At 45.6% G+C, this 122,509-nt stretch overlaps 2 protein-coding genes and 1 pseudogene across 2 annotated transcripts; all 3 read left to right on the plus strand.

Moving 5' to 3' along the window:
* The first annotated feature begins 607 nt into the window (after positions 1 to 607).
* LOC118079168 (zinc finger protein 585A-like) lies at positions 608 to 52,353 on the plus strand. Its single transcript, XM_060270831.1, has 8 exons — positions 608 to 904; positions 2,861 to 3,138; positions 5,130 to 5,306; positions 9,242 to 9,271; positions 19,525 to 19,687; positions 21,363 to 21,539; positions 28,352 to 29,230; positions 47,183 to 52,353. The coding sequence occupies exons 2-8, from the start codon at positions 3,061 to 3,063 to the stop codon at positions 49,495 to 49,497; spliced, it is 3,819 nt and encodes a 1,272-aa protein (XP_060126814.1). The 5' UTR covers positions 608 to 904; positions 2,861 to 3,060; the 3' UTR covers positions 49,498 to 52,353.
* Positions 52,354 to 71,577: 19,224 nt separating this feature from the next.
* On the plus strand, positions 71,578 to 82,288 carry LOC118081435 (oocyte zinc finger protein XlCOF6-like; annotated as a pseudogene).
* A 22,478-nt stretch (positions 82,289 to 104,766) lies between these two features.
* Positions 104,767 to 115,038, plus strand: LOC132591564 (oocyte zinc finger protein XlCOF6-like). Its single transcript, XM_060270708.1, has 3 exons — positions 104,767 to 105,664; positions 107,554 to 107,730; positions 112,109 to 115,038. Exons 1-3 carry the CDS (start codon positions 105,565 to 105,567, stop codon positions 113,617 to 113,619), a joined length of 1,788 nt encoding a protein of 595 aa, XP_060126691.1. The 5' UTR covers positions 104,767 to 105,564; the 3' UTR covers positions 113,620 to 115,038.
* The last annotated feature ends 7,471 nt before the right edge of the window (positions 115,039 to 122,509 follow it).

A 122,509-nucleotide genomic window follows, 5' to 3' on the forward strand; every position in this document is an offset into this window, starting at 1 on the left:
ATCAGGATGCCAGGGATTATCACTTTAATTCCCGAGACAATGAGAAGGTTCCTCCCACCCCCCTTCTTCCTTGCAGAGGAACACCTGGTCAGAGTTAAATTGGTGTCAGTCAGGCCTGTCTTCCTGTGCTGCTTCAGACATGTGCCTGTACATTCATGTGCATGTTTATGAACAATTATTTTATATATATAATTTTAAGGTTATATATATATAAAACCTTAAAATTTACAACATCTTCTAAAAGTCTGGTCGTTGTTTTCCTCTTTGACATCTGCTGGGAGGGCGTTCCACAGGGCAGGCGCCGCTACCAAGAAGACCTTCTGCCTGGTTACCTGTAACCTCACTTCTCGCAGTGGGGGAACTGCCAGAAGGTCCTCGGAGCTGGACCTCAGCGTCCAGGCACAACGATGAGGGTGGAGACGCTCCTTCACGTATACTGGACCGAGGCCATTTAGGGTTTTAAGGTCAGCACCAACACTTTGAATTGTGCTCGGAAAATGTACTGTAAAGAGTTTATTGAGCATAATACGTTCTTGCAAGAGCGGAGTCCAAAGCAGGCACAGTTCAGCGGGCAAAGTATGAGTTTATATTCCCTATGCACACGTTTCTTCCCTCGTCTCCCCATTGGCTGGGTGCTACAAGGTTTTCCTTCCCCCAATTATCAAATAACAGGCGCGGCGTGGGGGGAAACTTCTCCTTCCTCCCCAGAGTTGCCTCCACTTCCGGCTTCACCAGCAGAGATAAAATCGGGGCTTGCAAAGGAGGGAGGGAAGGAGGCGGGGCTGCATCGTGCGGAGGCAGAGGAGGGGGCTGCTTCCCAATTAAGCCTCCTAATTAAGCGCCATCACTCCTTACCCCACACGCGGGGTCTCCCATTCCCGTTCCCCCCTGCCCAGGATTTCAGGTGAGTGCAAAGCCAATGGCGGGGAAGGAGGGAAGGGGCTTTGCAAGGAGGTCCAGGATGAGAAGCCCCGGGACAAGGGGGGGAAGAGGACAAGGGGGGGAAGAGAGAGGAGGAAAGGGAGCTGTTTTTTAAATGGGGGCTTTGAAGGCGGAGTGGGGGGGGGGGGAGAGAAGCTTCCTCCTGCATGGATCTGGTGCAAAGGGAGTTGCAGGGAAGGAGGCGGGAGAGGAGTGGACATTGCTGGCCAGGATCGCCTTAATAATAGTTTTAATTTTAATATCTGTACCCTGGCAGAAGACCCCCTCGGAGGAGGACCTTATCTTTAGGCAACAGGCCAAAGCATTCCTCTTCTCCCAGGCGTTTGGCTCCTTAAACAATCTATGGCCTTCACAACTGCGGTTGGGGGGGGGGGTTGTCGATTTTGTTTCTTACTCTGTTATGCATCTCTGTGTTTTTCTATTGCAAGCTGCCCTGTGATCTTCGGAGGAAGGACAGTAAAAAATGTAAAGAATAGCAGTAAAAACAGGAGACCATGTTGCATTAAAGGGGATGGTTGGAACAGAGTATGATCAGCATGCATAGCAAGACAGGCTTAGCAAGGAGTAATAATAATAATAATAATAATAATAATAATAATAATAAATTCATTACTTGCACCCTGCCCATCTGGGCGGCTTCTAACAAAATAAAACACATTAAAACATCAAAAACTTTCCTGTACAGGGCTGCCATCAGAAGTATTCCAGTTTGTAGAAATGGTCTTCAATTTTAAAGAAATGCCCACTTTAATGAATCACGTGGTATAAACATGTATGTTATCCTCTAGGTCCATACACACACATAATATTGGCAAGCAGTGCTCCAAAGTGCTTATCCTGGGAACTTGCAATCTAAGTTGATTACTTAGGGGGAGCAGAGGAGCAAATGGATGGGTTTGAAGGCTCTTTCCATCAGCCGCCTCTCTCCCCTGAGCAACAAGAGAAAAGGGTGTTTGCAGGGCAGGAGAACAGAGGAGGAGGCAAGGAGGGCAGAGGGAGCAGTGGGTAGATCCACCTCCTCTCCCAGGGGAGTTCAGATGCAAGCAAGGGGGTTCCTCCATCTCCATGCAAGGGCCACTCATGTATTCAGAGCAGTCCATTGCAGGTTAACTCTTAAGTTCCATGGGATCTACTCTCAGGCCACTAATGTGCATACCATGCCAGCCTTGGAAGGGAGGTGGGAAAGGTGGGTGAAAGGAATGGCCAATGTTGTTTGAAAATGGGTGGAGGCTATTGGGAAGGGGTCTTTTTGTATGCAACAATGGCAGCGAGGATGCTGATTGCCAAGGGATAGAAAGGAGATAAAATTCCATCAAAAGAGGAGTGGCAAGTAAAAATGCTTCAATATATAGAAGTAGCATAGATGATGGAAAAGATCAGAGATCGATCAACCCAAAAATTGAAAAGAGAATGGGAGATCTGTAGACAATATTTAAAAGAACAGTGTCCCCATATAAAAACTTTAGAACGCTTCAAATAACTCTCGGAATTGAGTAAGGTTTAAAGAATTCAGACAAGATTTAATCAAGATAAAGTTTATTGAAAAATAGAGGCAAGTAATTAAGAAAACAAATAATCCATATAAAGGAAGTCGGAAGTTGATGGTTGGAACAATTTTGTGCATCTGTGATGCGTTCTATTTTTGTAAGATGTATTGTGCTTTTTTGTTTTGTTTTTTTCCTTTTTATACACTTTCATTGTGTGTGTGTGTGTGTGTTGATTTTAAACCAATAAAGATTGAATATCGAAAATAAAAAAGGGAGGTGATGAAAGGAATTACTAAAGGTGTTTGAATATGGGTGGGGGCTCTTGGGATGGGGGTGCCCAATTGGAGCTTCTCCAGAGGCAGCAGAATGTCTTGGGCAGGAGAATCCCTGCAGGGGCTCTGTGACTCCCTTGACTTCTTCCTCCCTCCCAGGAAGCTGCAACTTGCTGTGATTTCTGCCCTCCTCGGGAAGCTGAACCTGAAAACCTGGCCAGGATGGAAGGAGGATGATGGACTGTTGACCTGGTCAGGCTGTCTCCCGCATCCCTCCCCACAACCTCTGAGCATTCCCTCCCAGGACCCTGGGAGAAATCTGGTGAGTTCCAGGGGAGAGGAGATGGGGACAGGGATGGATGGATGGTGGAGGGAGAAAGAGGAAAAGATGGAGAGGAGACAAAAGGCAGAGAGTTCCTGGCAGGAAGAATGAAGGGGTGAGGCCTTCTCCAAAGTAGCTCTTTGTTTTTTTAATCCTTTTCATAAAGTAGTGGGGACAGATTTTCTTCCTCCAGGCTTTTAGGTGCTATTCCCACTGCAGAATTAATTGACTATAATGATGTTGCACATCAATCCAAAAAATGGGTGAAGGGGGCTATGGAAATGCTTCCCATAATTATTTATACTTCATATATTTAAATTGTATCTGTTACTTGCATTTTTATAGACACGTCAGAAAGAGGCTTTTAATGTTTAATAGAGTACTGCAGGGGTGTCAAAGTCAAATTCATCAGGGCCGCATCATCAGTTTGGTCACCCTCAAAGGGCCGGTTGTATCTGTAGGACTATGTGTCCACTCTTTATTATCATAAATTATTGTCACTGCATTCAATTCTTACTGTTTTTTGTAATAATGTAAGTAATAACTAGCTCTGAAAGCAGAAACATAGTCAGAATAATGGCAAGTAGATATTCAAATGTACAATTATTGTACAATTTATTGAAAAATGATTTTTGGTAACTGCACTGGGTGGTGGAGGCTCGCTAGGGTTTCATGCAGGACCTTTGCAGAGCTACTAGTACCTGGAGATGCTGGGGTCCTTCTGCATGCAGGACAGATGTTCTGCCAGTGAGCCACCACCCTTCACCAAAGGGACTGGCTGAGGTTGACTCACTGGAGCTGCTCTCCTGGTTCCAGGGTTTAAGGGCCAGAAGTATAAAGCAGCATCCTATGTTTCTAAGGAGAGGGAGAGGGAGGGGAGGGAGGAAGGAAGGAAGGAAGAAAAGAGGGAGTGGGAGGGAGAGAGGAAGGAAGGAAAGAGGGGAGAGAAAGAAGAGTAGGAAATAAGGAAGGGAATGAAGAAGGAAAGAAAAAGAAAGAGGGAGAGAAGACGGAAAGGGAGAAAGAAGGAAGGAAGTAGAGGGAAAGAAAGAATAAGAATGAGGGAGAGGAAGAAAGATGGGAAGGAAGGGAGGAAGGAAGGAAGGAAGGAAGGAAGGAAGAAAAGAGGGAGCAGGAGGGAGAGAGGAAGGAAAGAGGTGAGAGAAATAAGAGTAGGAAAGGAGGAATAAAGAAGGAAAGAAAAAGAAAGAGGGAGAGAAGACAGAGATAAAGAAGGAAGGAAGGAGAGGGAAAGAAAGAATAAGAACGAGAGAATGTTCTCCTAGAGTGGACATTCAAGGGAATGTTTGGTCCAGCCAGTTGAAACTTCCTGTTCCTCCTGGCCTGGAGCATCCTTCCTTGCATGTGACTAGTGGGTGGGCGTGACCTTTCCAGACCTGGTAAAAGGCCAAGGCATGCTGCCACTCTATCCTTTCCATCTTCCTTTCATCATGTGAACTTCCTGGACTGCTAACTGCAGTCACTAGGTCAACCCACATATGGGGTAAACCTGTTTGTATATGCTTGTAACTTTAAGCCTTAAGCCTGCCTTCAGGGATCACATTGTGCTCTGTCTGATAATGAGTAAACTTTCTTTTTATTGCTTATGAATAATACTATGGTGTCTTTATCCTTTTAATGAGGGATTTGAAAAGGGGATCTTATCCAGGAACATATAATTCAATCTGAGGTAGATTGAAATGCATAATAGTAAGTGGATCTAACAAGCCTGCAACCAGATTTCTGCTGTGTGTGAGAAGAGGAATGTAAATTGTGCTAAGTAAATGAACATACTAGCGCAAGTTAGGAAGGATATTAATAAACAATATGTCCCCTCCTGCCACCCTGAGCATTCCCACAAAGCCAACAAAGAGACTCACAAGTTTATAGTGGCCCCAGCTTTCCTGGTCAAGAGTCCACTTTGTCAGACTGCAGCCCACAAAAGTTTAGGCCATAATACATTTATCAGCCTGAATCTCGTGACTTCCCCCCATTCCCTTCATGGCATTTTGATGCATTCTCCACAGTTTTCATTTATCTGAATTGTCCATAAACTTCTTTAGAAGTGATTCTTAAAGCCCATCTAACGTTTTGATTTGCTTGCAGCTTGCTCTGGCTTCTGGGCTCCTTGGGAAGCTGAACCTGCAAACCTATCTGAGACGGAACCTGCAAACCTGGCCAGGATGGAAGGAGGAAGATGGACGGTTGATCTTGTCAGGCTGTCTCCTGCATCCCTCCCAGCAACCTCTGAGCATTCCCTCCCAGGACCCTTGGAGAAATTGGGTGAGTTCCAGGGGAGAGGAGATGGGGACAGGGATGGATGGATGGTGGAGGGAGAAAGAGAAAAGATGGAGAGGAGACAAAAGGCAGAGAGATCCTGGCAGGAAGAATGAAGGGGTGAGGCCTCTTAAACAGCTCTTTGTTTTTTTAATCCTTTTCATTAAGTAGTGGGGGCAGATTTTCTTCCTCCAGGCTTCTAAATCTTAGGAGTTACAGTGGTACCTTGGTTCTCAAACTTAATCGGTTCCGGAAGACTTCCAAAACCAAATCGTTTCAAAACCAGGGCGCACTTTCCCATAGAAAGTAATGCAAAATGAGAAAATAAAATATTTTTAATTGGAAAGAATTGGCCACAGGAGGAAATTTAAACAGGACGTTGATTTCCCCCGATTGAGAGAACTGTAACACAGTTAATTTGCCTGTAGCCGGAAAGATTGAAAGGAATCTTCCAATTTACCAAGAATTGGACTTGAACCAGGGGACCCCAAACTAAGGCCCGGGGGCCGGATGCGGCCCAATCGCCTTCTAAATTCGGCCCGCAGACATTTCAGGAATCAGCATGTTTTTACATGAGAATGTATTCTTTTATTTAAAATGCATCTCTAGTTATTTGTGGGACCTGCCTGGTGTTTTTACATGAGTAGAATGTGTCCTTTTGTTTAAAATGCATCTCTGGGTTATTTGTGGGGAGTCCGGCCCCGCACAAGGTCTGAGGGACAGTGGACCGGCCCCCTGCTGAAAAAGTTTGCTGACCCCTGACTTAAACCCTTCTCCCGAGGAAGGGTAAAGGGGAGAAGGCTTAAATTTACTAAAATCCCAGTTTGGACGGGGGAAGGGCCCCCTGGAGTCGGGTCCCTGGAGAGGGATCAACGAGCCACCATTATGACGTTACAATAGAAAGGAATGTGTTTACCTATTTGAGACTGAGAACTGTCAATTGCGAAGAGAGCGTAAAATATGTAAAAAATGCGTATATGAAGTTTAATCAATGCACTTTTCATAAATAGTCACAAGATTTTTAAACCATGAAGAAGATTTTAAAAGGAGACTATAATTAGATCAGATAAAAACTTGATTTTTTGATGCTTTTGGAAATATGAATCACGCCACCTCCTGCTCTGCTCAGTTCCTATGAAATTAGAGATGAACAGGATGTCTGTAGTCTGATGACCTTTTGGGATTGCTTTTGGATGTGAAAGATGAAATATTACAAAATAATATGCAGCTGCGTGAATATCGTGAAAGGAATCAGAATTGTTTGGACAGTCAAAAAGGATTAACACTAACAGAGAATGAAGTTGAGCAAGAGGAACAACCATCAGTCATGAACAGTGTCACTGACATTAAAAAAGATGAGGAAGAAATATGGAATATTGTTCCCCCAGTGAGACCCAAGGAGTCTCCAAACAAGAACCAGCATGGAGTAATGTCCTCCCAGTGAAAGAGGGAGGGCAGGATCCATAATGGAGCCAGAACCCAAAGGGAATAAAATTTGACATCGATTTTTTTTAGGGGGGGGGTCTTAAATTAGCTGTGCAACAGTAAAAATGGACGCTCAGGAGCGGAACACTACTTCTGGGTTTGCAGTGTTTCGGTTCCGAGTTGTTCAGGAACTCAGCTGTTCGAAAACCAAGATACAGCACCACTGTATTTCCACTGCTGGAACAACAAACCAAAAAATGGGTGAAGGGGGCTATGGAAATGCTTCCCATCATAATTTATATATTGAAATAGTTTCTATTTTTTTTATGGACTGGGTCAGAATGATACATTCCACCAGCATCAAAACACAATAAATGCATGCACCTCCCCAGTTTGGTGGGCTTAAAGGACAAAGGGCCCAGTATCAAGATACACAATTCCTGTGGCTGGAGGCTCTACACATAGGATTGAGCACAAAAAGACCAAGGGTGGCCAGAATTAAAGGCCAATTGTGCAAATTTACCAATCTTAAAGACTAGGGTTGGGTGAGTGAATGAGTGGAATAATTTATAGCGCCCCTGTAATTTTGTCCATTCCTTAGCTTCCATGGAGATAATGCGGTTCAACCTTGGTTCAAATTTCAAAATAAGTACATAAAGCCAACAAAGAGACTCACAAGTTTATAGTGGCACCAGCTTTCCTGGTCAAGAGTCCATTTTGTCAGACTGCAGCCCACAAAAGCTTAGGCCAGGGCTCCAAAACTAAGGCCCAATCACCTTCTAAATCCGGCCCACGGACGGTAAAGGAATCAGCATGTGTCCTTTTATTTATAACTAGTTGACCCGACCACGTGTTGCTGTGGTTCTTTCCTGTGATCCCCACCCCACCCTGTCCCGATCCATGACGTATCCTGCCCCTCCTCCCTCCACCCCGGCTCATCCCTGTGTTTCGGTAGGATACCCTTCCCTCTGTTATCCCTGGGGAGTGTTGACCCCTCCCCCATGTATCTCCATACCTTGGCCCCCACCCTTGGAGAAGGAAATGTCAGCTGCTAGGTTCTATTTCTCAGCATGCACTTTTGTCTGAGCCTTCTGTTGTCCCTGGGGAGTGTTGGCCCCTCCCCCTGTATCTCCATACATTGGCCCCTGCGCACGGGCCTGTGCCACCCCCCCTCCGAGGCAGGCCCCTACCTCCACTTGGCAATGTTGGTTATTTGGTGGGGGTTTTTTTTGGGGGGGGTGTAGTGGTGCTAAATGGTAAAGTGAAAACCCCTTACCGTGCAGGGGCCTACATAAATCAAAGGCCGTGCTGCGGTCTGTGCCAAACCCCCCCCCCAGGCAGGCCCCTACATCCACTTAGCAATGTCAAATCACACACCTGGGCAGGTACAGACCTGGTTTTCCACCAAGTCAAACAGCGCCCTCAAGTGGCATTATACCCTCCTCCACCCCCTCCCTTCCTGTGAAATATAAGCCACACCCACAAACCAAGTGACATAGTCAACTCAGCAACTGAAACCACCAAGGCGGCCATTATCAGACCCCTAGGCCCCTGCCAGGCTCCTAGGGAGAGGACAAGCGCATGGATCACAGGCCGCAGCACGGCCTTTGATTTATGTAGGCCCCTGCACAGCAAGGGGTTTTTACTTTACCATTTAGCACCACTACACCCCCCCCCAAAAAAAATCCCCCGCCAAATAACCACCATTGCCAAGTGGAGGTAGGGGCCTGCCTCGGGGTGTGTGTGTGTGGCAGGGGCCAATGTATGGAGATACAGGGGGGAAGTGACAACAGAGGGCTCAGTCAAAAGTAAATACTGGGAAATGAAACCCAGAACCTAACAGTTCCTTCTCCAAGGGTGGGGGCCAAGGTACAGTGGTGCCTTGCTTAAGGATTGCCCTACTTAACGAAATTTCCGCTTAACGAAAGGATTTTTCGAGCAGAGGTTGCCTCGCTAGACGAATTCGTTTTACGAAAAATTCGTCTAGCGAATCGCTGTTTCCCATAGGAATGCTTTGAAATTCAATTAATGGGTTCCTATGGGCAAAAAAAATCCAAAAAAAAAATCCAATGCATTCCTATGGGATTCGCTAGACGAATTTTTCATGTGGAACGAATTAAATTCGTCTAGCGAGGCACCACTGTATGGAGATACATGGGGGAGGGGCCAACACTCCCCAGGGACAACAGCGGTAAGGGTATCCTACTGAAACACAGGGATGAGCCGGGGTGAAGGGAGGAGGGGCAGGATACGTCATGGATCGGGACAGGGTGGGTGGGGGCATCACAGGAAAGAATCACAGCAACGCGTGGTCGAGTCAGCTAGTAGATTATAAAATAATGCAGTTTATTAAGTGTGAGTGGAGTTATTGTGTTGTTCTTGCCATTTTCTCATCAGCATTCCTGAAAATTTGGAACATACAGTGGAGAAAGGAAACAGTGTTAAAATAAGAGAAGGTGCACGTTGGGATTGGTGTGTGTTCAGTTTCTTTCTTGTATTTCTTGTATTTCAAACAGGATTCTCTTTCCATCCAGACTCCCAAACAGGTGAGGAAGATGATAGCCAGAATTCTATGGAGTCATCTGTGAATTCATTGGGAAGAACAAAGGGAAAGTTTAAATGCATGGAATGTGGGATGTGTTTTAGTCACAGTGGAACACTTAGAAGACATCAACAAACTCACACAGGGGAGAAACCATTTGAATGTATTGAATATGGAAAGAGCTTCACTCAATATGGACACCTTAGAATACATCAACGAACTCACACAGGGGAGAAATCATTTAAATGCATTGAATGTGGAAAGAGCTTCAGCAACAGTGGAGCACTTAGAATACACCAACGAATTCACACGGGGGAGAAACCATTTAAATGTATTGAATGTGGAAAGAGCTTCAGTGTAAGTGGAGCACTTAGAAGACATCAACGAACTCACACAGGGGAGAAACCATTTAAATGTATTGAATGTGGAAAGAGCTTCAGTGTAAATGGACACCTTAGAAGACATCAACGAACTCACACAGGGGAGAAACCATTTGAATGTATTGAATGTGGGAAGAGCTTCAGTCAAAATGGACACCTTAGAATACATCAACGAACTCACACAGGGGAGAAACCATTTAAATGTATTGAATGTGGAAAGAGCTTCAGTGAAAATGGACACCTTAGAATACATCAACGAACTCACACCGGAGAGAAACCATATGAATGTATTGAATGTGGAAAGAGCTTCAGTTTAAGTGGAGCACTTAGAATACATCAACGAACTCACACGGGGGAGAAACCATTTAAATGTATTGAATGTGGAAAGAGCTTCAGTGAAAATGGACACCTTAGAATACATCAACGAACTCACACAGGGGAGAAACCATTTGAATGTATTGAATGTGGAAAGAGCTTCAGTGTAAATGGACACCTTAGAATACATCAACGAACTCACACGGGAGAGAAACCATATGAATGTATTGAATGTGGAAAGAGCTTCAGTCGAAATGAACACCTTAGAATACATCAACGAACTCACACGGGAGAGAAACCATATGAATGTATTGAATGTGGAAAGAGCTTCAGTGAAAGTGGAGCACTTAGAATACATCAACGAACTCACACGGGGGAGAAACCATTTAAATGTATTGAATGTGGAAAGAGCTTCAGGGAAAATGGAACTCTTAGAAAACATCAACGAACTCACACGGGGGAGAAACCATTTGAATGTATTGAATGTGGAGCAAGCTTCAGTGAAAGTAAAAGGCTTAGAATACATCAACGAACTCACACGGGGGAGAAACCATTTAAATGTATTGAATGTGGAAAGAGCTTCAGGGAAAATGGAACTCTTAGAAAACATCAACGAACTCACACGGGGGAGAAACCATTTGAATGTATTGAATGTGGAGCAAGCTTCAGTGAAAGTAAAAGGCTTAGAATACATCAACGAACTCACACGGGGTAGAAACCATTTAAATGTATTGAATGTGAAAAGAGCTTCAACAGGAAGGATAAACTTACATTACATTGGCGAACTAACACGGGGGAGAAACCATTTAAATGTATTGAATGTGGAAAGAGCTTTAACAGGAAGGATAAACTTACATTACATTGGCAGACTCACACAGGGAAGATGCTTTAGTCAATATGGAACCTTAGGAAACATCAGCTAACTCCCTCGGGGAAACCACCGATTTATGAAATGTGGAAAGGGCTTCAGAGGGAGTGGAGACCTTTAATAATAATAATAATAATAATAATAATAATAATAATAATAGGTTTCCCCAGCCACTCTGGCTGGCTTCAAACAAAGATTAAAAATACATTAAAATGTCACACATTAAAAACACATACCGTGTTTCTCCTAAAATAAGACACGTCTTATATTTATTTTTCCTCCAAAAAAACCCACCACGGCTTATTTTCAGGGGATGTCTTATTTTTTATTATTGTAAGGTGGGCAAGGCAAGAAAAGAAAGTACCGTACCGGTAGTGTTTTGCAACTGGGCTTCGGGGCTCGGCACGGTGTGCTGCATACTGTGGCTCTTGCCGTCGGGGCTCGGCGCTGTGCACACTGCAGCTGTTGCCGGCTCCCGCTCGGTTGGGGCTCGGCTCTGTGATTGCTGCGCCTCTTGCCGGCTCCCCTCGGTCGGGGCTCGGCTCCGCGAGCGCTGCACCGCTTGCCGGCTCCTGCTCAGTCGGGACGGGCTGTTGCTGGCTCTCCCTCTGGATCGGACTCGGGGAGGCGCGCTGTTGAAGGCTCCCGCTGGGTCGGAGCTCGGCGAGCGCTGCGCCTTTTGCCGGCTCCCGCTCAGTAGGGGCTCGGCACGGCGCGCTGTTGCCTGCTCCCGCTCAGTCAGGGCTCGGTGCGGCGTGTGCAGTGCCTCTCACCGGGTCCTGCTGGGTCGGGGGTCAGCATAGCGCGCTCTTGCGGGCTCCTGCTGAGTCGGGGCTCGGCGAGCGCTGCACCTCTTGCCAGCTCCGGCTCAGTCGGGGCTTTGTGCGGCGCGCGCTACGCCTCTCGCCGGGTCGGGGATCGGCACGACGCGCTGTTGCCGGCTCTCCCGGGTCCTGCTGGTCGGCCCTCGTGGGGTCCTGCTTGGTCGGGGCTCGGCGCGCTGCACTGTCGGGACCTGCGGCTCTCGCGGGGTCCTGCTGGTCGGCTCTCGGGGGGGCCCTGCTGCAGCTCTTGCTGGCTCCTGGTTAGTCGGGGCTCCACGTGGGACACATTGCTGGGCGTTTTGGCGGGGCAGCAACATCTGTTTCCAGGCGCCGACAGGAAACTTCCTTTTCCTCTTCCTTTTCCTCTTCCGGACCTGCTCCCCCCCCCCCGGCTTATTTTCGGGGTATGTCTTATATTTATTCTACTCATGAAAAGCCTGCCATGGCTTATTTTTAAGGCCCGTCTTATTTTAGGAGAAACACGGTATTAAAAACATATCTGAACAGGGCTGCCTTCAGATGACTTCTAAATGTCAGGTAGTTATTTATCTGTTTGACATCTGATGGGAGGGCATTCCACAGGGCAGGTGCCACTAACAAGAAGGAGTTCTGCCTGGTTCCCTGTAGCTTTGCTTCTCGCAGTGAGGGAACAGGCAGAAGGCCCTTGGCACTGGACCACAGTGTCCAGGCAGAATGATGGGGGTGGAGAATTTCATAAGCAAATTAACACAGGGGAAAAACCACATAAATGTATGGAGTTTTCCACTCAGGATTCCAATATTTCCTGGGAAGTAAAGATGACTGTCAAGTCTCTGGGCCATAGCTGCCAAGTTCCGCATTAAAAAATAAGGGAACGGCTGACTCACCCAGCGGCGCGGCACCGGAAGTCGTTTCTGCACATGTCCAGACAGCACCAGAAATCCTGTAAATTCACCGGATTTCCCAGCAGGGAGGGAGAGGAGCTGCTTCCTCGGAAATCCGGTAAATTTACAGGTTTTTACCAATCCGGAGGTGCAGCGGGAAACGGATTTAAATCCGGGGGTTTCCCGCCAAAAACGGGAGACTTGGCAGCTATGCTCTGGATGTGTCCAAAAGAATTTGGTAGTGTTTGTTTTCTGTCTTGGAGGCTACGCTATTTGGCGATCCTCTCTTTTTCAGGAGGTATCTGAAGACTGTTGATCTGGATAACTTGGAATCTGGCATTCTGGAATTTCCCTGCAATGCTGCGTATTGCTCAGAACAGAGAGCTGGATTTGTATTTCCTGTGTCAGTCCTTCATTCCCACCTACAGTTCCTCCGTTTGTGAATATGGCTGGTTTGGGTTCCTTTCGACCAGTTGCTAATAATATACTGTATTCTGCTCTGGTCAGACCTCACCTGGAGTACTGTATCCAGTTCTGGGCACCACAGTTCAAGAAGGATACTGACAAGCTGGAACGTGTCCAGAAGAGGGCAACCAATATGGTCAAAGGACTGGAAACGATGCCTTATGAGGAACGGCTTAGGGAGCTGGGTATGTTTAGCCTGGAGAAGAGAAGGTTAAGAGGTGATATGATAACCATGTTCAAATATATATAAGGATGTCATATAGAGGAGGGTGGAAGGTTGTTTTCTGCTGCTCCAGAGAAGCGGACACGGAGCAATGGATTCAAACTACAAGAAAGAAGCTTCCACCTAAACATTAGGAAGAACTTCTGACAGTAAGAGCTGTTCAACAGTGGAATTTGCTGCCAAGGAGTGTGGTGGAGTCTCCTTCTTTGGAGGTCTTTAAGCGGAGGCTTGACAGCCATATGTCAAGAATGCTTTGATGGTGTTTCCTGCTTGGCAGGGGGTTGGACTGGATGGCCCTTGTGGTCTCTTCCAACTCTATTGTCACAGGTGCCTGGTGTAGGCTACTTCAGAGTAACGACTCTACACAGCTCTGCATTTTATTCTTTTATTGGTGCTGTGTATTTACAGTGCTAATCAATAGGGCTATTTACAGGTAGTTACTACATGTTGTTAGTCTCCCACAGAACCTCTGAATGGCGGTTCGCACGTTTTCCTCCAGCATAATAATCTCGGCATACTGAATCTCCTCCCCCGGCACTTCCTGCGCAATTCCGGCGTCGGTGGGATTGGCCTCTTTTCCACCGTCTCCCTGCTCCCTTGTTCCCTTCCCCGGCGGTGCCTTGGCTCCGCTAGGGTACTCATGCTCTTGTCTCCACTTCCTGACTCACCACTCGAAGTCTCCCCCTCCCCGCTGGGGGAGGAGCTAGTATTCAAGATGGGAGGGGGTTGTCGGTAACTCTTCTCCCTCACATCTATGATTCTATGATTCAACCTTTGTTGTTCTAAATGGGGTTTTGCTGGTAATGGGTTCATAAAACTTTAATAAAGCACAGATCCGTTTCAAAAAGTTCATTCTGACGTATTCTATTATATAGTTTGGTGGACTCCCTCACCCGGTTGTTTTGTTTCTTGCAGTCTTTTGGGGAAGTGTGTTTGTTGTGCAAGAACTCCAATGCAGCTTTAATTATGCAACCTGAATTTGCCTGTGCGTGACTGAATCCCACCCCAAAACAGAGATTGTTTGGAAATGTGCTTTGTCAGATGCATGAAGTATGAAATTAAGGTTGCAGTTACAGTGGACCATCCAGATACAAATGGGTATAAATAATACCCTCCAGATGGGCGGCGTATAAATAAATAAATAAATAAATAAATGATAAAATAATTCGTTCCAGGGGTCCGTGCATAACCCGAAAAGTCCGCAACCAGAGGTGGAGATAACAAGGGGTATGACTGTATGTGTATCTCTAACACACACACACACACACACACGTATGTTCATGGGTGGAAAGAAGAAAAGTGAGAGAGGTCAGTCAGACAGACAATGAAATGCAAGGAATCCAGAAGGGCAGGTTTCTCAAGTTGTTCCAGCTCATTTCCATTTCTATTGTTGTTTTGCAGCAGATTTAGTTAATGTAAAAGCACAAAACAACCACAAAGAATCTTGAGGCAGGTTACACATTTATTCCAGATCATTCTTTCGTTCTTGGCATTTATAGCCCCCAAACCTATTCAGCTAACAGACTGCCTCTCTCCCCTGCCCCTACAGGACCAACAGTAAGATTTTCTGTAGAGACACTGGGGATTGTTCCATGACAGTTGTCACTTGCTGACAATGCAGAAGGAAGCCACCTTGGCACAACCTGAAAATACCAGGTGTTTGGTTGTAGTTGCATCTATACAGAGTGCATTGCCTTTGCCCCTCCATAAAGAAATGGGGAGGAATGATGAGCAGGGATGGGGAAACATACAGGTGAAACTAAAATTCTTACAACACGGGAAATTAGAATATCATCGAAAAGTGCATTTATTTCAGTAACGCAACTTAAAAGTTGCTCATACCAAATTAAAAACTTAGTTGGTCTTTAAGGTGCTACTGAAGGAATTTTTTTTATTTTGCTTCGACTCAGACCAACACGGCTGCCTACCTGTAACTGCAACTTAAAAGGTGAAACCAATATATGAGATAGATGCATGACATGCAAAGCAAGATATATCAAACCTTTATTTGTTGTAATTGTAATTATTTGTCGTTAGGTGGGTAATTATAAATGGAATGTAATTACAATTAAATGTAATAGCGATGTTTATATTTGTATTATTGGAGCTATTTCTTTCATTACTGTGGAATTTGCAAAAGAAAGCATTTGTAAAAATTAAAAGAAAAATTAAAAATAATAAGTTGCGTTACTGAAATAAATGCACTTTTTGACGATATTCTAATTTTCCGAGTTTCACCCATATATGGCCCTCCAGGTCTCTCAATCTGGCCCCTTGAACTCTCCTCAGGCCACCCTTTGTGTTCTCCTTGAGTGCCCTGGCCTGGTTGGGATGTGGCCTTGAACTCCGATAATGTAGTATTATATCCTGGACAATGTATTCCTATGATTCAGTCTGATCAGTTGTGCCGATGATCGGTGAAGCTTGACCAAGGGGTACTTGGTGGGAGTTGTAGCTTAGAGAATTGGCTGGGTCAGACTGAATGATCTTGGGATACCTTTGTCTACAGAGGAGATGTTTCTCCATTCTGTGAAAGTGAAGGGTCATGTAAAGTGATGCAGAAACAATTTGGTTTCCTCTGCCTTTGATGTAGAATTCCAGCCTTAATGCAGGAGTGTTAAGAGTTTATCTCTCATCTTTTGTTCTCTGCAGATCCCAGGAATTACAGATCTGCATACCCTGCCATTCCCCTCTCTTCCTGTTTTCCTGTTTAGAGGAATGCTTTGAGGTGTAGATAAGGGATGACCAGAACTTCTTCAATGCTTGACTGTACACGTGGAAGATGGGTGGAAACTTTGTGGGTTGTCCTGGGATGTGTTGGAGAGATTTCATTGGTTTGTTTGAATTCTACGACGCAAGTTCTTTTCTGTAATAAAGAACCCTGGGAGGATTGAGAGAAGGAACTTCACTCCACTTCTATTCTCTCTTTTTCTCCATCGGGGGCTTTCCTGGCAAGGCTCCTGTGTGTTTCTTTCTTTGCACTCTGTACATGTGGAGACACTACACGATAAGGCCTCTTTCTTGCCTGGATACAGAGGGGTGTGTGAGTGTGTGTACAAACTACCCTTTTTTGATATTCACCTTCTCAAGAGGTCGCTCTAGCTGCGGAGCGGTATCGGATCTCTCAAGCCAGGTGGGCCCTAGCATCCCATCCTCGTTGCCAAAGTTATATAGACAACTTGAAGGGAGACCGAGTCAGCATTGTTCTTTTAAGATCGTTTATTCAACACTGGTCAGTTAACAACAGCAACTCCAACTGTCAAAAACTGCCACCGGAGAAAAACTGCTGAATATAACTACCAGTTCGCACGCTTAGTTCTGATTGGAGCGTTCGCCTGCCCATACACTACAGCGATTGGTTAGGTCACGCCAGGCGGCGGACCCTGATTGGAAGCCGAACTGTCCCTAGTAATTTCAGTCTCAATACATAACAGATTCTGCTTAACCTTTCCCCGTCTGCTCCTTTTCTGGATCAAAATCCCCAGTTGGGCTGCCTGGCGGCAGCTGCTCCAATTACTCCATATCACTGTTCCTGTGTCTCTGTGGTGTGTTTCTGTGAGGAGAATACAGGACACTGTCTGTCCAGGAGATTTCTGTATAAAGGACTCTTTGGTGAGGTGGAAGTGGGGTCTAAGTGAGGTTGGAGTGGAACCATGACATGTTTGCATGAACATGAGAAGGTAAAATATGCTCTTCATTGAAATATTTATTAAAATAATTTATTCAGTTACCCAGAAGAGCTATTAGGCTTTTTTGCCGTAAGTTACTTCATACATTGTAAGTGGGTCCTGACACTTGATCCCGTTCCTTAAAACACCATCTGAACAAAATTGGGGAAGCAGTAAAAAGTTTATTGAGGACAACACGTTCTTGCAAAAGCGGGGATCCAAAGCAAGCACAGTCCGGCGGGCAATGTATGAGCTTATATTCCCTATGCACCCGTTCCTTCCCTCGTCTCCTCATTGACTGCTGCGCTACAAGGTTTTCCTTCCCCCAATTATGAAATAACAGACAAAAGGCTGGGCGTGGAGAGAAACTTCTCCTTCCTCCCCAGAGTTTCCTCCACTTCCGCCTTCACAAGCAGAGATAAAATCGGGGCTTGCAAAGGAGGAAGGGAAGGAGGCAGGAAGCGGGGCTGCATTGTGCGGAGGCAGAGGAGGGGGCTGCTTCCCAATTAAGCCTCCTAATTAAGCGCCGTCGCTCCCTACCTCACACGCGGGGTCTCCCATCCCCCCCCCGCTGCCCAGGATTTCGGGTGAGTGCAAAGCCAATGGCGGGGAAGGAGGGAAGGGGCTTTGCGAGGGGGTCCAGGATGAGAAGCCCCGGGGCGGGGAGAAGAGAAGGGAGGAAAGGGAGCTCTTTTCTTAAAGGGGGCCTTGAAGGCGGAGTGGGGGGGGGGAGAGAAAAGATTCCTCCTTCAGGGATCTGGTGCAAAGGGGGAGAGGACTGGGCATTGCTGGCCAGGATCGCCTTAATAACATTTAATTTTAATTTTAATATCTACCCTGGCAGAAGACCCCTCTTCTCCCAGGCGTTTGGCTCATTAAACCATCTATGGCCTTCACAACTGCGTTTGGGGGGGGGGTTGTTTTTGTTTCTTACTCTGTTATGCATCTCTATGTAAAGAATAGAAGTAAAAATAGGAGGCCCTGTTGCATTAAAGGGGATGGTTGGAAAAGAGTCTGATTAGCATGCATACTAAGAAAGGCTTAGGAAGGAATAATAATAATAATAATAATAATAATAATAAATTCATTACTTGCACCCTGCCCATCTGGGCGGCTTCCAACAAAATAAAACACATTAAAACATCAACATCAAAAACTTAACTGTACAGGGGTTCAATCAGAATTATTCCAGTTTGTAGAAATGGTCTTCAAATGCCCTCTTTAATGAATCACGTGGTATAAACATGTATGTTAACTGCGGGAGGCAGTGCAAGACAGGAGTGCCTGGCGTGCTATGGTCCATAGGGTCACGAAGAGTCGGACACGACTAAACGACTAAACAAACAAAACAAACATGTATGTTATCCTCTCCATACACACATATAATATATAGACCTTTACTCCTGACCAAAGTTCCTGTTTCCCAAAAGGACAGGAGGTGCAGCAGAGCATCAAAGGGATGGGTTTGAAGGCTCTTTCCATCAGCCGCCTCTCTCCCCTGAGCAACAAGAGAAAAGGGTGTTTGCAAGGCAGGAGGACAGAGTAGGAGGCAGGGAGGCCAGAGGGAGCAGTGGGTAGATCCACCTCCTCTCCCAGGGGGTCCAGATGCAAGCAAGGGGCTTCCTTTTTCTCCATGCAAGTGCCACCCATGTATTCAGAGCAGTCCATTGCAGATAAACTCTTAAGGTCCCAGAGATCTACTCTCAGGCCACTAATGTGCATACCATGCTAGCCTTCGAAGGGAGGTGGGACAGGCAGATAAATGGAAAAGATCAGAGATCGATCAACCCAAAAATTTAAAAGAGACTGGGAGATCTATAGATAATATTTAAAAGAACAGTGTCCCCATATAAAAACTTTAAAGGTAAAGGTAAAAGGTAAAGGGACCCCTGACCATTAGGTCTAGTCGTGACCGACTCTGGGGTTGCGCGCTCATCTCGCATTATTGGCCGAGGGAGCCGGCGTATAGCTTCCAGGTCATGTGGCCAGCATGACAAAGCCGCTTCTGGCAAACCAGAGCAGCACATGGAAACGCCGTTTACCTTCCCGCTGTAGCGGTTCCTATTTATCTACTTGTATTTTGATGTGCTTTCGAACTGCTAGGTTGGCAGGAGCTGGGACCAAGCAACGGGAGCTCTCACTTTAGAACGCTTCTCACTTTAGAACGCTTCAAATAACTCTAGGAATTGAGTAAGGTATAAAGAATTCAGACAAGATTTAATCAAGATAAAGTTTATTGAAAAATAGAGGCAAGTAATTAAGAAAACAAATAACCCATATAAAGGAAGACGGAAGTTGATGGTTGGAACAATTTTGTGCATCTGTGATGCGTTGTTCTATTTTTGTAAGAGATGTATTGCACTTTTTTGTTTGTTTTTTCCTTTTTATACACTTTCATTGTGTGTGTGTGTGTGTGTGTGTGTGTGTGTGTGTGTGTGTTGATTTTAAACCAATAAAGATTGAACATCGAAAATAAAAAATAAAAAAGGAAGGGAGGTGATGAATGGAATTACTAAAGGTGTTTGAATATGGGTGGGGGCTCTTGGGATGGGGGTGCCCAGTTGGGGCTTCTCCAGGGGCAGCAGAATGTCTTGGGCAGGAGAATCCCTGCAGGGGCTCTGAGACTCCCTTGGCTTCTTCCTCCCTCCTAGGAAGCTGCAACTTGCTGTGATTTCTGCCCTCCTTGGGAAGCTGAACCTGAAAACCTGGCCAGGATGGAAGGAGGAAGATGGACAGTTGACCTGGTCAGGCTGTCTCCCGCATCCCTCCCCACAACCTCTGAGCATTCCCTCCCAGGACCCTGGGAGAAATCTAGTGAGTTCCAGGGAAGAAGAGATGGGGACAGGGGTGGGTGGTTGGAGAAAGGAAAAGATTGAGAGGAGACAAAAGGCAGGGAGTTCTTGGCAGGAAGAATGAAGGGGTGAGGCCTTCTTCAAAGCAACTCTTTGTTTTTTTTTAACCTTTTTAATAAAGTAGTGGAGGCAGATTTTCTTCCTCCAGGCTTTTAAATCTTAGGTGCTATTTCCACTGCAGAATAATGATGATAATGATGTTGCATATCAATCCAAAAATGGATGAAGGGGGCTATGGAAATGCTTCCCATAATTATTTATACTTCATATATTTTAATTGTATCTATTACTTTTATTTTTTATAGACACGTCAGAATGATACATTCCACCAGCATCAAAACACAATGAATGCATGCACCTCCCCAGTTTGGTGGGCTTAAGGGACAAAGGAGCCATTATCATGATAGAGGACTCCTGTGTCTGGAGGCTCTACACATAGGATTGGGCATATGAAGACCAAGAGTGGCCAGTATTAGAAGCAAATTGTGTAAACTTGCCAATCTTACAGACACAGGTGGTGCTGTGGGTTAAACCACAGAGCCTAGGGCTTGCTGATCAGAAAGTCGGAGGTTCGAATCCCTGCGATGGGGTGAGCTCCCGTTGCTCAGTCCCAGCTCCTGCCAACCTTGCAGTTCGAAAGCATGAGCGCCACAACCCCAGAGTCGGTCACGACTGGACCTAATGGTCAGGGGTCCCTTTACCTTTAAGCTTACATGGAGATACTGTGGTACAAGCTCGGTACAAATTTCAAAGTAAGTACACAAAGCCTGTGGGATGTAATCCACTGGGAGCAGTCAAATACAACATTTCCTGTTTTCCTAGAGTGGACATTCAAGGGAATGTTTGGTCCAGCCAGTTGAAACTTCCTGTTCCTCCTGGCCTGGAGCATCCTTCCTTGCATATGACTAGTGGGTGGGCGTGACCTTTCCAGACGTGGTAAAAGGCCAAGGCATGCTGCCACTCTCTCCTATTCCATCTTCTTTTCATCATGTGAACTTCCCGGACTGCTAACTGCAGTCACTAGGTCAACCCACATATGGGGTAAACCTGTTTGTATATGCTTGTAACTTTAAGCCTTAAGCCTGCCTTCAGGGATCACATTGTGCTCTGCCTGATAATGAGTAAACTTTCTTTTTATTGCTTATGAATAATACTATGGTGTCTTTATCCTTTTAATGAGGGATTTGAAAAGGGGATCTTATCCAGGAACATATAATTCAATATGAGGGAGATTGAATTGCATAATAGTAAGTGGGTCTAACAAGCCTGCAACCAGATTTCTGCTGTATGTGAGAAGAGGAATGTAAATTGTGCTAAGTAAATGAACATACTAGTGCAAGTTAGGAAGGATATTAATAAACAATATGTCCCCTCCTGCCACCCTGAGCATTCCCACAAAGCCAACAAAGAGACTCACAAGTTTATAGTGGCCCCAGCTTTCAAGAGTCCACTTTGTCAGACTGCAGCCCACAAAAGCTTAGGCCTTAATACATTTATCAGCCTGAATCCCGTGATTTCCCCCCATTCCTTTCATGGCATTTTGATGCATTCTCCACAGTTTTCATTTATCTGAATTGTCCATAAACTTCTTTAGAAGTGATTCTTAAAGCCCAGCTAACGTTTTGATTTGCTTGCAGCTTCCTCTGGCTTCTGGGCTCCTGAGGAAGCTGAACCTGAAAACCTAGCTGAGACGGAACCTGAAAACCTGGCCAGGATGGAAGGAGGAAGATGGACGGTTGACCTGGTCAGGCTGTCTCCTGCATCCCTCCCCACAACCTCTGAGCATTCCCTCCCAGGACCCTCAGAGAGATCTGGTGAGTTCCAGGGGAGAGGAGATGGAGACATGGATGGGTGGATGGTGGAGGGAGAAAGAGGAAAAGATGGGGAGGAGACAAATGGCAGGGAGTTCTTGGCAGGAAGAATGAAGGCGTGAGGCCTTCTCCAAAGCAACTTTTTGTTTCTTGAATCCCTTTCATAAAGTAGTGGGGGAAGATTTCAAAACCAGGGCGCACTTTCCCCTAGAAACTAATGCAACATGGATTAATCCATTCCAGACTTTTAAAAACAACCCCTAAAACAGCAATTTAGCATGAATTTTACTATCTAACAAGACCATTGATCCATAAAATGAAAAGCAATAATCAATGTTCTGTACCATAAAATAAATAAGACAGTATTGTAGATAAAAATTAAAATAAATTTTTTTTTGTACCTGCACTGATGATAGTCATTGTTTGGGTGGGGAGCTTTTATCCCTTTCCACAGTCACTCTCACTCACTCACTCACTCACTCAAACAATCAATCATAAAACATAAAAACAAGTCATAGTCAAAAATGGAGAAGCCACACAAACAGAAACGCAAAATAATGGAAGCCCAGGAGCACGTTCGGTTTCCGAGGGAAAGTTCAAATACAGGAACACCTACTTCTGGGTTTGCAGCGTTCGGGTTCTGAGTTGTTCAGGAACTAAGCTGTTTGAAAACTGAGGTACCACTGTATTTCCACTACAGGAACAACAATCCTGCAGTAACAAAACACAATAAATGCATGCACCTCCCCAGTTTGGTGGGCTTAAAGGACAAAGGACCTATTATCATGATACACAATTCCTGTGGCTGGAGGCTCTACACATAGGATTGGGCACATGAAGACCAAGGGTGGCCAGTATTATGAGTCAATTGTGCTAATTTACCAATCTTAAAGACTAGGGTTGGGTGAGAGGGTGAGTGAATGAGTGGAATAATTCATAGCGCCCCTGTAATTTTCTCCATTCCTTAGCTTACATGGAGATACTGTGCTTGCTTCCAATAAGTACACAAAGCCAACAAAGAGACTCACAAGTTTATAGTGGCACCAGCTTTCCTGGTCAAGAGTCCATTTTGTCAGACTGCAGCCCACAAAAGCTTAGGCCATAATACATTTACAAGCCTTTAAGGGCTGCAAATGATGAATCCACAGAAGCATAGTCAATCTATGAACTTCTTTTTTGGGGAAATATTTTTATTGGTTTTACAAATACAAGTTTATATCAAAGACATTTATATAATCATTTCATGAGATTCTCTGAATCACATGACTTCGCTCCATCCCTTTCATGGATCCTTATATTAATTTTTCCAGAACTACATACAGTGGTACCTCCGGTTCTGAACAGGATCCGTTCCGGAGCTCCGGACGGATCCCGAAGTTTTTGCAAACCGGAGGGCCGCTTCTGCACACGCACATGGCGCAATAGAGTGTTTCTACGCATGCGAGCAGCGAAACCCGGAAAAATACCAGAGGGTTACGTAACACGAGGTACCACTGTATTGACACATTCTCCACAGTTTTCATTTATCTTAATTGTCCATAAACCTAAGTCCTTGTTTTCTTCATTCCCGAGTCTCGCCGCTAATTTTGCCATTTTTTTCATCTCCTCTTTCCCAATCTTATAGCCCTCTATCCTTCCGAAGTTCCTCATCCTTTCCACTAGTTGTTCTATAACCATTATAAATAGGAACGGCGAAAGAGGACACCCCTGTCGAACTCCTCTGTATATTGGGAAAGATTGGGAGTATTTACCATTAACTCTCACTGCTGCTGTTCTGTCCTTATATAGTTCTTGTATCACAAACCTCTCCTATTCCATATTTTGTCATTATTTCCCATAAAAATTCTTGTGAGAATGTATCAAATGCTTTAAAGACGTCTAATTTCAGTAGCCCAAACTTTTTCCCTTGTACGTGATATATTAGATTAATAATATTTCTAACCGGGTGCGTGATATTCCTACCCTTAACAAATCCATATTGGTCTTCTTTTATTATTTGAGGGAAGACATTTTTTAGCCTAGTTGCAGGTAGGTAGCCGTGTTGGTCTGAGTCGAAACAAAATAAAAAAATTCCTTCAGTAGCACCTTAAAGACCAACTAAGTTTTTATTTTGGTATGAGCTTTCGTGTGCATGCACACTTCATCAGATACACTGAGACAGAATCCACCAGACCCTTATGTATATTCAGAGGGTGGGGGGTGGGGGTGATGGGAATGGGTGATGGGCTGATAGGAGTGGTAAACCTGTTGATGACTGTTAACAACTGTTAATGACTGCAATTGGTCTTGCGGGGGGGGGAAGCAAGGGCTGAGGTGCTAAGGAAAGCTTGATCATGTATAATGAGATAAGAATCCTATGTCTTTGTTCATTCCAGGTGGCTCCATGGTTTTCAGCTTGCTAATGAGTTGCAATTCAGCAACTTCTCTTTCCAGTCTGTTTCTGAAAATTTTCTGTAATAAAACAGCTGCTTTGAGATCTTGTATAGAATGTCCTGGGAGATTGAAGTGTTCTCCTACTGGTTTCTATGTCTTGTGGTTCCTGATGTCAGATTTGTGTCCATTTATCCTTTGGCGTAGGGTTTGGCCTGTTTGTCCAATATAGAGAGCTGAAGGGCACTGTTGGCATTTGATGGCATACACAATGTTAGAAGATGAGCAGTTAAATAGTCCTGAGATGGTATGTTGGATGTTGTTGGGGCCAGTAATGGTCTTGTCCGGGTGTATGTGGCAGCAAAGTTGGCATCTGGGTTTATTGCAGGCTCTGGTACCAGTGTCCATGTTAAGTCTGGTGGTTGTATTATTGTGGGTGAGGAGTTGTTTAAGATTGGGTGGCTGTCTGTAGGCAATGAAAGGTCTTCCTCCCAGAGCTTGAGAAAGAGAGCTGTCATTGTCCAGGAGAGGTTGTAGATCTCTGATGATGCGTTGTACTGTTTTAACTTGGGAGCTGTATGTGATAACTAGTGGTGTTCTGTTATTTTCTTATTTGGGTCTGTCTTGCAGCAGGTTGTCTCTAGGTATCAGTCTGGCTCTGTTGATCTGTTGTTTAACTTCATCAGGTGGATATTTTAGTTCTAAAAAGGTTTGCTGTAGATCTCTTAGGTGAGATTCTCTGTAGAGTTGGAACAGATTTTCATACCAAAATAAAAACTTAGTTGGTCTTTAAGGTGCTACTGAAGGATTTTTTTTTATTTTTTAGCCTGTTTGCCATAATTTTGGCAAAGATTTTATAATCTTGGTTTAATAGACTTATAGGTCTATATGAGCCTACTTCTTTAGGGTCTTTGTTTGGTTTTAAGATTACCATTATTTCTGCCTTTCTCTCTTAGATCCGTTAATTTATTTTCTATCCTTGGTTTCTTCCCTTTCCAGATAAACCTAGATACCGTATTTTTCGCTCCATAAGACACACCTGACCATTTGACGCGCCCAGTTTTTAGAGGAGGAAAACAAGAAAAAAAATTCTTTCTTGAATTGTCCTAGGCATAGCGGCCAACTCCTAGAGGCCTAGCTCCCTTTGCCCCCCATTAAATATTTGAGGAAGTCGTCGTCGTCCCCATGTTGATGGGCATTGTCATTCATATAGTGTGCATGCACTTTGTCTTGAGATCAATTGCAGATCAATCTCAACCTGTTGGTCCCCAGATGTTGTTGGACTACAACTCCCATCATCCCTCAATTCCCATCATCCCTGAGCTCTGGCCTTGCTAGCTAGGGGCGATGGGACCCAAAGGTTGAGAAAGGCTGATACGGTATGTGAGGTGGGGCTTACCTGTCCGTCCCCCAATATTTTATTCATGCTGGAAGAGGGATGGAGGGAAGGAAGGAGTGAGTGAGAGCGAGAAAGAGACAAGGAAGGAAGGGGTGAGAGAGAGGGGGGGGAAGCAGCCCTCTCCGCTGTCATGGAAGCAGCCCGAGATCCGGTCTCCCGCTGTGTGCAGCTCTAGCTCTGGCTCTGGCTCTTGCATTCGCTCCATAGGACGCACAGACTTTCCGCCTTCCTTTTTGGGAGGGAAAAAGTGTGTCTTATGGAGTGAAAAATATGGTATATCTTCTTGCCATTTTTCAAAGCAACCTGCGTTGCCTATTGCTGGGACTGATTGGAATAAAAAGAACATTTTTGGCAATACATTCACTTTTATTACAGATATTCTTTCACTAAATGATAAATTCATTCTTCCCATATCTAAATCTTTTTTTTTATTTCCGCACATTCTCGTAATTGTCTTTAAAAATATTAATATTCTTAGCTGTCAAACAAATCTCTCAGAATTTGACTTTTTATGTATAACTAACTAAGCCTGTTTTCTGTTGCAATTCCTTTTTGTCTTGCTCCATCATGTTTTTTACCAAAAGCTTAGTCTTATTCTTGTTTAGTTTAAAGCCTGCGACCTGCCCGAAGTCCTGTATCTTTTCTACCAATTTCGGTAGAGTATTTTTGGGATCCGTCACTGTAATTACAAGGTTAACTGCAAAAGCTTTTAATATACAGTGGTGCCTCGCTAGACGAATGCCCTGTAAAAGAAATTTTTTGCTTAACGAATAGGTTTTGTGATGGGAGGTTGCCTCGCAAGACGACGAGGTTTTCTATGGCCGCCGCTTCGTCTTGCGAAACGTGGCCATAAAAACCTCCAATCACAAAACCTTTTGCAAAAGGCATTCCTCTAGCGAAAGGGGAACCAGCTGTAGGAAGGGAAGAAGGCAAAGGAAGATCAGCCGAGAGGCGCTGACAGTTGTTGCTACAGCTGGTTCCCCTTTGTTTTCCGCTGGTCTGTGCCGGTTGCCCCGAGCAGTGAGGGGCAACCGGCAGAGACCAGCAGAACACTAGCGCAGGAAGAAGGCAAAGGTCTTCCCCCGCCTCATCTCCGATCCAGGCGGGAGGCAGCAGCAAGGAGAAGAGCTTTCCCGCCGTCTCTCGCCTCGCACAGCCGGCATGGAGCGCAGTTTTGGAGACCTCCACAGCTGCGCTCCATGTCGGGGGAGGTGGCAGCGGGAGAAGCTCTTCCCCCGCTGCCGCCTCTTGCAGCGCAAAGCTGTATGGAGCGCAACTTCGGAGGTCTCCGAAGCTGCGCTCCATGTCGTGGGAGGCAGGCAAGGCGGTGGCTGGGAGAAGAGAACTTCTCCCCCTGGGCCCCACCACCTCGCACACAGCCGGCATCGGACGGGGCTTCGGAGACCTTCTCCGAAGCCCCGTCGCATGCCCCCGCCAGTCCCCCAGAGCCTATAGGAACACATTGATTAAGTTTCAATGCATTCCTATGGGAAACTGGGACTCGCTAGACGAAAAATTCATTACACGAATTGACCCGTGGAACAAATTAATTTCGTCTAGCGAGGCACCACTGTATATGCTTTATTTCCTACTGTTATTCCTCTAATTAATTTCTCCGCTCTTTCTCTCTCGCCAGGGCCTCTAATACCAAAATAAATAATAATGGTGATAGGGGATATCCTTGTCCTCTTCATTATTTTACAGTTTTCTGTTATAACCTTATTAACAATCAGCATGGCCTGTTGGTAAGAATAAATTGCATCAATTCCTCTCCCACATTCATTTATTTCTATTATCGTTTTCATAAAAGCCCATGAAACGTTATCAAAAGCCTTTTCAGCATCTAAAAGTATTGCCTCTTTTCCCCTCATTTCTTACTTCCAAATATTCAATAATATCTATTATATTCCGTATATTCTCCTTCATCTGATGTCCTGGTAGAAAGCAGGCCTGAGTGTGATGAATTTTTTCCTGCTAAAACACCTTTCATTCTGTTGCCCAAAATATGCCCAAAATATGAGCAATACTCTAAATCAGTGGTCCTCAACCCCCGGGCCGCCCAAGGAATATTTAAAAACAATTAAATTAAAATTATTAACTCAAAACAATCTAAATAAAATATAAACAATCAACGTCGTCCCCCTCCTCAGCGGGCCGCGGTAAAATTATCAAACGTTGACTGGTCCACGGCGATAAAAAGGTTGGGGAGCACTGCTCTAAATGGAATAATTTTCTCACCTTTTAGTACAAGAAATATTGAGTTCTGGTCCGAAAGCGTTCTTCGTTGTATTTCTACTTTTCCAATCTATGGACTTCCATCCTACAGGAGACATTGATGGCCAACAACTGGATAGCTTGAAAAAGAGGATTAGACCAATGTCTGCTCTGCTCTGCCCTCACGGTCCTAGGCAATAATGCTTCTTAATACTAGTTCCTGGAAGGCAGAGGGCTCTTTTGCTCAAATCCTGCTTGTTGGTTTCCCACAGGCATCTGGTTGGCCACTGTGAGAACAGGATGCTGGACTAGGATGCCTAATCGAGCGGGCTCTTCTTATGTTCTAATACAGGCACCCCCAAACTTGGCCCTCCACATGTTTTGGGACTACAACTCCCATCATCCCTAGCTAACAGGACCAGTGGTCAGGGATGATGGGAACTGTAGTCCCAAAACATCTGGAGGGCAGAGTTTGGGGGTGCCTGTTCTAATATATTGCAATATTTTTAGACTTACATTTGGCATACCGGCAGTAACACTAAAGTTTTACTTCTTAGTCATAGGAGAGACTGCTACTCAAGCCTGTGATCACTTCCTAATTCCAATATATATGATAAAATAATGCAGTTTATTAAGTGTGAATGGATTTAGCGTGTTGTTCTTGCCATTATCTCATCTGCATTCCTAAAAATTTGGAACATAGCAAGGACAGTGGAGAATGGAGACGGTGTTAAAATAAGAGAAGGTGCATATTGGGATTGACATGTGTTCAGTTTCTTTCTTGTCTTTCTTGAAAGTCTAATAGGATTTTCTTCTGCTCAATCCGAAACAGGTGAGGAAGATGAGGGCCAGAATTATCTGGAGCCACCTGTGACTTCATTGGGAAGAACAAAGAAACAGTTTAAATGCATGGAATGTGGGATGTGCTTTAGTCACAGTGGAACACTTAGAAGACATCAACGAACTCACACGGGGGAGAAACCATTTGAATGTATTGAATGTGGAAAGAGCTTCAGTGTAAGTGGAGCACTTAAAATACATCAACGAACTCACACAGGGGAGAAACCATTTAAATGTATTGAATGTGGAAAGAGCTTCATGGAAAATGGAGTACTTAGAAGACATCAACGAACTCACACGGGGGAGAAGCCATTTAAATGCATTGAATGTGGAAAGAGCTTCAGTCAATATGGACACCTTAGAATACATCAACAAACTCACACGGGGGAGAAACCATTTAAATGTATTGAATGTGGAAAGTGCTTCAGTCGAAATGAACAACTTAGAATACATCAAAAAAATCACACGGGTGAGAAACCATTTATGTGTACTGAATGTGGAAAGTGCTTCAGTCAAAATGGACACCTTAGAATACATCAAAGAACTCACACGGGGGAGAAACCATTTAAATGTATTGAATGTGGAAAGAGCTTCAGTCAAAATGGAACACTTAGAATACATCAACGAACTCACACGGGGGAGAAACCATTTAAATGTATTGAATGTGGAAAGAGCTTCAGTGTAAGTGGAGCACTTAGAAGACATCAACGAACTCACACAGGGGAGAAACCATTTAAATGTATTGAATGTGGAAAGAGCTTCAGTGTAAATGGACACCTTAGAATACATCAACGAACTCACACGGGAGAGAAACCATTTGAATGTATTGAATGTGGAAAGAGCTTCAGTGAAAGTGGAGCACTTAGAAGACATCAACAAACTCACACGGGGGAGAAACCATTTAAATGTATTGAATGTGGAAAGAGCTTCAGGGAAAATGGAACTCTTAGAAAACATCAACGAACTCACACGGGGGAGAAACCATTTGAATGTATTAAATGTGGAGCAAGCTTCAGTGAAAGTAAAAGGCTTAGAATACATCAACGAACTCACACGGGGTAGAAACCATTTAAATGTATTGAATGTGGAAAGAGCTTTAACAGGAAGGATAAACTTACATTACATTGGCAGACTCACACAGGAGAAGCTTTAGTCAATATGGAACCTTAGGAAACATCAGCTAACTCCCTCGGGGAAACCACCGATTTATGAAATGTGGAAAGGGCTTCAGAGGGAGTGGAGACCTTTAATAATAATAATAATAATAATAATAATAATAATAGGTTTCCCCAGCCACTCTGGCTGGCTTCAAACAAAGATTAAAAATACATTAAAATGTCACACATTAAAAACACATATTAAAAACATATCTGAACAGGGCTGCCTTCAGATGACTTCTAAATGTCAGGTAGTTATTTATCTGTTTGACATCTGATGGGAGGGCATTCCACAGGGCAGGTGCCACTACCAAGAAGGCCCTCTGCCTGGTTCCCTGTAGCTTTGCTTCTCACAGTGAGGGAACAGGCAGAAGGCCCTTGGTGCTGGACCTCAGTGTCTGGGCAGAACAATGGGGGTGGAGAATTTCATAAGCAAATTCACACGGGAAAAACCACATAAATGTATGGAGTTTTCCACTCATGTTTCCCATATTTCCTGGGAAGTGAAGATTACTGTCAAGTCTCTGGATCATAAGTTCCGCATTAAAAAATAAGGATCGGCTGACTCACCCAGTGGCGCGGCACCGAAAGTCGCTTCTGCGCATGTCTGTACATGCGCAGAATTGATTTTCGGTGCCGGCTCTGCCCATGACGGCACCAAAGGAAAATCGCTTCTGGATTTTAATAGACTTGGCTTCATGCCTGGGACAAAGCTGAGCTCCGTGAGTCAACTGATGTTTGTCTTTCGTACACTTGGAAAGATACAAACCATGTCAAAAATGTATGATTTGTTGTTAGAATGGTATACAGAAGATGAATTGACAAAAGATGTGATGATAAAATGGGCAAAAGATTTTGGGTATAATATCGAATACGATGCGTGGTTGAAATTATGGAATCAAACACTGAAGTTTACTGCATGTACTGCCCTGAAAGAGAATGTTTTGAAGATGATGTATAGATGGTATTTAACTCCAGTAAAATTGGCTAAGATGTATAGGATGAGTAGTAAAACATGCTGGAAATGTAAAGAGAAGGGTGGTGAATTTTACCATATGTGGTGGACATGCAAAAAAATTAAAATGAACTGAAAAAGATTTTTAAACACACCTTTCCCAAAAAACCGGAGGCTTTTTTGTTAGGACTTATAGAAGAGATTGCAAAAGGAGATCAAGTATTATTTATGTATGCGACAACCGCGGCTAGGACTTTGTTAGCCCAAAAATGGAAAACTCAGCAGTTACCGACAATTGAAGAGTGGCAGACGAAAATGATGGACTATGTGGAACTAGCAAGACTGACTAGCAGGATCTGAAACCACAGAGAGGCAAAGTTCCAAAAAGACTGGAGTAAATTTGTGGACTATATGGAGATGAACTGTAGGAGTTTAAAGACACTTGCAGGACTCAAATAAATCCTACGAAATGATTTTAAGCAGATGGAGTAAAGGAACTGCGAGAAAGGAGTGGATGAGAAAACCGAATGAACGGAGGGAGGGAAGTCAAAGCTTGGCAGAGGATAGTGAATTTGAGATAATTGAATAGATGTTAAAAGGATAAAATTTTGTGGTTATTGTGTGTTTTTGTGTTGTTGAATGTTTTGTTATTGTTTAATTTAATAAGTTGCTTTTAAAAAAAAAGATACAAACCATTTGACTAGTGGAAACTCGCTGCAACGAAACTTTGAAAATCCTTGCTCATAGCTGAAGTCCAGCCTAATTTGCAGTCCTCTGGTCTCCTAAAACAGTATTTTCCTCTTTGGGCATGGGAAAACAATAAGGAACAGGGCAGAGCAAGTCTCATAGGCCCTAAGGGAGCCTTCATCAACCAGGTGCCCTGCAGATGTGTTGGGCTACATCTGTCCCACCCTACACATCCTGAGGGCAGAGGATGCTCAAATAGTTGTTGTTAGTTTACACTTTGACCAAACTGTGGGAGGCAGTGGAAGACAGGAGTGCCTGGCGTGCTCTGGTCCATGGAGTCATGAAGAGTCGGACACAACTAAATGACTAAACAACAAACAAAAGTTTACACTTGTCTAGGACTAACAGATCAATACTAACCACGTCACTTTAAGTTCTTTTTTTAATAATAAAAAAAAGCAACTGACCAATGCAATTAACAGCACTGCTACTCATAGGTAAGTCATATTGAATTCAATGGAGCTTACACCCAGGTAAGCAGGGTTAGGGCAGCTACCTAAACCAGTTTAAATTTCAAGTGCAGTGTAAATGGGTCACAGCTTATGACTGGGGAGGGGGAGCTGAAAGGGGGTCAGCTGGGAAATTTTGCCTTAAATCTGATGCAAGAGATGGATGGCCAAATTGCTCCTATACCCCAAACTCCATCCACACAAGAGGAACTAATAAAGGAGGAGGTTATACTATAAAAACCAGACAAAACAACAGCTGGTGTTCCTTGCTCTTCATATAATAGCACAAGCTGCACATTTGGTGAGGAAGGAAGCACCAGGTATATGAAAAGGAGAGGGATTTCAAAGCAGGACACAGCCAGTTTGGAGAGCTGGAGGGAAGAAATGTGGGAAGCGTATCAACAAAAGGTCACCACACAGAGAAAAGCTGGCAGGAAAAACCTCTTAGAAGTACAACCTCCCTGGCTGCTGAGGAAACTCGGATTTTCAAAAAAGACAAACGGCAAAGCTGGTCTCAAGGAGCAGCAGCCACGCCAAGAAAGATTCGTACAGAAGTTGAAATGCAGATATAAGAACCAGATGGTTCATCCTTGCCGTCGTCCCTCCACAAAATGTAAACACACACGAGGCATGCTTCAGTTGAGATTCCTGCATCGCAAGGGGGTTGGACTAGACGACCCTCGGGGTCCCCTTCCTATTCTATGGTTCTGTGAGGCAATCTGCCGCCCAAGTTGCAGAGCCACGATCGCCTCCCCTCACAAAACTCCCTGGCTTCCCTTGTCCCAGAAGAGAATTTGAGGGGCAGGTGGGGGGTCTCCACAGAACCCAGAGTTGAGCCAAAGAGCAAAGGTGGGGCGGTGGGCGTCTCAGCTGTACCCACCTCTCTCCTCCTGCTGCTTCTCTCCCTTCTACCACCCGCGCCGCACCCACAGCACCTCTCCTGCAGAAAACGAACTTCCGCCGCTCGCGGCTCCTTTGTGACCCCTCCCCTTTGCCAATACCAGTGTGCTCTGCTTCCCTTTTTCCGGAGGCTACCGCCAATGCTCCTCCCTTGAGGATGTCCACGCTGAAGCGAGCAGCCTCCACCTCGCAGGCGATTTTTCCCTTGCAGCCTCCCCAGCCCGCTCTGCCCACCCCGGATTCCTTTCAGGAGCAGCCGTGGCACACAATGGCTCTCCTGCGCGTTCCTCTTCCCAGGCAGGGGACCGACATGTCTGGGCAGCCGCGCAGCACCAGAAATCCCGTAAATTTACCGGATTTCCCAGCAGGGTGGGAGAGGAGCTGCTTCCTCTGAAATCCGGTAAATTTACGGGTTTTTTACCAATCCAGGGGCGCAGCAGGAAACGGTTTTAAATCCGGGTGTTTCCCGCCAAAAATGGGAGGCTTGACAGCTATGCTCTGGATGTGTCGAAAATATTTTGGTAGTGTTTGTTTTCTATCTTGGGGGCCACGCTATTTGCATAGCTGCCAGGTTATCCCTTTTTTCAGGGATTTTCCATTATGCTGAATAGGCTTCCTCGCGAGAAAAGGGAAAACTTGGCAGCTATGTATTTTCAAGAGGTCTCTGAAGACTGTTGATCTGGATAGCTTGGAATCTGGCATTCTGGACTTTGTCTGCAATGCTGCGTATTGCTCAGAACAGAGAGCTGGATTTGTATTTCCTGTATCAGTCCTTCATTCCCACCTAAAATTCCTCGGTTTGTGAATATGGCTGGTTTGGGTTTCTTTCAACCAGTTGCTAATAATCTACTTTTGTTGTTGTTCTAAATGGGTTTTTGCTGGTAATGGGTTCATAAAACTTTAATAAAGCACAGATCCCTTTCAAAAATCTTTTGGGGAAGTGTGTTTGTTGTGCAAGAACTCCAATGCAGCTTTAATTATACAACCTGAATTTGCCTGTGTGTGACTGAATCCCACCCCAAAACAGAGATTGTTTGGAAATGTGCTTTGTCAAATGCATGGAAATTAAGTTTGCAGTTACAGTGGTGCCTTGCTTTCCGAATGCCTCGCACGACGAAAAACTCGCTAGACGAAAGAGTTTTGTGTTGCGCGAGGCATTTGCAAGACGACACGGTTTTTAATGATCGCCGCTTCATCTTACGAAGCGCGGCCATAGAAAGCGGCAAAGGAAAATCAGCTGACAGCGCGGGAAGCTGACAGCTAATCTTCCTTTGCCATGGGGGATGGAGCCGAAATGTGGCGGTGCGACTGCTGCCCCTGCCTGTCTTCCCCTTGGCTCGGGGAAGACAGGCAGGGGCAAGCAGCACCCGCCGCGATTTGTCTCCGTTCCCCCGGAGCTACCACACCGCCGCGCACATCCGGGGAAGGGAGGCGGCAGGGGGGGAGAAGCGCTTCTCCGCCTCGCCGTGCACCGCTGGCAGCCCGCCTGCTTGCCTTCGCCGAGGAAGCCGAAGTGCAGGCGGGCTGGGGGGGAAGCGCAGACTCTTTCCTCCGCTTCCCCCCCCCCGCTGCCTGTCACACAGCGGGGAGAGAACGAGGCTTCTCAAGCCCCGTCCCATCCCCGCTGTGTTCCTCGCGCTTCGGCTCGGGGACTGGCAGCGGCAGCGCTTGCTCTCTTGGCTCGGGGAAGGCAGGCAGCACTCGGTAAAATAATGAAAGTCTACTACCCTCTCCCCCCCCCTCTCTCCCCACCTCTCTACTCCCCAACCTTATACTGTATACAACATTAAAGTCTGTGTGTGAATTTTGATGATATCCAAAGTAACAAAGTTGCTTACAGCTAGGAAGCTATCTTTTAGGTGTTAAGTTTCTTTTTACCGACTCTACATGTCCATACATGTAACTGAGAATAATATATTTATAATCTCCTGCTTATTCAAACACGGGTACATTCTCACTTGAATTCTCTTACCGTTTCTTATGAAAGGTTTTTCCTTTCACCTCAGCAGTATTCTCTCTGTTCCTGCACAGGTTTCTCCCTATTTACATTTAGAGATCTTCCTCAGTTTCACTTCAGACAGATCACTCTGACACCAGGGATGTAGGAAGGGGGAGCTGTGGGGGTGGGCTGCCCCAGGTGTCATCCCTGACAGGGGGAGACAAAATCCCCCCCAGGCGGATCACTACGCCGCCCCCTTGGACTCCAATCTCTGTGCCAATTGTTCCCCTGGATGCCAATCACCCCACCAAATTGCCCCTAATGGGCGCCATCGCCCCCCTGGGTGGCTCACCCCACTCCCCTGGGCGGCCCACTCCATCACCACCCCGGTGCATGGCATGTGCGCCGGGTGCCTGAGCGAATAGCTCTGCTGCTGCCGGGGGTGAAGCCAAATGGCTGCATCAACAGCACCAAAGTGACCTTTCCCGGGGCACAAGCCTGGGCTGTGCATCTGGAGGTCCTGGGCTGCCCAGACGACAACACCCCCCTCTTGCTGGAAAGAGGCGTACAAGGCACCACCCAACCTTAGGGATTCCAATCTGGATTTCTGTAGGGTTTACTCCTGTGCCTCTTCTCCCGAAAATATCCCCAAAGGAAGGCATCCCCAAACTCGACCCTCCAGCTGTTTTGGGACTACAACTCCCAGCATCCCTAGCTAACAGGACCAGTGATCAGGGATGATGGGGATTGTAGTCCCAAAACAGCTGGAGGACCGAGTTTGGGGATGCCTGCCCAAAGGCAATGGGTATGGATTGTTCCTCAAGGTTTACTCCTCAATGGGTATAGCTGCAAGCCAGTGGAGGTTTAGGACCAGAGTTTACCTTCTCCTAGACTGGCCACCTTCCCAGGTTGATGAGCCCCACCTACCCCTCACTTCCTTGTACAGCACATGCACAAACGGCCTTATTGATCATTGGACCTGCTGCCAGTCTTGTCCACTCCATCCGCCGGAGCCTGTCTTTGCATGCAGGGGAAGTCCCTAATTCATGGACAGTTTGAGTCCTATCTGCTCCCTTCACTTGGTTCAGCCAGCCTGTCAAAGCCATTCCCAGGGTGTGACCTCTGTGGCATGCTGAGAGCTTTTAGGAGCCACAGGAGACAGCTGAGTGCAGGGTGGGGACCAAAGGGGGGACAAACAACCCCCACAAGGATGGTGTATTGAGGAGGGGTCTCCCTATTAACATTTAGAGACAGATCACTCTGACACCAGGGATGTAGGAAGGGGGGGCTGTGGGGGTGGTCTGCCCCAGGTGTCATCCCTGACAGGGGGAGACAACCCCCCAGGCGGATCACTACGCCGCCCCCCTGGATGCCAATCTCTGTGCCAATTGCCCCCCTGGATGCCAGTCACCCACCTATTGCCCCTAATGGGCGCCATCGCCCCCCTGGGTGGCTCACCCCACTCCCCTGGGCGGCCCACTCCATCACCACCCCGGTGCATGGCATGTGCGCCGGGTGCCTGAGCGAATAGCTCTGCTGCTGCCGGGGGTGAAGCCAAATGGCTGCATCAACAGCACCAAAGTGACCTTTCCCGGGGCACAAGCCTGGGCTGTGCATCTGGAGGTCCTGGGCTGCCCAGACGACAACACCCCCCTCTTGCTGGAAAGAGGCGTACAAGGCACCACCCAACCTTAGGGATTCCAATCTGGATTTCTGTAGGGTTTACTCCTGTGCCTCTTCTCCCGAAAATATCCCCAAAGGAAGGCATCCCCAAACTCGACCCAGGGATGACGGGGATTGTAGTCCCAAAACAGCTGGAGGGCCGAGTTTGGGGATGCCTGCCCAAAGGCAATGGATATGGATTGTTTCTCAAGGTTTACTCCTCAATGGGTATAGTTGTAAGCCAGGGGAGGTTTAGGATCAGAGTTTACCTTCTCCTAGACGGGCCACCTTCCCAGGTTGATGAGCCCCACCTCCCCCTCACTTCCTTGTACAGCACATGCACAAACGGCCGCATTGATTGTTGGACCTGCTGCCGGTCTTGTCCACTCCATCCCCCGGAGCCTGTCTTTGCAAAGCCATTCCCAGGGTGTGACCTCTGTGGCATGCTGAGAGCTTGTAGGAGCCACAGGAGACAGCTGAGTGCAGGGTGGGGACCAAAGGGGGACAAACAACCCCCACAAGGATGGTGTATTGAGGAGGGGTCATACCCCTCTTGGGGGACATGCGGTGCTCCTTCTGGGGTAGTTTGTCCACCAACTAAACTACTGTACAAACTTAAAAATTGCATTCATTGCTCCACCCGCTTTTGCCACTGGCCCCACCCACTGCCAGCATGCAGCCCTTGGAAACTTCGCCAGGAGGAAATGCGGCCCTCAGGCTGAGAAAGGTTCCCCATTCCCAAAGCAGAGAAAGCCCAGCACTCTGCATCAACTCACTTCTGCCCCTGATGTTGGGACTCAGCGCCTCTTACCTGCCTCTTCTGCGGGTGGCTCCCAGCAAGGATGGCGCGGAGAGGCTCGAGGCGACCACCCTGTTTGGAGATGTGCTGGGATGTCTCACCCTGTTGGAAGGAGGAATTACAGGGGTTCTCCTGGAAGGAGGGGTTGAGGGGGATCCGTGGATGCCTGACGGGGAACACCACATGGTACCTAGCAAGGAGAACAGCCAGAGACAAGTCATGGTTTTTTCACGCAGCCCATAGTCAAACTGTGGAACTCTCTGCCCCAGGAGGCAGTGACGGCCACCAACTTGGATGGCTTTAAAAAGAGGATAATTCTTTTAAAAAATCAAATAAGAAATATCTACAAAAAAAGTGTATTGGGCAAATTCATTAAATGTAAGGCAGTCAATGGCTATGAGCCACATGGGCTATGCTGTGCCTGCATGCTCAGAAGCAGCAATGCTTCTGAATACCAGTTGCTGGAAACTTCAGTCCAGGAGAGGGCTCTTGTGCTTGGGTGCTGCTTGTGGGTTTCCCAATAGGGCATCTGTTTGGCCACTGTGAGAACAGGATGGTGGACTACACGGGCCACTGGCCTGATCTAGCAGGCTCTCTTTGTGTCTTTGTGGCTCAGTGATCAGGTGGGGATATGTGGATCATAAACAAACAAGCCTATGTAAGAAGTCTGCCCAAACATGCCACAGAGGCCAGCAAGATACAGACATAAGAGCCAAGAACAGGGTTCCCGAAACTTGGGTCTCCAGCTGTTTTTGGTCCTGACCCTTGGTCCTTCTAGCTGAGGATAATGGGAGTTGTAGTCCAAAAAAACAGCTGGAGACCAAAGTTTGGGAGATGGGAAGACAAAGTAAATCTCCCCTGGGAATTGGCTGTGGGTGTGTAACATAACTCTGTATTGGACAAACAGGCCAAACCCTATGCCAAAGGATAAATGGACATAAAACTGACATCAGGAATCACAAGACAGAGAAACCAGTAGGAGAACACTTCAATCTTGCAGGACATTCAATACAAGATCTCAAAGCACCTGTCTGATTACAAAAGAATTTCAACTGACGCGGGTGGCGCTGTGGTCTAAACCACAGAGCCTAGGGCTTGCCGATCAGAAGGTCGGTGGTTTGAATCCCCGTGATGGGGTGAGCTCCTGTTGTTTGGTCGCAGCTTCTGCCAACCTAGCAGTTTGAAAGCACATTAAAGTGCAAGTAGATAAATAGGTACTGCTCCGACGGGAAGGTAAATGGCATTTCTGTGCACTGCTCTGGTTCACCATAAGCGGCTTAGTCATCTTGGCTACATGACCAGGAAGCTGTCTGCAGACAAACGCCAGCTCCCTTGGCCAGTAAAGTGAGATGAGCACCGCAACCCCAGAGTCATCCGTGACTGGACTTAATGGTCAGGGGTCCCCTTACATTTACCTTACGAAACTGAAAACCATGGAAAGACCTGGTCTGAATAGAGATATTGGATTCTTGTCTCATTAAACATGCTAAAGCTATTTTTGGTCACCTGCATACCATCCCTTGTTTCTTCCTGTAGGACTAATCAGTTGTTAACAGTCGTTAACAGGTTTACCATACCCTTTGAGTCAATCACCCATCTCCTACTACCCTTCTGAGAAATACCCCACCCCACCCTCCCACTATATATAAGGGTCTGGTGACTTCTGTTTCAATGGATGTGAAGAAGTGTGCATGCACATGAAAGCTTATACCCAAAACAAACTTAGCTGGTCTCTTAGGTGCTACTGGACAATTTTGTAATTTTCTCCTGACTGTGTCAGACCAACACGGCTACCTACCTGAATAACTCTCAACAGTTTGTCACAACCCAGTTTGCCCATCCCACCCACACAAGTGCCCAATGGAAGAAGCCACCAATTGGTGTCAGCGCCACGAACGATAGGGGCTGTGACGTCCCAATGCCCAATGCTCTTATTGCCGGGGGTGTGTGTGAAAAGAAGCAGCGCTACCAATCGTGGTCTCACCTCCTGCAGCAGCAGTTCTGACACAATCCTCACCTCCTCCAGATGAATTTGCGCCACGTGGCCGGTCTCAAGCCCCCACTCCTCCCCGGGAAGGCTGTCCACCAATCCGCTCCTCAAACGCCACTGTTCGAATCACCAAAACCAATCAGATGGAGCAGGGAGGTGCCTGGGCAGAAAGTAGGAAGCGTGATGCAAACAAGAACAAAATAGTTCATGGAGGGGGGGAAGCGGGCGGGAGGTTTTGTTATGTCATTCCTATATTCCCAGCGGTGATTGGAGAGAAAGGCAGGAAGTTAGTCCAATAGTACCTCCGAGGATGTGGACAGGCTTCTTGGACGAGTGAAACCGACCACCTGTCTCCTTGATCCTTGCCCATCCTGGCTAATAAAAGCGAGCCGGGAAGGGCTGGGCGATGGGCTCTGTGGGGTGGTGAATGCTTCCCTCTGCGAGGGAGCCTTCCCAGACCCGCTGAAAGAGGCAGTCATTGAATCACTTCTTTTAAAAAAACATATTTAGAACCGGCCAATATGGCCAACTATCACCCAGTCTCAAATAAACCATTCTTGGGCAAGGTGATTGAGCAGGTGGTTGCTGAACAACTCCAAGTACGCCTGGAGGATGCAGACCATTTGGATCCCTTCCAAGCGGGATTCAGGCCTCATCATGGCACTGAAACTGCCTTGGTCGCGCTGGTTGATGTTCTCCGGCAGGCTAGGGACAAAGGTGAGAACTGTTTCCTAGTTCTGCTGGATCTCTCTGTGGCCTTTGACAACATTGACCATAACATCCTTCTGGACCGTCTAGAGGGGCTGGGAGCACTCATGGCTCCCCGCAAATAATTTTGGGAAGTGTAGTTTGTTAAGAGTGCTGGGAGTTGGGAGTCCACTAACATGTGGCTTCCTGTCCCTGTTTCAGATAAACAAAGCATCTCCCACAAGCAGAAGGGAAAGCAAGAAGGATGCCAAGGATAGGCCAGGGGCAATTCTGCACCCAGAGGCTGGTGGCCTCCAACTCCCATCATCCCTGGCTGTTGCCAGCTGGAGCTGATGGGAGTTGGAGTCTAGCACCATCAGGGAAGCCACAGGCTCCCGAGCTATTCCTGAAGACAGACTCACCACGTGGGAAAATGGCAGCAAGTTGGTGGTCTTTTAGTACTTCCGAATCTCCAGGATGGCACGCTGGCTAGGTCAGTTCCCTTGCCGACGCTCTGTGTGGGGAGGAGGGGAGATTAACAAGGCTCACAGAGTCCATGGGAAAGTGTTGCCTCGCTCTGGACCTTTTCCCTTAAGCCGGACTTGCTCTAAGCTTGGCATGGGCTGCTGTAGCCTGACCGGCAATGTCTCCCCAGGGTCCCAGTGGTCAGAGATGGTGAGGTTTGTACCCAATAATAGCCGGAGACCCAAGTTTGAGAGACACCACTCTAACCACTACACCACCGCGAGCTCCCCAGTAGCTGGTCATGGTGCTGGGCAGAGAGTCCCCTTGCCGAGGCTTCTGCCAAAAGCAACAAATCTCTTTAATCAAGGTCCGGCAGATATTTCAACAATTGTCAAGGCCAAGGGCAGATCTCTGGGGTTCCTCCCCCATCTATCTAGCCTTGCTTGGAAGGACCAACCCCACCACCACACTATCCAGGATTTCGTAATCCGTGAAAGTTCCATGTTCCCAAAATGTTTTATTCTCATGTATTGATTGATATTTTCATGCTGAGAGATACTATTTATCTGATTTTCAGCTGCCTGTGCAGCAGCATTTCCAGGAAAGTGTCCCCCCCCCCCTGGGTTTGCTTTCAAAGTTTTATTCCTGTTTTATTCCTGTTTTATTTCCAAGTGTATCTGTGTATAAGTTTTATTCCTGTTTTATTTCCAAATGTATCTGTGTATAAGTTTTATTCCTGAATTATCTGTGTATCCGTTTTAACCTTACCTTTGAAAGGTGACTCCCAAATTATGCACCTCTTGTATGATTATATGTAATTCATTCCTGTAAATTTTATACTGTACATCATATTACTAAGCAAGCCCTCATACAAAGGAAAACTAGTACTCACCGATGGTAAATTACAATAAGCCTATCGAAGCTATACTCGGAATCTGTATCATTCTATCACTTAACTGAAAATCATATTTGGAAATCTACTTCTTTAAAGTCTTTCCATCCCCGAACTACAAGGGAACAGCTACCCCTTCTGGGTCTGTAGAACAACAACAAGTAACAGGTAGGTAGACGTGTTAGTCTGAGTCAAAGCAAAATAAAAAAATTCCTTCAGTAGCACCTTAAAGACCAACTAAGTTATTATTTTGGTATGAGCTTTTTATCTGAAGAAGTGTGCATGCACACGAAAGCTCATACCAAAATAATAACTTAGTTGGTCTTTAAGGTGCTACTGAAGGAACAACAAGTAAATTCGACAAATACACAAACACATTAGAACAATAGGGTTTTACTGAATAGATCACATACCAAACAAGATGAACAGGTTTTAAGTAAAAATCTCTTTCACTGATACTGAAATTTACATTGACAAGAAATTCCAAAACCCATCACGGCAAACAAAATGACATTTCCAGGCATTCACAAGAAAAGAAATTCACAAGCATCCTGTAATTTGAAATTGTTAATCTGTTCCAAGTCCTCTGTTTACTCAAGATGTTAATTCTTCCCGCCTTTTCCCTCCATCCACTTACATGTAAGCCAAAAGGTATATAAGTGAAAATGTTCTTTTGTTCGAGTTTCCTCTTTCCATCTATGCTGTTGGGGGGGGGGAACCTCTGATATATTAGAACTCTACAATAAATCACTCTTTGCTTTTTCAACCCTGGTTACAGGTAGGTAGCCGTGTTGGTCTGACGCAGTCAAAACAAAATTTAAGAAATCCTTCCAGTAGCACCTTAGAGACCAACTAGGTTTGTCATAGGTATGAGCTTTCGTGTGCATGCACACTTCTTCAGACAAGAGGCTGGGCGTGGGGAGAATCTTCGCCTTCCTCCCCAGAGTTGCCTCCACTTCCGGCTCCACCGGCAGAGATAAATTCGGGGCATGCAAAGGAGGCGGGAAGCGGGGCTGCATCGTGCGGAGGCAGAGGAGGGGGCTGCTTCCTAATTAAGGCTCCTAATTAAGCGCCATCACTCCCTGCCTCACACGCGGGGTCTCCCATTCCCGCCCCCGCTGCCCAGGATTTCGGGTGAGTGCAAAGCCAATGGCGGGGAAGGAGGGAAGGGGCTTTGCGAGGGGGTCCAGGATGAGAAGCCCCGGGGCGGGGAGAAGAGAAGGGAGAAAGGGGATCTGTTTTCTTAAAGGGGGCCTTGAAGGCGGAGTGGGGGGGGGGAGAAAAGATTCCTCCTTCAGGGATCTGGTGCAAAGGGGGAGAGGACTGGGCATTGCTGGCCAGGATCGCCTTAATAACATTATTAATTTTAATTTTAATATCTGTACCCTGGCAGAAGACCCCCTCAGAGGAGGACCTTATCTTTAGGCAACAGGCGAAAGCATTCCTCTTCTCCCAGGCGTTTGGCTCATTAAACCATCTGTGGCCTTCCCAACTGCGGGTTTTTTTTGGGGGGGGGGTCGTTTTTTGTTTTTGTTTCTTACTCTGTTATGAATCTCTCTGTTTTTCTATTGCAAGTTGCCCTGTGATCTTTGGAGGAAGGACAGTAAAAAATGTAAAGAATAGCAGTAAAAATGGGAGGCCCTGTTGCATTAAAGGGGACGGTTGGAAAAGAGTCTTGATCAGCATGCATAGCAAGACAGGCTTAGCAAGGAATAATAATAATAATAATAATAATAATAATAATAATAATAATAATAATAATAATAATAAATTTATTACTTGCAGCCTGCCCATCTGGGCGGCTTCCAACAAAATAAAACACATTAAAACATCAACATCAAAAACTTTCCTGTACAGGGCTGCCAGCAGAAGTATTCCAGTTTGTAGAAATGGTCTTCAGTTTTGAAGAAATGCCCTCTTTAATGAATACGTGGTATAAACATGTATGTTATCCTCTAGATCCATACACACATAATATTGGCAAAGCAGTGCTCCAAAGTGCTTATCTTGGGAACTGGCCATCTAAGTTGATTATTCCAGACGAAAGTTCCTGCTTCCCAAAATGACAGGAGGGGGAGCAGAGGAGCAAATGGATGGGTTTGAAGGCTCTTTCCATCAGCCGCCTCTCCCCTGAGCAACAAGAGCAAAGGATGTTTGCAGGGCAGGAGGACAGAGGAGGAGGCAGCGAGGGCAGAGGGAGCAGTGGGTAGATCCACCTCCTCTCCCAGGGGGGTTCAGATGCATGCAAGGGGCTTCCTCCTCCTCCATGCAAGGGCCACCCATGTATTCAGAGCAGTCCTTTGCAGATTAACTCTTAAGTTCCATGGGATCTACTCTCAGGCCACTAATGTGCATACCATGCCAGCCTTTGAAGGGAGGTGGGACAGGCGGGTGAAAGGAATGGCCAATGTTTTTTGAAAATGGGCGGGGGTTCTTGGGAAGGGGTCTTTTTGTATGCAACAATGGCAGCGAGGATGCTGATTGCCAAGAGATAGAAAGGTAATAAAATTCCATCAAAAGAGGAGTGGCAAGTAAAAATGCTTCAATATATAGAACTAGCATAGATGATGGAAAAGATCAGAGATCGATCAACCCAAAAATTTAAAAGAGAATGGGAGATCTGTAGACAATATTTAAAAGAACAGTGTCCCCATATAAAAACTTTAGAATGCTTCGAATAACTCTCGGAATTGAATAAGGTATATAGAATTCAGAAAAGATTTAATCAAGATAAAGTTTATTGAAAAATAGAGGCAAGTAATTAAGAAAAGAAATAACCCATATAAAGGAAGTCGGAAGTTGATGGTTGGAACAATTTTGTGCATCTGTGATGCATTGTTCTATTTTTGAAAGAGATGTATTGTGCTTTTTTGTTTTCTTTTCTTTTTCTTTTTTCCTTTTTATACACTTTCATTGTGTGTGTGTGTGTGTTGATTTTAAACCAATAAAGATTGAATATCGAAAATAAAAAAGGAAGGGAGGTGATGAAAGGAATTGCTAAAGGTGTTTGAAAATGGGTGGGGGCTCTTGGGATGGGGGTGTCCAGTTGGGGCTTCTCCAGGGGCAGCAGAATGTATTGGGCAGGAGAATCCCTGCAGGGGCTCTAAGACTCCCTTGGCTTCTTCCTCCCTCCTAGGAAGCTGCAACTTGCTGTGATTTCTGCCCTCCTCAGGAAGCTGAACCTGCAAACCTGGCCAGGATGGAAGGAGGAAGATGGACGGTTGACCTGGTCAGGCTGTCTCCTGCATCCCTCCCCACAACCTCTGAGCATTCCCTCCCAGGACCCTCGGATAAATCTGGTGAGTTCCAGGGGAGAGGAGATGGGGACAGGGATGGATGGATGGATGGATGGTGGAGGTAGAAAGAGGAAAAGATGGAGAGGAGACAAAAGGCAGGGAGTTCTTGGCAGGAAGAATGAAGGGGTGAGGCCTTCTCCAAAGCAACTCTTTGTTTCTTGAATCCCTTTCATAAAGTAGTGGGGGAAGATTTCAAAACCAGGGCGCACTTTCCCCTAGAAAGTAATGCAACATGGATGAATCCATTCCAGACTTTTAAAAACAACCCCTAAAACAGCAATTTAACATGAACTTAACAAGACCATTGATCCATAAAATGAAAAGCAATAATCAATGTTCTGTACCATAAAATAAATAAGACAGTATTGTAGATAAAAATTAAAATTAAATTTTTTTTGTACCTGCACTGATGATAGTCATTGTTTGGGTGGGGAGCTTTTATCCCTTTCCACAGTCACTCTCTCACTCACTCAACCAATCAATCATAAAACATAAAAACAAGCCACAGTCAAAAATGAAGAAGCCACACAAACAAAAACACAAAAAAATCGGAAAAAACTAAAGCACCAAATGTCACCTCATAACACTGCAACCAGAAACGGCTTTAATATCGATTGGGGGGGGGGGCTTGAATTAGCTGTGCAAGGGAACAAATGGGATGAGAAAAGCCTTAATCACAATGGGGGGGGACTTAAATTAGCTGCACAACAGTAAAAATGGAAGCCCAGGAGCACGTTTGGTTTCCGAGGGAAAGTTCATTCTTCCCCATATCTAAATCTCATTTTATTTACATTAACTTTTAATGCGTTCCTATGGGAAAGGGTGCCTCGCAAGACGAATATTTCATTGGATGAATTGACCGTTGGAACGAATTAAATTCGTCTAGCAAGGCACCACTGTATTTCCTCACATTCTCGTAATTGTCTTTAAAAATATTAATATTCTTAGCTGTCAAACAAATCTCTCAAAAATTGACTTTTTATGTATAACTAACTCTGTTTTCTGTTGTAATTCCTTTTTGTCTTGCTCCATCGTGTTTTTTACCAAAAGCTTAGTCTTATTCTTGTTTAGTTTAAAGCCTGCGACTTGCCCGAAGTCCTGTATCTTTTCTACCAACTTCGGTAGAGTATTTTTGGGATCCGTCACTGTAATTACAAGGTTAACTGCAAAAGCTTTTAATATATATGCTTTATTTCCTACTGTTATTCCTCTAATTAATTTCTCTGCTCTTTCTCTCTCGCCAGGGCCTCTAATACCAAAATAAATAATAATGGTGATAGGGGATATCCTTGCCCCCTTCATTATTTTACAGTTTTCTGTTATAACCTTATTAACAATCAGCATGGCCTGTTGGTAAGAATAAATTGCATCAATTCCTCTCCCAAATTCATTTTTTTCTATTATCGTTTTCATAAAAGCCCATGAAACGTTATCAAAAGCCTTTTCAGCATCTAAAAGTATTGCCGCTTTTTTCTCATTTCTTACTTCCAAATATTCAATAATATCTACGGTATTATATTCCTTATATTCTCCTTCATCTGATGTCCTGGTAGAAAGCAGGCCTGAGTGTGATAACAAATTTTCTGCTGAAACACCTTTCATTCGGTTGCCCAAAATATGAACAATACTCTAAATGGAATATTTTTCTCACCTTTTAGTTCAAGAAATATTGAGTTCTGATCCGAAAGCGTTCTTTGTTGTATTTTTACTTTTCCAATATATGGACTAACATCCTACAGGAGACATTGATGGCCAACAACATGTATAGCTTGAAAAAGAGGATTAGTCTGATGTCTGCTCTGCTCTGCCCTCACGGTCCTAGGCAATAATGCTTCTTAATACTAGTTCCTGGAAAGCACAGGAAGGCAGAGGGCTCTTTTGCTCAAATCCTGCTTGCTGGTTTCCCACAGGCATCTGGTTGGCCACTGTGAGAACAGGATGCTGGACTAGGATGCCTAATCGAGCGGGCTCTTCTTATGTTCTAATATAGGCACCCCCAAACTTGGCCCTCCACATGTTTTGGGACTACAACTCCCATCATCCCTAGCTAACAGGACCAGTGGTCAGGGATGATGGGAATGGTAGTCCAAAAACATCTGGAGGGCAGAGTTTGGGGGTGCCTGTTCTAATATATTGCAATATTTTTACACTTACATTTGGCATACCGGTAGTAACACTAAAGTTTTACTTCTTAGTCATAGGAGAGACTGCTACTCGAGCCTGTGATCATTTCCTCCCTGGAAAAAGGGAAATACAGAGATGTGTCTAGGAAGCCAATTCCAACATCGATGATAAAATAATGCAGTTTATTAAGTGTGAATGGAGTTAGCGTGTTGTTCTTGCCATTATCTCATCTGCATTCCTAAAAATTTAGAACATAGCAAGGACAGTGGAGAATGGAGACGGTGTTAAAATAAGAGAAGGTGTGTATTCGGATTGACATGTGTTCAGTTTCTTTCTTGTCTTTCTTGAAAGTCTAATAGGATTTTCTTCCGCCCAATCCGAAACAGGTGAGGAAGATGAGGGCCAGAATTCTATGGAGCCACCTGTGACTTCATTGGGAAGAACCAAGAAACAGTTTAAATGCATGGAATGTGGGATGTGCTTTAGTCACAGTGGAACACTTAGAAGACATCAACAAACTCACACAGGGAAGAAATCATTGAAACGTACAGAGTGTGGAAAAAGCATCAGTCAAAATGGAACACTTAGAATATATCAACGAACTCATATGGGGGAGAAACCATTTCAATGTATTGAATGTGGAAGGAGCTTCACTCAATATGGACAACTTAGAATACATCAACGAACTCACACGGGAGAGAAACCATTTGAATGTATTGAATGTGGAAAGAGCTTCAGTGTAAGTGGAGCACTTAGAATACATCAACGAACTCACACGAGGGAGAAACCATTTCAATGTACTGAATGTGGAAGGAGCTTCACTCAATATGGACAACTTAGAATACATCAACGAACTCACACGGGGGAGAAACCATTTAAATGTATTGAATGTGGAAAGAGCTTCAGTGAAAATGGACACCTTAGAATACATCAACGAACTCACACAGGGGAGAAACCATTTAAATGTATTGAATGTGGAAAGAGCTTCATGGAAAATGGAGTACTTAGAAGACATCAACGAACTCACACAGGGGAGAAACCATTTAAATGTATTGAATGTGGAAAGAGCTTCAACAGGAAGGATAAACTTACATTACATTGGCGAACTCACACGGGGGAGAAACCATTTCAATGTATTGAATGTGGAAGGAGCTTCACTCAATATGGACAACTTAGAATACATCAACGAACTCACACGGGAGAGAAACCATTTGAATGTATTGAATGTGGAAAGAGCTTCAGTGTAAGTGGAGCACTTAGAATACATCAACGAACTCACACGAGGGAGAAACCATTTCAATGTACTGAATGTGGAAGGAGCTTCACTCAATATGGACAACTTAGAATACATCAACGAACTCACACGGGGGAGAAACCATTTAAATGTATTGAATGTGGAAAGAGCTTCAGTGAAAATGGACACCTTAGAATACATCAACGAACTCACACAGGGGAGAAACCATTTAAATGTATTCAATGTGGAAAGAGCTTCATGGAAAATGGAGTACTTAGAAGACATCAACGAACTCACACAGGGGAGAAACCATTTAAATGTATTGAATGTGGAAAGAGCTTCAACAGGAAGGATAAACTTACATTACATTGGCGAACTCACACGGGGGAGAAACCATTTCAATGTATTGAATGTGGAAGGAGCTTCACTCAATATGGACAACTTAGAATACATCAACGAACTCATACAGGAGAGAAACCATTTGAATGTATTGAATGTGGAAAGAGCTTCAACAGGAAGGATAAACTTACATTACATTGGCGAACTCACACGGGGGAGAAACCATTTCAATGTATTGAATGTGGAAGGAGCTTCACTCAATATGGACAACTTAGAATACATCAACGAACTCACGCGGGAGAGAAACCATTTGAACATATTGAATGTGGAAAGAGCTTCAGTGTAAGTGGAGCACTTAGAATACATCAACAAACTCACACGGGGGAGAAACCATTTGAATGTATTGAATGTGGAAAGAGCTTCATGGAAAATGGAGTACTTAGAAGACATCAACGAACTCACACAGGGGACAAACCATTTAAATGTATTGAATGTGGAAAGAGCTTCAACAGGAAGGATAAACTTGCATTACATTGGCGAACTCACACAGGGGAGAAACCATTTAAATGTATTGAATGTGGAAAGAGCTTCAACAGGAAGGATAAACTTACATTACACTGGCAAACTCACACGGGGGAGAAACCATTTAAATGTATTGAATGTGGAAAGAGCTTCACTCAATATGGACAACTTAGAAGACATCAACAAACTCACACAGGGGAGAAACTATTTGAATGTATTGAATGTGGAAAGAGCTTCAACAGGAAGGATAAACTTACATTACATTGGCGAACTCACACGGGGGAGAAACCATTTAAATGTCCTGAATGTGGAAAGTGCTTCAGTCGAAATGAACACCTTAGAAGACATCAACAAACTCACACGGGAGAGAAACCATTTCAATGTATTGAATGTGGAAAGAGCTTCAGTGCAAATGGACACCTTAGAATACATCAACGAACTCACACGGGAGAGAAACCATTTGAATGTATTGAATGTGGAAAGAGCTTCAGGGAAAATGGAACACTTAGAATACATCAACGAACTCACACAGGGGAGAAACCATTTGAATGTATTGAATGTGGAAAGAGATTCAGTGAAAGTAAAACACTTAGAAGACATCAGCGAACTCACACAGGGGAGAAACCATTTGAATGTATTGAATGTGGAAAGAGCTTCAGTGTAAGCGGAGCACTTAGAATACATCAACGAACTCACACGGGAGAGAAACCATTTAAATGTATTGAATGTGGAAAGAGCTTCAGGGAAAATGGAACTCTTAGGAAACATCAACGAACTCACACAGGGGAGAAACCATTTAAATGTATTGAATGTGGAAAGAGCTTCAGGGAAAATGGAACTCTTAGGAAACATCAACGAACTCACACAGGGGAGAAACCATTTGAATGTATTGAATGTCGAAAGAGCTTCAACAGGAAGGATAAACTTACATTACATTGGCAGACACACAGGGAAGATGCTTTAGTCAATATGGAACCTTAGGAAACATCAGCTAACTCCCTCGGGGAAACCACAGATTTATGAAATGTGGAAAGGGCTTCAGAGGGAGTGGAGACCTTTAATAATCATCATCATCATCATAATAATAAATTATTTGTACCCATGGCGACTTCCGGTTTGCCGCGTCTGACTCCAGACGCACCCCGACGGAGCTCCGGAGGACGCGCACTCACCGCCAGAGGCTAAGGTGTTTTTGAGGCTTCAAAGCCCCTCAGAAAGGGACAGGGGGAATCCCTGTACCCGAAGGAGTCACAGAGCGTTGGAAGGGTCTCTGTAAAAGGACAAAAAGGTCCAGAGGAAGACCATAGACGCTGGTAGTAGCGATCTCCTCCCCCGCGGCGAGAAAGCCTGACTTCTGGAATGGACCAGCGGCATAGCCTCCGATAAAATAAGAAGCCAGCTGCCTGCCTGCTCTCTGACTAAAAAGGTTGGTGCAACCCCTTTGAAATCTTTAAAAAAAACGCTACAAAGAAGCAGGAGACCCAGCCCGGGAAAAGCAGAGGTGGAAAAATAGACATAAACTCAGTGAGCTGCAGAGAGCGGGCATATGTACTGAACGCAGGGAAAAGAGGAGGTCAACCCCGTTGTATTGGGAGTATCTGCATCAACTCTAACGCCAAAGAACGAACTACAGTGGAACCTCGGTTTATGAACACCTCGGTTTATGAATTTTCGGTTTATGAACGCCGCGGACCCATCTGGAACGGATTAATTCACTTTCCATTACTTTTAATGGGAAAGTTTGCTTCAGTTTATGAACGCTTCAGTTTATGAACAGACTTCCGGAACCAATTACACCCATGTTTCAGTTTATGAACGCTTCAGTTTAAGTACTTCACGGACCCGTCTGGAACGGATTAATCCACTTTCCATTACTTTCAATGGAAAAGTTCGCTTCAGTTTATGAACGGTTACTCCGCGGACTGTCTGGAACGGATTAATCCACTTTCCATTACTTTCAATGGGAAAGTTCGCTTCAGTTTATGAACGCTTCAGTTTATGAACAGACTTCCAGAACCAATTGTGTTCATAAACCGAGGTACCACTGTATAGGCTTAGAACCTCATAAAACTTGGTAAAAACTTGGTAAAAACTGAATAAGAGGGGCGGAGAGACTAACAATACGATCAAATTGGAGCACGAAGTAACCCAAGTCATTTGAAAAGCTATTAAGGAGCGGGAAGGGGGTTTAAAGAAAAGAAAAGTAAAGCCCTTTGGGGATATTTTCGGGGGCCCAGTAAAGCCCAATTGGGGGGAAAGAAAAAATAAAAGAAAAAGATTTTCGAAGATATAGGTCTTGAAAGACTTGTGACTCTTGAAAAACAATTCCAACTACTTTGCTGAGTCATTGTTGTCATCTGTTACAGTCGAAACAGATATTGGATGTACAGTTACAAAGGAAGGAAGGAATTAAAGGAAGGAGTGGAGGGAGAAGGTAACTGCAAAGCTGCGCTGCCACCTGCAGGACAAAATAAAAAGTCCACATTTGAAGAATAAGAGAATATAGACTTAACTCTATACATTGTGGTTCCTTACCTCTCCCCTCCAAGTGGGAAATTTTATAGGAAAAAAGCCCTCTGAAGCAAAGACATTAAAGACATTAAAAGATAAAGCACTGTACTGAGAAAGACACACTTAAAAATAAACAAAACAAAATAAAACTCAAGCCATTCTACAATTCTACAGAAAGGGAAGAGAACTGGGAGATCTATATATAGAGAGGGGGTCACGAAGAGTCGGACACGACTAAACGACTAAACAACTAAACAACAACAACAACATATATAACTGCACTTGATATGACCAACCCAAGCAAGAAACAGACAACCTTAAGCAACTTGACAACCAACTCCAACCAACTCAGACGGAACTCAACCCAAGACGCTGACATGAACCTGGATATGAAAGAACTGATATTGGGATTAAAAAGAGACCTTTTAGAAATGAGAAAGGAATTGGGGGAGAACGCTAAAAGTACCGATCAAAAATTGGACATGATGGGTAAGAAAATAGAAGATCTGACTGAAAAATCTGAGATTACAGACCAAAAATTAGATGCGATGGGAATAAAAATTGACGAAAATGCAAAGACTGTAACTGACCTAACAGTTAAATTTAATGATTTAGTAACCAAAAATTTAGAAGTTACAAAAACAGTACAAGAACTGAAGGGTAAAACAATAAGTTTGGAGGAGGGGGTTAAGAGGGTACAAAAAGAATGCAGAGAACGGAAAGGAGAAACAGAAAAAGTTAAGAAAGATATGATGGAAATGAGGGACACACATGAGGCAGTCTTGGATGCAGTTGCGATGATTGAGATGCATAGGAGGGAGAAAGAGTTAAGGTTTAGATCCATACCTGAAGAACAGGACGAACAGATACAACAAAAAAATAACTGTAGAATTGGCAAACTGGCTCAATTTAGACCAACAAGAAATGGCCCAACATATTGAGAGAGCCTTTAGAACTAGATCGAGCGTCGCCAGAGCAAACAACTGGCCGGGGGATTGTCTTGTAACATTCAGGAGTATGGAAATTAGAGATCAAATTTTACAAACTTGCAGTAAGAAAAAACTAAATATTCAAGGCGTCGACATTATAATACAAAAAATTATTTCACCCAGGCTATTGAAAAAGAGGGAAAAATATAAATCTTTGGTGTACGCTCTGAGACAGAAATCAATAGTGCACAGATGGCTATTTCCAGAGGGGATATCCTTCTTTTATAAAGGTAAAAGAAGAAGCTTTAATACATGGGGAGACGCAGACAAATTTTGGAGAAAGTATAAAGACCAACTGGGAGGTAAAAAACAACTGGGTGGCGGGGCAGGGGAAGATGAAAAGCAACCAGTAGAAGAAGAAGAAGAGTAAAGAAGGGTGAGAAAGCACTAAAATCCAAAGGATCTAATCATTTGTCTAACCCACTTGTCTACCTGTAAGAGGAATTTTAATTAATATACGAATAATTTTTAATAAATACGAATGATAAAGTAAAGTATGAGTCTTAAAATAATTACTTGGAATGTAAATGGATGAAATGAAAAAGCAAAACGAAATAAGGTGGCACATGTATTGAAGAAACAAAAATTAGATTTGGTTTGCCTCCAGGAAACCCATGTGGCTAAAAGACATATAAGAATCCTGCCCAACAAGAGCTTGGGAATAGATTTTGCATCTTCTGATGAAACTAAAGAAAGGGGAGTGGTTATTTATGCCAAACCCCACTTAGAACCCAAATTGATATACAAAGATACACAAGGTAGGGTCACAGTGATTGAAATGACGATACAGGGTGAAAAAATAACTGCAATTGGAATATATGCGCCTAATGAGAAAAAGAGTGAATTCTATCAAAGCCTGGAAAGCAAATTAATTGAAAATGTGGGAGAAAAAGGGATTTTATTAGGAGACCAAAATGGAGTAGTGGCACCGGAATTGGATAGATCGATGAAAGCTTCCAAAAAACAAACAAATGAAATTACCTGCAACCTTTTTTAGGTTGATAGAAATGTTAAACTTAGAAGATGTGTGGAGGTACAAAAACCCATTTAAAAAGGACTTTACATTTTTCTCCTACCCAAAAAAGTCGGCAGGGAGAATAGACGCCATTTGGCTGTCTAAAGACTTGACCCTAAAAATATTTAAGACAGAAATCCAACCTAAAACAATGTCTGATCACAATGCAGTCACTGTGTGGCTAAAATGGAACAGAAAAACTACAAGATGGAGGTTGAATGAATCACTCTTAAAAGACGAAAAGATTTTAGAAAAAGCAAAAAAGACATTAAAAGAGTACTTTAAACTAAATAATACAGAAGGAATGGATCTAAATACGATTTGGGACGCTAGTAAGGCAGTTCTCAGAGGGTTTTTCATACAACAGAATTCAATCCAAAGGAAAGAGAAGGAAAAGACAATACAAAAAGTGATACAAAAAATCAGGGAAACTAAGAAGGAACTATATAACAAGCCAGATAACCCAGAAATAAAAAGAAACATCAAAATATTACAATCACAATACTCAATGTTAATTTCGGAAGAAATAGAATGGAAGCTAAAACTAATGAAACAAAGAAATTTTGAATTTGCTAACAAGCCAGGGAAAGTCCTGGATTGGCAGTTAAAGAAAAAAGAAAGTGACAAACTAATTAACAGATTGAAACGACAAAATTATATGTGAACAAAAAGAGATTGAAGGTAAATTTGGGGAATTCTACCGAGAACTATAGAAGGAAGGAAGAGAAACCTCAGAAGAGGTAAAAGATTATCTAAAGGAAAATGGCCTCCAGAAGCTCACAAAAGAGCAGAGAGAAACATTAAATGTCCCGATTACAACAAATGAGGTACAGAATGCCATAAAAAAAGCAAAAGTAGGAAAGACACCAGGACCGGACGGCCTGCCGGCACTTTACTATAAAAAGCTTGAAGAGACACTTTTGGAGCCTTTAAAGAAAATTATGAATAATGTACAGATTCAGGGAGTGATGCCTAACTCTTGGAGAGACAGCTATATTACGATCATACCGACACAAGGCAGTGATAAACTAGAGATAACAAATTATAGACCTATAGCTCTTTTGAATAACGATTACAAGTTGTATGCATCTATCTTGGCAGATAGAACAAAGAAGGTCCTCAACGATATTATACACGGTGACCAGGCAACCTTTCTCCCCAGCAGACATATCCAAAATAATACAAGGATATGAATTAATATCCTGGAATATTTAGACTTACGTATTGACAAACCGGCTGCCATTATGGCAGTCGACGCGAAGAAAGCCTTCGACAGGGTCTCGTGGAAGTTTATGAAGGGTGTATTAGACCAAATGGACTTCGGAACAGAATATAAAAATAGCGTACAAGCGATTTACACAGAGCAAAAAGCAAAAATTTTGATTAGCGGCTCCATAACACAAGAATGTGTAATTGAAAAAGGGGTAAGACAGGGATGCCCACTTTCTCCTCTGATTTTTATATTAGTATTAGAAGTTCTGTGTAAAAAGATTAGAGAAGAAAAGAGTATCAAAGGTATACAGTTGGGGAAGAATAGGTACAAGATGAGGTCCTTCGCGGATGACCTCATCATAACAACAGAACAACCAAAGGAAAGCTTTTAACTAGAGCGATAGAAATAATGCAGGAATTTGGGAAAGTCTCCGGCTTTAAATTAAATATAAACAAAACAAAATTATTAGTTAAGAACTTAACAAACGCAGAACAAGAAGAACTGGAGAAAGATATGCAATTAAAAACACATTCAAAAATTAAATACTTAGGGATCTGGATCACCCCCAAAAACATTAATCTCTTCGAGAATAACTACACAAAAGTCTTGGGAGAGATTAAAAGAGATATGGAGATGTGGAACAGGTTACAACTCTCCTTTTTAGGCCGAATATCCACTGTAAAATTAAACATTTTACCTAGGCTCCTCTTTTTGTTCCAAACTATACCGATTTTAAGAAAATTAGACTGCATAGATAGATGGCAAAAAGAAATATCAAAGTTCATATGGGCCGGAAAGAGACCTAGGATAAAACACAGTTTTAATTGACATCAAAGAAAGAGGTGGGTTTGGTCTACCGGACCTCAAGACATACTATGAAGCGGTTTGTCTATCCTGGCTAAAGGAATGGTTTCTTCTGAATAACACGGACTTACTGGATTTGGAGGGGCATGACACCCGATTCGGGTGGCATGCGTACTTAATATACGGTAAAAAAAGTGGCGCATCGGGGCTTCATGAACCACATAATAAGATATCCATTACTCAAAGTTTGGGGAAAATATAAAAGGTTCCTAGAACCTAAGATACCAAAATGGGCATCCCCCACAGAGGCGCTCGCGGTTAAAAAGAAGAACATGAAAGAAGGGTGGGTAACATACAACAACTTATTGACAGAGGAAGAGGCCAAAACAACAATAAAAAAAATAATGATGTGAAAACCTACTTTACAACCTGGTTAGAATACCATCAAACGTACGATCAATACAAAAAAGATAAGGAAATAGGATTTGGGAAAGAGCCATCGAGGTTGGAAAGGGAATTGATAAACAACAAAATAAAAATAATATCAAAAATGTATAGGCTTCTGTTGGAATTTGGAGTAATGGATGAAGCAACTAAAGTCAATATGATTAGATGGGCACAGGACATTGGAAGGCCCATAATGATGGAAGAGTGGGAACACCTTTGGAAATCTGAAATAAATTTTACCACGAGCTATAATATTAAAGAAAACATGCTAAAAGTTCAACACTGATGGTACCTTACTCCCTCCAGACTCTCCAAGATTTATAATAATAATAATAATAATAATAATTTATTATTTATACCCCGCCCATCTGGCCGGGTTCCCCCAGCCACTCTGGGCGGCTTCCAAAAAAAAAAACAGAAATTCTAAAATACAGAAATCCATCAAACATTAAAAGCTTCCCTAAACAGGGCTGCCTTGAGATGCCTTCTAAAGGTCTGGTAATTGTTCTCTTTGACCTCTAGTGGGAGGGCATTCCACAGGGTGGGTGCCACTACCGAGAAGGCCCTCTGCCTGGTTCCCTGTAACTTGGCTTCTCGTACTGAGGGAACCGCCAGAAGGCCCTCGGAGCTGGACCTCAGTGTCCGGGCAGAACGATGGGGGTGGAGACGCTCCTTCAGGTATACCGGACCGAGGCCGTTTAGGGCTTTAAAGGTCAACACCAACACTTTGAATTGTGCTCGGAAACGTACTGGGAGCCAATGTAGGTCTTTTAGGACCGGTGTTATGTGATCTCGGCGGCCGCTCCCAGTCACCAGTCTAGCTGCCGCATTCTGGATTAGTTGTAGTTTCCGGGTCACCTTCAAAGGTAGCCCCACGTAGAGCGCATTGCAGTAGTCCAAGCGAGAGATAACTAGAGCATGCACCACTCTGGAGAGACAGTCAGTGGGCAGGTAGGGACTCAGCCTGCGTACCAGATGGAGCTGATAAACAGCTGCCCTGGACACGGAGTTGACCTGTGCCTCCATGGACAGCTGTGAGTCTAAAATGACTCCCAGGCTGCGCACCTGGTCTTTCAGGGGCACAGTTACCCCATTCAGGACCAGAGAGTCCTCCACACCCGCCCGCCTCCTGTCCCCCACAAACAGTACTTCTGTCTTGTCAGGATTCAATCTCAATCTGTTAGCCGCCATCCATCCTCCAACCGCCTCCAAGCACTCACACAGGACCTTCACCGCCTTCACTGGTTCTGATTTAAAAGAGAGGTAGAGCTGGGTATCATCAGCATACTGATGGACACCCAGCCCAAACCCCCTGATGATCTCTCCCAGTGGCTGCATATAGATGTTAAAAAGCATGGGGGAGAGGACAGAACCCTGAGGCACCCCACAAGTGAGCGCCCAGGGGTCTGAACACTCATCCCCCACCACCACTTTCTGAACACGGCCCAGGAGGAAGGAGCGGAACCACTGCATGACAGTGCCCCCAGCTCCCAAGCCCTCTAGACGGTCCAGAAGGATGTTATGGTCGATGGTGTCAAAAGCCGCTGAGAGATCCAGCAGAACAAGGAAACAGCTCTTACCTTTGTCCCTAGCCCGCCGGAGATCATCGACCAGTGCGACCAAGGCAGTTTCAGTCCCATGATGAGGCCTGAATCCTGACTGGAAGGGATCCAAGAATTTGTCAAATTTGTGCTGGAGGTGTGGAGGGAGTAAGGATGACCTATACCACATGTGGTGGACATGTGAGAAATTTAAAAAGTTTTGGGGACAAATTTATGAAGAAATCAAAAAGCTGCTAGGAATAACATTTCAAAAAAGACCTGAGGCGCTACTATTAAGCATCATAGGGAAAGACATACCGAATCCAAAGAAAGAAATATTTCTTTATGCGACTGCGGCGGCCAGGATTCTGGTCACCAAAAGTTGGAAAGAAACCGAGGTTCCCACAATCTTGGAATGGCAAGCTAAACTACAAGAATTGGTCGAGATGGCCTGTCTAACTAACAGCTTAAGGGGCAAATCAAGACAAAATTTTGCTACAAAGTGGGAAAAATATAAGATATATGTGGAAAAATATAGTAAGGGTACACTGCCTATATTAATACTGGATTGAAATTGAAGACTGGCGGGAAGAAGGAAATGACTGATAGTAAATTATTGGTGCACTGAGTAATAAGAATGCATTTGACATTTGATATAGAGAAATGCATTATGTTACGTACGTTCAATGCTATAATACATGGTATAATACGTTGGGGAATGACAGGAAGTCCGAGGAACAAAACAAGTTGAAATATAGAAGAGCAAACAGGCCCACATCCCCACCCCACTCCCCAATTAATAATAAAACATTTACATATAGAAAGGAAAAATAACAACGTCAATAAAAAACAACAACAGCAAAACGATTTGGAGAAATAATGACTTTATTAATATGGGTGACATACAAATTGTAAGTGTCATCAACAACTGGTAAGACAAGTAAAAATTGATGAGATGGGAGTGGGAGGGGAATGTGTATGGGTGGGGATGGGGATGGGGGGATGAAAGGAGGGGGTGGGGTAATAGTTTATTCAGAACGATGGGGGTGGAGAATTTCATAAGCAAATTCACACAGGGGGGGAAACCACATAAATGTATGGAGTTTTCCACTCAGTTTTCCCATATTTCCTGGGAAGTGAAGATGACTGTCAAGTCTCTGGATCATAGCTGCCAAGTTCCGCATTAAAAAATAAGGGATCGGCTCACTCACACAGCAGCGCGGCACTGGAAGTCGTTTCTGCGCATGACTGAACATGCGCAGAAGTGATTTTCGGTGCCGGCTCTGCCCATGACAGCACCGAAGGGAAATCGCTTCTGGATTTTAATAGACTTGGCTTCATGCCTGGGACAAAGCTGAGCTCCGTGGGTCAACTGATGTTTGTCTTTCTTACACTTGGAAAGATAAAAACCATTTGACTAGTGGAAACTCGCTGCACCGAAACTTTGAAAATCCTTGCTCATAGCCGAGGTCCAGCCTTATTCTGATTTGAAGCTGGAGATAAGCTTTAACTCTTGCAACCCCCAAAGCTTTGCTTTTGCAGTAAGAAATGCATGGCGGTATTTGTTCTGTCAGAAGCACCTGTCTTCCATAATAATATGACAAAACTTCCAAGGGCACACAAGAGCTTGCTTTGAAGCTAAAATGTCACTCAGGGGTCCTTGGAAGCACAGGAAGACACATGGGTTAACCCAGGAAGCTGTCTTATACCGAGTCGTAGCCTTGGACCATCCAGCTCAGTATTGTCTCCGTTTCAGGCAGGGAATATCTCCGAGCCCTACCTGCAGGTGCTTGGAATTGAACTTGGGGCCTTCTGCAATTGAAGCAGATGCTCTGGCACTGAGTGATGGCCCTTTCCCTGATACTTTGGGTTGGGCAGTCTAGAAAAGTAGGTAATTTGCAGTCCTCTGGTCTCCTAAAACAGCATTTTCCTCTTTGGGCATGGGAAAACAATAAGGAACAGGCCCTAAGGGAGCCTTCATCAACCAGGTGCCCTGCCGATGTCTTGGGCTACATCTGTCCCACCCTACACATCCTGAGGGCAGAGGATGCTCAAATAGTTAGCTGTTGTTAGTTTACACTTTGACCAATTGTGGGAGGCAGTGGAAGACAGGAGTGCCTGGCGTGCTCTGGTCCATGGGGTCATGAAGAGTCGGACACAACTAAATGACTAAACAACAAACAAAAGTTTACACTTGTCTAGGACTAACAGATCAATCCTAACCACGTCACTTTAAGTTCTTTTTTTTTTTTTAAGCAACTGACTAATGCAATTAACAACTCATAGGTAAGTCATATTGAATTCAATGGAGCTTACACCCAGGTAAGCAGGGTTAGGGCAGCTACCTAAACCAGTTTAAATTTCAAGTGCAGTGTAAATGGGTCACAGCTGATGACTGGGGAGGGGGAGCTGAAAGGGGGTCAGCTGGGAAATTTTGCCTTAAATTTGATGCAAGAGATGGATGGCCAAATTGCTCCTATACCCCAAACTCCCTCCACACAAGAGGAACTAATAAAGGAGGAGTTTATACTATAAAAACCAGACAAAACAACAGCTGGTGTTCCTTGCAACCTACTTCTCTTTAAAAATGGAGAAGGTGCAGACCTGAGATTTCAAAATAAAGTTTTGGTTGCTTTTAGGACCAGGCTCGTCATATAATAGCACAAGCTGCACATTTGGTGAGGAAGGAAGCACCAGGTACATGAAAAGGAGAGGGATTTCAAAGCAGGACACAGCCAGTTTGGAGAGCTGGAGGGAAGAAATGTGGGAAGAGTATCAACAAAAGGTCAGCACACAGAGAAAAGCTGGCAGGAAAAAGAAGTACAACCTCCCTGGCTGCTGAGGAAACTCGGATTTTCAAAAAAGACAAACTGCAAAGCTGGTCTCAAGGAGCAGCAGCCACGCCAAGAAAGATTCGTACAGAAGTTGAAACGCAGATATACGAACCAGATGGTTTTTCCTTGCCGTCGTCCCTCCACAAAATATCTGAAGTATCTGAAGTATCTGTGTATCTGAAGAAGTGTGCATGCACACGAAAGCTCATACCAAAATATAAACTTAGTTGGTCTTTAAGGTGCTACTGAAGGAATTTTTTTATTTTCCTCCACAAAATGTAAACATTTCTCCACAAGGAGAAATGTAAGGTACTTCACTTGGGCAAAAAAAATGAAAGGCACAAATACAGGATGGGTGACACCTGGCTTGAGAGCAGTACATGTGAAAAGGATCTAGGAGTCTTGGTAGACCACAGACTTGACATGAGTCAGCAGTGTGATGCAGCAGCTAAAAAAGCCAATGCAATTCTGGGCTGCATCAATAGGAGTATAGCATCTAGATCTAGGGAAGTAATAGTACCACTGTATTCTGCTCTGGTCAGACCTCACCTGGAGTACTGTGTCCAGTTCTGGGCACCACAGTTCAAGAAGGATATTGACAAGCTGGAACGTGTCCAGAAGAGGGCAACCAAAATGGTCAAAGGCCTGGAAACGATGCCTTATGAGGAACGGCTTAGGGAGCTTGGTATGTTTAGCCTGGAGAAGAAAAGGTTAAGGGGTGATATGATAGCCATGTTCAAATATATGAAAGGATGTCATATAGAGGATGGAGAAAGGTTGTTTTCTGCTGCTCCAGAGAAGCGGACACGGAGCAATGGATTCAAGCTACAAGAAAGAAGATTCCACCTAAACATTAGAAAGAACTTCATGACAGTAAGAGCTGTTCGACAGTGGAATTTGCTACCAAGGAGTGTGGTGGAGTCTCCTTCTTTGGAGGTCTTTAAGCAGAGGCTTGACAGGCATATGTCAAGAATGCTTTGATGGTGTTTGATGGGTTGGACTAGACGACCCTCGGGGTCCCCTTCCTATTCTATGGTTCTGTGAGGCAATCTGCCGCCCAAGTTGCAGAGCCACGATCGCCTCCCCTCACAAAACTCCCTGGCTTCCCTTGTCCCAGAAGAGAATTTGAGGGGCAGGTGGGGGGTCTCCACAGAAGCCAAAGTTAAGCCAAAGGGCAAAGGTGGGGCGGTGGGCGTCTCAGCTGTACCCACCTCTCTCCTCCTGCCGCTTCTCTCCCTTCTGCCACCCGCGCCGCGACCGCAGCACCTCTCCTGCAGAAAACGAACTTCCGCCGCTCGCAGCCCCTTTGTGTCCCCTCCCATCGGCCAATACCAGTGTGCTCTGCTTCCCTTTCTCCGGAGGCTACCGCCAATGCTCCTCCCTTGAGGATGTCCACGCTGAAGCGAGCAGCCTCCAGCTCGCAGGCGATTTTTCCCTTGCAGCCTCCCTAGCCCGCTCTGCCCACCCCGGATTCCTTTCAGGAGCAGCCGCGGCGCACAATGGCTCTCCTGCGCGTTCCTCTTCCCAGGCAGGGGACCGACGTGTCTGGGCAGCCATGCAGCACCAGAAATCCCGTAAATTTACCGGATTTCCCAGCAGGGAGGGAGAGGAGCAGCTTCCTTGGAAATCCGGTAAATTTACGGGTTTTTTACCAATCCAGGGGCGCAGCAGGAAACGGATTTAAATCCGGGTGTTTCCCGCCAAAAACGGGAGACTTGGCAGCTATGCTCTGGATGTGTCAAAAAGAAGTTGGTAGTGTTTGTTTTCTATCTTGGGAGGCCACGCTATTTGGCGATCATCTCTTTTTCAAGAGGTATCTGAAGACTGTTGATCTGGATAGCTTGGAATCTGGCATTCTGGACTTTGCCTGCAATGTTGTGTATTGCTCAGAACAGAGCTGGATTTGTATTACCTGTATCAGTCCTTCATTCCCACCTACAGTTCCTCGGTTTGTGAATATGGCTGGTTTGGGTTCCTTTTGACCAGTTGCTAATAATCTACTTTTGTTGTTGTTCTAAATGGGTTTTTGCTGGTAATGGGTTCATAAAACTTTAATAAAGCACAGATCCCTTTCAAAAAATTCATTCTCACGTATTCTACTATATAGTTTGGTGGACTCCCTCACCTGGTTGTTTTGTTTCTTTCAGTCTTTTGGCGAAGTGTGTTTGTTGTGCAAGAACTCCAATGCAACTTTAATTATGCAACCTGAATTTGCCTGTGTGTGACTGAATCCCACCCCAAAACAGAGATTGTTTGGAAGTGTGCTTTGTCAGATGCATGGAATACGAAATTAAGCTTGCAGTTACAGTGGTGCCTTGCTTTACGAATGCGTCGCACAACGAAAAACTCGCTAGACGAAAGAGTTTTGCGTTGCGCGAGGCATTCACAAGACGACAAGGTTTTCTATGACCGCCGCTTCGTCTTACGAAGCGCGGCCATAGAAAGCGGCAAAGAAGATCAGCTATCAGTGCGGGAAGCTGACAGCTAATCTTCCTATGCCAGGGGGGACGGAGCCGAAACGCGGCGGTGCAATGGCTGCCCCTGCCTGTCTTTCCCTTGGCTCGGGGAAGACAGGAGGGCAAGCAGCACCCGCGGCGATTCAGCTCTGTCCCCCCGGAGCCGCCGCGCTCAGCCGGGGAAGACAGGCGGGAGGCGGGAGGGGGGAGAAGCGCTTCTCCGCCTCGCCGTGCACCGCTGGCATGAGACGGTGCTTCCTCGGCGAAGGCAAGCAGGCAAGCTGTCTGCCTGCTTGCCTTCGCCGAGGAAGCCGAAGTGCAGGCCAGGTGGGGGGGAAGCGCAGGCTCTTTCCTCCGCTTACCCCCACCCCCCGGCTGCCTGTCACACAGCGGGGAGAGGACGAGGCTTCTCAAGCCCCGTCCCATCCCCGCTGTGTTCCTCGCGCTTCGGCTCGGGGACTGGCAGCGGCAGCGCTTGCTCTCTTGGCTCGGGGAAGGCAGGCAGCACTCGGTAAAATAATGAAAGTTTACTACCCTCTACCCCCCCTCTCTCCCCACCTCTCTACTCCCCAACCTTATACTGTATACAACATTAAAGTCTGTGTGTGAATTTTGATGATATCCAAAGTAACAGAGTTGCTTACAGCTAGGAAGCTATCTTTTAAGTGTTAAGTCTCTTTTTACCGACTCTACAATGTCCATACATGTAACTGAGAATAATATATTTATAATCTCCTGCTTATCCAAACACGGGTACGTTCTCACTTGAATTCTCTTACCGTTTCTTACGAAAGGTTTTTCCTTTCACCTCAGCAGTATTCTCTCTGTTCCTGCACAGGTTTCTCCCTATTAACATTTAGAGACAGATCACTCTGACACCAGGGATGTAGGAAGGGGGGGCTGTGGGGGTGGTCTGCCCCAGGTGTCATCCCTGACAGGGGGAGACAACCCCCCAGGCGGATCACTACGCCGCCCCCCTGGATGCCAATCTCTGTGCCAATTGCCCCCCTGGATGCCAGTCACCCACCTATTGCCCCTAATGGGCGCCATCGCCCCCCTGGGTGGCTCACCCCACTCCCCTGGGCGGCCCACTCCATCACCACCCCGGTGCATGGCATGTGCGCCGGGTGCCTGAGCGAATAGCTCTGCTGCTGCCGGGGGTGAAGCCAAATGGCTGCATCAACAGCACCAAAGTGACCTTTCCCGGGGCACAAGCCTGGGCTGTGCATCTGGAGGTCCTGGGCTGCCCAGACGACAACACCCCCCTCTTGCTGGAAAGAGGCGTACAAGGCACCACCCAACCTTAGGGATTCCAATCTGGATTTCTGTAGGGTTTACTCCTGTGCCTCTTCTCCCGAAAATATCCCCAAAGGAAGGCATCCCCAAACTCGACCCAGGGATGACGGGGATTGTAGTCCCAAAACAGCTGGAGGGCCGAGTTTGGGGATGCCTGCCCAAAGGCAATGGATATGGATTGTTTCTCAAGGTTTACTCCTCAATGGGTATAGTTGTAAGCCAGGGGAGGTTTAGGATCAGAGTTTACCTTCTCCTAGACGGGCCACCTTCCCAGGTTGATGAGCCCCACCTCCCCCTCACTTCCTTGTACAGCACATGCACAAACGGCCGCATTGATTGTTGGACCTGCTGCCGGTCTTGTCCACTCCATCCCCCGGAGCCTGTCTTTGCAAAGCCATTCCCAGGGTGTGACCTCTGTGGCATGCTGAGAGCTTGTAGGAGCCACAGGAGACAGCTGAGTGCAGGGTGGGGACCAAAGGGGGACAAACAACCCCCACAAGGATGGTGTATTGAGGAGGGGTCATACCCCTCTTGGGGGACATGCGGTGCTCCTTCTGGGGTAGTTTGTCCACCAACTAAACTACTGTACAAACTTAAAAATTGCATTCATTGCTCCACCCGCTTTTGCCACTGGCCCCACCCACTGCCAGCATGCAGCCCTTGGAAACTTCGCCAGGAGGAAATGCGGCCCTCAGGCTGAGAAAGGTTCCCCATTCCCAAAGCAGAGAAAGCCCAGCACTCTGCATCAACTCACTTCTGCCCCTGATGTTGGGACTCAGCGCCTCTTACCTGCCTCTTCTGCGGGTGGCTCCCAGCAAGGATGGCGCGGAGAGGCTCGAGGCGACCACCCTGTTTGGAGATGTGCTGGGATGTCTCACCCTGTTGGAAGGAGGAATTACAGGGGTTCTCCTGGAAGGAGGGGTTGAGGGGGATCCGTGGATGCCTGACGGGGAACACCACATGGTACCTAGCAAGGAGAACAGCCAGAGACAAGTCATGGTTTTTTCACGCAGCCCATAGTCAAACTGTGGAACTCTCTGCCCCAGGAGGCAGTGACGGCCACCAACTTGGATGGCTTTAAAAAGAGGATAATTCTTTTAAAAAATCAAATAAGAAATATCTACAAAAAAAGTGTATTGGGCAAATTCATTAAATGTAAGGCAGTCAATGGCTATGAGCCACATGGGCTATGCTGTGCCTGCATGCTCAGAAGCAGCAATGCTTCTGAATACCAGTTGCTGGAAACTTCAGTCCAGGAGAGGGCTCTTGTGCTTGGGTGCTGCTTGTGGGTTTCCCAATAGGGCATCTGTTTGGCCACTGTGAGAACAGGATGGTGGACTACACGGGCCACTGGCCTGATCTAGCAGGCTCTCTTTGTGTCTTTGTGGCTCAGTGATCAGGTGGGGATATGTGGATCATAAACAAACAAGCCTATGTAAGAAGTCTGCCCAAACATGCCACAGAGGCCAGCAAGATACAGACATAAGAGCCAAGAACAGGGTTCCCGAAACTTGGGTCTCCAGCTGTTTTTGGTCCTGACCCTTGGTCCTTCTAGCTGAGGATAATGGGAGTTGTAGTCCAAAAAAACAGCTGGAGACCAAAGTTTGGGAGATGGGAAGACAAAGTAAATCTCCCCTGGGAATTGGCTGTGGGTGTGTAACATAACTCTGTATTGGACAAACAGGCCAAACCCTATGCCAAAAGATAAATGGACATAAAACTGACATCAGGAATCACAAGACAGAGAAACCAGTAGGAGAACACTTCAATCTTGCAGGACATTCAATACAAGATCTCAAAGCACCTGTCTGATTACAAAAGAATTTCAACTGACGCGGGTGGCGCTGTGGTCTAAACCACAGAGCCTAGGGCTTGCCGATCAGAAGGTCGGTGGTTTGAATCCCCGTGATGGGGTGAGCTCCTGTTGTTTGGTCGCAGCTTCTGCCAACCTAGCAGTTTGAAAGCACATTAAAGTGCAAGTAGATAAATAGGTACTGCTCCGACGGGAAGGTAAATGGCATTTCTGTGCACTGCTCTGGTTCACCATAAGCGGCTTAGTCATCTTGGCTACATGACCAGGAAGCTGTCTGCAGACAAACGCCAGCTCCCTTGGCCAGTAAAGTGAGATGAGCACCGCAACCCCAGAGTCATCCGTGACTGGACTTAATGGTCAGGGGTCCCCTTACATTTACCTTACGAAACTGAAAACCATGGAAAGACCTGGTCTGAATAGAAATATTGGATTCTTGTCTCATTAAACATGCTAAAGCTATTTTTGGTCACCTGCATACCATCCCTTGTTTCTTCCTGTAGGACTAATCAGTTGTTAACAGTCGTTAACAGGTTTACCATACCCTTTGAGTCAATCACCCATCTCCTACTACCCTTCTGAGAAATACCCCACCCCACCCTCCCACTATATATAAGGGTCTGGTGACTTCTGTTTCAATGGATGTGAAGAAGTGTGCATGCACATGAAAGCTTATACCCAAAACAAACTTAGCTGGTCTCTTAGGTGCTACTGGACAATTTTGTAATTTTCTCCTGACTGTGTCAGACCAACACGGCTACCTACCTGAATAACTCTCAACAGTTTGTCACAACCCAGTTTGCCCATCCCACCCACACAAGTGCCCAATGGAAGAAGCCACCAATTGGTGTCAGCGCCACGAACGATAGGGGCTGTGACGTCCCAATGCCCAATGCTCTTATTGCCGGGGGTGTGTGTGAAAAGAAGCAGCGCTACCAATCGTGGTCTCACCTCCTGCAGCAGCAGTTCTGACACAATCCTCACCTCCTCCAGATGAATTTGCGCCACGTGGCCGGTCTCAAGCCCCCACTCCTCCCCGGGAAGGCTGTCCACCAATCCGCTCCTCAAACGCCACTGTTCGAATCACCAAAACCAATCAGATGGAGCAGGGAGGTGCCTGGGCAGAAAGTAGGAAGCGTGATGCAAACAAGAACAAAATAGTTCATGGAGGGGGGGAAGCGGGCGGGAGGTTTTGTTATGTCATTCCTATATTCCCAGCGGTGATTGGAGAGAAAGGCAGGAAGTTAGTCCAATAGTACCTCCGAGGATGTGGACAGGCTTCTTGGACGAGTGAAACCGACCACCTGTCTCCTTGATCCTTGCCCATCCTGGCTAATAAAAGCGAGCCGGGAAGGGCTGGGCGATGGGCTCTGTGGGGTGGTGAATGCTTCCCTCTGCGAGGGAGCCTTCCCAGACCCGCTGAAAGAGGCAGTCATTGAATCACTTCTTTTAAAAAAACATATTTAGAACCGGCCAATATGGCCAACTATCACCCAGTCTCAAATAAACCATTCTTGGGCAAGGTGATTGAGCAGGTGGTTGCTGAACAACTCCAAGTACGCCTGGAGGATGCAGACCATTTGGATCCCTTCCAAGCGGGATTCAGGCCTCATCATGGCACTGAAACTGCCTTGGTCGCGCTGGTTGATGTTCTCCGGCAGGCTAGGGACAAAGGTGAGAACTGTTTCCTAGTTCTGCTGGATCTCTCTGTGGCCTTTGACAACATTGACCATAACATCCTTCTGGACCGTCTAGAGGGGCTGGGAGCACTCATGGCTCCCCGCAAATAATTTTGGGAAGTGTAGTTTGTTAAGAGTGCTGGGAGTTGGGAGTCCACTAACATGTGGCTTCCTGTCCCTGTTTCAGATAAACAAAGCATCTCCCACAAGCAGAAGGGAAAGCAAGAAGGATGCCAAGGATAGGCCAGGGGCAATTCTGCACCCAGAGGCTGGTGGCCTCCAACTCCCATCATCCCTGGCTGTTGCCAGCTGGAGCTGATGGGAGTTGGAGTCTAGCACCATCAGGGAAGCCACAGGCTCCCGAGCTATTCCTGAAGACAGACTCACCACGTGGGAAAATGGCAGCAAGTTGGTGGTCTTTTAGTACTTCCGAATCTCCAGGATGGCACGCTGGCTAGGTCAGTTCCCTTGCCGACGCTCTGTGTGGGGAGGAGGGGAGATTAACAAGGCTCACAGAGTCCATGGGAAAGTGTTGCCTCGCTCTGGACCTTTTCCCTTAAGCCGGACTTGCTCTAAGCTTGGCATGGGCTGCTGTAGCCTGACCGGCAATGTCTCCCCAGGGTCCCAGTGGTCAGAGATGGTGAGGTTTGTACCCAATAATAGCCGGAGACCCAAGTTTGAGAGACACCACTCTAACCACTACACCACCGCGAGCTCCCCAGTAGCTGGTCATGGTGCTGGGCAGAGAGTCCCCTTGCCGAGGCTTCTGCCAAAAGCAACAAATCTCTTTAATCAAGGTCCGGCAGATATTTCAACAATTGTCAAGGCCAAGGGCAGATCTCTGGGGTTCCTCCCCCATCTATCTAGCCTTGCTTGGAAGGACCAACCCCACCACCACACTATCCAGGATTTCGTAATCCGTGAAAGTTCCATGTTCCCAAAATGTTTTATTCTCATGTATTGATTGATATTTTCATGCTGAGAGATACTATTTATCTGATTTTCAGCTGCCTGTGCAGCAGCATTTCCAGGAAAGTGTCCCCCCCCCTGGGTTTGCTTTCAAAGTTTTATTCCTGTTTTATTCCTGTTTTATTTCCAAGTGTATCTGTGTATAAGTTTTATTCCTGTTTTATTTCCAAATGTATCTGTGTATAAGTTTTATTCCTGAATTATCTGTGTATCCGTTTTAACCTTACCTTTGAAAGGTGACTCCCAAATTATGCACCTCTTGTATGATTATATGTAATTCATTCCTGTAAATTTTATACTGTACATCATATTACTAAGCAAGCCCTCATACAAAGGAAAACTAGTACTCACCGATGGTAAATTACAATAAGCCTATCGAAGCTATACTCGGAATCTGTATCATTCTATCACTTAACTGAAAATCATATTTGGAAATCTACTTCTTTAAAGTCTTTCCATCCCCGAACTACAAGGGAACAGCTACCCCTTCTGGGTCTGTAGAACAACAACAAGTAACAGGTAGGTAGACGTGTTAGTCTGAGTCAAAGCAAAATAAAAAAATTCCTTCAGTAGCACCTTAAAGACCAACTAAGTTATTATTTTGGTATGAGCTTTTTATCTGAAGAAGTGTGCATGCACACGAAAGCTCATACCAAAATAATAACTTAGTTGGTCTTTAAGGTGCTACTGAAGGAACAACAAGTAAATTCGACAAATACACAAACACATTAGAACAATAGGGTTTTACTGAATAGATCACATACCAAACAAGATGAACAGGTTTTAAGTAAAAATCTCTTTCACTGATACTTAAATTTACATTGACAAGAAATTCCAAAACCCATCACGGCAAACAAAATGACATTTCCAGGCATTCACAAGAAAAGAAATTCACAAGCATCCTGTAATTTGAAATTGTTAATCTGTTCCAAGTACTCTGTTTACTCAAGATGTTAATTCTTCCCGCCTTTTCCCTCCATCCACTTACATGTAAGCCAAAAGGTATATACTGTAAGTGAAAATGTTCTTTTGTTCGAGGTTCCTCTTTCCATCTATGCTGTTGGGGGGTGGGGGAACCTCTGATATATTAGAACTCTACAATAAATCACTCTTTGCTTTTTCAACCCTGGTTACAGGTAGGTAGCCGTGTTGGTCTGACGCAGTCAAAACAAAATTTAAGAAATCCTTCCAGTAGCACCTTAGAGACCAACTAGCTTTCTCATAGGTATGAGCTTTCGTGTGCATGCACACTTCTTCAGACAAGAGGCTGGGCGTGGGGAGAATCTTCTCCTTTCTCCCCAGAGTTGCCTCCACTTCCGGCTCCACCGGCAGTGATAAATTCGGGGCTTGCAAAGGAGGCGGGAAGCGGGGCTGCATTGTGCGGAGGCAGAGGAGGGGGCTGCTTCCCTATTAAGCCTCCTAATTAAGCGCCATCACTCCCTGCTTCACACGCGGGGGCTCCCATTCCCGCCCCTGTTGTCCAGGATTTCGGGTGAGTGCAAAGCCAATGGCGGGGAAGGAGGGAAGGGGCTTTGCGAGGGGGTCCAGGATGAGAAGCCCCGGGACGGGGAGAAGAGAAGGGAGGAAAGGGAGCTGTTTTCTTAAAGGGGGCCTTGAAGGCGGAGTGGGGGGGGGGAGAAAAGATTCCTCCTTCAGGGATCTGGTGCAAAGGGGGAGAGGACTGGGCATTGCTGGCCAGGATCGCCTTAATAACATTATTAATTTTAATTTTACTACCTGTACCCTGGCAGAAGACCCCTCAGAGGAGGACCTTATCTTTAGGCAACAGGCGAAAGCATTCCTCTTCTCCCAGGCGTTTGGCTCATTAAACCATCTGTGGCCGTCCCAACTGCGTTTTTTTGGGGGGGGGGGGTTGTCGTTTTTTGTTTTTGTTTCTTACTCTGTTATGAATCTCTCTGTTTTTCTATTGCAAGTTGCCCTGTGATCTTTGGAGGAAGGACAGTAAAAAATGTAAAGAATAGCAGTAAAAATGGGAGGCCCTGTTGCATTAAAGGGGACGTTTGGAAAAGAGTCTGATCAGCATGCATAGCAAGACAGGCTTAGCAAGGAATAATAATAATAATAATAATAATAATAATAATAATAATAATAATAATAATAATAATAAATTTATTACTTGCAGCCTGCCCATCTGGGCGGCTTCCAACAAAATAAAACACATTAAAACATCAACATCAAAAACTTTCCTGTACAGGGCTGCCAGCAGAAGTCTTCCAGTTTGTAGAAATGGTCTTCAGTTTTGAAGAAATGCCCTCTTTAATGAATACGTGGTATAAACATGTATGTTATCCTCTAGGTCCATACACACATAATATTGGCAAGCAGTGCTCCAAAGTGCTTATCTTGGGAACTGGCCATCTAAGTTGATTATTCCAGACCAAAGTTCCTGTTTCCCAAAAAGACAGGAGGGGGGGCAGAGGAGCAAATGGATGGGTTTGAAGGCTCTTTCCATTAGCCGCCTCTCTCCCCTGAGCAACAAGAGCAAAGGATGTTTGCAGGGCAGGAGGACAGAGGAGGAGGCAGCGAGGGCAGAGGGAGCAGTGGGTAGATCCACCTCCTCTCCCAGGGGGGTTCAGATGCATGCAAGGGGCTTCCTCCTCCTCCATGCAAGGGCCACCCATGTATTCAGAGCAGTCCATTGCAGATTAACTCTTAAGTTCCAAGGGATCTACTCTCAGGCCACTAATGTGCATACTATGCCAGCCTTGGAAGGGAGGTGGGACAGGCGGGTGAAAGGAATGGCCAATGTTATTTGAAAATGGGTGGAGGCTATTGGGAAGGGGTCTTTTTGTATGCAAAAATGGCAGCGAGGATGCTGATTGCCAAGGGATAGAAAGGTGATAAAATTCCATCAAAAGAGGAGTGGCAAGTAAAAATGCTTCAATATATAGAAGTAGCATAGATGATGGAAAAGATCAGAGATCGATCAACCCAAAAATTGAAAAGAGAATGGGAGATCTGTAGACAATATTTAAAAGAACAGTGTCCCCATATAAAAACTTTAGAATGCTTCGAATAACTCTCGGAATTGAATAAGGTATATAGAATTCAGAAAAGATTTAATCAAGATAAAGTTTATTGAAAAATAGAGGCAAGTAATTAAGAAAAGAAATAACCCATATAAAGGAAGTCGGAAGTTGATGGTTGGAACAATTTTGTGTATCTGTGATGCATTGTTCTATTTTTGTAAGAGATGTATTGTGCTTTTTTGTTTTGTTTTCTTTTTCTTTTTTCCTTTTTATACACTTTCATTGTGTGTGTGTGTGTTGATTTTAAACCAATAAAGATTGAATATCGAAAATAAAAAAGGAAGGGAGGTGATGAAAGGAATTGCTAAAGGTGTTTGAAAATGGGTGGGCACTCTTGAGATGGGGGTGCCCAGTTGGGGCTTCTCCAGCGGCAGCAGAATGTCTTGGGCAGGAGAATTCCTGCAGGGTCTCTGAGACTCCCTTGGCTTCTTCCTTCCTCCAGGGAAGCTGCAACTTGCTCTGATTTCTGCCCTTCTCAGGAAGCTGAACCTGCAAACCTGGCCAGGATGGAAGGAGGATGATGGACGGTTGACCTGGTCAGGCTGTCTCCCGCATCCCTCCTCACAACCTCTGAGCATTCCCTCCCAGGACCCTGGGAGAAATCTGGTGAGTTCCAGGGGAGAGGAGATGGGGACAGGGATGGATGGATGGTGGAGGGAGAAAGAGGAAAGGATGGAGAGGAGACAAAAGGCAGCGAGATCCTGGCAGGAAGAATATAGGGGTGAGGCCTTCTCCAAAGTAGCTCTTTGTTTTTTTTAATCCTTTTCATAAAGTAGTGGGGGCAGATTTTCTCCCTCAAGGCTTTTAGGTGCTATTTCCACTGCAGAATTAATTGATGATAATGATGTTGCAGATCAATCCAAAAAATGGGTGAAGGGGACTATGGAAATGCTTCCCATAATTATTTATACTTCATGTATTAGAAGCAAATTGTGTAAACTTGCCAATCTTACAGACTGGGGTTGTGTGTGAGAGTAAGTGGGATAATAATTTATAGTGCCCTTGTAATTTTGTCCGTCCCTAAGCTTACATGGGGGACACAGGTGGCACTGTGGGATAAACCTGATCAGAAGGTCGGCGGTTCGAATCCCTGCGATGGGGTGAACTCCCATTGCTCATTCCCAGCTCTTGCCAACTTAGCAGTTCGAAAGCACGTCAAAAGTGCAAGTAGATAAATAGGTACCACTCCAAACAGGAAGGTAAATGGCGTTTCCATGTGCTGCTCTAGTTCGCCAGAAGCGGCTTTGTCATGCTAGCCACATGACCTGGAAGCTGTACGCTGGCTCCCTCGGCCAATAACACGAGATGAGCACCACAACCCCAGCGTCGGTCACGACTGGACCTAATGGTCAGGGGTCCCTTTACCTTTAAGCTTACATGGAGATACTGTGGTACAAGCTCGGTACAAATTTCAAAGTAAGTACACAAAGCCTGTGGGATGTAATCCACTGGGAGCAGTCAAATACAACATTTCCTGTTTTCCTAGAGTGGACATTCAAGGGAATGTTTGGTCCAGCCAGTTGAAACTTCCTGTTCCTCCTGGCCTGGAGCATCCTTCCTTGCATATGACTAGTGGGTGGGCGTGACCTTTCCAGACGTGGTAAAAGGCCAAGGCATGCTGCCACTCTCTCCTATTCCATCTTCTTTTCATCATGTGAACTTCCCGGACTGCTAACTGCAGTCACTAGGTCAACCCACATATGGGGTAAACCTGTTTGTATATGCTTGTAACTTTAAGCCTTAAGCCTGCCTTCAGGGATTACACTGTGCTCTGCCTGATAATGAGTAAACTTTCTTTTTATTGCTTATGAATAATACTATAGTGTCTTTATCCTTTTAATGAGGGATTTGAAAAGGGGATCTTATCCAGGAACATATAATTCAATATGAGGGAGATTGAATTGCATAATAGTAAGTGGATCTAACAAGCCTGCAACCATCAGCCTGAATCCCGTGATTTCCCCCCATTCCTTTCATGGCATTTTGATGAATTCTCCACAGTTTTCATTTATCTGAATTGTCCATAAACCTCTTTAGAAGTGATTCTTAAAGCCCATCCAATGTTTTGATTTGTTTGCAGCTTCCTCTGGCTTCTGGGCTCCTTAGGAAGCTGAACCTGCAAATCTTTTTTTTATTTTTTATTAATTTTTATTCATTTTATATAACAACACAAAAAGACAGGACATTAAAAAAACATTTTTGCCCACCTTCCCCCCTCCCCCACAAGTTCCCTTCTGCCACAAGTGGATCCTGTGGGTGTTGAGAGTCGAAGGTAGTCCATTTTAAAGCTGGGTTTGTCCCCACCCCCCTCTTCCCAGCTCCTGAGCCCCCCTCTGCCACCAGGGCCCCCCGAGACATAAGGAGAGATTGGGATGGGGAGCCCCCTCAACCATTTATATCTTTCAGCATAATAGACAAACAAACAAACAAATAAAAATTTCAAAGTCTTAATTTGTTAGACATTGTAATTGTGACTTCCTCAGATCCCTTCTTCCTGATTTTCATGATTCTTAAATATAATTATGGCGGGTTCTTATTCTTAATTCCAATTCTAATTCTTAAAACTCAACATTATTTTCCTCCTTCTTCGTGCCACCTCCCCACAGGTCCCCTGCCACAAGAGGCACCCATGAGGTGCGACCATCCAAGGGAGGTCTAATTTGTAATTGGGTTTCCTTCCACCCCTCCCTCCCCCTCCCAAAGCCCCCTCTGCCACCAGAGGCTTCAGGTCGATAGGGAGGAAGATATGTGGCTATCCCCCCAACTACCTGTCTAAACATAACATTGCTACTCCACAAATCTAAAATTTCTTCCCCCAGCCCTTCCTCTACCCCCCACAAGAAATGTCAATTATTACATATTGTTAAAACCTCTAACCAAACATCTTAACATTATTCTTTTAAACACCCTCTTCTTTCCCCCCGGAGTCTTTCCCCCATTTGGTCCAGCATTTCCTTCATCCAGCCAAGATTTCAGAACCATTTTTCAGCCAACCTAATTACCAATTTACCACTTTTTTTCATCCCACACCAAGTCTTCCCCAAATCAAACTTCCAGTCTCTGTCCTCCCCACCCTCTGCTTTTCCCACCCCTCAGTCTCACTTCTCTCTTTTCCATTTTCCTCAGTCTCCCCATTTTCAAAAATCATTATCCATTGGGGGTGATACTTCTCCACAAGGATTGCTTTCTCACTTAAATTCCAAGAACTGCTAGTGTTGGTACTCTTATCTTCATCATCTTCTTTTTCCACCTTTTGTTGAGCGTCATCCTCTTCTTGATTTTTGAGAACCCTTTCCTTTTCAGAAATGTCATCTTGGTCCTGATCATAATCCACTGTACTCATCAGCGGTGAACTAAGTTGTTCCTGTCCCTTTAAGAGATCTCTCATTTCTCCCAGAATTTCCAAGTAGTTTAATACAGTCTTAATCGCAAGCAGAATGAAGATTAGAAGACAGTAGACACTGGAAATTTCCTTCCTTAAGAACGGTTACCTCCATCTTGGCTAACCTTTTTCAAAGTCTTTAACATCTTCCAATCTCAAATAGCGTCCTTAACGAAAATTTCTCCTTCTTTCCCTTTTTGACAGCTGTCAAATTTATTTCTTAATAGCCTTGCTGCGCCTCGTAGGGTGCCAGCTCCAGGGTCAAGAAGGGGTAAAAAAAGCTTGCTTGCTTTGGAGTTATAGAAGCAGTCCTTCTCCCTTTCGGCTTAGGGATATTTTTGCGCCTCTAAAGTCCACAGTAGGAAGAAATCGACTTCCGTTTTTTTGGAATCTCTTCCTATAGTTCCAATTAAATTCCGATAATTCCAATTAGAGATTTCACTTATTTATCCAGATCTTTTCTTTCTTTGGAAGAATCTGGCGCTTGCTGGTAGAAGACTCGGGGCTTCGCTACTCGGAGGTGACGATGGTACCCAAAATGGCTCCCGCGACTCCACTCCGCTGGCTCACAGCTGGCTCTACTGAACCTCCCGGGCAGCGGAGGAATCGCCAAATTTCGGAGCTCTGTGAACCTGCAAATCTAACTGAGACTGAACCTGCAAACCTGGCCAGGATGGAAGGAGGAAGATGGACGGGTGACCTGGTCAGGCTGTCTCCCGCATCCCTCTCCACAACCTCTGAGCATTCCCTCCCAGGACCCTGGGAGAAATCTGGTGAGCACCAGGGGAGAGGAGATGGGGACAGGGATGGGTGGTTGATGGAGGGAGAAAGAAAGAGGAAAAGATGGAGAGGAGACAAAAGGCAGAGAGATTCTGGCAGGAAGAATATAGGGGTGAGGCCTTCTCCAAAGTTGTCCATAAACTTCTTTAGAAGTGATTCTGAAAGCCCATCTAACGTTTTGATTTGCTTGCAGCTTCCTCTGGCTTCTGGGCTCCTCAGGAAGCTGAACCTGAAAACCTAGCTGAGACGGAACCTGCAAACCTGGCCAGGATGGAAGGAGGAAGATGGACGGTTGAGCATTCCCTCCCAGGACCCTCGGATAAAGCTGGTGAGTTCCAGGGGAGAGGAGATGGGGACAGGGATGGATGGATGGATGGATGGTGGAGGTAGAAAGAGGAAAAGATGGAGAGGAGACAAAAGGCAGGGAGTTCTTGGCAGGAAGAATGAAGGGGTGAGGCCTTCTCCAAAGCAACTCTTTGTTTCTTGAATCCCTTTCATAAAGTAGTGGGGGAAGATTTCAAAACCAGGGCGCACTTTCCTCTAGAAAGTAATGCAACATGGATTAATCCATTCCAGACTTTTAAAAACAACCCCTAAAACAGCAATTTAACATGAACTTAACAAGACCATTGATCCATAAAATGAAAAGCAATAATCAATGTTCTGTACCATAAAATAAATAAGACAGTATTGTAGATAAAAATAAAAATTAAATTTTTTTTGTACCTGCACTGATGATAGTCATTGTTTGGGTGGGGAGCTTTTATCCCTTTCCACAGTCACTCTCTGACTCACTCAACCAATCAATCATAAAACATAAAAACAAGCCACAGTCAAAAATGAAGAAGCCACACAAACAAAAACACAAAAAATTGGAAAAAACTAAAGCACCAAATGTCACCTCATAACACTGCAACCAGAAACGGCTTTAATATCGATTAGGGGGGGGGGTTAAATTAGCTGTGCAAGGGAACAAATGGGATGAGAAAAGCCTTAATCACAATGGGGGGGGGGACTTAAATTAGCTGCACAACAGTAAAAATGGAAGCCCATGAGCACGTTTGGTTTCCGAGGGAAAGTTCATTCTTCTCCATATCTAAATCTCATTTTATTTACATTAACTTTTAATGCGTTACTATGGGAAACGGTGCCTCGCAAGACGAATATTTCATTGGACGAATTGAGCGTTGGAACGAATTAAATTCGTCTAGCAAGGCACCACTGTATTTCCGCACATTCTCGTAATTGTCTTTAAAAATATTAATATTCTTAGCTGTCAAACAAATCTCTCAAAAATTGACTTTTTATGTATAACTAACTCTGTTTTCTGTTGTAATTCCTTTTTGTCTTGCTCCATCGTGTTTTTTACCAAAAGCTTAGTCTTATTCTTGTTTAGTTTAAAGCCTGCGACTTGCCCGAAGTCCTGTATCTTTTCTACCAACTTCGGTAGAGTATTTTTGGGATCCGTCACTGTAATTACAAGGTTAACTGCAAAAGCTTTTAATATATATGCTTTATTTCCTACTGTTATTCCTCTAATTAATTTCTCCGCTCTTTCTCTCTCGCCAGGGCCTCTAATACCAAAATAAATAATAATGGTGATAGGGGATATCCTTGTCCCCTTCATTATTTTACAGTTATCTCTTATAACCTTATTAACAATCAGCATGGCCTGTTGGTAAGAATAAATTGCATCAATTCCTCTCCCAAATTCATTTTTTTCTATTATCGTTTTCATAAAAGCCCATGAAACGTTATCAAAAGCCTTTTCAGCATCTAAAAGTATTGCCGCTTTTTTCTCATTTCTTACTTCCAAATCTTCAATAATATCTACGGTATTATTTCCTGGAAAGCACAGGAAGGCAGAGGGCTCTTTTGCTCAAATCCTGCTTGCTGGTTTCCCACAGGCATCTGGTTGGCCACTGTGAGAACAGGATGCTGGACTAGGATGCCTAATCGAGCGGGCTCTAATTATGTTCTAATACAGGCACCCCCAAACTTGGCCCTCCACATGTTTTGGGACTACAACTCCCATCATCCCTAGCTAACAGGACCAGTGGTCAGGGATGATGGGAATGGTAGTCCAAAAACATCTGGAGGGCAGAGTTTGGGGGTGCCTGTTCTAATATATTGCAATATTTTTACACTTACATTTGGCATACCGGTAGTAACACTAAAGTTTTACTTCTTAGTCATAGGAGAGACTGCTACTTGAGCCTGTGATCATTTCCTCCCTGGAAAAAGGGAAATACAGAGATGTGTCTAAGCAGCCAATTCCAACATAGATGATAAAATAATGCAGTTTATTAAGTGTGAATGGAGTTAGCGTGTTGTTCTTGCCATTATCTCATCTGCATTCCTAAAAATTTAGAACATAGCAAGGACAGTGGAGAATGGAGACGGTGTTAAAATAGGAGAAGGTGCGTATTCGGATTGACATGTGTTCAGTTTCTTTCTTGTCTTTCTTGAAAGTCTAATAGGATTTTCTTCCGCCCAATCCAAAACAGGTGAGGAAGATGAGGGCCAGAATTCTATGGCGCCACCTGTGACTTCATTGGGAAGAACCAAGAAACAGTTTAAATGCATGGAATGTGGGATGTGCTTTAGTCACAGTGGAACACTTAGAAGACATCAACAAACTCACACAGGGAAGAAATCATTTAAACGTACAGAGTGTGGAAAAAGCATCAGTCAAAATGGAACACTTAGAATATATCAACGAACTCACATGGAGGAGAAACCATTTCAGTGTATTGAATGTGGAAGGAGCTTCACTCAATATGGACAACTTAGAATACATCAACGAACTCACACGGGGGAGAAACCATTTAAATGTATTGAATGTGGAAAGAGCTTCAGTGAAAATGGACACCTTAGAATACATCAACGAACTCACACAGGGGAGAAACCATTTAAATGTATTGAATGTGGAAAGAGCTTCATGGAAAATGGAGTACTTAGAAGACATCAACGAACTCACACAGGGGAGAAACCATTTAAATGTATTGAATGTGGAAAGAGCTTCAACAGGAAGGATAAACTTACATTACATTGGCGAACTCACACGGGGGAGAAACCATTTGAATGTATTGAATGTGGAAAGAGCTTCAGTGAAAATGGACACCTTAGAATACATCAACGAACTCACACAGGGGAGAAACCATTTAAATGTATTGAATGTGGAAAGAGCTTCAACAGGAAGGATAAACTTACATTACATTGGCGAACTCACACGGGGGAGAAACCATTTGAATGTATTGAATGTGGAAAGAGCTTCAGTGTAAGTGGAGCACTTAGAATACATCAACGAACTCATACAGGAGAGAAACCATTTGAATGTATTGAATGTGGAAAGAGCTTCAGTGTAAGTGTAGCACTTAGAATACATCAACGAACTCACACGGGGGAGAAACCATTTAAATGTATTGAATGTGGAAAGAGCTTCAGTGTAAGTGGAGTACTTAGAAGACATCAACGAACTCACACAGGGGAGAAACCATTGAAATGTATTGAATGTGGAAAGAGCTTCAACAGGAAGGATAAACTTGCATTACATTGGCGAACTCACACAGGGGAGAAACCATTTAAATGTATTGAATGTGGAAAGAGCTTCAACAGGAAGGATAAACTTACATTACATTGGCGAACTCACACGGGGGAGAAACCATTTCAATGTATTGAATGTGGAAGGAGCTTCACTCAATATGGGCAACTTAGAATACATCAACGAACTCACGCGGGAGAGAAACCATTTGAACATATTGAATGTGGAAAGAGCTTCAACAGGAAGGATAAACTTGCATTACATTGGCGAACTCACACAGGGGAGAAACCATTGAAATGTATTGAATGTGGAAAGAGCTTCAACAGGAAGGATAAACTTACATTACATTGGCAAACTCACACGGGGGAGAAACCATTTAAATGTATTGAATGTGGAAAGAGCTTCACTCAATATGGACAACTTAGAAGACATCAACAAACTCACACAGGGGAGAAACTATTTGAATGTATTGAATGTGGAAAGAGCTTCAACAGGAAGGATAAACTTACATTACATTGGCGAACTCACACGGGGGAGAAACCATTTAAATGTCCTGAATGTGGAAAGTGCTTCAGTCGAAATGAACACCTTAGAAGACATCAACAAACTCACACGGGAGAGAAACCATTTCAATGTATTGAATGTGGAAAGAGCTTCAGTGCAAATGGACACCTTAGAATACATCAACGAACTCACACGGGAGAGAAACCATTTGAATGTATTGAATGTGGAAAGAGCTTCAGTGAAAATGGAACACTTAGAATACATCAACGAACTCATACAGGGGAGAAACCATTTGAATGTATTGAATGTGGAAAGAGCTTCAACAGGAAGGATAAACTTGCATTACATTGGCGAACTCACACAGGGGAGAAACCATTTGAATGTATTGAATGTGGAAAGAGATTCAGTGAAAGTAAAACACTTAGAAGACATCAGCGAACTCACACAGGGGAGAAACCATTTAAATGTATTGAATGTGGAAAGAGCTTCAGTGTAAGCGGAGCACTTAGAATACATCAACAAACTCACACGGGAGAGAAACCATTTAAATGTATTGAATGTGGAAAGAGCTTCAGGGAAAATGGAACTCTTAGGAAACATCAACGAACTCACACGGGGTAGAAACCATTTAAATGTATTGAATGTCGAAAGAGCTTCTACAGGAAGGATAAACTTACATTACATTGGCAGACACACAGGGAAGATGCTTTAGTCAATATGGAACCTTAGGAAACATCAGCTAACTCCCTCGGGGAAACCACAGATTTATGAAATGTGGAAAGGGCTTCAGAGGGAGTGGAGACCTTTAATAATAATAATAATCATCATCATCATCATAAATTATTTGTACCCATGGCGACTTCCGGTTTGCCGCGTCTGACTCCAGACGCACCCCGACGGAGCTCCGGAGGACGCGCACTCACCGCCAGAGGCTAAGGTGTTTTTGAGGCTTCAAAGCCCCTCAGAAAGGGACAGGGGGAATCCCTGTACCCGAAGGAGTCGCAGAGCGTTGGAAGGGTCTATGTAAAAGGACAAAAAGGTCCAGAGGAAGAACATAGACGCTGGTAGTAGCGATCTCCTCCCCCGCGGCGAGAAAGCCTGACTTCTGGAGTGGACCAGCGGCATAGCCTCCGATAAAATAAGAAGCCAGCTGCCTGCCTGCTCTCTGACTAAAAAGGTTGGTGCAACCCCTTTGAAATCTTTAAAAAAAACGCTACAAAGAAGCAGGAGACCCAGCCCGGGAAAAGCAGAGGTGGAAAAATAGACATAAACTCAGTGAGCTGCAGACAGCGGGCATATGTACTGAACGCAGGGGAAAGAGGAGGTCAACCCCGTTGTATTGGGAGTATCTGCATCAACTCTAACGCCAAAGAACGAACTATAGGCTTAGAACCTCATAAAACTTGGTAAAAACTTGGTAAAAACTGAATAAGAGGGGCGGAGAGACTAACAATACGATCAAATTGGAGCACGAAGTAACCCAAGTCATTTGAAAAGCTATTAAGGAGCGGGAAGGGGGTTTAAAGAAAAGAAAAGGGAAGAAATGCTGATGGCTTAAGGTGCTGACCAATGCCCCAACACCCAAGAAAAAGACTGAGAGCCCAGTAAAGCCCAATTGGGGGGAAATAAAAAATAAAAGAAAAAGATTTTCGAAGATAGAGGTCTTGAAAGACTTGTGACTCTTGAAAAACAATTCCAACTACTTTGCTGAGGCATTGTTGCAAAGCTCTGTAACTTTAAGAGGTTACAGTCGAAACAGATATTGGATGTACAGTTGCAAAGGAAGGAAGGAATTAAAGGAAGGAGTGGAGGGAGAAGGTAACTGCAAAGCTGCGCTGCCACCTGCAGGACAAAATAAAAAGTCCACATTTGAAGAATAAGAGAATATAGACTTAACTCTATACATTGTGGTTCCTTACCTCTCCCCTCCAAGTGGGAAATTTTATAGGAAAAAAGCCCTCTGAAGCAAAGACATTAAAGACATTAAAAGATAAAGCACTGTACTGAGAAAGACACACTTAAAAATAAACAAAACAAAATAAAACTCAAGCCATTCTACAATTCTACAGAAAGGGAAGAGAACTGGGAGATCTATATATAGAGAGTCGGACACGACTAAACGACTAAACAACAACAACATATATAACTGCACTTGATATGACCAACCCAAGCAAGAAACAGACAACCTTAAGCAACTTGACAACCAACTCCAACCAACTCAGACGGAACTCAACCCAAGACGCCGACATGAACCTGGATATGAAAGAACTGATATTGGGATTAAAAGGAGACCTTTTGGAAATGAGAAAGGAATTGGGGGAGAACGCTAAAAGTACCAATCAAAAATTGGACATGATGGGTGTTAGGGCAAAATTCTGGGTGCGAGAATGCTCAGCCACCCAGCTCATCAGGCAAGGGCCTGTGGTCGTTGCTGAGTATAAAAGGAAGGAGTCCAGCCATGATCCGGAGCAAACAGCAAGGTTTATTACTGCGCAGCAGGTTCAATGCCAGACTGAACACCGTGAACAGGGCTGCAAGAACTTTTAAAACTTCCCACCACCATCCCACAATGCACATCGAAAGCATCATACATACATCACTTGTGACAGGGTAAAACGTCAGAAAAGGGGAAGGTGCAAGGGGCATTAGCATACAGGTAAACAGGAGGTAAGCAGGATTAGGATAAGGTAACAATGCACGATGTCCCAGGACATTGTTAAGCAAGTACCAGTAAGTATCCGGGAGGGGATCCTTGAGTACCTGGTGGGGAAAAACAATGGGTCAAAGTGTGAGTATTGCCTCTGGCTTCGGAGGGTTGGGAATGGCAGGAGATGGTACTTGAATGGATTATGGATATGCAGAGCACCACCACCCTGGCTACCTGACCTCTTGCTTAAGGGATTATGGCTGTTCCCTGCATTCCTGAGAGCCCTTGGCCAGAGTAGAAAAAGGGGGTTTCATTTAGAAATAAAGATACACTGTATGGTTACATAGATACAATATGGTTACATAGAGTCTCAGGCAACAGAGAAGGGGTAGGAGAGGGAGCCTTTATTACTCAGGGCTTGATCTTGAGGGGGTTCGTGTTGGTGCGATACTAGAGTGGTGTTGTAGGATCAAATGGGGTCCCCTTGAGGGCATTAGTGCCAATCTTGATTCCCAAATGAAGCCTCGTTTGGGTGCCCCCCCCTATAAAATTCCCTAACAATGGGTAAGAAAATAGAAGATCTGACTGAAAAATCTGAGATTACAGACCAAAAATTAGATGCGATGGGAATAAAAATTGACGAAAATGCAAAGACTGTAACTGACCTAACAGTTAAATTTAATGATTTAGTAACCAAAAATTTAGAAGTTACAAAAACAGTACAAGAACTGAAGGGTAAAACAATAAGTTTGGAGGAGGGGGTTAAGAGGGTACAAAAAGAATGCAGAGAACGGAAAGGAGAAACAGAAAAAGTTAAGAAAGATATGATGGAAATGAGGGACACACATGAGGCAGTCTTGGATTCAGTTGCGATGATTGAGATGCATAGGAGGGAGAAAGAGTTAAGGTTTAGATCCATACCTGAAGAACAGGACGAACAGATACAACAAAAAATAACTGTAGAATTGGCAAACTGGCTCAATTTAGACCAACAAGAAATGGCCCAACATATTGAGAGAGCCTTTAGAACTAGATCGAGCGTCGCCAGAGCAAACAACTGGCCGGGGGATTGTCTTGTAACATTCAGGAGTATGGAAATTAGAGATCAAATTTTACAAACTTGCAGTAAGAAAAAACTAAATATTCAAGGCGTCGACATTATAATACAAAAAAATTATTCCACCCAGGCTATTGAAAAAGAGGGAAAAATATAAATCTTTGGTGTACGCTCTGAGACAGAAATCAATAGTGCACAGATGGCTATTTCCAGAGGGGATATCCTTCTTTTATAAAGGTAAAAGAAGAAGCTTTAATACATGGGGAGACGCAGACAAATTTTGGAGAAAGTATAAAGACCAACTGGGAGGTAAAAAACAACTGGGTGGCGGGGCAGGGGAAGATGAAAAACAACCAGTAGGAGAAGAAGAAGAGTAAAGAAGGGTGAGAAAGCACTAAAATCCAAAGGATCTAATCATTTGTCTAACCCACTTGTCTACCTGTAAGAGGAATTTTAATTAATATAAGAATAATTTTCAATAAATACGAATGATAAAGTAAAGTATGAGTCTTAAAATAATTACTTGGAATGTAAATGGATGAAATGAAAAAGCAAAACGAAATAAGGTGGCACATGTATTGAAGAAACAAAAATTAGATTTGGTTTGCCTCCAGGAAACCCATGTGGCTAAAAGACATATAAGAATCCTGCCCAACAAGAGCTTGGGAATAGATTTTGCATCTTCTGATGAAACTAAAGAAAGGGGAGTGGTTATTTATGCCAAACCCCACTTAGAACCCAAATTGATATACAAAGATACACAAGGTAGGGTCACAGTGATTGAAATGACGATACAGGGTGAAAAAATAACTGCAATTGGAATATATGCGCCTAATGAGAAAAAGAGTGAATTCTATCAAAGCCTGGAAAGCAAATTAATTGAAAATGTGGGAGAAAAAGGGATTTTATTAGGAGACCAAAATGGAGTAGTGGCACCGGAATTGGATAGATCGATGAAAGCTTCCAAAAAACAAACAAATGAAATTACCTGCAACCTTTTTTAGGTTGATAGAAATGTTAAACTTAGAAGATGTGTGGAGGTACAAAAACCCATTTAAAAAGGACTTTACATTTTTCTCCTACCCAAAAAAGTCGGCAGGGAGAATAGACGCCATTTGGCTGTCTAAAGACTTGACCCTAAAAATATTTAAGACAGAAATCCAACCTAAAACAATGTCTGATCACAATGCAGTCACTGTGTGGCTAAAATGGAACAGAAAAACTACAAGATGGAGGCTGAATGAATCACTCTTAAAAGACGAAAAGATTTTAGAAAAAGCAAAAAAGACATTAAAAGAGTACTTTAAACTAAATAATACAGAAGGAATGGATCTAAATACGATTTGGGACGCTAGTAAGGCAGTTCTCAGAGGGTTTTTCATACAACAGAATTCAATCCAAAGGAAAGAGAAGGAAAAGACAATACAAAAAGTGATACAAAAAATCAGGGAAACTAAGAAGGAACTATATAACAAGCCAGATAACCCAGAAATAAAAAGAAACATCAAAATATTACAATCACAATACTCAATGTTAATTTCGGAAGAAATAGAATGGAAGCTAAAACTAATGAAACAAAGAAATTTTGAATTTGCTAACAAGCCAGGGAAAGTCCTGGATTGGCAGTTAAAGAAAAAAGAAAGTGACAAACTAATTAACAGATTGAAACGACAAAATTATATGTGAACCAAAAGAGATTGAAGGTAAATTTGGGGAATTCTACCGAGAACTATATAAGGAAGGAAGAGAAACCTCAGAAGAGGTAACAGATTATCTAAAGGAAAATGGCCTCCAGAAGCTCACAAAAGAGCAGAGAGAAACATTAAATGCCCCGATTACAACAAATGAGGTACACAATGCCATAAAAAAAGCAAAAGTAGGAAAGACACCAGGACCGGACGGCCTGCCGGCACTTTACTATAAAAAGCTTGAAGAGACACTTTTGGAGCCTTTAAAGAAAATTATGAATAATGTACAGATTCAGGGAGTGATGCCTAACTCTTGGAGAGACAGCTATATTACGATCATACCGACACAAGGCAGTGATAAACTAGAGATAACAAATTATAGACCTATAGCTCTTTTGAATAACGATTACAAGTTGTATGCATCTATCTTGGCAGATAGAACAAAGAAGGTCCTCAACGATATTATACACGGTGACCAGGCAAGCTTTCTCCCCAGCAGAGATATCCAAAATAATACAAGGATATGAATTAATATCCTGGAATATTTAGACTTACGTATTGACAAACCGGCTGCCATTATGGCAGTCGACGCGAAGAAAGCCTTCGACAGGGTCTCGTGGAAGTTTATGAAGGGTGTATTAGACCAAATGGACTTCGGAACAGAATATAAAAATAGCGTACAAGCGATTTACACAGAGCAAAAAGCAAAAATTTTGATTAGCGGCTCCATAACACAAGAATGTGTAATTGAAAAAGGGGTAAGACAGGGATGCCCACTTTCTCCTCTGATTTTTATATTAGTATTAGAAGTTCTGTGTAAAAAGATTAGAGAAGAAAAGAGTATCAAAGGTATACAGTTGGGGAAGAATAGGTACAAGATGAGGTCCTTCGCGGATGACCTCATCATAACAACAGAACAACCAAAGGAAAGCTTTTAACTAGAGCGATAGAAATAATGCAGGAATTTGGGAAAGTCTCCGGCTTTAAATTAAATATAAACAAAACAAAATTATTAGTTAAGAACTTAACAAACGCAGAACAAGAAGAACTGGAGAAAGATACGCAATTAAAAACACATTCAAAAATTAAATACTTAGGGATCTGGATCACCCCCAAAAACATTAATCTCTTCGAGAATAACTACACAAAAGTCTTGGGAGAGATTAAAAGAGATATGGAGATGTGGAACAGGTTACAACTCTCCTTTTTAGGCCGAATATCCACTGTAAAATTAAACATTTTACCTAGGCTCCTCTTTTTGTTCCAAACTATACCGATTTTAAGAAAATTAGACTGCATAGATAGATGGCAAAAAGAAATATCAAAGTTCATATGGGCCGGAAAGAGACCTAGGATAAAACACAGTTTTAATTGACATCAAAGAAAGAGGTGGGTTTGGTCTACCGGACCTCAAGACATACTATGAAGCGGTTTGTCTATCCTGGCTAAAGGAATGGTTTCTTCTGAATAACACGGACTTACTGGATTTGGAGGGGCATGACACCCGATTCGGGTGGCATGCGTACTTAATATACGGTAAAAAAAGTGGCGCATCGGGGCTTCATGAACCACATAATAAGATATCCATTACTCAAAGTTTGGGGAAAATATAAAAGGTTCCTAGAACCTAAGATACCAAAATGGGCATCCCCCACAGAGGCGCTCGCGGTTAAAAAGAAGAACATGAAAGAAGGGTGGGTAACATACAACAACTTATTGACAGAGGAAGAGGCCAAAACAACAATAAAAAAAATAATGATGTGAAAACCTACTTTACAACCTGGTTAGAATACCATCAAACGTACGATCAATACAAAAAAGATAAGGAAATAGGATTTGGGAAAGAGCCATCGAGGTTGGAAAGGGAATTGATAAACAACAAAATAAAAATAATATCAAAAATGTATAGGCTTCTGTTGGAATTTGGAGTAATGGATGAAGCAACTAAAGTCAATATGATTAGATGGGCACAGGACATTGGAAGGCCCATAATGATGGAAGAGTGGGAACACCTTTGGAAATCTGAAATAAATTTTACCACGAGCTATAATATTAAAGAAAACATGCTAAAAGTTCAACACTGATGGTACCTTACTCCCTCCAGACTCTCCAAGATTTATAATAATAATAATAATAATAATAATTTATTATTTATACCCCGCCCATCTGGCCGGGTTCCCCCAGCCACTCTGGGCGGCTTCCAAAAAAAAAAACAGAAATTCTAAAATACAGAAATCCATCAAACATTAAAAGCTTCCCTAAACAGGGCTGCCTTGAGATGCCTTCTAAAGGTCTGGTAATTGTTCTCTTTGACCTCTAGTGGGAGGGCATTCCACAGGGTGGGTGCCACTACCGAGAAGGCCCTCTGCCTGGTTCCCTGTAACTTGGCTTCTCGTACTGAGGGAACCGCCAGAAGGCCCTCGGAGCTGGACCTCAGTGTCCGGGCAGAACGATGGGGGTGGAGACGCTCCTTCAGGTATACCGGACCGAGGCCGTTTAGGGCTTTAAAGGTCAACACCAACACTTTGAATTGTGCTCGGAAACGTACTGGGAGCCAATGTAGGTCTTTTAGGACCGGTGTTATGTGATCTCGGCGGCCGCTCCCAGTCACCAGTCTAGCTGCCGCATTCTGGATTAGTTGTAGTTTCCGGGTCACCTTCAAAGGTAGCCCCACGTAGAGCGCATTGCAGTAGTCCAAGCGAGAGATAACTAGAGCATGCACCACTCTGGAGAGACAGTCAGTGGGCAGGTAGGGACTCAGCCTGCGTACCAGATGGAGCTGATAAACAGCTGCCCTGGACACGGAGTTGACCTGTGCCTCCATGGACAGCTGTGAGTCTAAAATGACTCCCAGGCTGCGCACCTGGTCTTTCAGGGGCACAGTTACCCCATTCAGGACCAGAGAGTCCTCCACACCCGCCCGCCTCCTGTCCCCCACAAACAGTACTTCTGTCTTGTCAGGATTCAATCTCAATCTGTTAGCCGCCATCCATCCTCCAAGCACTCACACAGGACCTTCACCGCCTTCACTGGTTCTGATTTAAAAGAGAGGTAGAGCTGGGTATCATCAGCATACTGATGGACACCCAGCCCAAACCCCCTGATGATCTCTCCCAGTGGCTGCATATAGATGTTAAAAAGCATGGGGGAGAGGACAGAACCCTGAGGCACCCCACAAGTGAGCGCCCAGGGGTCTGAACACTCATCCCCCACCACCACTTTCTGAACACGGCCCAGGAGGAAGGAGCGGAACCACTGCATGACAGTGCCCCCAGCTCCCAAGCCCTCTAGACGGTCCAGAAGGATGTTATGGTCGATGGTGTCAAAAGCCGCTGAGAGATCCAGCAGAACAAGGAAACAGCTCTTACCTTTGTCCCTAGCCCGCCGGAGATCATCGACCAGTGCGACCAAGGCAGTTTCAGTCCCATGATGAGGCCTGAATCCTGACTGGAAGGGATCCAAGAATTTGTCAAATTTGTGCTGGAGGTGTGGAGGGAGTAAGGATGACCTATACCACATGTGGTGGACATGTGAGAAATTTAAAAAGTTTTGGGGACAAATTTATGAAGAAATCAAAAAGCTGCTAGGAATAACATTTCAAAAAAGACCTGAGGCGCTACTATTAAGCATCATAGGGAAAGACATACCGAATCCAAAGAAAGAAATATTTCTTTATGCGACTGCGGCGGCCAGGATTCTGGTCACCAAAAGTTGGAAAGAAACCGAGGTTCCCACAATCTTGGAATGGCAAGCTAAACTACAAGAATTGGTCGAGATGGCCTGTCTAACTAACAGCTTAAGGGGCAAATCAAGACAAAATTTTGCTACAAAGTGGGAAAAATATAAGATATATGTGGAAAAATATAGTAAGGGTACACTGCCTATATTAATACTGGATTGAAATTGAAGACTGGCGGGAAGAAGGAAATGACTGATAGTAAATTATTGGTGCACTGAGTAATAAGAATGCATTTGACATTTGATATAGAGAAATGCATTATGTTACGTACGTTCAATGCTATAATACATGGTATAATACGTTGGGGAATGACAGGAAGTCCGAGGAACAAAACAAGTTGAAATATAGAAGAGCAAACAGGCCCACATCCCCACCCCACTCCCCAATTAATAATAAAACATTTACATATAGAAAGGAAAAATAACAACGTCAATAAAAAACAACAACAGCAAAACGATTTGGAGAAATAATGACTTTATTAATATGGGTGACATACAAATTGTAAGTGTCATCAACAACTGGTAAGACAAGTAAAAATCGATGAGATGGGAGTGGGAGGGGAATGTGTATGGGTGGGGATGGGGATGGGGGGATGAAAGGAGGGGGTGGGGTAATAGTTTATTCAGAACGATGGGGGTGGAGAATTTCATAAGCAAATTCACACAGGGGGGGAAACCACATAAATGTATGGAGTTTTCCACTCAGTTTTCCCATATTTCCTGGGAAGTGAAGATGACTGTCAAGTCTCTGGATCATAGCTGCCAAGTTCCGCATTAAAAAATAAGGGATCGGCTCACTCACACAGCAGCGCGGCACTGGAAGTCGTTTCTGCGCATGACTGAACATGCGCAGAAGTGATTTTCGGTGCCGGCTCTGCCCATGACAGCACCGAAGGGAAATCGCTTCTGGATTTTAATAGACTTGGCTTCATGCCTGGGACAAAGCTGAGCTCCGTGGGTCAACTGATGTTTGTCTTTCTTACACTTGGAAAGATAAAAACCATTTGACTAGTGGAAACTCGCTGCACCGAAACTTTGAAAATCCTTGCTCATAGCCGAGGTCCAGCCTTATTCTGATTTGAAGCTGGAGATAAGCTTTAACTCTTGCAACCCCCAAAGCTTTGCTTTTGCAGTAAGAAATGCATGGCGGTATTTGTTCTGTCAGAAGCACCTGTCTTCCATAATAATATGACAAAACTTCCAAGGGCACACAAGAGCTTGCTTTGAAGCTAAAATGTCACTCAGGGGTCCTTGGAAGAACAGGAAGACACATGGGTTAACCCAGGAAGCTGTCTTATACCGAGTCGTAGCCTTGGACCATCCAGCTCAGTATTGTCTCCGTTTCAGGCAGGGAATATCTCCGAGCCCTACCTGCAGGTGCTTGGAATTGAACTTGGGGCCTTCTGCAATTGAAGCAGATGCTCTGGCACTGAGTGATGGCCCTTTCCCTGATACTTTGGGTTGGGCAGTCTAGAAAAGTAGGTAATTTGCAGTCCTCTGGTCTCCTAAAACAGCATTTTCCTCTTTGGGCATGGGAAAACAATAAGGAACAGGCCCTAAGGGAGCCTTCATCAACCAGGTGCCCTGCCGATGTGTTGGGTTACATCTGTCCCACCCTACACATCCTGAGGGCAGAGGATGCTCAAATAGTTAGCTGTTGTTAGTTTACACTTTGACCAATTGTGGGAGGCAGTGGAAGACAGGAGTGCCTGGCGTGCTCTGGTCCATGGGGTCATGAAGAGTCGGACACAACTAAATGACTAAACAACAAACAAAAGTTTACACTTGTCTAGGACTAACAGATCAATCCTAACCACGTCACTTTAAGTTCTTTTTTTTAATAAAAAAAGCAACTGACTAATGCAATTAACAACTCATAGGTAAGTCATATTGAATTCAATGGAGCTTACACCCAGGTAAGCAGGGTTAGGGCAGCTACCTAAACCAGTTTAAATTTCAAGTGCAGTGTAAATGGGTCACAGCTGATGACTGGGGAGGGGGAGCTGAAAGGGGGTCAGCTGGGAAATTTTGCCTTAAATTTGATGCAAGAGATGGATGGCCAAATTGCTCCTATACCCCAAACTCCCTCCACACAAGAGGAACTAATAAAGGAGGAGTTTATACTATAAAAACCAGACAAAACAACAGCTGGTGTTCCTTGCAACCTACTTCTCTTTAAAAATGGAGAAGGTGCAGACCTGAGATTTCAAAATAAAGTTTTGGTTGCTTTCAGGACCAGGCTCTTCATATAATAGCACAAGCTGCACATTTGGTGAGGAAGGAAGCACGAGGTATATGAAAAGGAGAGGGATTTCAAAGCAGGACACAGCCAGTTTGGAGAGCTGGAGGGAAGAAATGTGGGAAGCGTATCAACAAAAGGTCACCACACAGAGAAAAGCTGGCAGGAAAAAGAAGTACAACCTCCCTGGCTGCTGAGGAAACTCGGATTTTCAAAAAAGACAAACGGCAAAGCTGGTCTCAAGGAGCAGCAGCCACGCCAAGAAAGATTCGTACAGAAGTTGAAACGCAGATATACGAACCAGATGGTTTTTCCTTGCCGTCATCCCTCCACAAAATGTAAACATTTCTCCACAAGGAGAAATGTAAGGTACTACACTTGGGCAAAAAAAATGAAAGGCACAACTACAGAATGGGTGACACCTGGCTTGAGAGCAGTACATGTGAAAAGGATCTAGGAGACTTGACATGAGTCAGCAGTGTGATGCAGCAGCTAAAAAAGCCAATGCAATTCTGGGCTGCATCAATAGGAGTATAGCATCTAGATCTAGGGAAGTAATAGTACCACTGTATTCTGCTCTGGTCAGACCTCACCTGGAGTACTGTGTCCAGTTCTGGGCACCACAGTTCAAGAAGGATATTGACAAGCTGGAACGTGTCCAGAAGAGGGCAACCAAAATGGTCAAAGGCCTGGAAACGATGCCTTATGAGGAACGGCTTAGGGAGCTTGGTATGTTTAGCCTGGAGAAGAGAAGGTTAAGGGGTGATATGATAGCCATGTTCAAATATATGAAAGGATGTCATATAGAGGAAGAAAGGTTGTTTTCTGCTGCTCCAGAGAAGCGGACACGGAGCAATGGATTCAAGCTACAAGAAAGAAGATTCCACCTAAACATTAGGAAGAACTTCCTGACAGTAAGAGCTATTCGACAGTGGAATTTGCTACCAAGGAGTGTGGTGGAGTCTCCTTCTTTGGAGGTCTTTAAGCAGAGACTTGACAGGCATATGTCAAGAATGCTTTGATGGTGTTTCCTGCTTGGCAGGGGGTTGGACTGGATGGCCCTTGTGATCGCTTCCAACTCTATGATTCTATGATAAACACACACGAGGTGTGCTTCCTGCATCCAAGATTCCTGCATCCAAGGGGGTTGGACTAGACGACCCTCTCGGGGTCCCCTTCCAATTCTATGGTTCTGTGAGGCAATCTGCCGCCCAAGTTGCAGAGCCACGATCGCCTCCCCTCACAAAACTCCCTGGCTTCCCTTGTCCCAGAAGAGAATTTGAGGGGTGGGGGGGGGGTCTCCACAGAAGCCAGAGTTAAGCCAAAGAGCAAAGGTGGGGCGGTGGGCGTCTCAGCTGTACCCACCTCTCTCCTCCTGCCACTTCTCTCCCTTCTACCACCCGCGCCGCGAACGCAGCACCTCTCCTGCAGAAAATGAACTTCCGCCGCTCGCGGCCCCTTTGTATCCCCTCCCCTTGGCCAATACCAGTGTGCTCTGCTTCCCTTTCTCCGGAGGCTACCGCCAATGCTCCTCCCTTGAGGATGCCCACGCTGAAGCGAGCAGCCTCCAGCTCGCAGGCGATTTTTCCCTTGCAGCCTCCCCAGCCCGCTCTGCCCACCCCGGATTCCTTTCAGGAGCAGCCGCAGCGCACAATGGCTCTCCTGCGCGTTCCCCTTCCCAGGCAGGGGACCAACGTGTCTGGGCAGCCGCGCAGCACCAGAAATCCCGTAAATTTACCGGATTTCCCAGCAGGGAGGGAGAGGAGCAGCTTCCTTGGAAATCCAGTAAATTTACGGGTTTTTTACCAATCCAGGGGCGCAGCAGGAAACGGATTTAAATCCGGGTGTTTCCTGCCAAAAACGGGAGACTTGGCAGCTATGCTCTGGATATGTCGAAAAGAATTTGGTAGTGTTTGTTTTCTATCTTGGGGGCCACGCTATTTGGCGATCCTCTCTTTTTCAAGAGGTATCTGAAGACTGTTGATATGGATAGCTTGGAATCTGGCTTTCTGGACTTTGTCTGCAATGCTGCGTATTGCTCAGAACAGAGAGCTGGATTTGTATTTCCTGTATCAGTCCTTCATTCCCACCTACAGTTCCTCAGTTTGTGAATATGGCTGGTTTGGGTTCCTTTTGACCAGTTGCTAATAATCTACTTTTGTTGTTGTTCTAAATGGGTTTTTGCTGGTAATGGGTTCATAAAACTTTAATAAAGCACAGATCCCTTTCAAAAAATTCATTCTCACGTATTCTACTATATAGTTTGGTGGACTCCCTCACCCGATTGTTTTGTTTCTTGCAGTCTTTTGGGGAAGTGTGTTTGTTGTGCAAGAACTCCAATGCAGCTTTAATTATGCAACATGAATTTGCCTGTGTGTGACTGAATCCCACCCCAAAATAGAGATTGTTTGGAAATGTGCTTTGTCAGATGCATGGAGTATGAAATTAAGCTTGCAGTTACAGTGGTGCCTTGCTTTCCGAATGCCTCGCACAACGAAAAACTCACTAGACGACAGAGTTTTGCGTTGCGCGAGGCATTCGCAAGACGACAAGGTTTTCTATGACCGCCGCTTCGTCTTACGAAGCGCGGCCATAGAAAGTGGCAAAGGAAGATCAGCTGTCAGCGCAGGAAGCTGACAGCTAATCTTCCTTTGCCATGGGGGACGGAGCCGAAACGCGGCGGTGCAATGGCTGCCCCTGCCTGTCTTTCCCTTGACTCAGGGAAGACAGGCAGGGGCAAGCAGCGCCCACCGCGATTTGTCTCCATCCCCCGGAGCCACCACACCGCCGCGCACAGCCGGGGAAGACAGGCGGGAGGCGGTGGGGGAGAGAAGCGCTTCTCTGCCTCGCCATGCACCGCTGGCATGAGGCGGCGCTTCCTTGGCCCGCCTGCTTGCCTTCGCCGAGGAAGCCAAAATGCAGGCGGGGTGGGGGGGAAGCGCAGGCACTTTCCTCCGCTTAACCCCCCCCCCCCCCGCTGCCTGTCACACAGCGGGGAGAGAACGAGGCTTCTCAAGCCCCGTCCCATCCCCACTGTGTTCCTCGCGCTTCGGCTCGGGGACTGGCAGCGGCAGCGCTTGCTCTCTTGGCTCGGGGAAGGCAGGCAGCACTCGGTAAAATAATGAAAGTTTACTACCCTCTACCCCCCCTCTCTCCCCACCTCTCTACTCCCCAACCTTATACCGTATACAACATTAAAGTCTGTGTGTGAATTTTGATGATATCTAAAGTAACAAAGTTGCTTACAGCTAGGAAGCTATCTTTTAGGTGTTAAGTTTCTTTTTACCGACTCTACAATGTCCATACATGTAACTGAGAATAATATATTTATAATCTCCTGCTTATTCAAACACGGGTACGTTCTCACTTGAATTCTCTTACCGTTTCTTATGAAAGGTTTTTCCTTTCACCTCAGCAGTATTCTTTCTGTTCCTGCACAGGTTTCTCCCTATTAACATTTAGAGATCTTCCTCAGTTTCACTTCAGACAGATCACTCTGACACCAGGGATGTAGGAAGGGGGGGGCTGTGGGGGTGGTCTGCCCCAGGTGTCATCTCTGAAAGGGGGAGACAACCCCCCCAGGCGGATCACTACGCCGCCCCCCTGCTCGCCAATCTCTGTGCCAATTGCCCCCCTGGATGCCAGTCACCCCACCAATTGCCCCTAATGGGCGCCAATCTCCCTCCTGGGTGGCTCACCCCACTCCCCTGGGCGGCCCACTCCACCCCCCGGTGCATGGCATGTGCGCTGGATGCCTGAGCGAATAGCTCTGCTGCTGCCGGGGGTGAAGCCAAATGGCTGCGTCAGCAGCACCAAACTGACCTCCCGAAAATATCACCAAAGGCAGGCATCCCCAAACTCGGCCCTCCAGCTGTTTTGGGACTACAACTCCCAGCATCCCTAGCTAACAGGACCAGTGGTCAGGGATGACTGGGATTGTAGTCCCAAAACATCTGGAGGGCCGAGTTTGGGGATGCCTGCCCAAAGGCAATGGGTATGGATTGTTCCTCAAGGTTTACTCCTCAATGGGTATAGTTGTAAACCAGTGGAGGTTTAGGATCAGAGTTTACCTTCTCCTAGACGGGCCACCTTCCCAGGTTGATGAGCCCCACCTCCCCCTCATTTCCTTGTACAGCACATGCAGAAACGGCCGCCTTGATCATTGGACCTGCTGCCGGTCTTGTCCACTCCATCCGCCGGAGCCTGTCTTTGCATGCAGGGGAAGTCCCTAATTCATGGACAGTTTGAGTCCTCTCTGCTCCCTTCACTTGGTTCAGCCAGCCAGTCAAAGCCATTTCCAGGTTGTGACCTCTGTGGCATGCTGAGAGCTTTTAGGAGCCACAGGAGACAGCTGAGTGCAGGGTGGGGACCAAAGGGGGACAAACAACCCCCACAAGGATGGTGTATTGAGGAGGGGTCATACCCCTCTTGGGGGACATGCGGCGCTCCTTCTGGGATAGTTTGTCCACCAACTAAACTACTGTACAAACTTTGAATTTGCATTCATTGCAGAGAAAGCCCAGCACTCTGCATCAACTCACTTCTGCCCCTGGTGTTGGGACTCAGCGCCTCTTACCTGCCTCTTCTGCGGGTGGCTCCCAGCAAGGATGGCGCAGAAAGGCTCGAGGCGACAACCCCGTTTGGAGATGTGCTGGGATGTCTCACCCTGTTGGAAGGAGGAATTACGGGGGTTCTCCTGGAAGGAGGGGTTGAGGGGGAACCGTGGACGCCTGACGGGGAACACCACATGGTACCTAGCAAGGAGAACAGCCACACACAAGTCATGGCTTTTTCACGCAGCCCATAGACAAACTGTGGAACTCTCTGCCCCAGGAGGCAGTGACGGCCACCAACTTGGATGGCTTTAAAAAGAGGATAATTCTTTTTTAAAAATCAAATAAAAAATATCTACACAAAAAAGTGTATTGGGCAAATTCATTAAATGCAAGGCAGTCAATGGCTATGAGCCACATGGACTATGCTGTGCCTGCATGCTCAGAAGCAGCAATGCTTCTGAATACCAGTTGCTGGAAACTTCAGTCGAGGAGAGGGCTCTTGTGCTTGGGTCCCGCTTGTGGGTTTCCCAATAGGGCATCTGTTTGGCCACTGTGAGAACAGGATGGTGGACTAGACGGGCCACTGGCCTGATCTAGCAGGCTCTCTTTGTGTCTTTGTGGCTCAGTGATAAGGTGGGGATATGTGGATCATAAACAAACAAGCCTATGTAAGTCTGCCCAAACATGCCACAGAGGCCAGCAAGATACAGACATAAGAGCCAAGAACAGGGTTCCCGAAACTTGGGTCTCCAGCTGTTTTTGGTCCTGACCCTTGGTCCTTCTAGCTGAGGATGATGGGAGTTGTAGTCCAAAAAAACAGCTGGAGACCAAAGTTTGGGAGATGGGAAGACAAAGTAAATCTCCCCTGGGAATTGGCTGTGGGTGTGTAACATAACTCTGTATTGGACAAACAGGCCAAACCCTATGCCAAAGGATAAATGGACATAAATCTGACATCAGGAATCACAAGACAGAGAAACCAGTAGGAGAACACTTCAATCTTGCAGGACATTCAATACAAGATCTCAAAGCACCTGTCTGATTACAAAAGAATTTCAACTGACGCGGGTGGCGCTGTGGTGTAAACCACAGAGCCTAGGGCTTGCCGATCAGAAGGTCGGTGGTTTGAATCCCCGTGATGGGGTGAGCTCCTGTTGTTTGGTCGCAGCTTCTGCCAACCTAGCAGTTTGAAAGCACATTAAAGTGCAAGTAGATAAATAGGAACTGCTCCGATGGGAAGGTAAATGGCATTTCTGTGCACTGCTCTGGTTCACCATAAGCGGCTTAGTCATCTTGGCTACATGACCAGGAAGCTGTCTGCAGACAAACGCCGGCTCCCTTGGCCAGTAAAGTGAGATGAGCACCGCAACCCCAGAGTCATCCGCGACTGGACTTAACGGTCAGGGGTCCCCTTACATTTACCTTACGAAACTGAAAACCATGGAAAGACCTGGTCTGAATAGAGATATTGGATTCTTGTCTCATTAAACATGCTAAAGCTATTTTTGGTCACCTGCATACCATCCCTTGTTTCTTCCTGTAGGACTAATCAGTTGTTAACAGTCGTCAACAGGTTTACAATACCCTTTGAGTCAATCACCCATCTCCTACTACCCTTCTGAGAAATACCCCACCCCACCCTCCCACTATATATAAGGGTCTGGTGACTTCTGTTTCAATGGATGTGAAGAAGTGTGCATGCACATGAAAGCTTATACCCAAAACAAACTTACCCTGTTTCCCCTTTTTTAATACGTAGTCAGAAAGTAAGCCATGGCAGGGTTTTTAAGCATTTGAGAAATATAAGACATACCCCCAAAATAAGCCATACTTCCGCTCCGCGGAAACCAACCCCCACAGGCACCTCCACTCACAGAGTCACTCCATGCAGCTGGCACTGCAGGAGCGCGATCAGCTCTGAAGTGGCGCTCCAAGAGCTCCGCTTAACAGCTGATCGCGCTCCCGCCTTGCTGGCTGCATCCCCGCGCTCCGCCTTCTCGTCCATCGCCGCCCTGCCGCTTCTGTGCTTGTCGCCACCGCTGGGCTCACTGCTTCTTCCTTGCCTGGCTTGGCCAAGGAGCTTGGAGTGCCCTGCAGCGGCAGGCGGAGCGCCTGAGCCAGCGGCCTCTGCCTGGCCCGGCCTAGGATGCCTGCTGCCCTGCCACCCGGAACCAGTGGCTGCTGCAGCGCCGAGCACTCAAGAGAACCGAGCAGCGCCCTGAGCCAGCGCCCTGAGCTGTAAAAACTGTACCGGTAATAAAAAAAATAAGACATCCCACCGAAAGTAAGCCACCCTGTGTTTTTTTGAGGAAAAAAAGTTATAAGACGGTGTCTTAAAAAAGGGGAAAGACGGTAGTTGGTCTCTTAGGTGCTACTGGACAATTTTGTAATGTTCTCCTGGCTGTGTCAGACCAACACGGCTACCTACCTGAATAACTCTCGACAGTTTGTCACAACCCAGTTTGCCCATCCCACCCACACAAGTGCCCAATGGAAGAAGCCACCACTTGGTGTCAGCGCCACGAACGATAGGGGCTGTGACGTCCCAATGCCCAATGCTCTTATTGCCGGGGGTGTGTGTGAAAAGAAGCAGCGCTACCAATCGTGGTCTCACCTCCTGCAGCAGCAGTTCTGACACAATCCTCACCTCCTCCAGATGAATTTGCGCCACGTGGCCGGTCTCAAGCCCCCACTCCTCCCCGGGAAGGCTGTCCACCAATCCGCTCCTCAAACGCCACTGTTCGAATCACCAAAACCAATCAGACGGAGCAGGGAGGTGCCTGGGCAGAAAGTAGGAAGCTTGATGCAAACAAGAACAAAATAGTTCATGGAGGGGGGGAAGCGGGCAGGAGGTTTTGTTATGTCATTCCTATATTCCCAGCGGTGATTGGAGAGAAAGGCAGGAAGTTAGTCCAATAGTACCTCCGAGGATGTGGACAGGCTTCTTGGACGAGTGAAACCGACCACCTGTCTCCTTGATCCTTGCCCATCCTGGCTAATAAAAGCGAGCCGGGAAGGGCTGGGCGATGGGCTCTGCGGGGTGGTGAATGCTTCCCTCTGCGAGGGAGCCTTCCCAGACCTGCTGAAAGAGGCAGTCATTGAATCACTTCTTTAAAAAAAACATATTTAGAACCGGCCAATATGGCCAACTATCACCCAGTCTCAAATAAACCATTCTTGGGCAAGGTGATTGAGCAGGTGGTTGCTGAACAACTCCAAGTACGCCTGGAGGATGCAGACCATTTGGATCCCTTCCAAGCGGGATTCAGGCCTCATCATGGCACTGAAACTGCCTTGGTCGCGCTGGTCGATGTTCTCCGGCAGGCTAGGGACAAAGGTGAGAGCTGTTTCCTAGTTCTGCTGGTTCTCTCTGTGGCCTTTGACACCATTGACCATAACATTCTTCTGGACCGTCTAGAGGGGCTGGGAGCACTCATGGCTCCCCGCAAATAATTTTGGGAAGTGTAATTTGTTAAGAGTGCTGGGAGTTGGGAGTCCACTAACATGTGGCTTCCTGTCCCTGTTTCAGATAAACAAAGCATCTCCCACAAGCAGAAGGGGAAGCAAGAAGGATGCCAAGGATAGGCCAGGGGCAATTCTGCACCCAGAGGCTGGTGGCCTCCAACTCCCATCATCCCTGGCTGTTGCCGGCTGGAGCTGATGGGAGTTGGAGTCTAGCACCATTAGGGAAGCCACAGGCTCCCGAGCTATGCCTGAAGACAGACTCACCATGTGGGAAAATGGCAGCAAGTTGGTGGTATTTTAGTACTTCCGAATCTCCAGGATGGCACGCTGGCTAGGTCAGTTCCCTTCCCGACGCTCTGTGTGGGGAGGAGGGGAGATTAACAAGGCTCACAGAGTCCATGGGAAAGTGTTGCCTCGCTCTGGACCTTTTCCCTTAAGCCGGACTTGCTCTAAGCTTGGCATGGGCTGCTGTAGCCTGACCGGCAATGTCTCCCCAGGGTCCCAGTGGTCAGAGATGGTGAGGTTTGTACCCAATAATAGCCGGAGACCCAAGTTTGAGAGACACCACTCTAACCACTACACCACCGCGAGCTCCCCAGTAGCTGGTCACGGTGCTGGGCAGAGAGTCCCCTTTCCTAGGACCTCAAAAAGCCACCGGGAGCTGATGTGAGTCAAAACCAGCTGCTAATTACTCCCAGATCCATTCCAATCAAGATTATCTGGCTGCAGCCCCAAGTGTGCATCAACTTTGAAGCCAACCCCACTGAAAGCACAAATGCATCACCAGCCTGTGATCCTTCTCCAACTCTCACCCCCCCCCCAAATCCACATTTTAGGCTTCTTCCAAATGAAGCCGAGGCTTCTGCCAAAAGCAACAAATCCCTTTAATCAAGGTCCGGCAGATATTTCAACAATTGTCAAGGCCAAGGGCAGATCTCTGGGGTTCCCCCCCCCCATCTTATCTAGCCTTGCTTGGAAGGACCAAGCATGCTGGGAGATACGATTTAGCTGATTTTTCAGCTGCCTGTCCAGCAGCATTTCCAGGAAAGTGTTTTTCCCCCCTGGGTTTGCTTTCAAAGAAAAGCAGAGTTGTACCAAATATCACATTTAAAAATAGAGAAAGGACATGGGAAGTGTTATAAGAGAAATATTGTATAAAAATAAGGCGATTATCAGGGAGGGGAAAACCACATAAATCAACCCCCTGTCACCCCCCCCAAAAGGTCTTGACCTAATTCGGCCATAATCAACCCATCAAGTCTCTCTTTCCCTTGCAGAAAGCCACTCAGACTCTCTTTATTTTGCAAAACAGTTCTCCTGACCTTGTCCACCCATTCCCATTGCCCTGAGGCACGGGTGTCAGAGTCAAGGCCCGGGGGCCTAATCCGGCCCGGCAGACCTCGTGATGTGGCCCGCCGCCCGCCCAGGGCCGGAACGTTCACTTAGGCACGCCTGTGGTGGCTTTCTTTCCCCTGAGCTTACGGCGTGCTTTTGTTTTCTTTCTGAGGCTGCCGGGCTCGGGGCTGGGGAGGAGGGGAGAGGGGCGGGCTAGGCTAGCAAGGCGCCGCGTTATTGGCTGGCTGGCATGACGCTGACGTCCCTCCCTCCTAACTGGCCCGCCCCTCGCCTCCCTGCTCCTAGAAGGCGGAGCATGGCGCTGCACCTCTCAGCTGTTTTTTTGCTTCTAGGGGGGCAGCTGCGGGGGGGGGAGGAGGAGAGGTTTGACAGGGAGCAGGGAAGGCACGGGGGCTGCCCTTCCTCCTCCCAAGCCACCGCCAGCGTGCCACTGCAGCTGCCCCCCTAGAAGCAAAAAACAGCTGAGAGGCGCAGCAGCCGGAGGAGGAGCAGGAGAAGGTGGACAAGGTCGGGGCCTCTGCAGCGGCGGCTCCGCGTCCGTCCGTCCGGGCTCCCGGCCGGCCTCCTCGCCTTGCTCCTGGCCAAGACGTGCCCCTCCCTCCCTTGCCGCCTCCTCGTCCCTCCTTCCTCCGCAGGCTCCTCCTCACGCCCTGCGCGCGGGCAACTCAGCGGCAGCTGCAGACGCCGCTCCTGCTGCGCTTGCAATTGCAAGCCGAGAGGGCTGCTAGCAACGCCTCTGCTTTTTTTCTCCACTGCCTCCTCCCTTCCAGGAGCCCGGGTCAGGATCCAAGCGCCACCCAAGACTTTTCTCCCTCTTTGCTGCTTTCGGGTGAGCACGGAGGATGGCTCCACCTCCTTCCCTCCAAAGCAGCTCCGCTCCGGGAAAAGCGAGCCTGCCCCTCCTCCGCTGCTCCGTGAAGCATCTCTGCCGCTTGCAAAAGCCTGCTTTTACAAGCTGCGGGGGGGAGGGGGAGAAGTTTGACAGGGAGCAGGGAAGGCACAGGGGCTGCCTTCACGAAGAGGAGGGGGGCAGCCCTTAACGATGCTGCTCTTCTTCCTCCCAAGCCACTGCCAGCATGCTCCGCTTTTGCGGTGGGGGGGGAGGAACGAGCAGCCCACCCGCGTTAGCAGCCGTGGCGACAGGAAGAAAGTCGCTTCCCTCAGCTGCTCTTTGTTGAACGGGGCGAGGGGCAGAGAGGGCTGCTCCAACCCCAACATACACACAGAGAGCCCTTAAGCTTCTCTTCGACACCTCTTTACTTGCCCACACACAAATACACACCCTCTGGCTTGCTTCAACACACACACACACACACACACACACACACACACACACACAGCACTTGAGTTTGTTCAACACCCCCACACCTTTATTTGATTCAACACCCCCCTACAAATGCACGCACACACACCTTGATATGGAAGATGGAGCAAGTTTGTTTTATCCTGCTCTGGAGGGCAGGACTCAAATGAATGGCTTCAAGTTAAAAGAAAGGAGATTCCAAACTAAACATCAGGAATAACCTTCTGGTTGAAAGAGCTGTTTGTCAGTGGAGTGGTCTCCCTTGGGAGGTGGTGGACTCTCCTTGGAGGTTTCTAAGCAGAGGTTGCATGACCATCTGTCATGGATGCTTTTGTTGAGGTTCCTGCATTGCAGGGGGTTGGATTGGATGACCCTCAGGGTCCCTCCCAACTCTACAAATCTATGATAAAGTGTTAGTCAGCAGCTGCCGCCGATCCTGCTGCTGAACTGTGTTCAGAGGAGGGGAAAAGAAAAAAGGAGAGTGCTTCTGGGCATGCAGGTCACCTTAAAAGACCACCACATTAGTGCCGCGTGGCGGAGCGGGCGCTAAGAAGCTTGTACAGATACAACCGGCCCTTTGAGGGTGACCAAACTGCTGATGCGGCCCCCGATGAATTTGAGTTTGACACCCCTGCCCTGAGGAGTCACTTCCTTATGTATATGTAAAACCCATGTTCACCCAGGTCAAGCTCTCCACCCATTCCCATTGCCCTGAGGAGTCACTTCCTTATGTATACGTTAAACCAGGGGTACGCAAACTAAGGCCGGGGGCCAGATGTGGCCCAATCGCTTTCTAAATCCGGCCTGCGGATGGTCCAGGAATCAGCATGTTTTTACATGAGTAGAATGTGTTCTTTTTATTTAAAATGCATCTCTGGGTTGTTTGTGGGGCATAGGAATTCATTCATATTTTTTTTTCAAAATATAGTCCGGCCCCCCACAAGGTCTGACAGATAGTGGACCGGCCCCCTGCTGAAAAAGTTTGCTGACCCCTGTGTTAAACCCATGTTTGCCCAGGTCAAGCTCTCCACCCGTTCTCATTGCCCTGAGGAATCACCCTATGTACAGTATGTGTTAAATCAATGCTTGCTCAAGTGAATTTAAATGCATATGCTTAGCTTAGGTGGTTGGCAAGTGATCTTTTGAAATTGTATCTGCTTTAAAATGTATCTACTAATACTGACTTCCAATGTATCTGTTGTATAATTGTATCCGTTTAAAATTGTTTTACTTTAAATTACCTTCTTGTATCTAGTTACAGGTAGGTAGCCGTGTTGGTCTGAGTCGAAGCAAAATAAAAAAAATCCTTCAGTAGCGCCTTAAAGACCAACTAAGTTTTTATTTTGGTATGAGCTTTCGTGCACACTTTCTAAAGAAGTGTGCATGCACACGAAAGCTCATACCAAAATAAAAACTTAGTTGGTCTTTAAGGTGCTACTGAAGGGATTTTTTAAATTTTGCTTCTTGTATCTGTTTAAGTTTCAATTCATGTGCCTACTTAGGAAAATGAATCTCCTTAAGTTTTATTCCTGTTTTATTTCCAAGTGTATCTGTGTATAAGTTTTATTCCTGTTTTATTTCCAAATGTATCTGTGCATAAGTTTTATTCCTGAATTATCTGTGTATCCGTTTTAACCTTACCTTTGAAAGGTGACTCCCAAATTATGCACCTCTTGTATGATTATATGTAATTCATTCCTGTAAATTTTATACTGTACATCATATTACTAAGCAAGCCCTCATACAAAGGAAAACTAGTACTCACCAATGCTAAATTACAATAAGCCTATCGAAGCTATACTCAGAATCTGTATCATTCTATCACATAACCGAGAATTATATTTGGAAATCTACTTCTTTAAAGTCTTTCCATTCCCGAACTACAAGGGAATAGCTACCCCTTCTGGGTCTGTAGAAGAACAGCAAGTAAATTCGACAAATACACAAAAACATTAGAACAATAGGGTTTTACTGAATAGATCATATACCAAACAAGATGAACAGGTTTTATCTCTTTATCTCCTTATCACTGATACTGAAATTTACATTGACAAGAAATTCCAAAACCCATCACGGCAAACAAAATGACATTTCCAGGCATTCACAAGAAAAGAAATTCACAAGTATCCTGTAATTTGAAATTGTTAATCTGTTCCAAGTACTCTGTTTACTCAAGATGTTAATTCTTCCCGCCTTTTCCCTCCATCCACTTACATGTAAGCCAAAAGGTATATACTGTAAGTGAAAATGTTCTTTTGTTCGAGGTTCCTCTTTCCATCTATGCTGTTGGGGGGGGGGAACCTCTGATATATCAGAACTCTACAATAAATCACTCTTTGCTTTTTCAACCCTGGTTACAGGTAGGTAGCCGTGTTGGTCTGACGCAGTCAAAACAAAATTTAAAAAATCCTTCCAGTAGCACCTTAGAGACCAACTAGGTTTGTCATAGGTATGAGCTTTCGTGTGCATGCACACTTCTTCAGACAAGAGGCTGGGCGTGGGGAGAATCTTCTCCTTTCTCCCCAGAGTTGCCTCCACTTCCGGCTCCACCGGCAGTGATAAATTCGGGGCTTGCAAAGGAGGCGGGAAGCGGGGCTGCATTGTGCGGAGGCAGAGGAGGGGGCTGCTTCCCTATTAAGCCTCCTAATTAAGCGCCATCACTCCCTGCTTCACACGCGGGGGCTCCCATTCCCGCCCCTGTTGTCCAGGATTTCGGGTGAGTGCAAAGCCAATGGCGGGGAAGGAGAGAAGGGGCTTTGCAAGGGGGTCCAGGATGAGAAGCCCCGGGACGGGGAGAAGAGAAGGGAGGAAAGGGAGCTGTTTTCTTAAAGGGGGCCTTGAAGGCGGAGTGGGGGGGGGGGAGAAAAGATTCCTCCTTCAGGGATCTGGTGCAAAGGGGGAGAGGACTGGGCATTGCTGGCCAGGATCGCCTTAATAACATTATTAATTTTAATTTTACTATCTGTACCCTGGCAGAAGACCCCTCAGAGGAGGACCTTATCTTTAGGCAACAGGCGAAAGCATTCCTCTTCTCCCAGGCGTTTGGCTCATTAAACCATCTGTGGCCTTCCCAACTGCGGTTTTTTTTTGGGGGGGGGTGTCGTTTTTTGTTTTTGTTTCTTACTCTGTTATGCATCTCTCTGTTTTTCTATTGCAAGTTGCTCTGTGATCTTTGGAGGAAGGACAGTAAAAAATGTAAAGAATAGCAGTAAAAATTGGAGGCCCTGTTGCAGTAAAGGGGATGGTTGGAAAAGAGTCTGATCAGCATGCACAGCAAGAAAGGCTTAGGAAGGAATAATAATAATAATAATTTATTACTTGCACCCTGCTCATCTGGGCAGTTTCCAACAAAATAAAACACATTAAAACATCAACATCAAAAACTTTCCTGTACAGAGCTGCCAGCAGAAGTATTCCAGTTTGTAGAAATGGTCTTCAATTTTAAAGAAATGCCCACTTTAATGAATCACATGGTATAAACATGTATGTTATCCTCTAGGTCCATACACACACATAATATTGGCAAGCAGTGCTCCAAAGTGCTTATCCTGGGAACTTGCAATCTAAGTTGGTTACTCCTGACCAAAGTTCCCGTTTCCCAAAAGGACAGAAGGGGGAGCAGAGGAGCAAATGGATGGGTTTGAAGGCTCTTTCCATCAGCCGCCTCTCTCCCCTGAGCAACAAGAGAAAAGGGTGTTTGCAGGGCAGGAGGACAGAGGAGGAGGCAGTGAGGGCAGAGGGAGAAGTGGGTAGATCCACCTCCTCTCCCAGGGGGTTCAGATGCAAGCAAGGGGCTTCCTCCTTCTCCTTGCAAGGGCCACCCATGTATTCAGAGCAGTCCATTGCAGATTAACTCTTAAGTTCCAAGGGATCTACTCTCAGGCCACTAATGTGCATACCATGCCAGCCTTTGAAGGGAGGTGGGACAGGCAGGTGAAAGGAATGGCCAAAGGTGTTTGAAAATGGGTGGAGGCTATTGGGAAGGGGTCTTTTTGTATGCAAAAATGGCAGCGAGGATGCTGATTGCCAAGGAATAGAAAGGAGATAAAATTCCATCAAAAGAGGAGTGGCTTCTTCCTCCCTCCCAGGAAGCTGCAACTTGCTCTGATTTCTGCCCTCCTCAGGAAGCTGAACCTGCAAACCTAGCTGAGACAGAACCTGAAAACCTGGCCAGGATGGAAGGAGGAGGATGGACGGGTGACCTGGTCAGGCTGTCTCCTGCATCCCTCCCCATAACCTCTGAGCATTCCCTCCCAGGACCCTGGGAGAAATCTGGTGAGTTCCAGGGGAGAGGAGATGGGGACATGGATGGATAGATGCATGGTGGAGGGAGAAAGAAAGAGGAAAGATGGAGAGGAGACAAAAGGCAGAGAGTTCCTGGCAGGAAGAATGAAGGGGTGAGGCCTTCTCCAAAGTAGCTCTTTGTTTTTTTAATCATTTTCATAAAGTAGTGGGGGCAGATTTTCTTCCTCCAGGCATTTAGGTGCTATTTCTACTGCAGAATTAATTGATGATAATGATGTTGCACATCAATCCAAAAAATGGGTGAAGTGGGCTATGGAAATGCTTCCCATAATTATTTATACTTCATATATTAGTATTAGTATTAGAAGCAAATTGTGTAAACTTGCCAATCTTACAGACTGGGGTTGTGTGTGAGACTAAGTGGGATAATAATTTATAGTGCCCTTGTAATTTTGTCCGTCCCTAAGCTTACATGGGGGACACAGGTGGCGCTGTGGGATAAACCTGATCAGAAGGTCCGCGGTTCGAATCCCTGTGACAGGGTGAGCTCCCGTTGCTCAGTCCCAACTCCTACCAACCTAGCAGTTCGAAAGCACGTCAAAAGTGCAAGTAGATAAATGGGTACCACTCCAAATGGGAAGGTAAACGGCATTTCCATGTGCTGCTCTGGTTCACCAGAAGCAGATTTGTCATGCTAGCCACATGACCTGGAAGCTGTACGCTGGCTCCCTCGGCCAATAACACGAGATGAGCGCCACAACCCCAGAGTCGGTCACGACTGGACCTAATGGTCAGGGGTCCCTTTACCTTTAAGCTTACATGGAGATACTGTGGTACAAGCTCGGTACAAATTTCAAAGTAAGTACACAAAGCCTGTGGGATGTAATCCACTGGGAGCAGTCAAATACAACATTTCCTGTTTTCCTAGAGTGGACATTCAAGGGAATGTTTGGTCCAGCGAGTTGAAACTTCCTGTTCCTCCTGGCCTGGAGCATCCTTCCTTGCATGTGACCTTTACAGACCTGGTAAAAGGCCAAGGCATGCTGCCACTCTCCTTTTCCATTTTCCTTTCATCATGTGAACTTCCCAGACTGCTAACTGCTGTCACTAGGTCAACCCACATATGGGGTAAACCTGTTTGTATATGCTTGTAACTTTAAGCCTTAAGCCTGCCTTCAGGGATTACACTGTGCTCTGCCTGATAATGAGTAAACTTTCTTTTTATTGCTTATGAATAATACTATGGTGTCTTTATCCTTTTAATGAGGGATTTGAAAAGGGGATCTTATCCAGGAACATATAATTCAATATGAGGGAGAATGAAATGCATAATAGTTTTGTTGTTGTTGTTTAGTGTCGTTTAGTCGTGTCCGACTCTTCGTGACCCCATGGACCAGAGCACGCCAGGCACTCCTGTCTTCCACTGCCTCCTGCAGTTTGGTCAAACTCATGTTCATAGCTTCGAGAACACTGTCCAACCATCTCATCCTCTGTCCTCCCTTTCTCCTAGTGCCCTCAATAATAGTAAGAGGATATAACAAGCCTGCAACCAGATTTCTGCTGTGTGTGAGAAAAGAAATGTAAATTGTGCTAAGTAAATGAACATACTAGCGCAAGTTAGGAAGGATATTAATAAACAATATGTCCTCTCCTGCCACCCTGAACAATCCCACAAAGCCAACAAAGGGACTCACAAGTTTATAGTGGCACCAGCTTTCCTGGTCAAGAGTCCACTTTGTCAGACTGCAGCCCACAAAAGCTTAGGCCTTAATACATTTATCAGCCTGAATCTTGTGACTTCCCCCCATTCCTTTCATGGCATTTTGATGCATTCTCCAAGTTTTCATTTATCTAAATTGTCCATAAACTTCTTTAGAAGTGATTCTTAAAGCCCATCTAACGTTTTGATTTGTTTGCAGCTTGCTCTGGCTTCTGGGCTCCTCAGGAAGCTGAACCTGAAAACCTAGCTGAGACGGAACCTGCAAACCTGGCCAGGATGGAAGGAGGAAGATCAACAGTTGACCTGGTCAGGCTGTCTCCTGCATCCCTCCCCACAACCTCTGAACATTGCCTGCCAGGACCCTCGGAGAAATCTGGTGAGTTCCAGGGGAGAGGAGATGGAGACATTGATGGGTGGATGGTGGAGGGAGAAAGAGGAAAAGATGGAGAGGAGACAAAAGGCAGGGAGTTCTTGGCAGGAAGAATGAAGGGGTGAGGCCTTCTCTAAAGCAGCTCTTTGTTTTTTTAATCCTTTTCATAAAATAGTGGGGGAAGATTTTCTTCCTCCGGGCTTCTAAATCTTAGGAGTTACAGTGGTACCTTGGTTCTCAAACTTAATCGGTTCCGGAAGACTTCTATAACCAAATCGTTTCAAAACCAGGGCGCACTTTCCCATAGAAAGTAATGCAAAATGAGAGAAAAAAATTAATTGGAAAGAATTGGCCACGGGAGGAAATTTAAACAGGACGTCGATTTCCCCCCATTGAGAGAATTGTAACACAGTTAATTTGCCTGTAGCCGGTAAGATTGAAAGGAATCTTCCAATTTACCAAGGATTGGACTTAAACCCTCCCCCTGAGGCAGGGTAAAGGCGAGAAGGCTTAATATTATGATTACAATAATATCGTCTGCAAACAAATTGATTTTCATCTCCTCTTTCCCAGTCTTATAGCCCTCTATCCTTCCACAGTTCCTCATCCTTTCCGCTAGTTGTTCTATAGCCATTAAAAATAGGAACTGCGAAAGAGGACACCCCTGTCGAACTCCTCTGTATATTGGGAAAGGTTGGGAGTATTCACCGTTAACTCTCACTGCTGCTGTTCCTTCCTTATATAGTTCTTGAATCGCAAACTGAAAAACCTCTTCTATTCCATATTTTGTCATTATTTCCCATAAAAATTCCTGTGAGAGTATATCAAATGTTTTAAAGACGTCTAATTTCAGTAGCCCAAACTTATTCCCTTGTCTGTGATATATTGGATTAATAATATTTATAATTGGGTGTGTGACATTCCTACCCTCAACAAATCCATATTGGTCTTCGATTATTATTTGAGGGATGACATTTTTTAGCCTGTTTGTCATAATTTTGGCAAAGATTTTATAATCTTAGTTTAATAGACTTAATAGGTCTATATGAGCCTACTTCTTTAGGGTCTTTCTTTGGTTTTAAGATTACCATTATTTCTGCCTTTCTCTCTTACATCTGTTAATAATTTTCTACTCTTGGTTTCTTCCCTTTCCAGATAAACCTAGATACCTATCTTCTTGCCATTTTTCAAAGCATCCTGCGTTGCCTATTGCCGGGACTGATTGGAATAAAAAGAACATTTTTGGCAATACATTCATTTTTATTGCTGATATTCTTTCCAAAATGATAAATTCATTCTTCCCCATATCTCTAAATCTCTTTTTATTTCTTTCTGCACATTCTCATAATTTTTTTAAAAAATATTACGGTAATATTCTTAGCTGTCAAACAAATCTCTCAGTATTTGACTTTTTTATGTAAAACTAACTTTGTTTTCTGTTGTAATTCCTTTTTGTCTTGCTCCATCGTGTTTTTTTACCAAAAGCTTAGTCTTATTCTTGTTTAGTTTAAAGTCTGCAACCTGCCCGAAGTCCTGTATCTTTTCTACCAACTTCGGTAGAGTATTTTTGGGATCCTTCACTGTAATAACAAGGTTAACTGCAAAAGCTTTTAATTTATATGCTTTATTTCCTACTGTTATTCCTCTGATTAATTTCTCTGCTCTTTCTCTCTCGCCAGGGCCTCTAATACCAAAATAAAAAATAATGGTGATAGGGGATATCCTTGTCCCCTTCATTATTTTACACAGGGGTGTCAAACTCAAATTCATCGGGGGCCGCATCAGCAGTTTGGGCACCCTCAAATGGCCGGTTGTATCTGTAGGACTATGTGTCCACTCTTTATTATCATAAATTATTGCCACTGCATTCAATTATTACTTTTTTTTGTAATAATGTAAGTAATAACTAGCTCTGAAAGCAGAAACATAGTCAGAATAATGGCGAGTAGATATTCAAATGTACAATTATTGTACAATTTATTGAAAAATGATTTTTGGTAACTGCACTGGGTGGTGGAGGCTCGCTAGGGTTTCATGCAGGACCTTTGCAGAGCTACTAGTACCTGGAGATGCTGGGGTCCTTCTGCTTGCAGGACGGATGTTCTGCCAGTGAGCCACCACCCTTCACCAAAGGGACTGGCTGAGGTTGACTCACTGGAGCTGCTCTCCTGATTCCAGGGTTTAAGGGCCAGAAGTATAAAGCAGCATCCTATGTTTCTGAGGAGAGGGAGAGGGAGGGGAGGGGAGGAAGGAAGGAAGGGAGAAAAGAGGGAGTGGGAGGGGAGAGAAAGAAGGGGAGAGAGAAAGAAGAGTAGGAAATAAGGAAGGGAATGAAGAAGGAAAGAAAAAGAAAGAGGCAGAGAAGACGGAAAGGGAGAAAGAAGGAAGTAGAGGAAAAGAAAGAATAAGGGAGGGACGGAAGGAAGAAAGGAAGGAAGTAAGGAAGAAAGAAAAGAGGGAGCAGGAGGGAGAGAGGAAGGAAAGAGGTGAGAGAAAGAAGAGAAGGAAAGAAGGAATAAAGAAGGAAAGAAAGAGGGAGAGAAGACAGAGATAAAGAAGGAAGGAAGGAGAGGGAAAGAAAGAATAAGAACGAGAGAGGAAGGAAGAAAGGGGGGGGTCGCCGCCTTGATTCGGTGCCAGAAAAGAGGTCGAAGGGACCCAGGGGCAAAAAACACTTCCCGTGCAGCGTGAGGCAGCGGGTGTCTGTTGTAGGAGAAGTGCGTAAAGCCTCAGAGTTGCACGTTCGTGAGGCTGAGCCGCTGCTGAGCTCACGTTCATGAGGCTGAGCCGCGGCAGGAGGAGGAGGAGGCGGCTTGCCGGGTCGGTGCCCGGCAGCGCCGTGCGGAGAGTCCCGAGCAGCAGTGCTCTGTAGCACTTTGAATCCTCCTCCTCCTCCACGCGGCGCTGCTGGGTGCTTTGTCTGTGCTGCTGCAGCAGCAGCCGTTTCCAGGCGCCGAGCCATGGCAGGAGGAGGAGGATTCAAAGTGCTACAGAGCACTCTCTGTGCGGCGCTGCCGGGCGCTGACCCAGCAAGCTGCCTCCTCCTTCAGCTGTGGCTCGGGGCGCTCCACGCAGCGCTGCTCCGGCTGCCTTTCTACCCCCCCCCGGCCCCAACTGTTTGTCAGCGCTTTGTCGGCGCGGCGCTTCAGCAGCAAGGTCCCGCTGCTGGGTCCCGCTGGCTGGGGCGCTCGGCGGGCCACATGACGAGGTCTGGCGGGCCGGATTTGGCCCGCAGACCTTGTGTTTGACACCCGTGATTTTACACTTTTCTGTTCTAACCTTATTAACAATCAACATGGCCTGTTGGTAATAGTAAATTGCATCAATTCCTCTCCCAAATGCTTCCCCAAAATTCTTTTTTTCCCCATTATCTTTTTCATAAAAGCCCATGAAACGTTATCAAAAGCCTTTTCAGCATCAAAAAATATTAAAGCCTTTTTTTCCTCATTTCTTACTTCCAAATATTCAATAATATCTATTATATTCCTTATATTCTCCTTCATCTGATGTCCTGGTAGAAAGCAGGCCTGAGTGTGATAACAAATTTTCTGCTGAAACACCTTTCATCCGGTTGCCCAAAATATGAACAATACTCTAAATGGAGTATTTTTCTCACCTTTTAGTTCAAGAAATATTGAGTTCTGATCCGAAAGCGTTCTTTGTTGTATTTCTACTTTTCCAATATATGGACTTACATCCTACAGGAGACATTGATGGCCAACAACATGGATAGCTTGAAAAAGAGGATTAGACTGATGTCTGCTCTGCTCTGCCCTCACGGTCCTAGGCAATAATGCTTCTTAATACTAGTTCCTGGAAAGCACAGGAAGGCAGAGGGCTCTTTTGCTCAAATACTGCTTGCTGGTTTCCCACAGGTATTTGGTTGGCCACTGTGAGAACAAGATGCTGGACTAGGATGCCTAATCGAGCCGGCTCTTCTTATGTTCTAATACAGGCACCCCCAAACTTGGCCCTCCACATGTTTTGGGACTAAAACTCCCATCATCCCTAGCTAACAGGACCAGTGGTCAGGGATGATGGGAATGGTAGTCCCAAAACATCTGGAGGGCTGAGTTTGGGGATGCCTGTTCTAATATATTGCAATATTTTTACAGTTACATGTGGCATAGTAAAACTAAAGTTTTTCTTAGTCCTAGGAGAGACTGCTACTCGAGCCTATGATCATTTCTTCCCTGGAAAAAGAGAAATACAGAGATGTGTCTAAGAAGCCAATTCCACCATAGATGATAAAATAATGCAGTTTATTAAGTGTGAGTGGAGTTACCAATGTTAAAATAAGAGAAGGTATACTTTGGGATTGATGTGTGTTCAGTTCCTTTCTTGTCTTTCTTGAAAGTCTTAACAGGATTCTCTTTCCTCCCAGACTCCCAAACAGGTGAGGAAGATGATGGCCAGAATTCTATGGAGCCGTCTGTGAATTCATTGGGAAGAACAAAGGAAAAGTTTAAATGCATGGAATGTGGGGTGTGCTTTAGTCACAGTGGAACACTTAGAAGACACCAACAAACTCACACAGGGGAGAAACCATTTGGATGTATTGAATGTGGAAAGAGCTTCACTCAATATGAATACCTTAGAATACATCAACGAACTCACACAGGGGAGAAACCATTTGAATGTTTTGAATGTGGAAAGAGCTTCAGCAATAGTGGAGCACTTAGAATACACCAACGAATTCACATGGGGGAGAAACCATTTAAATGCATTGAATGTGGAAAGAGCTTCAGCAATAGTGGAGCACTTAGAATACACCAACGAATTCACACAGGGGAGAAACCATTTGAATGTATTGATTGTGGAAAGAGCTTCAGCAATAGTGAAGCACTTAGAATACATCAACGAACTCACACGGGGGAGAAACCATTTAACTGTATTGAATGTGGAAAGAGCTTCAGTGGAAGTAGAGTACTTAGAAGACATCAGCGAACTCACACAGGGGAGAAACCATTTAAATGTATTGAATGTGGAAAGAGCTTCCGTGTAAGTGGAGTACTTAGAATACATCAACGAACTCACACGGGGGAGAAACCATTTGAATGTATTGAATGTGGAAAGAGCTTCCGTGGAAGTGAATTACTTAGAAGACATCAACTAACTCACACAGGGGAGAAACCATTTAAATGTATTGAATGTGGAAAGAGCTTCAGTGGAAGTAAAACATTTAGGATACATCAGCGAACTCACACAGGGGAGAAACCATTTGAATGTATTGAATGTGGAAAGAGCTTCAGTGAAAGTGGAACACTTAGAAGACATCAACGAACTCACACAGGGGAGAAACCATTTGAATGTATTGAATGTGGAAAGAGCTTCCGTGTAAGTGGAACACTTAGAATACATCAGCGAACTCACACAGGGGAGAAACCATTTGAATGTATTGAATGTGGAAAGAGCTTCAGCAATAGTGGAGCACTGAGAATACACCAGCGAACACACACAGGGGAGAAACCATATGAATGTATTGAATGTGGGATGAGGTTCAGTGAAAGTAAAACACTTAGATCACACCACCAAACTCACACGGGGGAGAAACCATTTAAATGTATTGAATGTGGAAAGAGCTTCAGTAGAAGTGGACACCTTAGAATGCATCAGCGAACTCACACAGGGGAGAAACCATTTAAATGTATTGTATGTGGAAAGAGCTTCAATGGAAGTGGAAACCTTAGAATGCATCAACGAACTCACACGGGGGAGAAACCATTTAAATGTATTGAATGTGGAAAGAGCTTCAGTGGAAGTGGAAAACTTAGAAGACATCAGCAAACTCACACAGGGGAGAAACCATTTAAATGTACTGAATGTGGAAGGAGCTTCAACAGGAACGATAAACTTACATTACATTGGCGAACTCACACAGGGGGGAAGCTTTAGTCCAGGGGTCCCCAGACTACGGCCCGGGGGCCGGATGCGGCCCAATTGGCCTGCCAATCCGGCCTGCGATGACCCCCGCCGCCCGCCACCGCCGCCCTCTGGCAGACTGCAGCGAATAGCCTTTAGCAATTCTCAAGCTTGTGGAACGACAACACAAACAGACTCTCCCCCTTCATGTTGTTGAACAAAGGATCACTTTCTCCCTGGGGTTTAAATAGACAGGGCTGCAGATGGTTCTTTTGCTGTACATCAAACTGCAAAAATAAGAGATTTAATAGAAGTGCTAAATTTGGAGAACGCGAAAGGAAAAGAAACCCCATTAACATGCGGATTCACTTTTACTGATGAGGATACACCTTTTCATGACAAAACACTTTACCAGTCGATATTAGGAAAGCTGAACTTTATTCAGCACGTGTCCAGACCAGACATATCTTTCAGTTTTAATTTTCTTTCCACATTTGTGGAGAATCCAACCAAGCAGTGTTTTCGAGCGTTAAAAAAAGTGGTGCTTTATCTTAAACACACACTGCATTACAGATTACATTTTAAGGCGCATAATGATACAGGGTTTGATATTTTTTGTGACGCATCTCATGCATCTGAACATTTCAAATATAAAGGTGTGTCCGGTTTTGTTTACAGATACAATGAATGTCCATTTGAATGGACAACGTGCAGACAGCACATAATTTGTCTGTCAACCACAGAAAGTGAACTTTGTGCATGTTCTGAAGCCATCAGAGACATTGAATGGTTTTTGCAGTTGTTTGCAGACTTAAAAATAAAAGTAAAATTACCAATACCCATGCAAATTGATTCCCAAAGTGGAATAGCCATTTTGACATCAGAAGGCAATACCCAACGTACCAGAACGTTATGGTTACGTTTGGAGTTTGCAAAACAAATGATTAATGAAAAAATGATTACTTTTGAATATGTAGCTGGACTAGAGCAAATAGCAGATATTTTCACAAAAGCTTTGCCAACAGCTACGCATCTTAAACATACACAGAAGATGCTGAATGTTACTGCTATGCATCATTGACCAGCAGGGGGTTGTTAGGTTTTTCCTTTAAGACTACACAGTGGGGCTACACAGAGATGTGTGTTTGTAACCTTGTTCTGAATGTTAACACACCTGTGAGCTTTTGCTAATTTGAATAATTGAAGGTAAAGTTTGCTCACTATAATGTGATTGGGTAATTGACTATTTTGAATTCTGTATTTAAGCTACCCAAATGGTTCATGGGTGTGGTGGTGGTGTATTGTGAGATATAGAGGAATGGAGTAGAGGAGTGTGTTGTATATAATTGTAAATAAAAGCAAGCAAAGATACTGAAGATGACTTTGTTATTTCGTCGACCCTGCCGCTGTTGCCACTCGGTTGGTGCGTCTTGACCAACAATATATTCATGGGTGGAAAGAGAAAAAGTGAGGCCAGTCAGACAGACAATGAAATGCAAGGAATGCAGAAGGGCAGGTTTCTCAAGTTCATTATTATTATTATTATTATTATTATTATTATTATTTATACCCCGCCCATCTGGCTGGGTTTCCCCCGCCACTCTGGGCGGCTTCCAACAAATACAAAAATACATTAAAATATCATAGGTAAAAACTTCCCTAAACAGGGCTGCCTTTATGTGTTTTCTAAATGTCAGGTAGTTGTTTAACTCCCTGATCTCCGTTGGAAGGGCGTTCCACAGGGCGGGCGCCACTACCGAGAAGGCCCTCTGCCTGGTTCCCTGTAGCTTTGCTTCTCGCAGTGAGGGAACTGCCAGAAGGCCCTCAGCGCTGGATCTCTGTGTCCGGGCTGAACGATGGGGGTGGAGATGCTCCTTCAGGTATATATTCCAGCTAATTTCCATTTCTATTGTTGTTTTGCAGCAGATTTAGATAATGTAAAAGCACAAAACAACCACAAAGAATCTTGAGGCAGGTTACACATTTATTCCAGTACAGTCTTTGGTTCTTGGCATTTATAGCCCCCAAATCTATTCAGCTAGCAGACTACCTCTCTCTCCTGCCCCTACAAGCCCATCAGTAAGATTTTCTGTAGAGACACTGGGGATTGTTCCATGACAGTTGTCACTTGCTGACAATGCAGAAGGAAGCCACCTTGGCACACCCAGAAGATACCAGGTGTTGGCTGTAGTTACATCTATACAAAGTGTCTTGCCTTTGACCTTCCATAAAGAAATGGGGAGGAATGATGAGCCAGAATAGCTGTCTAGAAGGAAAGGTAACCTGGGAACTTCATGTTGATTGACCACCCGAACTCCCTGACCCCAAGAAGAGACTCATCCAGGGAGGCATGTGAGCATTACGGCTAAACCCCATGTTATGCTCTCCAGTAGCTATTCACTAGGAAAGGCCTATTTTCATTCAGTTTTTAGTGTGTCCATGTGGTTTTGTGTTTTTTTACCTTTTCCCGTTCCTTGCAGTTGTTGTAAGAATTTTAAGGTTATATATAAAATAATTGTTCATAAACATGTACATGATTGTATAGGCACATGTCTGAAGCAGCAGAGGAAGACAGGCCTGACTGACACCATTTTGACTCTTTCTGACCAGGTGTTTCTCTGCAAGGAGAGAAGGAACTTTCTCATTGTCTCAAGGATTAAAGTGATTTCCATCTCAAAGGAATGGCCAGGCTACCCAGGAAAAGGCAAACTAAGAACTTTGTTAAATGAATAAGTTACATAGCAAACAGGATAGACAGGATTTCATGTTAATGCCTCTTCACACCCAACCGCTTACCAACAATACTTTGCATTTACATATTTTTAAATTCAGGGACACCTCCAGAATAATCAGAGTAATTTTTATAACATTTTTGGCGAGCTAGGCAGGAAGATGTTATAAAAACTAATAAGTTCCCTTAAAGGGAGATCAGCCTCATAAGGAGGACTGAAATCCTCTAAGGAGCAGATAGACCTAGGCTCCTTTTGGTCGGGATAAAATGACAAAGACCAAAACCCAGGGCTTGTAAAGCAAAGTGTGATCTTTATTAAAAAATGACAGTGGTCTGTTATAACAGGTTTCCTCCCCACCCCACCCCAAAAGCAGGGATGGCAAGAGGAACTCTGAACAAAAGAACATTTTCCCTTACTGTATATATACATGGCTGTACATGTAAGTGGATGGAGGGACAAAAGGCGGGAAGGGGAGATTAACATTTCCAGTATACAGAGTACTTGTGAGCTTTATCTGTGAATCTTCTGGAAATGGCACCCTGATTATTATGGAGATGTTCCTGAATTTAAGAATATGTAAATGCAAGTATTGTTGGTAACACTGATCCTGAGAGATCTGCTTTGGCTCCCAGTACGTTTCCGAGCACAATTCAAAGTTGGTGCTGAGCTTTAAAGCCCTAAACGGCCTCTCATGTATACCTGAAGGAGCGTCTCCACCCCATTCATTCAGCCCTGGCGGATATTGAGGTCCTTCTCCGAGGGCCTTCTGGCGGTTCCCTCACTGCGAGAATTGATGTTGCAGGGAACCAGACAGAGGGCCTTCTCGGTAGTGGTGCCCACCCTGTGGAACGCCCTCCCATCAGATGTCAAGGAAATAAGCAGCTATCCTATTTTTAAAAGACATCTGAAGGCAGCCCTGTTTAGGGAAGTTTTTAACTTTTAATGTTTTAATATATAATGCTATATTGTTTTAAACACTCAATTGGGAGCCACCCAGAGTGGCTGGGGAAACACAGCCAGATGGGCGGGGTATAAATAATAAATTATTATTATATAATAGGAGATATAATGCAAGGGGTTGGGACGATCTCTACAAAGTCAACGGCTATGATTGGCCCCCTGGTAGCTAATCGGAACGTGGCGAAGGGAGAGGTAACGGAATTTTCAGAATGGTGAAAGGCGTATCAATAGAAAAAAACGTGTCTTATTCTTTGTGCGTTCACTTTCCCGTTAGCTACATTTATATAGCCAAACCATGGCAGACGTTCTGTGGGCAGCTCGTTACGAGTAAATAGGGCATCTGAATGCTACAGCGTGGCTTTTTAAGTGTTGGCTACAGGCAGGAACCTATGTTCCCTGACCTTAAAAGATAGACTGCCTCCAGTCCTGGAGGTTCAACAGAGCCATCTCAATCTGCAGTCCTGCCTTTGATGTATGTGCGCCTAAGATTAGATTTTCCTTCTCAGTATTTTGCAGTCAAACAGGGGCTGCTGATTGGTCCAGTGGTGACCTGAGGCCCCAGAGGCACAGAGCACCTTCCAGTAGCACAGAGCCTCTTCCATCTTCTCTCCCGTCATCTGAGGGCTAGGTTTGACAGGTGGGTGAGGACCCCCAACACTTCAAGGAGGGCAGGGGATCAGTTTCTGCCAAGTCCTGTGGAGGACCCTGCAAGTCCCGGTAATCAGTTAACACAGCTGTTTGGCTCTGCCCCTGGAAGCGCACTCCATTGTCTCTTGAGACAGACAAATCAGGTCCTCCCTGCAAGTGAGGGCATGCGTTGTGGTGGGACCCAGCAACCAGGTCTAGGTGTTGGGGTGGGTACAATTGGAGCAGCCACAACACCCTATTGGTGGTCCAGTGTACGGGGTGCAATTGGGCTGAGGGCTTGCCAATCAAAATATGTCCGATGGACCACTATTTAAGCAGATGAGCGTGTCGTAGAGATCCTCTTCTCCGGCATAGCGCATCGGAACACCCGCCCACGGCTCCCTAATTTTAGGGTTTTTTTTTTGCTAGCTTGACCTTGCTATGCCATTGTGTGTCATCTGCCGTTGATGCAGGGGCACGGCAGGAATTTCCCCCACTTGGCTGATTGGCTGTTGCCACTCGGGTTTCGCCTGCCACATAGCAATTTGTCACAACTTGTTAGGGTTGGCGGATAGGCTCTGGTCCACGCTGATAGGGTGGAATGGTCCCTTACCACCCTCTCTCCAGGTATTCCTCTTAAAGGAATCTATTAGACTTCTGGTTGGTATTCCCCCAAGCAGGGTTGTGCCCTCTCCAGAGTTCAGGGCACACATTGGGGAAAACAGGGGCCTGGCACACGTCAGTGTCCCTGCCCAGGTGTGGACCTGGTTACTGACTCATGGTGCGCCCAGGGTCAGTGCTACCTAGGTAGCGTTTGGAACCAGAGCCTATGCAACCACTCACTTGATTTGTGATCAGTAAAGTTGTGGCCTAAATTCTGCCAAAAACCAAACCAAAATTTGAGTCATGTCTGAATTTATTTCTAGGCCTAGTGTCACAGTGGCCGGAGTGGACTACTTCAGAGTAACGACGCTACGCAGCTCTGCATTTTATTCTTTTATTGGTGCTGAGTATTTACAGTGCTCAAGTCATTGCTATTTACACGGAGCGATGTTGTCAGTCGGTTTCAGAACCTCCTAATGGCTTTTGGCGCGTCTTTCTCCAACACAAAAGCTTTGGCAGACCCATCCTCTTGCCCCTCCTCTTCCTGCGTAATTCTGGAGTTGGGGGGATGGGTCTTCCCCCCTTACTTGCCCCTTCCTGTCCCACCTGGGACCCTGGCTCCTCTACCCTGCCTGAGCCTCGGACACGACTTCCTGCTTCCCCACTGGAATCGGAACTCTCCCTGCTTTCCCCTTTGCTCGGGGACGGGCTTGAACTCAGGAGGGGAGGGACTTCGCGATATCCCCTGTCCCTCACATCCACCCCCCTCCCAAGCTCTCCTTCACCCCTCCCCAGGCCCCCCCCATGTGTCGGTGACGACTGGAAGCCTAAAAACTCGGTGCTCTCCGATCCCGGTGGTGTGAACACCTCCCCCCAGTCCTGCGAGCCCCCCCCTTCCGCCTGGGAGGACGGGAATCCCAAAAAGTCCGTGGCGTCTGAGCTGGTGGGGGTAAAAATGTTTTGCCAATCTGCTCCTTCCTCTGACTGGGTGGATCTTGGCGACACCCATACCTCATCCTCTGGTTCCTCAAACTCCGCTTCCCAGCGCCATGGTGAGCTGTTCTCCCGTGCCTCCTCCTCCTCCCCCTCCCTTTCCATGTGCCAGGGCTTGGGTCTGTGGGGAAAGAGGGCGTGAAATTCTTCCACCAAGAATTCCTCCTGTATCTGAGTGGCGGGAACCCATTCATTCTGGGACGGTGGAGCATCCTCCCATGCCATGAGGTACTCCAGGCCCCCCACCCCCCACCTTGAATCCAGGATGGCCGTGGCCTCATTGAGTTGCTCCCTGTTTTCCCTCTCCCCCCCTCCCTCGGGGGTTTGTTCGCTGTCCCTGAGCCTGCTGCTTTCCCTGTACGGCGACAGCAGCGATCTATGAAACACTGGATGCACCCTCATGTCCTCTGGCAGTGCCAGCCTGTATGCCACCGGGTTGACCTGTTGCGTGACCGTGAAGGGGCCCAGCCATTTGGGTGCCAGCTTCTTGCACCTCCCTCTGGTGGGAAGGCCCTCCGAGGACAACCACACCTTGTCCCCCACCCTGATGACCTCCCCTTGTCGCCTGTGGCGATCTGCCCCCTTTTTGTACGCTTCCTTGGCCCTCTCCAAGTGTTCTCTGAGCTGCTGGTGCACCGTCTCCAGTTCCTCTGCCCAATCCTCAGCCTGTGGGCCCTCCTCCTCCTCCTCCTCCCTCTCCCTCTCTGGGAAAGATCTGAGGTCGCGCCCGTAATTGGCCTTAAAGGGCGACACCCCTGTGGAGACGTGCACTGCATTGTTGTAGGCAAATTCTGCTAGTGGCAAGCGATCCACCCAGTCCGTTTGCCGCTGGCTGACGTAGCATCTCAGGTACTGCTGCAGAATGGCGTTGACCCTCTCCGCTTGTCCGTTGGTCTGCGGGTGTCTAGCCGTCGACAAGCTGACCTCCACCTGCAGGAGGTTCATGAGCCGCCGCCAGAACCTGGAAACAAATTGGCGGCCACGATCCGAAATAACCCTTAAAGGTAATCCATGCAGTCTGAAAATGTGATCAACAAACAGTTTGGCTGTCTCTTCTGCCGAGACTGCCCTGGCACACGGTATAAAGTGACACATTTTGGACATGAGGTCCACCACCACCAACACTGCAGTCTTACCCCTGGACGAAGGCAGATCTGTGATGAAGTCCATGGACACCACTTCCCACGGCCTGTGTGGTGTGGCTAAGGGCTCCAGCAACCCTGGTGGCGCTGCTCTGACCACCTTCGCCCGCTGGCAGGTGGTACAGCCCCTTACATAGTCTCGAACATCTTCCCGCACCCCTGGCCACCAGAAGTGTCTCATGACTAGGTGAGCGGTTTTGTCCCTTCCAAAATGCCCCGCTGTAGGGTTGTCGTGCATCTGCTTGAGGACCGTACGTCGAAGCTGGGTGGTGGGTAGGTACAGCGCACCCTTGTAGAAAAGCAGCCCTCTGCGTTCTGCAAAGTCTTTTGCCTGCTCCCTCCCCCCTCTCAGTTCTCTGAAGATGCGGTTGGCAAATTCATCCGCTGCCGTCAGTGCTGTGAGTTCTGCTTCGCTCACCACAGCTGCTCCGCAGGACCATGCCGACGGGGGGAAAATGTGCCTTGGGGCTGGTGGCGCCTCCTCCTCCATGTACTCTGGCTTGCGGGAGAGGGCATCCGCCCTGACATTCTGCTCCCCCGGGATGTAGTGGATGGAGAAGTTGAAGTTCGAGAAGAACTCTGCCCACCGTATCTGCCGCTGGTTGAGCACCCTGGCAGTTCTCCAGAACTCCAGGTTCTTGTGGTCTGTGCACACCTGGATGGGGTGCTTTGCGCCCACCAGGAAGTGTCGCCAGTGCTGGAACGCAGCGTAGATCGCAAGAAGTTCCCTATCAAACACTGTGTAGTTGCGTTCAGGCTGTGTCAGCTTCCTGGAGAAGAAGGCACAGGGTCTCCACTCCCTGTTGGCGTCCAGTTGCAACAAAATTGCGCCCACAGCTTTCTCAGAAGCATCTGTCTCAATGCGTAGGGGCGCGTCCTGCACCACATGGAACAGGTTTTGGTCTGAGGCGAACACTCTCTTGAGGCTTTCGAACGCTGCTTGCGCCTCTGGTGTCCACTTGAACTTCTGCTTGCCTCTCAGGCAGTCCGTGATGGGAGCCGTAACGCGAGAGAAGTTCTTGATGAACTTCCTGTAGAAGTTAGCGAAGCCTAGTAGGCGTTGGGCATCTTTGCGCGTCCTGGGGCTGTGCCAGTCCAGGATGGCCTGCACCTTGTCCTTGTCCATCGCCAGCCCCTTGTCTGACAGCTTGTAGCCCAGGAAGTCCACCTCTTTGGTGTGAAACTTGCACTTCTCCAGCTTCACATACAGGTGGTTCTCCTTCAGGCGTTGCAACACCTCTCTGACATCTTTCACGTGCTGCACTGGGTCATTCGAGTAGATAAGGATGTCATCTAGGAAGACCAAGCATTTCCTGAAGAGGAGGGACCCCAGGACGTGGTGCATGAAGGCCTGGAAGCATGCTGAGCCCCCTTGCAAACCGAAGGGCATCACCAGATATTCAAAAGAGCCCAGAGGCGTGAACATCGTGGTTTTCCATTCATCTCCTTCCCGGATCCTGATCAAGTTGTACGCCCCCCTTAGGTCCAGCTTGGTGAAAATCTTGCCCCTGCGTGCCGCTGTCAGGAGATCATCCACTCTGGGCATGGGGAAAGCCACTGGCTCTGTCACCGAATTCAGCCGTCTAAAGTCCACCACAAGACGGCGCTGTTGCGTGTCTTTCTTGTCCACCCAGAAGACCGGGCTGCCCCCTGCTGCCTTGCTTTCCCTTATGAACCCCCGCTTGAGGTTCTTGTCGATGAAAGCGCGCAGATCCTCCAGCTCCTGGTCTGACATGGCGTACAGCTTGGCTGGGGGTATCGTCGCCCCTGGCACCAGGTTGATCTGGCAGTCAAAAGGCCTGTGCGGGGGTAGGTGGTCGGACTCCGCTTCGCTGAAGACCTCCTGCAGGTCCCAGTACTGCTTGG

Source organism: Zootoca vivipara, chromosome 2 (genome assembly GCF_963506605.1).
Source record: "Zootoca vivipara chromosome 2, rZooViv1.1, whole genome shotgun sequence".
Taxonomy (NCBI): domain Eukaryota; kingdom Metazoa; phylum Chordata; class Lepidosauria; order Squamata; family Lacertidae; genus Zootoca; species Zootoca vivipara.

Excerpts from the sequence above, each read along its gene's own strand:
- LOC118079168 (XM_060270831.1), top strand. The coding sequence starts at position 3,061 with ATGGATGGTGGAGGGAGAAAGAGGAAAAGATGGAGAGGAGACAAAAGG. Across the intron at positions 3,139-5,129 it reads CTGGCAGGAAGAATGAAGGG|CTTGCTCTGGCTTCTGGGCT; the intron begins GTGAGGCCTTCT and ends ATTTGCTTGCAG. Across the intron at positions 29,231-47,182 it reads AAGTGGAGCACTTAGAAGAC|ATCAACGAACTCACACGAGG; the intron begins ATCAACAAACTC and ends CACTTAGAATAC.
- LOC132591564 (XM_060270708.1), top strand. The coding sequence starts at position 105,565 with ATGGAAGGAGGAGGATGGACGGGTGACCTGGTCAGGCTGTCTCCTGCA. Across the intron at positions 105,665-107,553 it reads AGGACCCTGGGAGAAATCTG|CTTGCTCTGGCTTCTGGGCT; the intron begins GTGAGTTCCAGG and ends ATTTGTTTGCAG. Across the intron at positions 107,731-112,108 it reads AGGACCCTCGGAGAAATCTG|ACTCCCAAACAGGTGAGGAA; the intron begins GTGAGTTCCAGG and ends CTTTCCTCCCAG.